Source organism: Hyla sarda, chromosome 3 (assembly GCF_029499605.1).
Source record: "Hyla sarda isolate aHylSar1 chromosome 3, aHylSar1.hap1, whole genome shotgun sequence".
Classification (NCBI taxonomy): domain Eukaryota; kingdom Metazoa; phylum Chordata; class Amphibia; order Anura; family Hylidae; genus Hyla; species Hyla sarda.
The window spans coordinates 82,019,365-82,126,041 of NC_079191.1; the positions used below are offsets into that span (position 1 = coordinate 82,019,365).

The window sequence follows — 106,677 nt, forward strand, 5'->3', positions numbered from 1 at the left end:
GACCTTGTGAAAAGAAGTGTAGAGTATTCCAAGAACTTGGTACCAAAGGACCCAGATCACTGCCAGTTTACACTAGGATACGAATCACATCAATTGTCAAATGGGTGTAATTTTATATTCAATGTGGCCCAAGACATTTTGTATTGAAAAGCAGCTTGCAACCTACTAAAGGTGGGAACTTCTGCCCTAGGGGGTACAAACCTTTGCAGGTCTCTCCATAGGTGCCTCCATGTTGGCAAACAAGGGAGGACAGAACTTTATGATCACTAAAAAGGTGCCCTGGAGATAAAATACACCCAGTATTTTAAATCCAGTGCTATGAAATCAGGATAGGGGATAAATGTCTGATCGTGAGGGGTCCAAACACTTGGACCACCCACAATCTCCCGTACTGGGCCCTGGTTTTGTACCTAGCAGGTCAGCTGGGTCAAACACGCCCCCTCCATTCATCTCTATGGGTGAGGCCAAGACACAGCGTTCCTATGTCTCTGCCTCTCCCATAGAGATGACTGGAGGGAGACTGTTTGTACCAGTTGAACGGCTGTGTTAAAAACATCACACACAGCAGCATGCCCATACAGGGGATCACTGTCCCCCACCCCACCCCCCGCCACCCCCGCAATCAGACATTTATCCCCTATCCACACTATAGGATAAATTTCATAGCACTGGACATCTTCTTTAAGAAGAGCAAACCAAATATTTTGGTTCATTTTTTAGAGTCCATGAGCCTCACACTAAAATCCAATTTCGGCCAATAAAAAGCAAAGAAGAAAGTAAGAAAGAACAGAAATGGTATATTCACACAGTGGAATGTCCAAGCAGAATTCCGAAGGAATATTCTGCTTGGAAATTCCACTGCAGCAGAGTCACATTGATTTCAACAGGATTCTTCTGCACTCTTTACACAGCGGAATTTCTGCAGCAGATGTTTCTGCCACGGAAATCCTGATTCCGGCGTCTGAAGAATAGACATTTAGGCTAGGTTCAGACTACGGAATCTCCGGGCAGAAAATTTCCGCCCGGAGATTCCGAGTGCGGCCAGCTAGGACCGCGCGTACACTGCAGTCTCCAATAGACTGCAGTGTGTTCCGTGCGGATTTCAGCCTGAAGAAAGAGCAACGCCTGTAATAAACCTCAGGTGACTTCTCCAGCATCTTGGGTTTTATCACATTATTTGCTACTGAGCATTTATGACCAATCAATGCATCCATTATCTTACAGAACAGGAGGCACTTTACATACAATAATGGAGAACTGCATTATCTTTACTTCCTTCATATTATGTTATCATAATAGCTCCAGTACAATAGGGATTGATGCTGAGAATAGAGCGGGGGGAATAAGGGCTGCACATACATCAATCCGTGTCCTCCCCCACTACCCCCTGCTGTTTTACAGTACATTATTATTATTATTGACTTGGTCTAAAAAGAAAGACACCGAACAGTAACACTAGGGCAGCGGTCTTCTAACTGTGAACCTCTAGCTGTTGCAAAACTACAACTCCCAGCATCTCCACTGAACTCAAAAATGTAAAGAAATAATAAATTAAAAAACTATTGCAAATATAGAAACCTGATGCTGTTATACGATCCTCACTGACAATGCCTGGTTGTTATGATATCCCTGCAGTATGTCAGCTGCCAGTACAGTCATAAATCACAATTCCTATGGTGAGCCAAGTAGCAGGGGGTCATGAGTCCCACCTGACCACAGAGCCAGTGGTTGGGGACCACTGCAAAACAGAGAAAAAAAAATGCTTGCCCTTTATCTGAAGTCTAATGTTGGCTTTGGTGAGAAGTAAAAAAAAAAACTAAGCAAAGCAAGACCGGAAAAAAATAAATAAAAATAAAGTGTTTTATTTTATTTATTATTTTGTCCATCAATTGACTATTTTTGTATGTTGACATGTGTTTATTTTTCTGCTGTCAATTTTCATACCCATTAAAGTCAATAGGTAGGAAAATCAGCAGCAGAAATCTGCATCAAAATACGCAAGTGAATGTCCCCGTAAATGGCATCCTTCATTTTACCATAAAATGTGTGTAAGTTGGTAAGTTTGTCTTTGTACCATGTGGTAAAGCTGCAAGGTTAAAAGGGGTATTCCAGGAAAAAACTTTTTTTTTATATATCAACTGGCTCCAGAAAGTCAAACAGATTTGTAAATTACTTCTATTAAAAAAATCTTCATCCTTTCTGTACTTATGAGCTGCTGAAGTTGAGTTGTTCTTTTCTGTGTAAGTGCTCTCTGATGACTCATGTCTTGGGAACTGTCCAGAGTAGAAGCAAATCCCCATAGCAAACCTCTTCTACTCTGTGCAGTTCCTGAGACAAGCAGAGATGTCAGCAGAGAGCACTGTCGCCAGACAGAAAAGAACAACTCAACTTCAGCAGATGATAAATTATTGGAAGGATTAAGATTTTTTTAATAGAAGTAATTTACAAATCTATTTAACTTTCGGGAGCCAGTTGAGATATATACAGGGTGGGCCATTTATATGGATACACCTTAATAAAATGGGAATGGTTGGTGATTTTAACTTCCTGTTTGTGGCACATTAGTATATGTGAGGGGGGAAACTTTTCAAGATGGGTGGTGACCATGGCGGCAATTTTGAAGTCGGCCATTTTGAATCCAACTTTTGTTTTTTCAATAGGAAGAGGGTCATGTGACAACTTATTGGGAATTTCCCAAGAAAAACAATGATGTGCTTGGTTTTAACGTAACTTTATTCTTTCATGAGTTATTTACAAGTTTCTGACCACTTATAAAATGTGTTCAATGTGCTGCCCATTGTGTTGGATTGTCAATGCAACCCTCTTCTCCCACTCTTCACACACTGATAGCAACACCGCAGGAGAAATGCTAGCACAGGCTTCTAGTATCCGTATATACTAATATACACCGCAGGAGAAATGCTAGCACAGGCTTCCAGTATCCGTATACACTGCTATATACTAATATACACCGCAGGAGAAATACTAGCACAGGCTTCCAGTATCCGTAGTTTCAGCTGCTGGACATCTCGTATCTTCACAGCATAGACAATTGCCTTCAGATGACCCCAAAGATAAAAGTCTAAGGGGGTCAGATCGGGAGACCTGGGGGGCCATTCAACTGGCCCACAATGACCAATCCACTTTCCAGGAAACTTCATCTAGGAATGCTCAGACCTGACACCCATAATGTGGTGGTCATCATCTTGCTGGAAAAACTCAGGGAATGTGCCAACTTCAGTGCAGAAAGAGGGAAACACATCATCATGTAGCAATTTCACATGTCCAGTGGCCTTGAGGTTTCCATTGATGAAGAATGGCCCCACTATCTTTGTACCCCATATACCACACCATACCATCAATTTTTGTGTTCCAATAGTCTTGGAGGGATCTATCCAATGTGGGTTAGTGTCAGACCAATAGCGGTGGTTTTGTTTGGTAACTTCACCATTCACATAAGAGTTTGCCTCATCACTGAACAAAATCTTCTGCATAAACTGAGGGTCCTGTTCCAATTTTTGTTTTGCCCATTCTGCAGCACCTGAAACTACGGATACTGGAAGCCTGTGCTACCATTTCTCCTGCAGTGTTGCTATCATTGTGTGAAGAGTGGGAGAAGAGGGTTGCATTGACAATCCAACACAATGGGCAGCACATTGAACACATTTTATAAGTGGTCAGAAACTTGTAAATAACTCATGAAAGAATAAAGTTACGTTAAAACCAAGCACATCATTGTTTTTCTTGTGAAGTTTGATGTGTCACATGACCCTCCTCCTATTGAAAATACAAAAGTTGGATTCAAAATGTCCGACTTCAAAATGGCCGCCATGGTCACCACCCATCTTGAAAAGTTTCCCCCCTCACATATACTAATGTGCCACAAACAGGAAGTTAATATCACCAACCATTCCCATTTCATTAAGGTGTATCCATATAAATGGCCCACCCTGTGTATGTATATTATATTTTATATATATAGTTTTTCCTGCAATACCCCTTTAACTTTACTATACATAGTAATATTAAAGGAGATGTCCGGCGCAGACTTTTTCTATTCCGTCCTGCCTGGGCTGCAAAAAGACAAAACAAACTTTCACTTACCTCCATATATTGCCCCGGAGCTCCGCAACAGCTGATCGGTCGGCCGGGCTGTTTACTTCCTACTTCCTTTAGCCGGATACGTCACACGGCGCTTCAGTCTATCACCGGCCGAGGTGGGACATCGCTGCGGCCGGTAATAGACTGAAGCGCAGTGTGACGTATCGGGCTAAAGGAAGTAGGAAGTAAACAGCACGGCCGACCGATCAGCTGTTGCGGAGCTCCTGGGCCACATATGGAGGTAAGTGAGAGTTTGTTTTGTCTCTTTTTGCAGCCCAGGCAGGACGGAATAGAAAAAGTCTGCGCCGGACATCTCCTTTAAGTTTTAGTAGAAAAAAAAAATGGAGCAAAATGCATCTATGCGCCGTGATCTGCATTTCCTATTAGGCTTTTAAATATCTTTATTACATTTTGTTTGAAAAATTGTGAAAATATTTTCATATTTTTAAAAGCATTTAATTTTCTTACATTTTTAGTCCCTCCTGAACCTGCTGCATTTCTCCTCTGAACCGCGCTAATCACATATGTATGTAAAAATGCAGAAAGGGGTTAAGAAAAAAAACATTTTAACAACCAATAAAGTTTATTGAAATATTTTACACCATAGCAACAACTTTAATACAGCCAGGACGACATATTCTATTCGTTGGATCCAGAGTTTGGTGACCAACTGGCTCACAGTCTGACCCTCCAGACTGGCCCGACCTTCCATAACTGCACAATTGGGGTTGAAACAGTGAACAAAAGTTTTATTAAGCATAAATAGATTTGTCTGGCGTAAACAAAAATAATAATAATAACCCATACACTCTATGAAAAGACACGCGGGCACCTTGTAATTCAACATAACTGCTAAGCAGTCTTTAAAGGGGTTCCCCGGTGGAAAACTTTTTTAAATCAACTGGTGCCAGAAAGTTAAACAGATTTGTAAATTACTTCTATTAAAAAAAATCTTAATCCTTCCAGTACTTAGCTGCTGAATACTACAGAGAATTTTTTTTTTTCCTTTTGGAACACAGAGCTCTTTGCTGACATCATGACCACAGTGCTCTCTGCTGACATCTCTGTCCATTTTAAGAACTGTCCAGAGTAGGAGAAAATCCCCATAGAAAACATATGCTGCTCTGGACAGTTCCTAAAATGGACAGAGGATGTCAGCAGAGAGCACTGTGGTCATGATGTCAGCAGAGAGCACTGTGTTCCAAAAAGAAAAGAATTTCCTCTGTAGTATTCAGCAGCTAATAAGTACTGGAAGGATTAAGATTTTTTTAATAGAAGTAATTTACAAATCTGTTTAACTTTCTGGCACCAGTTGATAAAAAAAAAAAAATAAATAAAAAGTTTTCCACCGAAGTACCCCTTTAACAAGACTTAAGACCAGTGTTTCCCAACCAGGGTGCCACCAGATGTTGCAAAACTACAACTCCTAGCATGCCCGGACAGCCTTTGGCTGTCCGGGCATGCTGGGAGTTGTAGTTTTGCAACACCTGGAGGCACCCTGGTTGGGAAACATTGCTTTAGACAGAAGGCAATGTAACTTTACTGTATTGACGGCAGAGATATCATATCGTTGCCCTTCTTCTCTTTATCAGGAGTGCAAGAAGAGACTCAATTGTTCTGTATATTACAGAAGGAAATACTTTTGGTTCACAGCAATGTGAGAGAGTATAAAGTTCTGCTTGTTGCCACCATATTCAAATGCCTGGCCTTTCTTTATGCCAGTTTGGCCAACCATCCCTCCACATTGCTAAGATTTGCATCCCCCTCCTCCTCTTTGCTGTCTCTGGCGCTGCACTCCAGGAATTCTATCTTCAAAGGAAGTTGGGAGAATTCAAAGTCTTTTCCCTTTTTACCCAGTTGTGTGGTCGCTGGTGAACTGGTGCCTTCCAGGGTGCTGGGGGCAGCTGACTGGGTGACACGAAGAGTGTTCCTAGTAAAGAAGAGAAACAAGTATAAAACCAGAAACTCACAGGTTAACAAGCAAATGACTTTTCATACGTTGCTTCAATATCCTAAACCTTTAGGGCTTGGAAAGGAATCCAAATACAAATCTGTCATAACAGTTCTGATAGGTTATTAAAGGCATGAATAGAAGAGTTCATGTATCATTATATATCTAGGCTGAAGTGCCATACAGAAGCCTGGAGAAGTTGGGTAACCGCCACCGTGAGACCCCTAATGGCAGAAATGTTGAGTGCCACCAAAATTTTCCAGGAACAAATAAAAGAAACAAAAACAACAGAAATCTCCCATCCTAACTGAAAATAACTCAATTCTTTAACCCCTAGAGGACATAGGATGTGCATGTGGGCCCTGGTACGTACATGTGCAGGATCTTTGTGCAGGAGCTGCTGGAACACAGGTCCTGGCTTCCATCAGAAGCCAGGGGACACCGGGATAATGGCGAAGATCAGCAATCAAGATGATGCCCGTCGTTGTGAGACAAATCCGACAAGCCGCAGCACGATTGTGGGGTCCAATCAGTCAAGATGGCAGCCGGAGCTCTTCTTACCTGCCCCACGGCCATGCCAGGGATCTTCTTGTATGTGCTACCTTCTGGCAGACAAGTAGATCACTGAAATTGTTGATTTGATCAGTGATTTGCCTATGCATCGCACTGAAAAGTAATAGTTCCTGTGGGGACTTTACCCCTTAAAGGGGTACTCAGCTGCTTAAACGCTGGAGTCGGGAGCTCATTATGCCATAGCCCCGCCCACTTATGACTTCATAGCCCCGCCCCATCATGATGTCACACCCCGCCCCCTCAATATAAGTCAATGGGAGGGGGTGTGACGGCTGTCAAGCCCCCTCCCATAGACTTGCATTGAGGGGGCGGGGCGTGATGTCATGAGGGGGCATAGCTACAACGTCACAAGCTCCCAGCCCCAGCTCCAGCGTTCGGACCAGTTTAATCCAAATGCTGAGCAGCGGAGTACCCCTTTAAGGACCAGGCCGATTTTAGTTTTTGCACTTTCGTTTTTCTACACTTAACACCTTTGCACCTACAGACCCATATAAGGGCTTGTTTTTTGCGTAACCAGTTGTACTTTGTAATGACATGACAATTTATAACAAAATGGTCAATAACCATAGGCCACTTACAATGAGGCCACATATGGTAACAATAATATCAATCTTTATTAAACACAAGTTCAAAGTACATACAAAAAATTGCTAGACAAGAATTGGTAGGAAGGGTATATACATACTGATAAAATGGAGGGGAGTATATCACATCAGCCACTAGAAGAGGCACGTTGTATATCCAATCTAATACATATCTCATATGCAAAAATTTAGCAACCTGTATTGTGGAAGATATGTAGGTATAAGTATTCAAGTGAGACCACCACTAATGTTATGAACAACACTGCCAGACAGGAGGAATAAGTACAGATAAATGCTGGACAAGAGGGGTAAAGATAAGTAACATGAATACCTAGCCATGCACCCTCTCACACGCTATCTCACCCCAAAAGCGTTTTCGCCTGTGGCTTTGTCAGGGGGCGATGTGATATACTCCCCTCCATTTTATCAGTATGTATATACCCTGTCTAGCAATTCTTTGTATGTACTTTTAACTTGTGTTTAATAAAGATTGATATTGTTACCATATGTGGCCTCATTTGTTTGATGAGATTATAACAATCTGTGGCAAAACAAAAAAAAAAATTTTTTGTGGGGTGAAATAAAATAAATAAATAGCCATTTTGTAACTTGGGGGCTTCCGTTTCTACACAGTGCACTTTTCGGTAAAAATAACACCATATGTTCATTCTGTGGGTCCATACGTTTACAAGGATACCCAATATATATAGGTTCTATTTTATTTACCGTATATACTCGAGCATAAGCCGAGTTTTTCAGCACGATTTTTTGTGCTGAAAACGCCCCCCTCTGCTTATACTCGAGTGAACTCTCCGCCTGTGAATTCCTTTCATCAGTGGTCTTCAACCTGCAGACCTCCAGATGTTGCAAAACTTCAACTCCCAGCAAGCCCGGACAGCCATCGGCTGTCCGGGCATGCTGCGTGTTGTAGTTTTGAAACCTCTGGATGTCCGCAGGTTGAAGACCACTGCGGCCTTCATCATCATCCAGCCCCCCCCCCCACCTTTGTTTTGTACTCACCTCCCCTCGGCGGGAAGTTAGGGTCATCTGGTCTGGGCCATCTATGGTGCAGGGACCGTCCGGTGGGGAGGGCTAGTCATTGCGGGCTGTCCATCTTCACCGGGGGGGCCTCTTCTCCTCGCTTCGGGCCTGGAGTAGTGACGTTGCCTTGACGACGACACACAGGGACGTTTATGCGCAACATCCCTGTGCGTCGTCATCAAGGCAACGTCACTACTCCAGGCCCGAAGCGAGGAGAAGAGGCCCCCCCGGTGAAGATGGACAGCCCGCAACGACTAGCCCTCCCCACCGGACGGTCCCTGCACCATAGATGGCCCAGACCAGATGACCCTAACTTCCCGCCGAGGGGAGGCGAGTACAAAACAAAAGGGGGGGGGGGCTGGATGATGACGAATGCCGCAGTGGTCTTCAACCTGCGGACCTCCAGGTTGGGAGTTGTAGTTTTGCAACATCTGGAGGTCCGCAGGTTGAAGACCACTGATGAAGGGATTGACAGGCGTGATGATGATGGGGGTCTGGATGATTACATGGGGGGGGATAATGTATTTCCCACCCTGGGCTTATAGTCGAGTCAATACCTTTTCCTGGGTTTTTGGGGTAAAATGAGGGGCCTCGGCTTATATTCGGGCCGGCTTATACTCGAGTATATACAATAACTACTTTACAAAAATTCTAACTACATGTGCCAAAATTAGAATGCTAATTTCTCCTCTTTTGACCCCTATAACTTTATTTTTCAACATACGGGGCTATATGAGGGTTCATTTTTTTGTAGTTTTGGTTCATTTTTTTGTAGGATCTGTAGTTTTTGGTACCATTTTTGTTTTGATGGGCATTTCTGATGGCTTTTTATTAATTTTCTTATGGTATATGAAGTGACTAAAAATATGCAATTTTGGACTTTGGTATTTTTTTTTTTTTTCTTACGTGTACGCCACCGGCTGTGCAATTTAATTAACAATATATTAATAATAAAAATTTTACTTAAAAAATAGGAAAAGGGGGGTGTTTCAAACTTTTATTAGGTAAGGGGTTAATTCACTTTTATTAACTTTTTTTTAGTCCCCATAGGAGGCTATAACATGCAATCTTGCGATTGCATACACTGTTCAAGTCTGAGTTTTGGCTCAACATTGATCAGTGTTATCGGTGCTCTGCTGCTCTAGCTTGCCATGGCTGGCTGAAGCTTTAGGGGACCAATTGGACAGCGAGGAGGCAGGTAAGGGCCCTCCTGCTGTCCAATCAGCTGATCGGGACCCGTGAGTTCGCTGCGGATGTCCCGATCAGCTCCACTGAGCTACCGGCAATGTTAGATCCCGCATTTAGACACTGCGATCAACTAAAGGGTTAAGGGGGTATTCCATGAAAACTTTTTTTTTTTTTTTTCATATGAACTGGCTCCAGAAAGTTCAAACAGATTTGCAAATTACTTCTATAAAAAAAAAAAATATTAATCCTTCCAGTACTTATCAGTTACTGAAGTGGAGTCTGACAACAGTGCTCTTTGCTGACACCTCTGTCTGTCTCAGGAACTGTCCAGAGCAGGAGAGGTTTTCTATGGGGATTTGCGGATACTCTGGACAGTACCTGAGACAGAGGTATCCGCAAAGAGCACTGTTGTCAGACAGAAAAGAACAACTTAACTTCAGCAGCTGATAAGTACTGGAAGGATTAAGATTTTTTTTTTATAGAAATAATTTACAAATCAGTTTAACCTTCTGGAGCCAGTTGATATGGGAAAAAAAGTTTTTTCATGGAATACCCCTATAATGCCAGGCATCGGCCTGATCGGCGATGTCCGGCATTAACCGTGGGTCCTGGCTGCTGATAGCAACCAAGACTTTTGCGGGAGCGAGACAAGGGCATACAGGTATGCTCTTGGTGCTTAAGTACCAGATCCTTAAGTACCAAGTACGCAAGGGTGTACCTGTACGCCCTTCGTCCTTAGAAAGTAAAAAAAATTTAAATAAATAGGTTTTTAACTAATTAGAAAAAAATGCTAATATTTTTGTATGTGTCAGATCTTAAAAAAATTCCTAAAAAAAAAATGCTGACCAAAACACTATGTGCAAACCCAATCTATGGGGTTCAGAAAACAATGTCCTGTCTGGAATCTGTTTAACCAGAGGAACATTACACATAATTCAGGAAAATCTCCTTTTTTCCCAATACTTTAGCGGTAGCAATATGTTAGAATTATACCTTTTCATAGCACAGCCAGACATTTCACAACTCACTAGTAGATGATTTACTTACAATTCCTTTTCCAGCTGCTGTTGCACAAGTTTAGCAGACTTGGCCATGGATATATCTGTCGAGAGAAATCAAATTGTGGCATTTTGTCATCTTTGAAAGGGGGAAATTATATGACCCACTTTGTTCCAAATGATTTCTGAAAACTATTTGACCTGCCTCAAGCTCAGACACTGTCCTCGGTGGAAAAGAAAGGTTTAAAGTGAATCAGCGTACAGTACAGAGTTCCAGTGCTGGTGCATTGCCGTGGAATGAGATTTTCCATAGAATGAGATGGTCCGCCTCCATCACATCCTATTGGCTCTCTCTTGTCACGTGACATATTTAAACGTCACGCATCGATGCGCACAGCAGTGTCAATTTGGCTATCACAGGGAGAGGATCTCCTCACCCTGTGATAGCTGAAGCTGTACGGAGCTCTCATGGCCTCTGTGGCCCGACAGAAGTTCACACATGTACGCAGCTCATACGGCTGCCTCATATACATTTACTGTTGATGCACAGCGCTATCGGGATCCCTATGCCCGATGGCGCTGTCATCAGGATCCCCACGCCCGCAGCTGTACTCCCCGTCCCCCGCAGCTCTACTCCCCGTCCCCCGCAGCTCTACTCCCCGTCCCCCGCAGCTCTACTCCCCGTCCCCCGCAGCTCTACTCCCCGTCCCCCGCAGCTCTACTCCCCGTCCCCCGCAGCTCTACTCCCCGTCCCCCGCAGCTCTACTCCCCGTCCCCCGCAGCTCTAGTCCCCGTCCCGTTAACGCTCAGGGAGCGGGGAACAGAAAGTAGAGCATCGGGCGCAGGTTAAGTTATTCGCGTAGTGCTGCACATGCGCAGTACTACTTTACCTGCGCCCGATGCTCTACTTTCTGTTCCCCGCTCCCTGAGCGTTAACGGGACGGGGAGTAGAGCTGCGGGGGGCGGAGGACGGGGAGTAGAGCTGCGGGCGTGGTGCGCTCGCGGGGACGCACACTGATGACAGCGCCATCGGGTGTAGGAATCCCCATAGCGCTGTGGATCGCTCCCTGAGCGTTCACAGGGGACGGGGAGTAGACCTACGGGGGACGGGGAGTAGAGATGCGGGGGATGGGGAGTAGAGATGCGGGGGACGGGGAGTAGAGATGCGGGGGACGGGGAGTACAGCTGCGGGGGACGGGGAGTACAGCTGCGGGGGACGGGGAGTACAGCTGCGGGGGACGGGGAGTACAGCTGCGGGCGTGGGGATCCTGATGACAGCGCCATCAGGCATCGGGATCCCGATAGCGCTGTGGATCAACAGTAAATGTATATGAGGCAGCCGTATGAGCTGCGTACATGTGTGAACTTCTGTCGGGCCACAGAGGCCATGAGAGCTCCGTACAGCTTCAGCTATCACAGGGTGAGGAGATCAGGAATTGACACTGCTGTGCGCATCGATGCGTGACGTTTAAATATGTCACGTGACAAGAGAGAGCCAATAGGATGTGATTGAGGCGGACCATCTCATTCTATGGCAAATCTCATTCCGCGGCAATGCACCGGCGGCCTCAACAAACAGGAGGACGGGGAGGGCAGCGCTTGCAGGTGACATGTGATTAGTTCCCCGATGGGGACAGCGCAGTGCTGGGAGGGGAAAAGCAGAGCAGTGCTCGCGGGTCACATGATTTGGGGGGGGGCAGGGGGGGTTGGGTGCATGCTGGGAGGTTGTAGTTTTGCAACAGCTGGAGGCCCCCTGGTTGGGAAGCACCGGTCTTGTATGACAAACTATTAGTTTCTGGACATTGTGGAAAACAACTCACCTTGCTTGTTGCAGGCGACCAGTATTGGAGGCGCATTACGCAGCAATGTAGCATCAGTCAGAATATGGTACAGGAACTCTGCCACCTCCTTTACCTCACGTTGAAAGGCTGAGCTGTCTACTACAAAAATGATGGCCCTGCAAGATTCAAGAGGAAATATTCATCATTCCCCAATGTTATATGGAGGACATGCTATTAAATAACAGTAATAAATAAAAGGTTACAGCTTAAACCATTTTCTAAAAAAAATGAATATAAACGCATAGAAGGTCAGGTAAACACTCCCGAAATAGATCTAGAAGGTGGAGCAGTATTCTTTTTATCTGGAAAAGCACCGAACCAAGGCTTCTATACCAATAATAGGTGCAAAACTGTAGGATAGCAACAATTGCTTGGTTTGTAATAAGATCACTGTGCTGAGATTAGGGGATCGATTATGGATACAATTAGAAGTACCTGAAATGTTGGTATATGTGGAGGTACCCTAACCCACCGCCACGGCATAGGATAAGCTTGTGTAACTGATCTCTATAAGCCCTATACTATGAACAGAGTGCACAGTCTATGTAACTGCTCATATTAAAGGGGTACTCCGGTGGACAAAATAATTTTTTTTAAATCAACTGGTGCCAGAAAGTTAAACAGATTTGTAAATTACATCTATTAAAAAATCTTAATCCTTCCTGTACTTATTAGGTGCTGAATACTACAACGGAAATTCTTTTCTTTTTGAAACACAGAGCTGTCTGCTGACATCACGAGCACAGTGCTCTCTGCTAACATCTCTGTCCATTTTAGGAACTGTCCAGAACAGCATATGTTTGCTATGGGGATTTCCTTTTACCCTGGACAGTTCCTAAAATGGACAAAGATGTCAGCAGAGAGCACTGTGCTCATGATGTCAGCAGAGAGCTCTGTGTTTCAAACGGAAAAGAATTTCCACTGTAGTATTCAGCAGCTAATAAGTACAGGAAGGATTAAGATTTTTTAATAGAAGTAATTTACAAATCTGTTTAACTTTCTGGCACCAGTTGATTTAAAAATAATAATAATTAAAAAAAAAAAGTTTTTCACTGGAGTACCCCTTTAAACAGATTTGTCTGTGTCAGGAACTGTCCAGAGCAGGATAGGTTTTTCTATGGGGATTTGCTTCAGAAGAAAGCACTGTGGTTAGACAGAAAAGAAATTAAAAAAGAAAAGAATTTCCTGTGGAGCATACAGAAGCTGTTAAGTACTGATAGGATTAAGATTTTTAAATAGAAGCAGGCACGCTCAGCAAACCAAGTAGGGACGATCGGTTAGCAGCAGAGGATGAGTTGTTAGCCTCCATACATTGAACACTTATACACAAAATATATACCGAGCTGCTGCTTTGCTAATCTTTTAACCATGTGTAGTTCTGTTTCATTTAGTGCACAATATTTATTATTTAATAAAGCTTGTGGGATCACCATAAAGTACATATGTATATGGGAAAATAGGGTCTTTATTGGATTCCCCTAGGGGAATCTATAGGTTAATATATTGAAGTTAACCCTCCATATATTGGTCTAAATTGATGATGCTAATATGGACTGAACATTCTTCTGCTTAAAGAGTACCTGTCACCAAACTAAACTTTTAATATATTGTTCCTTATGTAATTATAAGACACTTTGCTATTTACTTGCTATAAAAATTCTCAACCTTTATATGTTTTAATGTGATTGAAAAAAAATGGCCACTAGGTGGCTCTGTTCTGTTCCCTGCCGCAAGTCAAACAGTTCGTTTGGTCTCCTCCTGGCCTGGCAGTGTGTGCGGGGCATGGTGAGGCACAACTCTCGCAGGCTTCAGTGATGTCATGCTTGCTGGGGAACGCCCACTTTCTCCTGCCAGTAGCTCACACAATGTGAGCAAGGAGAAAGGTATGATACACAGCTTTATTATTTTTTTTAAGGGCAGGAGGGGTGTTAGAGTAGTTAGGGAATATAATCTGAGTTAGTTTAGAAAATATGGTTAGATGACAAGTACTCTTTAAACCTAAACATGAAGACATCCATGCAATGAAAATTCAGAAGAACTTTCCTCACTGTGGCTGCATTGTATGGACATTGGCCCACATTTATCATTGCAGTGCAAGTGAAGCATTTTTTACACCTTTTTTTTGTGTGCTAATAATGTGTAGGTGCACCAAATTTATTAAAAGGTAAAAGAGCTTTGATACATTTTGTGCAGGTCCAGATTTTATGAAATTTCTGTGTACACATACACCAAAAAGCTACCCCATGTCTGGGCTGGTGTAGTATTAGAGACTTTTCAGTGGCTTTGCGCCTTTTTTTGCTCCTTTTTACAAAAAGGGGCAATGATAAATCCCTTCCATATCATGTCTATTGCCAAAATCAGTGGATTGCAACTCAAAATCAGCAGAAATGTGGCAAAAAAGGGGCAAAAAAATGCGCAAAAAACCCTGCTTGCGCCTTTTTTGCCCCTTTTTTAGAACAAAAAACAGTCTAAAGACAATGATAAATGTGGGCCATTGTGCACAGATCAACACAGTCCTATATAAAATCACAGCTAACACATTTTCACCACAAGTTGCCCAATTATGACCAACCCTATGGCTGCTACACCTGTATTTCTCTTTACTATAGATTTATATCTACTATATAAAAAAAAAAAAAAAAAAAAGAAAATATATAAATTATATACACGTTACAGCCCTGTCTCGAAGGTACATAATGTATATACCCCCTTTAACTAGGGATCGACCGACTATCGGTATGGCCGATAATCACGATTTTGAGCATTATCGGTATCGGCAATTACCTTGCCGATAAGCCGATAATGCCCCCCGACCGACCGCCCCCCGACCCGCCGCACTGCAACCGACCCCCCCCACCGTAGTGCTGGGTGGCATACCGGTATGAACCGGATATCGTTTTTTTTTTCTCCCACGGTATGGATTTTTGCCCATACCGCTATACCGGTCGGGCCCCTCCCCCACCCTCCGAGTCAATAATAAAAAAAAAAAGTGTAACTTACCAGTAAAGGAGGTGGTCCGGGCCATCCATCCTTCCTGTAGTGTCCAGCGGCATTCCGGGTCAAGGGTGAACCGGTCCGGGCTGTCCTTCTCCGGGGGTCCTCTTCTCCACTCCGGGCAGGCTCCGGCCTAATACGTTACTAGGCCGGAGCCTGTCCGGAGTGAAGAAGAAGAGGACCCCCGGAGAAGAAGGACAGCCCGGATCGGTTCACCCTTGACCCGGAATGCTTCCGGACACTACAGGAAGGATAGGAAGGTGAGTCAGGGTTCTGGGATGGACAGGGGTCTGTATAATATACTATACCTACAGTAGGCCCGGCATTACTTATACCGGAATATCGGTATAAGTTATCGGCTATCGGCCCTAATCTCCACCGATTATCGGTATCGGCCCTAAAAAAACTATATCGATCGATCCCTACCTTTAACATCAAAAATTCTTGTCATTGGCTGTCAGGGCATGCTGGGAATTGTAGTTTTGCATCAGCTGGAGACACCCTGGGGACGCCTGCACTCATACATTTTATCCCCTATCCTAAATTTTTGATTTCACACTGTAACAGAAGTAACGTCATACAATACCTGACAGATGTCTTGTACTGGTCCAGGAACTGGAGCCTTAGACTTTCATGCCCAGGTATATCCACCAAGGTAAAACTAGAATGCTGTAAATGCAGCAATAAAACTTTGGTAAAGTATAAAAGGTGGATAAAGAACACAAATGGAAATAAATCCTTTCAATCCAACTAAACAACATGCAGAAAAGTAATTATCTTAGAATCTGGAAACTGTTTAACGCACAGAATTGCAATATACAGTGAAATCTTTTCAAAACACCACCTCTTTCAGAAGACCACCCCTTTTCCAAGATCAAATTTTCTGTTCCACGCTTATTAATTCTTCTTTAAGACCACATAGGATCTTCTACTAATAAAAATAAAAATATATAAAATCCCTAAAGCTGAGGATGTAGATAAAACCTAAGGAATGCCAAGTGCTGCCCCCACGCAGTGAAGAAAACTGCAGAAAGAACAGCCAGTTGTGAACATTTCCTTAATAGAGAAATAACTTTAGTAGCCTCCTTCCAAAATAGGTCAAATCAAGACTTTAAAATAAATGGCTTCATTTTACCAATTAAAAAAATAAAATAAAAGAATTTAAAGGGTTACTCCGCTCCCCAGCGTCTGGAACATTGAGTTCCTGAACGCTGTGCGCGGACTTCCATGTTCATGCACGCCCCCACGTGACGTCACGGCCTGCCCCCTCAATGAAAGTCTATGGGAATGGGGTGCGACGGCCCATAGACTTGCACTGAGGGGGCGGGACATGATGTCACATGATGTGACGTCACGAGGGGGCGGGCGTGAACACGGAAGCCCGCACACAGCGTTCAGGAACTCAATGTTCTGGACGCTGGGGAGTGGAGTAACCCTTTAAAAAGGCAGCTTCTAAAGATATTTCTTTTAAAAGAAAATGTTCACAATGGGGTGCACTGCCGAGAAGCAGGACGTACCATTGCACTCCAAATCTACCTTACGGTAAAACTGACATGTTATCTTAATTCTGTGGGTCAATACGATTAAAACAATACACAGTGACCTCTCGACCTACAATGGCCCCGACATACGATAATTTCAGCATACGATGACCTCTCAGAGACCATCGCATGTTGAAGGCAGCATCAACATACGATGCTTTTGTATGTCGGGGCCATCGCATAAATGGCTATTCGGCAGCGCAGACTGCTTCAGCTGCCACCGGATAGCCGTTTACGGTGCCCCGTGAGCTCCGGTGATGGTCTCTTACCTGTCCTTGGGGCTCCGGCGCATCCTCTTTGGGATCCCCTGCATCGTCGTCATCACGTCGCTGTGCACGCCGTCCCGGCATCCAATAGGAGCGGCGTGCGTATCGACGTGATGGAGGCGACGGAGAGCGCAGATGCCAGGGAAGCAGAGGCCTTGCTGGAGCTTTGGGGACGCAGCGACAGCGATGGACGGCGACATCCCGGGCAGCGGTGACGAGTCCAGAGCGGCGGGGACAGGTGAGTACAACTTCCTCTAACAGTGGTCTTCAACCTGCGGACCTCCAGATATTGCAAAACTACAACACCCAGCATGCCCGGACAGCCAACGGCTGTCCGGGCATGCTGGGTGTTGTAGTTTTGCAACATTTGGAGGTCCGCAGGTTGTAGACCACTGTCCTATACTTTACATTGCACAGATCCCTCAACATGCGATGGTTTCAACAAACGATGGTCCGTTTGGAACGGATTACCATCGCATGTTGAGGGACCACTGTACCCATATTTACATAGCTTTTCAATAACTGTACTGCATTTTAACAAAAGTGAAACACTTTTCTTTAACAAAATGAGTATTCCTAAAATCGACCTATTTTGACCCCTATAACTTCCTTATTTTTCTGTTTATGGGACCATTTGAGGGCTTACTTTATGCACTGAACAAAAATCATAAATTTTATTTACACTGTTCACTGTACAGCATCATTACATTATTTCCTCACAGTATTTTTATTTTTTTTAAACATTTTTTAAGCCCCAATAAGGGATCACTTAATTGCTATTACTGTTCAGTGCTATGCTGCAAGTCTTATCAGCAATCTATTTTTACAGCCTCCCACACTGCACAAGGGTGGCACAGAGAAGGCGAGGAGACCTACGGCTGCCATCTTCACTCATCGGACCCTCTTCACTGAGCTCTGGGTGGTCTAATGAGTTTTACCAAAGCCTCACAACTGCTTTAGATGCTGTAATCAATATTGCTCACGGCATCTAAAAGGCAGATAGCAGCGTGATCACTGAAGTCCTCCATTAGCGGTGAGGTCGATGCAGGGACCTGCCATCTACAAAGTATCTGTGCTCGCTTCATAGATTGTGAATGTTCCAGGCCGTCCTCTAGGGTTAAAGGAATGATTCAGTAAATGCGCAGCCTCAGATCTATTCTAATCCATCCTATAGGTGTTAAATAGGGTTAAAGTACGGGCTTGCTCAGGCCAGTAAGGTTCTTCCACACCGGACTCCAAACAAACAAACCTTTATGAACCTTGTTTTGTGCACTGGAGCACAGTCACGCTGGAACAGAAAAAAAAATTCCCTTCACTGAAACTAAAAGGCCTAGGCCAACCCCAGAAAAACTCCCATTGTGCTTTCCATCCTCCACCAAACGTATCTGGCACAATGCAGTCAGGTAGGTACAGTTCTCCTGGCATTCACGACACCTAACTCATCAATCAGATGCCAGACAGAGAAGCGTGGTCTGCCACCCCACAGAACGCGACCACTCAATAATACAAGTCACTCTACCATGCTGGTGATCTTCAGAACAACCCATTTTATCTCAAATGTGTGTAAGGGTGGGTTCACACCACGGTTTTGCTATACGGTTTCATAAAAAAAAAAAAAAAAAAAAGCGGATACAACCGTACAGAAAACCCTGCCCATAGACTTCCCATTCAAAACTCTATGCACCATAATGTATACGGTTGTCTCCGTTTTTAAAACCATACGGCTTTTAACTTTTCTTTTTTTTCACGCACAGAAAACCGTGGCCTACCACGGTTTTAGGTCCAGGTGAAAAACCGTATTAAACCGTATAATTTTTTTTCTTAAAAAACGAATGCAACCAGACATCGTTTTTCAAACCGTATACAAATAATTTGTACACACGTTTTGATACAGTTTAGTCAGGTGGCTTCAGGTAGTATCAAAAACCTGATACGGGAACTGTATTGCAAAAACGTGGTGTGAACCCAGCCTACAGGACTCAATTTTGTACACCTGAATGACAGTGTTTCCCAACCAGGGTGCCTCCTGCTGTTGCAAAACTACAACTCCCAGCATGCCCGGACAGCTGAATGCACCCTGGTTGGGAAACACAGGACAATAATCCATATAGTGTAGTTATACTGAATAAAGACAATATTGGTGTCTGTAAGGAACACCACCATCTAGAGTCATTTTCACAGCCCTGTACAATTGGAAAAACTACAAGCAGGACAGATATACCCAAAAGCACAAGGCTACACATGTCTGAAGGTTCAGGTCATCTCACCTTGTCATTCTTCCCTTTGTAAGTTGCAGTATTGAGAGAAATGGATGTCTGGGTTTGTATGAATTGTCCAGTTAAAAGCTGAAATAAAAATAAAAAAACTGAAACAAAGTTACAGTAAACCAACCAATGTCTCTAACTTCAACCTATAATTATATTGCTCCTCAGCTGTAGATGGTGACATTACCTCCATGGCTAAGGCTTCCCATCTGCGCACAGGGCGGGGTCTTAGCCTGGACAGGACACCATAGAGGTGGTCCGGTGGGGATTGTCAGAGTCACAAAAATTACTCTATTTTACAGTTTTTGGTATATCAAATGGCATTAATAATTCTCATAAAAAGCCCAATAATTCTACAGCAGCTTCTCTACCTCCATCTTCTAGAATATTTCCATTATTTAATCGGCAGGCACAGGTTCAGACTAGCACATGGATGCTACTAACACAAATGGATAACAAATCTTATCTTAGGCCCCTTTCACACTAAATAATTACTCTGTTTTCGAAGTTCCGTCAGAAAATCGGCAGTAAAACGGCAGTTACAAAATCCCATTATAGTCTATGGAATTTTTCTAATAGCCGTTTTTACCCGTTATTAATAACGGCCGTTATTTTGTGATGGAAGATAGTAACGGGAGAAATAGTTCATGAACTATTGTTTTTTTGTTTTCGTTTTTTTCCTCCTCGCCTTCAAAAAATCATAATTTTTATATTTTCATCCACAGACTAGTATGAGGGCTTGTTTTTTGCGCGACCAGTTGTCCGTTGTAATGACATCACTCACTTTACCATAAAATGTATGGCGCAACCAAAAAAAATTCTATTTGTGTGGGGAAATTTAAAAGAAAACCACAATTTTGGAAGGTTTTGTTTTCATGCCATACAATATAAAAATAAATTAAAAATGACATGTGTTCTTTATTCTTTGGGTCAATACAATTAACCCCTTAAGGACTCAGCCCATTTTGGCCTTAAGGACTTATATCATAAAATGTATGGCGCAACCAAAAAACACTATTTTTGTGGGGAAATTAAAACGAAAAACGCAATTTTGCTAATTTTGGAAGGTTTCGTTTTCACGCCGTACAATTTATGGTAAAAATGACATGTGTTCTTTATTCTGAGGGTCAATACGATTAAAATGATATCCATTATTACATACTTTTATATTATTGTTGCGCTTAAAAAAAAATCACAAACTTTTTAACCAAATTAGTACGTTTATAATCCCTTTATTTTGATGACCTATAACTTTTTTATTTTTCCGTATAAGCAGCGGTATGGGGGCTCATTTTTTGCGCCATGATCTGTACTTTTTTTTGATACCACATTTGCATATAAAAAACTTTGAATACATTTTTTATAATTTTTTTTTTTAATAAAATGTATTAAAAAAGTAGGAATTTTGGACTTTTTTTTTTTTCGTTCACGCCGTTAACCGTACGGGATCATTAACATTTTATTTTAATAGTTCGGACATTTACGCACACGGCGATACCAAATCGCGCACTGCCGCAGATGCCGGGATCTGTATTGATCCCGGCACCTGAGGGGTTAATGGCGGACGCCCGCGAGATCCCGGGCGTCGGCCATTGCCGGCGGGTCCCTGGCTGCGATCAGCAGCCGGGATCAGCCGCGCATGACACGGGCATCGCTCCGATGCCCGCGGTTATGCTTAGGACATAAATGTACGTCCTGGTGCGTTAAGTACCACCGCACCAGGACGTACATTTACGTCCTGCGTCCTTAAGGGGTTAAAATGATACCCATAACATACTTTTCTATTACTGTTGCGCTTAAAAAATAAAAATTGCTAACTTTTTAATCAAATTAGTACGTTTACAGTCCCCCTATTTTGAAGACCTATAACTTTTTCATTTTTCTGGGCGGTATGAGGGCTTTTTTGCGCCATGATCTGCACTTTTTATTGATATATTTGCTTATAAATAAATTTTTTGTATATTTTTTGGGGAATAAAAGGTTATAAAAAAAAAAAAAGCAGCTATTTTGGACTTTCTTTTTTAACGTTCACGCCGTTCACCGTACGGTATCATTAACATTTTATTTTAATAGTTCCGATATTTACGCATGCAGCGATACCAAATATGTATATAAAATATATATTTTTTTTTACACTTTTTGGGGGTGAAATAGGGAAAAATGGGACAATTTACATTTTTATTGGGGGAGGGGAATTTAGAAATTTTTTATTTTTACACTTTAATAGTCCCCATAGGGGACTATTTATAGCAACCATTCGATTGTTAATACTGTTCAGTACTATGCATAGGACATAGCACTGATCAGTATTATCGGTCATCTTCTGCTCTGGTCTGCTCGATCTCAGACCAGAGCAGAAGACCTGTGGAAGGCAGTGGAGGTAGGTGTGGGGACCTCCGTCTGCAGTTCTGGATGATCGGATCGCCGCTACAGCGCTGCGGCCGATCCGATCATCCATTTTAGTGACCAAAATGCTGCAGATGCTGTGATAAGTATTGATCACGGCATCTGAGGGGTTAATGGCGGACATGCGTGCGATCACGGATGTCCGCCATTACCGGCGGGTCCCTGGCTGCTCGCGGTTATGTATAGGACGTAAATGTACGTCCTGGTGCGTTAAGGGGTTAATGAATGTTTTATTTAACTTTTTTTTTTTTTTTTTTTTTTACAGTTTATTAGTCCTCTGAGGGTACTTTTAGGAGCAATCATTAGATTTCTCATACAGATCAATGGAATTCCATAGAACTCCATTGATCTGTGCTCATTTGGTTTAGCCTGCTTCAGTCAGGCTCAATCAAATGAAGAGCCACGGACACCAGGGAAAGAGAGGTAAGCCCTCCGGCTACCTCCAAAGTGGATCATCCCCACTGGACCACCAGGGAGCATTTACATGTCTCTTTAGACGTTTATGATGCGGACCCGACCCGCGTCATGTCCACTCACCCAACCCATGACATACATGTATGTTGTTGGTCGGGGAGAGGATAAGCCACCACACCCCCAAAATTATCAGCAGGGAATTCACTCAGCCGAAAATGCAGAAAGGGGCATTTTCAGCAGCCGAAATTTCGGTGCACCCCTAATATATGTGTATATAGCACAACCACAATAGTAGTAGCAAGTAGTGCCGGGGTGCAGGCAAGCCAATACAGTCCCAGTTGCAGACTGTGTAGATACATCCAACTGAAAAATATTCCAGCAGCTCACCAGTCAATTCAACTTGATGCATCCGACATGGGTCAATAAAATACTTGAATCGACGGGTTCACTTGAATTGACGGGTGTGCTGCTGGGATATTTTTCGGTTATATATTTGGTATAAGTCTGAGCTAGAGATCCAATATAACAATGAATATATAATTTATCATGATATCACATGGAAACAATAAAACCTGATACAGAGATGAGAACACTGGATGTCCTACCCTGATGAAGAGGAGGGTTTTACCAGAGTCACACAGTCCCACGAGAAGTACGGCCCGCCGGCTGCTCTGACTCCCCCGCAGCAATCTCCAGATCACTGAAAAAAAAAGGAAAACAGAAGATCTGAGCACTTATCTTCGCGTGACTTTCCAGTTCCAAAACCATAACTCCCAACATGCCCTAAAGACCAATGGGAGTACAGTGCCCCCAACCTACGATGGCCCCGACATACGATAATTTCAACAGGCAGCATCAACATACGATGCTTTTGTATGTCGGGGCTATCGCATAAACGGCTATCCGTCAGCGCAGACTGCTTCAGCTGCCACCGGATAGCCATTTACGGTGCCCCGTGTGCTCCGGTGATGTCTCTTACCTGTCCTCGGGGCTCCGGAGCGTCCTCTTCGGGATCCCCTGCATCATAAGCGCTCTCCATCGTCGTCATCACGTTGCCACGCACGCCGTCCCGTCATCCAATAGGAGCGGCGTGCATAGTGACGTTATGGCGGTGACAGAGAGCGAGGATCCCGGGGAAGCAGAGACGTCAGGAGCGGCGGGGACTCCACGGGGACGCGGCGACAGCGATGGAGGGCGACATCCAGGGCAGCAGTGAAGGTCCGGAGCGGCGGGGACAGGCGAGTTTAACATCCTATACTTTACATTGCACGGATCCCTCAACATACGATGGTCCGTTTGGAATGGATTACCATCGTATGTTGAGGGACCACTGTAGTTGGTTTGCCCCAGCTGGAGGTCGGAGATCACCGAGTTATACAGTCAATATCAGTAAGCTGGAACATATTAAACAGTATATTGGATCAGTGGTACCAGAACAACGACATGTGGACAGAAGTAAAACCTACAGGGGAAATTTATCAAAACCTGTCCAGAGGAAAAGTTGCCCAGTTGCCCATAGCAACCAATCAGATCGCTTCTTTCATTTTTAACAAGGCCTCTGAAAAATGAAAGAAGCGATCTGATTGGTTGCTATGGGCAACTTTTCCTCTGGGCAGGTTTAGATAAATCGCCCCTTTGTGATGCGTGCAATTGGCGGTACAGCGAGGCGTCACCAAACTACGCCTGTATAAAAGGGTGTCACCAACATGACAAGTTTGGAAAGCTTTGCTTTACCGGCAAATGTCAGCCGCTTCCTGCCGGCTAGAACACAGGCCCGGCTCCCAGGGACATGTCATACTCCCTAACCCCACCCATGATGTAAATGGGTCTTAATGGAAAGTGCTGACAAAAACCTAGGCGCCAGGATGACATTCTGAGTCGCTATGGCTACCTGGCACCTGGGATTTGTCAAGCCTGGCTATATAAATTCTACGAAGCCCATCCTGAGCAGATTTTAAAGGAGTAGTCCAGTGATTAAAAACTTATCCCCTATCACGGGTGTCTGACCTCGTGGGGGCCCCCCGCAATCTCCTGTATGGGGCCACGGCAGCCCACGCACGAAGCGGCGGCTGACACGCCACCCCCCCCCAAAGCCCCCCGGAGCGCTGCCTTGGGCATTCTCCGGCTCTGCCTTAGCGCTGTATTGAGGGGGCGTGTCGATCACCGCTTTGTGCGGTGGTCAACACCTGCTATCTGGCCAGCGAGCCGGGGCCCCGGACAGGAGATCGCGGGGTGCCCCAGCGGTCGGACCCCCCCAAATCTGAAACGTATCCCCTATCCTTAGGATAGGGGATAAGTTTTTCAGCACTGGACTACTCCTTTAATACAGTGTTTCCCAACCAGCGCGCATTTAGCTGTTGCAAAACTACAACTCCCAGCATGCCCGGACAGCCTTCGGCTGTCCGGGCATGCTGGGAGTTGTAGTTTTGCATATGGAGATGGGGGAGGCATTCTTGTGTATTTCTATCCCACATGTATAGGCATAGAGGATGCTGTCTGACCACATACACCTGCCCCCTATAGAAGTCTACGGGTCACTCACCACTCAGCTCCCATAACACTCACCCAGGCTGAGCAGCACCACAGCGAGCGCCACCACCACAGACAGCACGGTGGGGTCCTGCCGCCCGAGCTCCTGCTTGATAAAGTCCATATCCGGCAGCCACTGGCTGCTCACACTCTTCTGCACCGCCGCCATGGTTGTTCCGCAGCACGCCTGCGCAGTGCGGCTAACACTCAACAGCGCATGCGCCCAGCTCCCGGCAACGTGTCACTCGCTGCCAACCACTGAGCTGTCCCTAAGCGACTGACAGGCGTGGTGCATGCTGGGAGCCGGGGAAAGTGACGTATGGTGGACACTTGGGTGCCGGGCTCTGCTCACTGTACGTCATCAACTTGTATTAGGAAAACTGCAGCTTACTGTCTAAAGCAGACATAGGCAACCTCCGGCACTGCAGATGTTTTGGACTACATCTCCCATGATGCTTTGGCAGTATTTTGGCTGAAGGAGCATCATGGGAGATGTAGTCCAAAACATCTACAGTTGCCTATGCCTGGTCTACAGGTTGTGTGTAGTACTGCAGCTCAGCCCCATTCACTTCAATGGCCCATTCACTTCAATGGAGCTGAGCTGCAATTCCAGACATAACCTGTGAACAGGAGTGGCGCTGTTCTTGCAAACGAAAAAAAAAAAAGATGAAGAAGCAATGTTTTCCTAATACTGGACAACCCCTTAAACCCCGTAATGCAGGGTTTTCCAACCAGTGTGCCCCCAGCTGTTGCCAAACTTCAACTCCCAGCATGCCCGCACAGCCTGTGGACCCAGAGCTACCATAATCTATAAGGTTGGCTGCGCTGCTCTATCTGATGATGTAATCAGTGAGGTAATACGTAGGACATCACCGTAATTCTTGATGTCACGGATGCTTTAACCCTTTAAGGTGTACCTCTCACAAGATAAAATGAAAACGCTCGTGGCTAACTGGGGTTTTTTCCGTTTTTGCATTTTCGTTTTTTGCTCCTTGCCTTTAAAAAATCATAACTCTTTAAATTTTGCACCTAAAAATCCATATGATGGCTTATTTTTTGCGCCACCAATTCTACTTTGTAATGATGTCAGTCATTTTGCCCCAAAATCTACGGTGAAACGGGAAAAAAAAAATCATTGTGCGACAAAATTGAAAAAATAAAAAACGCTGTTTTGTAACTTTTGGGGGCTTCCGTTTCTGCACAGTACATTTTTCGGTAAAAATGACACCTTATCTTTATTCTGTAGGTTCATACGATTAAAATGATCCCCTACTTGTATAGGTTTGATTTTGTCGGACTTCTGGAAAAAATCATAACTACATGCAGGAACATTAATACGTTTAAAATTGTCATCTTCTGACCCCTATAACTTTTTTATTTTTCCGTGTATGGGGCGGTATGAGAGCTCATTTTTTGCGCCGTGATCTGAAGTTTTTAACAGTACCATTTTTGCATTGAAAGGACTTATTGATCATTTTTAAATGATATAAAAAGTGACCAAAAATGCACAATTTTGGACTTTGGAATTTTTTTGCGCGCACGCCATTGACCGAGCGGCTTAACTAACAATATATTTTTATAATTCGGACATTTCCGCACGCGGTGATACCATATATGTTTTTTTTTATTTACACTGGGTTTTTTTTTATGGGAAAAGGGGGGTGATTCAAACTTTTAATATGGAAGGGGTTAAATGATCTTTATTCACTTTTTATTCACATTTTTTTTTTTGCAGTGTTATAGATCTTTTACATTGATCACTGGTTTCTCATAGGAAACCAGTGATCAATGATTCTGCCGCTTGACTGCTCATGCCTGGATCTCAGGCACTGAGCAGTCATTCGGCGATCGGACAGCGAGGAGGCAGGTAGGGACTCTCCCACTGTCCTGCAAGCTGTTCGGGATGCCGCGATTTCGCCGCGGCTATCCCTAACAGCCCACTGAGCTAACTGGCAGTTTTTACTTTCACTTTTAGCCGCGTGGCTCAGCTTTGAGCGCGCGGCTAAAGGGTTAATAGCGCTATTAGCGGCGGGTCCTGGCTTCACTATGACGCCGGGCCCGCCGTGATATGATGCGGGGTTACCGTGTTATATCACGGGAGCAGGACCAAGGACGTACCGATACGTCCTAGGTCCTTAAGGGGTTAACTGATATCACATAGTGTCTGTATCTGTGTTTCATGGTGGTCTCGCAATTCTTCTGTGATATTTGCCCCTAAGTTTATTTTTAACAGCATACCAAATGAGTGTTGTCTCAGGTTTTCCCAGGTTGCAGTGAGGCCTGAGACATTACATCACTAGTCATGTGATGACAGGGACCCTGTCTACTTCAATGGGTGGAACAACCACTTGATCAGGGAAGGGGGGGGGAGGGATCATTCTACAGCTCTGCAACAGCTGGAGGCACTCTGGTTAGAAAACACTTGTCTATTGCATTAAAGGGAGCACAGGTGTGTTTCAATGGTTGGGATGGCTGATGTGTGGGAGGGAGGAAAATTACCTCACACTTACACACAGGGAATAATGGGACTTGTAGTGGGAGGCCACTCCAACAGGAAATAGCCAGTTCACAAAAAGTTAGCCACAGCCTTATGGTAATATCACAACTTTTAGCCCCAAGACAAGCACGGCTCCTTCCAAAGCATGTCCATTACTGTCTGGAATGTACGTACTAAAATCACCTTATGGTGGATAACCCCTTTAACCCTTTAACGACACGGGGGGCATATTTTACGTCCTGCCCCGGCTCCCACGATATGAAGCGGGGTCGCAGCACGACCCCGCATTACATCGCGTCGGTCCCGGCGCTCGTCAACGGCCGGGACCTGCGGCTAATACCACACATCGCCGATCGCGACGATGTGCGGTATTAACCCTTTAGAAGCGGCGGTCAAAGCTGACCGCCGCTTCTAAAGCGAAAGTGAAAGTATCCCGGCTAGTCAGTCAGGCTGTTCGGAACCGCCGCGGTGAAATCACGGCGTCCCGAACAGCTTGCAGGACACCGGGAGGGCCATTACCTGCCTCCTCGGTGTCCGATCGCCGAATGACTGCTCCGTGCCTGAGATCCAGGCAGGAGCAGTCAAGCGCCGCTAACACTGATAACAGGCGTGTTAATACACGCAAGTAGACATGTGCAGAACCAAAAATTTGTTTTTTTTCGTTTGTTCGTTTTTGTTTTTTAAAAATTTTCGGTTCTGTGAATATTCGGAATGCTGTGCATTCGTCATATTCGGTTTGCGGATGCATCCGCGGAAATTTCTTTCTTTTTCGGATGCATTCGTTAATAACATCGAATGCATTCGTTAATTCGGATCTTTCGTTATATCTGTAAAATTCGTTAAATTTAGCATTCGTTACTAAACGAAATGCACATTAGTTTCACTTGCTGATCCTCTTTTGTAATAAATAGCAGGTGTTACCTTAGGATTCTTGTTGTTTTCACCTTTTTTTGCAGTTTTCTCTGTGTAGGAAGGCAAGTTTTCCTCAGGTAAACCCAATGAAAAGAATCTAATTCATTCCTTACATTCGGTTTACTCATAACGAATGCATTCGTTATTCGTTAACATGCATTATTCGTTATGTGTTGCTTAACGAATGCATTCGTTAACTGTATATTCGTATTCGTATTCTTTTTCGGAAATATATATTTTTTTTTTCGTGCATTCGGATTATAACGAACACCCGAAAACGGGAAAATTCGTTAAGTTTAGTAATCGTTCCGAAACGAATTGCACATGTCTACACGCCAGTGATCAGCATGAGAGATCAGTGTGTGCACTCTTATAGGTCCCTATGGGACCTATAACACTGCAAAAAAAAAGTAAAAAAAAAGTGTTAATAAAGGTCATTTAACCCCTTCCCTAATAAAAGTTTGAATCACCCCCCTTTTTCCATAAAAAAAAATAAAACAGTGTAAATAAAAATAAACATATGTGGTATTGCCGAGTGCGTAAATGTCCGAACTATAAAAATATATCATTAATTAAACCGCACGGTCAATGGCGTACGCGCAAAAAAATCCAAAAAAGCGTATTTTGGTCACTTTTAAGGTGTCATTTTTTTTACCGAAATATGCACTGCGTAGAAATGGCAGCCCCCAAAAGTTACAAAATTGCTTTTTTTCTTCGATTTTGTCGCACAATGATTTTTTTTCCGTTTCGTCGTGAATTTTTGGGTAAAATGACTGATGTCACGCAAAAAATAAGCCATAATATGGATTTTTAGGTGGAAAATTTAAAGGGTTATGATTTTTAAAAGGTAAGGAGGAAAAAACGAAAGTGCAAAAACGGAAAAACCCTGAGTTCTTAAGGGGTTAAGGACGCAGCCATTTAAAATTTTTTTTTGCCATAAAACGACGTGGCAAATGGTCCACATCCAAGACCACTTCGGCAACAGGCAAAGTTGGTAGCAAGGAAGGATGTTGAGACTCCAGACGAGGTACAGACAGGCATAGCTGAGAACCAGGAGACACTGCAGGAACTGGTAGTGGGCCAGATAGTGGTACCTGCTGCTGTTGCAAGGCCAAAAGCTGTTGCTTCATCGCTGAAAGTAACTTCCGTCGTTGCGCTTGACGGACCACGACAGTGGGAAGGACTACAGGCAGAGGTACTACAGCAGAATCCAAGGTTAGATTGAAAAGACCCAAAAAATCAGACAAAAGCGCCCCAGCGGAATCCATGGCCGGATCTTACTGTTAGGAATCACGGCAGGTGGACAACAGGAGGTGGATTCTCTGGGCCTATGTGGATAAAGACTTGAGCCGTGCCAGGGAGCGGGGTCTAAGGTGCCACTGGTTTTCACCAGAGCCAGCCGCAAAGCGGGATGGTCTTGCTGCGGCAGGTGGCACCCAGGTCGCTACCCCTGGCACGACTTGTCCACACAGGTAGCTGGGGGGTGACGTGGCACAGGCAGAGACAGGCAGGACGTGGCTGGCAGGACATGGCGGGCAGGATGTGGCTGGCAGGGCAGAAGGACAAGGCAGGAACACATGTACAGGACAGGCTGGAACTAGGAACAGGTACACAGACTCGGGAGCAGGACTTTACTCGGGAACAGGACTTGACTTGGGAACAGGACTTGACTCGGGAACAGGACTTAACTCGGGAACAGGACTTGACTCGGGAACAGGACTTGACTCAGGCATAGGACAATCACAGACAAAGACAGACAACCAAGATCTGTTCGCAGTGCGCATCCCGCACTGCGAATCTCAGCCCCGCCGACAGCGGGGACAGAAAGCGCTCTGACCGGAGCGCAACTGTAACACTGTGTATATGAAAAGAAAAAATTCCACAGAGTACCCCTTTAAAGGAATGGCACTTGGCTTGGTAAACAATGTAGGGGATGTGGTACAAACCCCTTCCATCAACTGATCAGTGCTGGGAGTTAGGACTCCAACAATCTGATACCGTTAGCCTATCCTTATGATAATACCCAAAATAATAATGGAGACAAAAATATATAATATAATACACAGCACCAAATTGAGGAGAAAAGAGGATACAAGTAAGGGTGCATTCACACCACATCTAGAAAAATCAAGGAACATGTGCATAGGTTACCCTTTGCCGTCCAACTAATATGCACTCCGAGCATCCATAAGGAATGCATGATCTGTCTCCAGGGACAGTAATAAGATTTTCTTGCTGCATTTACACCACGTTTTTGCAATACAGTTCCTGTATCAGGTTTTTGATGAAAAACTGATTCCCTAAAACCAGATTAAACTGTATCAAAGCGTGTACAAATTTGAAAAATGATGTCCGGTTGCATCCGTTTTTTAAGAAAAAAACATATACGTTTTAAACTTTTCACTCCATTATGAATAAAGTTTCACTTGTTTGATTGAAATTCCAAGAAAAAAATCAAAAACCGTATGGTGCAAACCGGATGGAACCGTACGCACATACTGTTCTGTAAGGTTCTCATTGACTCCCATGTAAAAAAAAAAAAGTATAGGGTTTAATATGGTTTTTCACCCAGACCAAAAACCGCGGTAGGCGGGGAAAAAAACGGGCAAAACCGTACAAGACGCAAAACGGACACAACCTGATGCATCTTTTGGCATACAGTTTTCAATGGAGAGTCAATGCATATGGTTTTCAATACGGTTCCGTATGGTTTTCACATTGAAAACGTACACGGGAACTGTATCGCAAAAATGTGGTGTGAATGCACCCTTACTGGTATCCTCTTTTCTCCTCAATTTGGAGTTGTGTATTATATTATATATTTTTGTCTCCATTATTATTTTGGGTATTTAGCACTGTATTTAGTTTGTGATTTTAATATGCTATAATACACTGTACGTTTTAACGACACTTCTTACTTTACAATTTGGTTATATATAAATAGTCTGTGGGGCCAACATCTGGTGTTTGTGTAGCCTATACTATTGACACAAATTCTTCTATCCTAATGATAAGCCTTCAATTCTGTAGTCCTGGAGGAAACCTTCTAAAAGTGAATATGCACATGTTCTGGAGGGTCCTAGAGTAAATTTATTTAGTGGGCCCAAGGATCTCTACTGTGACACTGATACAGATGTATACGCCATAAAAAAATCTGAAAGAAAATTGGGTGTAAATCCCAATGCCTACGGAAATTTCAACCAAAAACTGTCGGAACCCAACATCTGTTATCAATATAAGGGGGCAGTTATCAAAGCATTTAGTAGTTTTTTTTTTTTTGTTGCTCAAAATTGTCACAAAAAAAGTCGCACGTGCGACTACTCTCTTTTTTCTTGCTTACCAAAGCAAAAAGTGATTTTTGACTTGCAGTGGTCAGAGATTTATCAAGTGTTAAAGTCGCAAAAAAGTCGCATTGCATGAAAAAACCTACTAAATTTACTCCAGCTCAGACACGGAGCAGAAAAAGCCACTACCAAAGCATAAAAAATTGCTTACATGAAAGAAATTTATCAACAGGCTGAAGCAGTTGATAAATCAGTCACACATAAGCAAAACAAATTGTAAGAAAAAAAGAACTAAAAAAAGGAATACGTAAGCAAACATTGATAAATCACTCCCTAGCCAGCCACCAGATCCAACTAACGTGCTCCATAGATTATAATGAACTACGTGCTTTAAAACTCACAATTACAGCGGTTCTTACAACGGAGACCCAATTTGATCTAATCTTTTGACATGTCTGGACAACAAGTTAAAAGCTTACATAAGTGACAGTAAGGCTTTGCAGGAATTTTTCAGGAATTGGCATCGATGGTCTATACTAGTGTTGCTCGCGAATATTCACAGTGATCACCCCTCTCTGCTTCCAGCTTGAGTGGTGTAAAGAAGGCTCTAATACTACTGTGTGAGACTAGCGTGCAAATTTTCGCATATGTGAAAATTTGCATATGCGAATTTTCGCTTATGCTAATTTTAGTATATGCTAATTTCCGCATATGCTAATTTTCGCATACGCGAAAATAAAACACGAATATTACCAATATGCGAATTTAGCGAATATATGACGGATATTCGTCCATATATTCGCAAAATATCGCGAATTCGAATAGGGCCTATGCCGCTCAACACTAGCCTATACTAAGGACCCAACACCTACGCCAGCCAGTAGAATGTACAGACCTGTATTCTGGACACATTTTTGGGGGGTTTATTCCACGCTGAGACTCCTTCACTTGAATGAGAATACAGAGGTTTTGTGTCTGAAACAGCAGTGAAGAGCTGTGGATTCCAAAATAATGTGGATTTAGGTGGAGCTTTTATGGCTGATCCCAAAATGTGTAGGATGAGGTGGTCACTGCATGTCACCACTAAAACTACTGTACTTATGGGGCTTCTCACCAAGCGGTATATCTGCGAAATGGAGCCATCGCCGCTGCCCTGTGTGTAGGGGCCATTTGCTTTCTCTCTATCTGTGATGTGGAATTGTGTACACTGATGCTGTTTTCCAAATAAAGTATTTTGAGACTGAAGATAAGAGGTGAGCACTACGTAAATTTCCCTCCCTTGGCTTACAATCTATTTAGATAGCACTGCCCCTATGTACATATGTTGATTGCATACTAGAAATTGAAATAAAAATGTCTGAAAACTCAAAGTAATAATATATTTATTGTCCACCAGAGGGCATTGTTTACCTGTTTATTATGCTTCCCAATGCTTAAAGGGGTACTCCGCTGCTCACTGTTTTAAAACAAACTGTTCCAAATGCTGGAGCTGGCGCCGGGAGCTCGTGACATCATAGCCCCACCCCTCGTGACATCACACCCCGCCCCCTCAATGCAGGGCGTGACATCATGAGGGGGTGGGGGCTATGACATCACGAGCTCCCGGCTCCAGTGTTCGGAACCTGTTTGTTCCAAACTCTGAGAGTACCCCTTTAACAGTACGGTATAACTTCATTTTACAGAATATTTCACAGGTGTCATTTTTGATGCATTTATAACACCACTTGGCTAAGTCAGGAATACATGTTTATGGGGAGAGACAGCTGACAACTATCTTGAGTGGACGGCCAGCTTAACCTCTTAAGGACCCAAGGCGTACCTGTACTGTTCTATAACGCGGCGTCATAGCGGGTTGGGCCCGGCTTCTAACAATGGCCGGGACCCGTGGCTAATAGCGTGCGGCACTGATTGCGGTGCCGCACGCTATTAACCCTTTAGACACGGCGGTCAAAGTGAAAAGTGAATCGTTGCTGGTTTGCTCAGGGGGCTGTTCGGGATCGCCGCGGCATCCTGAACAGCTGAGACACAGCTGGAAGGCCCCTACCTGCCTCCTCGCTGTCCGATCTCCGAATGACTGCTCAGTGCCTGAGATCCAGGCATGAGCAGTCAAGCGGCAGAATCATTGATCAATGGTTTCCTATGAGAAACCATTGAACAATGTAAAAGATCAGTGTGTGCAGTGTTATAGCCTCCTATGGGAGCTATAACACTGCAATAAAAAAAAGTGAAAAACTTTTATATGTGAGGACTTGCTTTATCTATATTCGTTATCTACTTAGTTTTCTTTAATCCCCACTTCTGCCTATTTTTAGATGACATTTTGGGGCTTCAGAACCAATTACCAGGATTCTATAGAGTTATGGTCTCAACATACAATGGTCGTCCTCGAACCAATTTATATTGTAAGTTGGGCCACGGTATATGGCCATAATTTTTATACATACGTAAAAAATTATAAGCTGATGAAAATACCGAAAAAAAATCCACTAAGGGTAGGGTCACACGTGCTATATTTTGTTGCTGCATAATTTTCCTACCCATTGAGGTTAATGGGCAGCAAAATCAGCTGCAGAAAATAAATATGGCACTTGTCACCCTATACCAGGGGTCTCAAACTCCCGGCCCGCGGGCCATTTGCGGCCCGCAGAACGAAAGTTTGTGGCCCGCGCCAGGTATGTAGTGAAGAAAACTGTGTCTTGAAGCAGTTCTGTGTCCTGAGCAGAGCAGAGACTGCACCCCCCCCCCCCCCCCATCAACCAATCACAGTGTCTCAGCACTCAGCACAGTGACTCAGCACTTTCCTCAGCTATTCGGGACACAGAACGCTTCAAGACACACAATTCTTCTCTACTCCGGAGAGGAGAAGCGCAGTGCAGGACAGGTAAGGTTGTCTATGTGTGTGTGTCTGTGTGTGTGTCTGTGTGTGCATGTGTGGCTGTCTGTCTGCTTGTGTCTGTGTGTTTGCATGTGTGGGTGTCTGTCTGTTTGTGTCTATGTGTGTGTGCATGTGTGTGTGCATGTGTGTGTGTGTGTGTGTGTGTGTGTGTGTCTGTCTGTCTATATGTGTGTGCATGTGTGTGGGTGTCTGCTTGTGTCTATGTGTGTGTGTGTGTGTGCATGTGTGGGTGTCTGTCTATGTGTGTGTGTATGTCTGTATGTGTGTGTGTGTGTGCATGTGGGGGTGTCTGTCTGTCTATGTGTGTGTCTGTATGTGTGTGTGCATGTGTGGGTGTCTGTCTGCTTGTGTCTATGTGTGTGTGTGTGTGTCTGTCTGTCTATATGTGTGTGCACGTGTGTGGGTGTCTGCTTGTGTCTATGTGTGTGTGTGTGTCTGTCTGTCTGTCTGTCTGTCTATATGTGTGTGCACGTGTGTGGGTGTCTGCTTGTGTCTATGTGTGTGTGTGTATGTGTGTGTGTGCATGTGTGGGTGTCTGTCTGTCTATGTGTGTGTGTCTGTATGTGTGTGTGTGTGTGCATGTGTGGGTGTCTGTCTATGTGTAGGTGTCTGTCTATGTGTGTGTGTCTGCATGTGTGTGTGTGTGTGCATGTGTGGGTGTCTGTCTATGTGTGTGTGTGTGTGTGTGTCTGTCTGTCTATATGTGTGTGCATGTGTGGGTGTCTGTCTATGTGTGTGTGTCTGTATGTGTGTGTGCATGTGTGGGTGTCTGTCTATGTGTGTGTGTCTGTATGTGTGTGTGCATGTGTGGGTGTCTGTCCATGCGTGTGTGTGTGTCTGTGTGTGTGTGTGTGTGGGTGTCTGTCGATCTGCTAATGACCTCACACTAACATCTTCTATAATCCGAACTTCTCACTCCCGTCTCCAAGACTTCACTCGTGCTGCACCGGTTCTCTGGAATGCTATCCCTCAATCCCTCAGACTCAACAACATCCATAGTTTCAAATGTGGCCTAAAAACACATCTCTTCAGACAGGCCTATAACATTCTTTAATTGGCCTCAACATATCCCCAACATATCCCCAACATATCCCCAACATATCCTCAACATATCCCCACACCTCTTGTTTGAATAGTTATTGTGTAATATTATGTCTGATACTTGTCTTTGTTTGTACCCCATAATTGTAAGCGCTGCCGAATCTGTAGGCGCTATATAAATAAATAAATAAAATAAATAAAATATGCGTGCGTGTGCGTCTGTCTATGTGTGTGTGTCTGTGTGTGAGTCGGGGGGGGGGGGTAATCGAAAATGCTACCTAATGTGGGGAACCTGCTACTACCTAATGTGGGGAACCTGCTGCCTATCTAATGTGGGGAACCTGCTGCCTACATAATGTGGGGAACCTGCTGCCTACATAATGTGTGGAACCTGCTTCCTACCTAATGTGTGGAACCTGCTGCCTACCTAATCTGGGGAACCCCCAGAAGTAGCACCCCCATCATCCGTCAGCTCATGCTATTACCACACGGGGTAGGGAGAATGGAGGGGTTGCTGGTGGATGATGGGGGTGCTACTGCTGGTGGAGGGTGTTGCTGGTGTATGATGAGGGCATTATATGTAATGGGCGCGTGCGGCCCAGCCTCACCCAGCTGCTACCTCCAGTGGCCCCCGGATAATTTGAGTTTGAGACCCCTGCCCTATACTAAAGCAGCAATTACTGACAACAGGGCATTATAGTAGCCCTATGTGCTAAATACACTGAAATGATGAAATAAGTGAAAACACAAAAGCAATATATCATCAGGTTTGTAAAATTTATTGAAAAATAAAAAGGAGTTGTTGAAGAGAGATGAAGATTGGGTATGACATGGCGCACCAGTTCTAATTCTTCACACCAAACTTACTTAACAGCTGTGGAACATACAGGCAGAGAGCAGATCTGTGGAAAGAAAGATACAGATATGAGTAACAGTCCTATATGATCACAGAGAATTGTTCTATAGACATGGATCTAAAATGTTAGCCATGAAGCAAGTGTGTCTGACATTGTTTGTTAGAGATCTATGATGAAGTGTATTGCAACCAGTCTTCTATCGGCAAGTGAAATATCAAAAGCTTATTTCTGCTTTCTAAGAACATTTTTATTTTTCCATCGATAAGGCCATATGAACTCTATTACAGAGCCCAGATCGGAGTCATATTTGGCATCTAATCATCAAAATTAATGTTTTCCCAAACAGTGTTCCTCCAGCTGTTGCAAAACTACAACTCCCAGCATTCCCGGACAGCCAGCGGCTGTCCGGGCATGCTGGGAGTTGTAGATTTGCAACAGCTGGAGGCACACTGTTTGAACACTGACCTAGATGCAGCATTTAATTTTGAAAACAGCATCTAGTAGTTAAACAACCATGATCGGAGCTATCTCTGATCCTGGCTGCTGATAGTGAGTGCCAGCTGCAGATAGCAGCCAACACTCAACATATAGAAAGTGGGCTCTGCTGCTAAGCCTTTTCCTTATACGCGGACCAAATATTTGATGTACATGAATGTGAAATGTTGGGAAGGAGTTCAGGCACATTTTAAAGGGAAAATGTCAAAGGGCCTTTTCTCAGTTAAAGGGGTACTCCCGTGCCCCTGCGTTTTGTTCAGAACGCTTGGAGTGGGCGGTTGTGATTGTGAGGTCACGGCCACGCACCTCCATTCATGGCTATGGGAGGGAGAGCGTCAGCTGTCATGCCTCCTCTCATTGACATGAATGAAGGGTGTGTGTCATGCGTCATGAAGGGCATGGCCGTGACATCACGACCACCTGCCGCTGGAACCCGCCGTTTGTTTAGATTGCTGGGTAATGAGGGAGATCGCGGGGGGTCTTATCCATGATCACACACCTTATCCCCTATCCTTTGGATAAGGGATAAGATGTCTAGCAGCAGAGCACCCCATTAAGCAAACTATAGCTCTGTGTAGAAGCTTTCATAGACACAAAACACACATTTATCTACTGAGCTAAGAAAAACTTGTATTGTATCCCCTTCCCACTACAGGACGTATGCATTCGTCTTGATGATCTCCTGCTCGGCGGCGGGACCCGGCTGTCAATCACGCAGCAGTGTTTTTAGTAAGCATAGAGGTCTATCAACTGGCCATATTTTGCCAAGCTATTTACATGGGCTCCCCCTCCCACTCCTTGCAGGTTTTATAGATATACATACATCATAAACTACATTATTTTATACTGTGTTTTATGCCTTTTTATTCTGTCCTTATGTGGAATATATTGTTGTAGTCATGAATTAAATAAAATATATATATATTTTTTACACAAAGTTATTTATTCATTTTATCTTTATAATTTCTTGGGGTTATTGCTCGTGCACGTTGTGCACATATAGGTGTTCATAGTAGGAAAATATACAGCAGCAAATATGCAGCAAAATACGGCATGTGTGACCCTACTCTAAAGAGAAAATCTTTGCTCTCATATGCTAATGCATATGCCAGCCTCAACTCTCCGCTACTATTCCTGCTTCGCCCAATACCCTTTGGCTCCTAATTTTATCGACAGTCTGATTTCAGCCCTAGTGAGAGTGATGTCAGATAGTAAAGGGGCTATGCCTTATTTTTACCTGTTAACTTATTTAGTTGTGTAGAAAGCGGGGAGCCATAGATGACCTGATAGAGTATACCCTCTATGTCTAAACTGTAAATGCAATGGGGGGGGGGGGGGGGAATTTAACATTACAGTCATAGCATACAGGTGAAATCACATCCCCCACGCGATAACCAATAGTGCATGATGTTGCGGTCACATCATGTAGCTATTGGGCATCTTGTACTGGCACTGGTTTCCCCCACAAGGTATAGAGGATTTATTGTATATAAATCCTCTGATTTTAACCTGGCCTGACGGTTCCTCTCTGCGCCGGACTAACTCCTCACTCTACGGTCATCCTACTCCCGTTCCATTATCTACTGAGGAGGGCTGCAGTGAACCTTACCATTCATATCACGCTAGACCTTGTTGTGTGTGGGCGCACAACCATCTTTGGTAAGCGGCTTGGGAATATCCTCCCCTTCCCCCACATACTAGATCTGCTGATCCCGCACATGGAGCGCCTTCTCCCCTTTCTCTAGATCCCACAAGATATTGTCCAAGATTAGGAGAGGGCGGAAGTGAGTACTGGGAACAAGAAAACATAGGACTTTTTCTGCTCCTCAGACATCCTCTTTAATATCTTACCTTTATTATCTATCTTAACTTTGGAATATTTTTCATGCGCTTGTGTCTTACTTGCCTATTTTAAGCTGATGTAAGGTTTAAAAAAAACGTTTAGTATTTGCGAATTTAAAAAAAGTTAATAATCTTACTCCACTTTTTGGGTGGAGCAGAAATCCATAAGGCAAAAAAGTCATTCGAAAAATTTACCAATATTATGTCTTCGTGACAATATGAGAAATTTTTCGTATTTGGTATTAGCATAAGGGAAATGCAAGCTAGAAAATCAGAGTCAGGAATTCTGCAAATTATGAGTCCCTCCCTTTGTATGGAAATAAAAATTTATTCCAGGCTTTATATATGAAGATCCAAGTAAAGACTGGGTTCCATACAGTAAATACCTGATGTAGTGGAGCACTTGTTAAGGGAAGACACTGCTGAGTAGTAGGTTTTTCCTAGAAAATCCTCCATCATCATTTTCTGATCAATCTCAAGCAAACATTGGGTGGAATCCTTAAAGAGAAGATCTTTTCCTTCCTTAGAGCCGAATAACTGAAATTTCTGTGCCTGGATTCCATTCCGCCCAAACAGTGACTATAAAGGGTTAGAAAAGACAGAAACTTCTTTCAATTGGTATCCATGCCACTTATTGATTAAAGACTGTTACCCTAGCATCCAACTGCAGCACAATGATGTCTTTGTCTCTGTGTATGTGTGCCTTCAGCCAGGAATTAGGGAGCTAATCCCCACTTACGGTAAGGTCTGTCTTAAATACTGTCTGTCAGGGGGTCCCTCCCAATAGGTGTGCTGTTCACTAGATCCCCATCATTGTGCTGCTGTTGGATGCTAGGGAAGCATAGATTTAGAATGTTAATCTTGTTTCCCAACAGAAGCACAAGACTTCCTCCATGTTATTATCTATTTCTTTATAACTAACTCACAGTAAGTGGGGTTTAACCCCCTAATATATTCCTGGCTGGGACAGGAACTTTTTTTTTTCTGTTACTATTAAAAGTCCCAATGTCGAACATTTGCACAGGTGCAAAGAGATCTCATGATTGTGTTGCTGTTAGGAGTAAGAGAAACAAGATTAATATTCTAAATCTATGTATATTCCATACTCTGTATAAACCAGTACTCTCAATGCTTTATTATCTAGAATTTATCTAGCATCTTATTGAGAGTGGATGGGGCAAATGTTATGTTTGACTGTAGAGTCTCCATGTAAGCTTGTATAGAACTGCACTGAAGTGTTAAAGTGAATCTGTCACATTGAAATGCTGTTAAAGGGGTACTCTGGTGGAAGAAAAAAATGTTTTTGAATCAACTGGTGCCAGAAAGTTAGTTCACAAATACAGATTTGTAAATAATTTCTATTTAAAAATCTTAATCCTTCCAGTACTTATCAGCTGCTGAATACTACAGAGAAAGTAATGTAGTTCTTTCCAGTCTGCCACATCTGTCCGTGTTAGGAACTGTCTGGAGCAGAAGAGGTTTGCTTGGGGATTTGCTCCTGCTCCGAACATTTCCTGACACTGATAGAGAGCAGTGTGGTCAGAACTACACAACTTCCTCTGGAGCATACAGCAGCGGATAAGTACAGGTTACAAATCTGTTTAACTTTCTGGCAACAGTTTATTTGAAACCTTTTTTCTATCAGAGTACCCCCCGTAAATTTACAGACATCATGTTACAGAGCAGGAAGAGTTGAACACAGTGATATAAGTATGTGTGGGAAAAAGGTTTGATATAACTATTATTTATTTATCTAAACATCGTTCCATTCGAGGCTTAGAAGTTCAGCGGGCAGTCCTAACTGTGTTTATAGTTAACTTTGTATGCACCTTATTATAAAGAAAGCTGTCAATCACTAATTAGGACCACTCGCTGGACTCCTAAACCCAGAATAAGCATGAGGAGTTATGAATTATACTGAATCTTTTCCCCAAAAAATTATATCAATCTGCTCAGTTCCTCCACCTGAAGTATTTCTTATAGACTGTAACTGTAATATGTGACAGATTTCCTTCAAAGAGTACCTGTCACCAAGCTAAACTTTTAATATATTGTTCCTTATCTAAATATAAGACACTTTGCTATTTACTTGCTGTTAAAATTCTCAACCTTTATATGTTTTTAATGTGATTGAAAAAACAGCCACTAGGTGGCTCTGTTCTGTTCCCTGCCGCAAGTCAAACAGCTAGTTTGGCAGGAGACCAAACTCAGGAAGTGTGTGGGGGGCATGGCGAGGCACAGCTCCCGCAGGCTTCAGTGACGTCACACCTGCTGGGGAATGCCCACTTTCTCCTGCCAGGAGCTCACACAATGTGAGCAAGGGGAAAGGTATTATATACAGCTTTTTAAAGCTCCGAATTTTTTTTTTAAGGACAGGAGGGGTGTTAGGAGTAGTTAGGGAATATAATCTGAGTTAGTTTAAAAAATACAGTTTGATGACAGTTACTCTTTAAGTCTAAATGTACATTTATGTATTTCATCTGCTGTGTTAAGAACTCTCTTGGGACACCCACCTGGTGCTGTGCAGCAAGTTCTAAAATAATTAATAATTCATATACTGTACATTGTGCTGTATGAGTATGGCTGGAGATGAGTACCGTATAAGCCGAGTTTTTCAGCACGATTTTTCGTGCTGAAAACGCCCCCCCTCGGCTTATACTCGAGTGAACTCTCCGCCTGTCAATCCCTTCATCAGTGGTCTTCAACCTGCGGACCTCCAGAGGTTTCAAAACTACAACTCCCAGCATGCCACTGCGGCCTTCGTCATCATCCAGACGCCCCTTTAGTTTTCTACTCACCTCCCCTCGGTGGGAAGGAAGGGTGAGCTGGTCCGGGCCATCTAAGCTGCAGGGACCGTCCGGTGGGGATGGTTAGTCGTTGTGGGCTGTCCATTTTCACCGTAGTTTTGAAACCTCAGGAGGTCCGCAGGTTGAAGACCACTGATGAAGGGATTGACAGGCGGTGATGATGAAGGGGGGGGGGGATGATGACGAAGGTTGCAGTGGTCTTCAACCTGCGGACCTCCAGAGGTTTCAATACTACAACTCCCAGCATGCCTGGACAGCCAATGGCTGTCCAGGCATGCTGGGAGTTGTAGTTTTGCAACATCTGGAGTTTCGCAGGTTGAAGACCATTGATGAAAAGATTGACGGTGATGATGAAGGGGGGGATGATGACAGGGGTCTGGATGATTACATGGGGTGATGATGTATTTCCCACCCTAGGCTTATAGTCGAGTCAATAACTTTTCCTGGGTTTTTGGGGTAAAATTAGGGGCCTCGGTTTATACTCGAGTATAAACAGTAGATGTTTTCTGATGTGGAGTCAGGTCTTTTGGTTCTTGCACTAGTTAGACCTAGGCGGGGGTCTAAATCAGGATACCAGGCCAGCTTTGGAATCTGACATAGGGATGCTGGGAGATGACTTGATGATGTTCTATATCCCTTACCTGATGTTTACTAAGCATCTTTACCACACTATTCCTCTTCTCTGGCCGGGTAATGACAGCATGGGCAGGCACCTCAGCCAGGTTGCAGGTTTTGTAGTCGCTGACCAATGCACGAGAGCCATCAAGGCATAACAACTCAAAATCACTTGACTTCAGTTTCCTTGACCATTCTGCTGGGTTTTTACCTAAATGAAGCCCAAGAGCAATGAATAGATGGACTTTTACAGGTCATCATATGACAGCAGACAGGTGGCTTACCGTATACTGAGAAAGTGGCTGTATAGACATATTCCATTAAATGTGAATAACTTACAGATTTCTTTATAATGCACATTATTACAATGACAACCATTAAAATTGCTAATATTTCATTAAGATCAGACATTTATCTAAAGAGTACACCCTTCAATTTTTAAATTAACCACAAGGGCATGCTCACACTATGGAATTCAGCAAGTAAAATATCCTAGCTGAATTCCTTTGTGAATCCGCGCCATTTCTTCTCCTTGAAAAAAGTGGGCTGAGTATGACCTGGGGTTTCCAGTGGAAGAGATAATATTGGTAGCCATGGATTATAGATTAGGACAGTCATCAGAAATACCTTATAGCAGTGTTTCAAACCAGTGTGCTTCCAGCTGTTTCAAAACTACAGCTCTAAGCATGCCTGGACAGCCAAAGAGTTGTAGTTTTTCAACAGCTGGAGGCACATTGGTTGGAAAACACTGCCTTATTCTATATACACATATAATGTTGTTGTTTTTAACCTCTTAAGGACCCAGGGCGTATCCATACGCCCTGGCGTTTTCCGGTCTCTGCCGCACGCCGGGCAGAGATCGGAACCGGATGCCTGCTGAAATGCTTCAGCAGGCATCCAGGGCAAACGCCGAGGGGGGCCATGTAGGCCCCCCATGTCGGCGATCGCCGCAAATCGCAAGGGAAATCACCCTTGCGATCTGCGGCGATACCGGGCTGATCGGCAGGTAATTTCGCATGATCCCGGCTGTCACAGACAGCCAGGACCATGCCGATCCCCTGCGATTCTTCGGTTAGTTAACCAACCAATCGCAGGGGGGGGGGGGCGGTTACTTCCTCCCGCCCTGCCCGGCCCCTGGAAGTCCAGAGAGGACGGGAGGAAGACCGGAGGACGCTGCGGGGGACGGGGGAGTGCTGGGGACCGGCCCTGGTACTTACCTCGTCCCTGAAGACCCGAATACCGGCGATGAAGACGGCGGCGACAGGTGAGTGGAATTTCAGCAGCGGTCGGGCCCTTTACAGCAATGCACGTCGCCGTAAAGTGACATGCATTGCTGTAATGGGACCCTGTAAATTACAACTCCCAGCATGCCCAGACAGCCTTTGGCGTCTGGGCATGCTGGGAGTTGCAGTTTTGCAACATCTGGAGGTCCACAGTTTTGGGACCACTGTGCCCTTCCAGATGTTGCAAAACTACACATCCTCAGCATGCCCTTACTGTCCAGGCATGCTGGGAGTTGTAGTTCTGTAACATCTGGCCCTTCAGATGTTGCAGAACTACAACTCCCAGCATGCCTGGATAGTAAGGGCATACTGGGAGTTGTAGTTTTGTAACATCTGGAAGGGCACAGATTGGGAACCACTGTATTAGTGGTCTGCAAACTGTAGTTCTCCAGGTGTTGCAAAACTACAACTCCAAGCATGCTGGGAGTTGTAGTTCGGCAACATCTGGCTCTAAAGATGTTGCCGAACTACTACTTCCAGCATGCCTGAGAATGTTTGGGAGTAGTGGTTTTGCAACAACTGGAGGCACACTGGTTGGGAAACATTGTCTGTTTCCCAACCCGTGTGCCTCCAGCTGTTGCAAAACTATAACTACCAGCATGCACTGATAGACTGTGCATGCTGGGAGTTGTAGTTTTGCAACAGTTGGAGATCCACAGTGAGTATCAGGCTGCAAGTTTGCGATGCAGCAAATTTTGCGCGGCATCTCAAACTCGCAGCGGGAAACTGGCTGTAACCCCCCCCCCCCCCCCGCGCCCGTGTGACTGTACCCTAAAAACACTACACTACATTAACACAAAATAAAATAAAAAGTAAAAAACACTACATATACACATACCCCTACACAGCCCCCCTCCCCAATAAAAATGAAAAACGTTTGGTACGCCACTGTTTCCAAAATGGAGCCTCCAGCTGTTGCAAAACAACTCCCAGTATTGCTGGACAGCCGTTGACTGTCCAGGCATGCTGGGAGTTTTGCAACAGCTGGAGGCACCCTGTTTGGGAATCACTGGCGTAGAATACCCCTATGTCCACCCCTATGCAAATCCCTAATTCAGGCCTCAAATGCGCATGGCGCTCTCACTTTGGAGCCCTGTCGTATTTCAAGGCAACAGTTTAGGGTCACATATGGGGTTTCGCCGTACTCGGGAAAAATTGCCTAACAAATTTTGGGGGGCTTTTTCTCCTTTCACCCCTTATGAAAATGTGAAGTTGGGGTCTACACCAGCATGCCCGTGTAAAAAAATAAATTGTTTACACTAACATGCTGGTGTTGCCCTATACTTTTCATTTTGACAAGAGGTAAAAGGGAAAAAAGCCCCCCAAAATTTGTAATGCAATCTCTCATGACTACGGAGATACCCCATATGTGGGCGCAAAGTGCTCTGGGGGCACACAACAAGGCCCAGAAGGGAGAGTGCGCCATGTACATTTGAGGTGATTTGCACAGGGGTGGCTGATTGTTACAGTGGTTTTGACAAACGCAAAAAAAAAAAAACCCCACATGTGACCCCATTTTGGAAACTACACCCCTCACGGAATGTAATGAGGGGTGCAGTGAGAATTTACACCCCACTGGTGTCTGACAGATCTTTGGAACAGTGGGCTGTGCAAATAAAAAATTTCGTACAGCCCACTGTTCCAAAGATCTGACAGACACCAGTGGGGTTAAATGCTCACTGTACCCCTTGTTACGTTCCTCAAGGGGTCTTGTTTCCATAATGGTATGGCATGTGTTTTTTTTTCTTTTTTTTTTGCTGTTCTGGCACCATAGGGGCTTCCTAAATGCAACATGCCCCCCAAAAACCATTTCAGAAAAACGTACTCTCCAAAATCCCCTTGTCGCTCCTTCGGTTCTGAGCGCTCTACTGCGCCCACCGAACACTTTACATAGACATATGAGGTATCTGCTTACTCGAGAGAAATTGGGCTACAAATATAAGTATACATTTTCTCCTTTTACCCCTCGTAAAAATAAAAAAATTGGGTCTTCAAGAACATGCGAGTGTAAAAAATGAAGATTGTGAATTTTCTCCTTCACTTTCCTGCTATTCCTGTGAAACACCTAAAGGGTTAAAAGGCTGACCAAATATCATTTTGAATACTTTGGGGAGTGCAGTTTTTATAATGGGGTAATTTGTGAGGTATTTCTAAGATGAAGACCCTTCAAATCCACTTCAAACCTGAACTGGTCCCTGAAAAATAGTGAGTTTGGAAATTTTGTGAAAAATTGGAAAATTGCTGCTGAACTTTGAAGCCCTCTGGTGTCTTTCAAAAGTAAAAACTTGTCAATTTTATGATGCAAACATAAAGTAGACATATTGTATATGTGAAAAAAAAATATTTGGAATATCCATTTACCTTACAAGCAGAGCTTCAAAGTTAGGAAAATGCAAAATTTAAAAATTTTTCATAAAATTTTCAAATTTTTCACCAAGAAAGGATGCAAGTTACAATTTTTTTTCCACTATGTTAACGTAGAATATGTCACGAAAAAACAATCTCTGAATCAGAATGATAACTAAAAGCATTCCAGAGTTATTAATGTTTAAAGTGACAGTGGTCAGATGTTCAAAAAAATGTCCGGGTCCTAAGGTGTAAAATGGCTGGGTCCTTAAGAGGTTAAACCATACAACTCCTACCACAGCAAAGCTAGAGTTATGGCTATATACAGTATTTTGGCAGATATGCTGTTCAGGGTTCAGTAGTTTTAAGGCTTTACAGGAACAAAATAATAAAAAGCACCTAAATAGATAAAAAGAATGACTCAAGAACTTATATTTTTATATTTTCTCTCTTTTAGAATATAGATAGATAATTACATAGATGAATAGATAGATATAAAGATATGAGATAGATAGATTATATAGTATTGTAGAACTATTTTAACTTCTTACCATCTGTGTTCTCCAATACAGTAGTGTGCTTCACAAAAGCCACATCTCCTCTTTCAACAAGACACCTAAAAAACAGAATCTTTATCCTTTATAGCAATTTACAACCAATTCATCTGTTATTCTTACACTATACATTAGTACCAGTTAATAAAAAAGCATCATGTTAAAAAAAATCTTTTAGCTATATTTGCTGTTAGGAATTGTGGCTCCATTGGATAGATAAGTAGAGATGAGCAAATTTTTGAAAAATGTAATTCAGCCGATTCGCTGAATTTTCAGAAAAAATTTGGTTCCATCCTAATTTTTTCGTGGTGAATCGCTATTAAAAACGGCTATTTCTGGCCTACAGAGAGCCTCAATAGAGGTGTAGAACACTTTGCCTTGCTGTAACACTGTTACGTCGAGCGCTCCGGGTCCCCGCTCCTCCCCGGAGCGCTCGCAACATCCTCGCTACTGCAGCGCCCTGGTCAGATCCACTGACCGGGTGCGCTGCGATACCGCCTCCAGCCGGGATGCGATTCGCGATGCGGGTGGCGCCCGCTCGCGATACGCACCCCGGCTCCCGTACCTGACTCGCTCTCTGTCGGTCCTGTCCCGGCGCGCGCGGCCCCGCTCCCTAGGGCGCGCGCGCGCCGGGTCTCTGCGATTTAAAGGGCCACTGCGCCACTGATTGGCGCAGTTGTTCTAATTAGTGTGTTCACCTGTGCACTCCCTATGTATACCTCACTTCCCCTGCACTCCCTCGCCGGATCTTGTTGCCATTGTGCCAGTGAAAGCGTTTCCTTGTGTGTTCCTAGCCTGTGTTCCAGACCTCCTGCCGTTGCCCCTGACTACGATCCTTGCTGCCTGCCCCAACCTTCTGCTACGTCCGACCTTGCTCTTGTCTACTCCCTTGTACCGCGCCTATCTTCAGCAGTCAGAGAGGTTGAGCCGTTGCTAGTGGATACGACCTGGTTACTACCGCCGCTGCAAGACAATCCCGCTTTGCGGCGGGCTCTGGTGAATACCAGTAGTAACTTAGAACCGGTCCACTAGCACAGTCCACGCCAATCCCTCTCTGGCACAGAGGATCCACCTCCTGCCAGCCGAATCGTGACAGTAGATCCGGCCATGGATCCCGCTGAAGTTCCACTGCCAGTTGTCGCCGACCTCACCACGGTGGTCGCCCAGCAGTCGCAACAGATAGCGCAACAAGGCCACCAGCTGTCTCAACTGACCGTGATGCTACAGCAGCTACTACCACAGCTTCAGCAATCATCTCCTCCGCCAGCTCCTGCACCTCCTCCGCAGCGAGTGGCCGCTTCCGGCCTACGACTATCCTTGCCGGATAAATTTGATGGGGACTCTAAGTTTTGCCGTGGCTTTCTTTCACAATGTTCCCTGCACTTGGAGATGATGTCGGACCAGTTTCCTACTGAAAGGTCTAAGGTGGCTTTTGTAGTCAGCCTTCTGTCTGGGAAAGCTCTGTCATGGGCCACACCGCTCTGGGACCACAATGACCCCGTCACTGCCTCTGTACACTCCTTCTTCTCGGAAATTCGAAGTGTCTTTGAGGAACCTGCCCGAGCCTCTTCTGCTGAGACTGCCCTGCTGAACCTGGTCCAGGGTAATTCTTCCGTTGGCGAGTACGCCATCCAATTCCGTACTCTTGCTTCCGAATTATCCTGGAATAATGAGGCCCTCTGCGCGACCTTTAAAAAAGGCCTATCCAGCAACATTAAAGATGTTCTGGCCGCACGAGAAATTCCTGCTAACCTGCATGAACTCATTCATCTAGCCACTCGCATTGACATGCGTTTTTCCGAAAGGCGTCAGGAGCTCCGCCAGGATATGGACTTTGTTCGCACGAGGCGTTTTTTCTCCCCGACTCCTCTCTCCTCTGGTCCTCTGCAATCCGTTCCTGTGCCTCCCGCCGTGGAGGCTATGCAAGTTGACCGGTCTCGCTTGACACCTCAAGAGAGGACACGACGCCGCATGGAGAATCTTTGCCTGTACTGTGCCGGTACCGAACACTTCCTGAAGGATTGTCCTATCCGTCCTCCCCGCCTGGAAAGACGTACGCTGACTCCGCACAAAGGTGAGACAGTTCTTGATGTCAACTCTGCTTCTCCACGCCTTACTGTGCCTGTGCGGATATCTGCCTCTACCTTCTCCTTCTCTACTATGGCCTTCCTGGATTCCGGATCTGCAGGAAATTTTATTTTGGCCTCTCTCATCAACAGGTTCAACATCCCGGTGACCAGTCTCGCCAGACCCCTCTACATCAATTGTGTTAACAATGAAAGATTGGACTGTACCGTACGTTACCGCACGGAGCCCCTCCTAATGTGCATCGGACCTCATCACGAAAAAATTGAGTTTTTGGTCCTCTCCAATTGCACTTCCGAAATTCTCCTTGGACTACCGTGGCTTCAACGCCATTCCCCAACCCTTGATTGGTCCACAGGAGAGATCAAGAGCTGGGGTACTTCTTGTTTCAAGGACTGTCTTAAACCGGTTCCCAGTACTCCCTGCCGTGACCCTGTGGTTCCCCCTGTAACCGGTCTCCCTAAGGCTTATATGGACTATGCTGACGTATTTTGCAAAAAACAAGCTGAGACTTTACCTCCTCACAGGCCTTATGACTGTCCTATTGACCTCCTCCCGGGCACTACTCCACCCCGGGGCAGAATTTATCCTCTGTCCGCCCCAGAGACTCTTGCTATGTCTGAATACATCCAGGAAAATTTAAAAAAGGGGTTTATCCGCAAATCCTCCTCTCCTGCCGGAGATGGATTTTTCTTTGTGTCCAAAAAAGATGGCTCCCTACGTCCTTGCATTGATTACCGCGGACTTAATAAAATCACGGTAAAGAACCGCTACCCCCTACCTCTTATCTCAGAACTCTTTGATCGCCTTCAAGGTGCCCACATCTTTACCAAACTGGACTTAAGAGGTGCTTATAATCTCATCCGCATCAGGGAGGGGGACGAATGGAAAACTGCATTTAACACTAGAGATGGACACTTTGAGTATCTGGTCATGCCCTTTGGCCTGTGCAACGCCCCTGCCGTCTTCCAAGACTTTGTTAATGAAATTTTTCGTGATCTCTTATATTCCTGTGTTGTTGTGTATCTGGACGATATTTAGATTTTTTCTACCAACTTAGAAGAACACCGCCAGCATGTCCGCATGGTTCTTCAGAGACTTCGAGACAATCAACTTTATGCCAAAATGGAGAAATGTCTGTTTGAATGTCAATCTCTTCCTTTCCTAGGATACTTGGTCTCTGGCCAGGGACTACAAATGGACCCAGATAAACTCTCTGCCGTCTTAGATTGGCCACGCCCCTCCGGACTCCGTGCTATCCAACGTTTTTTGGGGTTCGCCAATTATTACAGACAATTTATTCCACATTTTTCCACTATTGTGGCTCCTATCGTGGCTTTAACCAAGAAGAATGCCAATCCTAAGTCCTGGTCTCCTCAAGCGGAAGACGCATTTAAACGGCTCAAGTCTGCCTTTTCTTCTGCTCCCGTGCTCTCCAGACCTGACCCATCTAAACCCTTCCTATTGGAGGTTGATGCCTCCTCAGTGGGAGCTGGAGCGGTCCTTCTACAAAAAAATTCTTCCGGGCATGCTGTTACTTGTGGTTTTTTTTCTAGGACCTTCTCTCCGGCGGAGAGGAACTACTCCATCGGGGATCGAGAACTACTGGCCATTAAATTGGCACTTGAGGAATGGAGGCATCTGCTGGAGGGATCAAAATTTCCAGTTATCATTTACACCGATCACAAGAATCTCTCCTATCTCCAGTCTGCCCAACGGCTGAATCCTCGCCAGGCCAGGTGGTCTTTGTTCTTTGCCCGTTTTAACTTTGAAATTCATTTTCGCCCTGCCGACAAGAACATTAGGGCCGATGCTCTCTCTCGTTCCTCGGATGCCTCGGAAGTAGAGGTCTCTCCGCAACACATCATTCCTCCGGACTGTCTGATCTCCACTTCTCCAGCCTCCATCAGGCAAACTCCTCCAGGGAAGACCTTCGTTTCTCCACGCCAACGTCTCGGGATTCTCAAATGGGGTCACTCCTCCCACCTCGCTGGCCATGCGGGCATCAAAAAGTCCTTGCAACTCATCTCTCGTTTCTATTGGTGGCCGACTCTGGAGACGGATGTTGTTGATTTTGTACGGGCCTGTACTGTCTGTGCCCGGGATAAGACTCCTCGCCAGAAGCCTGCTGGTCTCCTTCATCCTCTGCCTGTCCCCGAACAGCCTTGGTCTCTGATTGGTATGGACTTTATTACAGACTTACCCCCATCCCGTGGCAACACTGTTGTTTGGGTGGTCGTTGATCGATTTTCCAAGATGGCACATTTTATTCCTCTTCCTGGTCTTCCTTCAGCGCCTCAGTTGGCAAAACAATTTTTTGTACACATTTTTCGTCTTCACGGTTTGCCCACGCAGATCGTCTCGGATAGAGGCGTCCAATTCGTGTCAAAATTCTGGAGGGCTCTCTGTAAACAGCTCAAGATTAAATTAAACTTCTCTTCTGCTTATCATCCTCAATCCAATGGGCAAGTAGAAAGAATTAACCAGGTCCTGGGTGACTATTTACGGCATTTTGTTTCCTCCCGCCAGGATGACTGGGCAGATCTTCTACCATGGGCCGAATTCTCGTACAACTTCAGAGTCTCTGAATCTTCTTCTAAATCCCCATTTTTCGTGGTGTACGGCCGTCACCCTCTTCCCCCCCTCCCTACTCCCTTGCCCTCTGGTTTGCCCGCTGTGGATGAAGTGACTCGTGATCTTTCCACCATATGGAAAGAGACCCAAAATTCTCTTTTACAGGCTTCATCTCGCATGAAAAAGTTTGCCGATAAGAAAAGAAGAGCTCCCCCCATTTTTTCTCCCGGAGACAAGGTATGGCTCTCCGCTAAATATGTCCGCTTCCGTGTCCCCAGCTACAAACTGGGACCACGCTATCTTGGTCCTTTCAAAATCTTGTGCCAAATTAATCCTGTCTCTTACAAACTTCTTCTTCCTCCTTCTCTTCGTATTCCTAATGCCTTTCATGTCTCTCTTCTTAAACCACTCATCATCAACCGTTTCTCTCCCAAACTTGTTTCTCCCACTCCTGTTTCCGGTTCTTCTGACATCTTCTCCGTGAAGGAGATACTGGCCTCCAAGACGGTCAGAGGAAAAAAAATTTTTTGGGTTGATTGGGAGGGCTGTGGTCCTGAAGAGAGATCCTGGGAACCTGAGGACAACATCCTAGACAAAAGTCTGGTCCTCAGGTTCTCAGGCTCCAAGAAGAGGGGGAGACCCAAGGGGGGGGGTACTGTTACGCCGAGCGCTCCGGGTCCCCGCTCCTCCCCGGAGCGCTCGCAACATCCTCGCTACTGCAGCGCCCCGGTCAGATCCACTGACCGGGTGCGCTGCGATACCGCCTCCAGCCGGGATGCGATTCGCGATGCGGGTGGCGCCCGCTCGCGATGCGCACCCCGGCTCCCGTACCTGACTCGCTCTCCGTCGGTCCTGTCCCGGCGCGCGCGGCCCCGCTCCCTAGGGCGCGCGCGCGCCGGGTCTCTGCGATTTAAAGGGCCACTGCGCCACTGACTGGCGCAGTTGTTCTAATTAGTGTGTTCACCTGTGCACTCCCTATGTATACCTCACTTCCCCTGCACTCCCTCGCCGGATCTTGTTGCCATTGTGCCAGTGAAAGCGTTTCCTTGTGTGTTCCTAGCCTGTGTTCCAGACCTCCTGCCGTTGCCCCTGACTACGATCCTTGCTGCCTGCCCCGACCTTCTGCTACGTCCGACCTTGCTCTTGTCTACTCCCTTGTACCGCGCCTATCTTCAGCAGTCAGAGAGGTTGAGCCGTTGCTAGTGGATACGACCTGGTTACTACCGCCGCTGCAAGACCATCCCGCTTTGCGGCGGGCTCTGGTGAATACCAGTAGTAACTTAGAACCGGTCCACTAGCACGGTCCACGCCAATCCCTCTCTGGCACAGAGGATCCACCTCCTGCCAGCTGAATCGTGACAAACACGCATAGAGTGTGTGCTGGGTTAGTGAAATAATACTGTTGTTTAGTATGACATACAGATCAGAGGCATCGCTATTAGAATCACTGTCGTAGAGCAGCACAATGACAGAGCCTGGAGGTGGCATCAGTATAAAGAGACCATATAGTGGCTGAATGACACAGCCTGGAGGTGGCGGCAGCATATAGTGGCTGAATGACACAGCCTGGAGTTTGCGGAAGCATGAGGAGACCATATAGTGGCTGAATGACACAGCGTGGAGTTGGCAGCAGCATATAGTGGCTGAATGACACAGCCTTGAGTTTGCGGCAGCATGAGGAGAACATATTGTGGTAGAATGGGGGTCTTTTAAAATGAAATATATCTTAAAACATAATCATATATCTATAATAATGTAATGTCTGTCTTTTTAATTCAGTAATATTTCCAACTCTGCATCTCTGCTAGACTCTTGCAAAAAATATGTAACAGATGGCATAACCTTTCTTCCAGTGTGGCAGTGCCTGGCTACTAAGATTGAACTTTGTTCGATTACTAATATTACCGTTGTAAAAAGATAATGTTAGTGATACCAGGATGTATGTCCTGAACAAAAGTGATATTGCTTGCTTAATAATGCCCGATCAATAAAATGTCAGATTGACCACGTGGAAGAAATGACAAGCAAGCTGTCACGATGCCGGCTGGCAGGAGGTGGATCCTCTGTGCCAGAGAGGGATTGGCGTGGACCGTGCTAGTGGACCGGTTCTAAGTCACTACTGGTGTTCACCAGAGCCCGCCGCAAAGCGGGATGGTCTTGCTGCGGCGGTAGTGACCAGGTCGTATCCACTAGCAACGGCTCAACCTCTCTGACTGCTGAAGATAGGCGCGGTACAAGGGAGTAGACAGAAGCAAGGTCGGACGTAGCAGAAGGTCGGGGCAGGCAGCAAGAATCTTAGTCAATAAGGCAATAGCAGGAGGTCAAGTACACAGTATGGACAAACACAGCAACGCTTTCACTAGGCTCTAAGGCAACAAGATCCGGCAAGGGAGTGCAGGGGCAGTGATCAGATATAGTCTGGGAGCAGGTGGAAGCCAATTAAGCTAATTGGGCCAGGCACCAATCATTGGTGCACTGGCCCTTTAAGCCTCAGGGAGCTGGCGCGCGCGCGCCCTAGAGAGCGGAGCCGCGCGCGCCAGCACATGACAGCTGGGGACCGGGACGGGTAAGTGACCTGGGATGCGATTCGCGAGCGGGCGCGTCCCGCTGTGCAAATCGCATCCCCGACGGCCAAGACAGTGCAGCGCTCCCGGTCAGCGGGACCGACCGGGGCGCTGCGGAGAGAGAGACGCCGTAAGCGCTCCGGGGAGGAGCGGGGACCCGGAGCGCTAGGCGTAACACAAGCTATGATTACTCAGCGCTTAAAAGATAAAAACAAGGCTATAAACTTATCGCATGACAGACCACATACACATACACACACGTCATTGAATAATGATAATATGGGTGTTGATTTATGATAATCTTGAGGCCTTATAAACCCTTGTAAAATGCTTTAATAAACAGAAGAGATTTGGTTATCTGAACCGTGTGTCAGCTGTCTCATTTCTCCTCCACCGATGCATGCATCATCTATATATTCAATTTGGCCGGGAATAGATAAGCACTGTATGTCTGAAGAAGTCATTCTACTTCAGTTTGGCGCCCAAACAGGGACCCTCGAGTACAGATACTGGGAGGCAAGTCGCACTATGAGGCATTGGGCCCACCAATCGTGGACGGATGTGGATGAGAGATTTGATCACCTCCTCAGTACGGTAGGAAAAACATTTTCTTGTAACCTAGCCAGTACGCTGTCTCCCCCGCTTGGTTGCCTTATGACTTAGCCGATTGCCTCACAGGCCACAAAAAGACAGGTATAGTTTTTGCTCGAGGTCTACTTACTGGACCTGTCACAAAAAGAAAAGTGTTTATCTGTTGCCCGAGTATATGTGTGAGTGTGTGTACTTGTTACTTGTTCCCGGGAATGCATGGTGGGTTGGGCCTCTGGGGAATTGAATAAGCCGAGGGCACTAATAACTGTTGCTACAGATACTTCGGTTCCCCAAGGTATTAGTGGGTTAGGTGCTTGATGCCAGAAGTTCAAAGAGTCTCTCTGGAGGCAGTCTTGAACGTACGTGTATACAAGGAAGTATAACACGGGAGTCCCTCGGCCTATAAGACATTCCTGTGACCCTCCCTTGAAACTGCGCATGTGTGTGTATGGGCAGATTCTCCGGGATGTTGCATTGCAGGGAAAACTAATAATCCTTCCTACAGGGATCTGTGAGAGAAGGTATTAGTGAATTTGGCAAATCGCCAGGATATGTGCTTAAAGCACAGGGATTTCTCTGGTAATAGATACCTCTGTGACCTGTCCTAGGAATTATATTGTACTTTGTTTGTATATGTCATGTCATAAGTGTGTCTGTGTTGTAAATTAAGTTGTTTAGTAGAATTGATTGTCTCAGTGCCTCCTAAAGAATGTTCCTTGGTAATTTTGGATGGTAGTTTGAGTGGACAAATGGCCGTGTGCATTGTGTTAAGGAAAATTGGTGTTCTTTGGTCCGGTGTGTGCAAGTGGCAGGAGCAGAGTGTTGTAAATAGCTTGATAGGATTGTTGCCAGAAATAGAGACTCAACGTTGTATATGTGGGATTTAGATTAAATGAATTAGGAATACATGGAGTATGGCCAGTGAATGTTTTTGGGTGAAGTTGTTTATGTAAGTGTTTATGTTGTAATGGATCCTTTTAAATTGGTAAAAAAAAGTAAAGGAAAAAAAAAACAATCCTTGTGGCTGTCACAGCCAGCGCTCTGGTCCCCGCCTCCGGACCAGAGCGCTCGCTTCCCCGCTCCCCCTTCCCGGGATCCCGGTGCCTCCCGCACAGTCACACTGACCGGGAGCACGGGATCCCTTGTGTCGGGGACGCGGCTGCAGTGGCGGCTGGTCCGCGCTCACGCGCCGCGTCCCTGTCTGACGTTCCCGGCGCAGACTGGCTCGGCCTTCCGGCGCGCGCGGCCCCGCTCTCTAGGGCGGGTGCGCGCCACCTTCTGTAAATTTAAAGGGCCAGCACACCATTGATTGGTGTGCTGGCTAATTATCCCTGCCTCCTTCCCTAATAAAAGTCTCCTGCCCTTGCCAGATCTTTGTGCCCTAGTGCCTTTGAGAAAGCATTCCATACTGTCTATACTGTACTGCCCTGCCTGTTGCCGGACCCTTGCTACCGTCTACTCACCTTTGAACCCTTGCCGCCTGCCCTGACCTCTGCTACGTCCGACTCAGCTCCTGCCAGCTCCCTGTGTACCACGCCATATCAGCTACCAGTGAGGTCGAGTTGCTACTGGAGGATACGACCTGGTGGTTACCGCTGCAGCAAGTCCATCCCGCTTTGCGGCGGGCTCTGGTGAAAACCAGTAACCACTTAGAACCGGTCCTCTAGTACAACCCGCGTCATCGCCTCTCTGGTCCAGAGGATCCACTACCAGTCCTGCCGGTACGTTACAGTGGCATTAATTTAACCTATCTGATGATATTTTATTAAGTTTGTTTTCACAGAAGCGCAGGATGGATGCAAGGGGGAAAAAATTAAAATAAAATGAAATGTATAAGGAAATGCAATCAATGGTCTGATTATATTATAGAAGTTACTAAAGAAGAAGAAGTTTGGCCAAGAAAAAACAAGGCTATAAACTTATCGCATGACAGACCGCATACACGTACACACACACGTCATTGAATAATGATAATATGGGTGTTGATTTATGATAATCATGAGGCCTTATAAATCCTTGTAAAATGCTTTAATAAACAGAAGAGATTTGGTTATCTGAACTGTGTATCGGCTGTCTCATTTCTCCTCCACCGATGCATGCATAATCTATATATTCAATTTGGCCGGGAATAGATAAGCACTGTATGTCTGAAGAAGTCATTCTACTTCAATATAGTGGCTGAATGACACAGCCTGGAGGTGGCGGAAGCATGAGGAGACCATATAGTGGCTGAATGACACAGCTTGGAGGTGGCGGCAGCATAAGGAGAACATATGGTGGCTGAATGGCACAGCCAGGAGGTTGCAGCAGCATGAAGAGAACATATGGTGGCAGTATGAGACAGCTTGGAGCTGGCATCAGCATGAGGAGTACATGTGGTGGCAGAATGAGACAGCCTGGAGGTGGCATCAGCATGCGGAGAACATGTGGTGGCAGAATGAGATAGCTTGGAGGTGGCAGCAGCATCAGGAGTCCTGAAAGTGACCCAGTGACAAAGTGGTGCAGAGGGTGGCAATACCAGTACATGGTGACGAAGGTGGGTGAAAAAAAGGAGAACTTGGCATTAGATGTGTGGCATTAGGTGGGTGGCAGGATCAGAATAGTAGCGGAGGCAGGTAGGGAGTATAAAATGGTCTCTTTTGTAAAAGTGTCCGTGTGCACAAGTATTGAGGATATGCATTACGTAAAACTTAACTTTTAATAATATGCTTAGGATAAAATATATGGACCCAACATTTTTTTTTAAAATCAAACAAAAGGAAAGGTGTGCCACCTACACCACCAAGTAAAGACCCCTAAAAAGACCCCTTAAAAGCTTCCCCTGTAAGGCCCTACTCTCGCCTTATTAATTCCCTTCTTGGCAAGTGTTACTCACCCTAAAAAGGGTGGCCCCACACAGGAAACCCTCTCTATTTCCACCTAAAAACCCTTTTTAGGTTGAGTAACATTTCTCAAGAAGGGAATTAATAATGTGACAGTAGGGCCTTACAGGGGAAGTTTTTACCCCCACCGGTTACAATGGACCATACGTTGTTCCCTTCCACCTTTTACAGATCTTTGCATCACATCAATACTTGCTGGTATAGGTGGCACATGGTGTTTTTTGCACACCTTTCCTCTTGTTTGATTTAAAAAAAATGTGGGTACATATATTTTATCCTAAGAAAAGTTAAGTTTTAGCTAATGCATATCCTCAATACTTACTTGTGGTCTGATGCCGAGGAATGTCTGTAAGTGGGGAGCAGCACCTTAAATATGTTTAGCATTATCCATATTTGTGAAGTGTTGGTGTGGCACCGTAGTCAATCTACTCTAATGCATCAGACATTGGTGGGTGGAAATCCTGGCTGATCCATGCCTGATTCATCTTCACAAAGGTCAGTCTCTCCACATTTTTTGTGGACAGACGAGTTCTCTTTGGGGTTACTATGGCCCCGCTGCACTAAACACCCGCTCTAATGGCACACTACTGGCCAGGCAGGACAGCTTTTCCAGGGCAAAGTCTGCTAGTTGCGGCCACAAATCAAGTTTGGCTGCCCAGAAGTTCAGCGGATCTTCAAGGTGTGTTGGCATGGTCATGTCAAGGTATGCCACCACCTGCTCGTTCAGGTCCTGCTCCATGTCTACCTGCTGATGATGAGTTGCTTCACTATGCAGGTGAAGAAAGCTAATCATCAGCGTCTGTAGAATTAGGCTGCTGCTGATGGAGCTGGTACTGCTCCAGCCACCACACCCCTCCCCAGCAGCCATGGCAGTGGAAGGTGAGCGCAGAGGGCCCCCCCGAGTCAGACCTTTGAGAGGATGGACGATGGCGCAATTAGACATCCTGACTACTTAGGATGTCTCTGTAGTAGGTCAGTTTGTCCTCCCTCTCAGTGGGTGTAAAAAATGCCCCGATTTTGTGCCAGTAGTGAGGGTCCAATAAGGAGGAGAGCCAGAAGTCGTCCATCGGAAGGACTCCCTGCCTCCATTTTCACTGCATACTGCCACGGTGTGTCTGTGTCTTCTGCCTCGCCTTTCTCATAACCTCCTAGCTCCTCTAGCTGCTCCTGCTCCTCCTCTCCTGTCAGATGATTAGAAAAACCGCCCATCTCGCAAAACCTAAACTGTGCTCCACTGTGCCCCTCCTCCTCCATTTCAGCCCCCACAGGGCTCATGTCGCCATGAGATTTAGGTGCCATGTCTCCAGTGCCCTGACCAGCCATTGTTTTCAACACGAGTTGTAGTAGATGAAGCAGTGAAATGACGTTATTCATCCCGTAATCCTGGTGACTGACTAATAATGTGGCTTCCTCAAAGGGCCTGAGCAAATGGCAGGTGTCACGTATAAGCTGCCCCTGGTTGACATTGAAATTACACAGGGGAGTCCCCCTATCCGCTCTGATTATCAAGAAATCGGTGATGGCTTTTCTCTGTTTTTATAGTCGGTCCAACATATAGAGGGTGGAATTCCAATGTGTGGAAATGTCACAACTCTGACTATGTTGGGGGATACTGTACTGATGTTGCAGCTCAAGGAGGGTGTGCTTTGCGGTGTACAAGTGGCTGAAGTGCATGCAAGTTTCCTTCCCAGTGTTAGGATATCTTGCAGATGAAGGGAACACTTCAAAAATCACTTTTCAACCAGATTGAACATGTGTGCCATGCAGGGTGCATGTCGCAGGCTTCCTTGTCGCAGCGCAGACAAGATGTTCTTCCCATTGTCGGTCACCATGGTTCCCATTTCCAGTTTTCGTGGAGTAAGCAATGATTCGATTTCTTGATGAAGGACTTTTAGCCGTTCCTCCCCTGTGTGACTCTGTGGGTTGCTGGTCAAGACACGACCGATAGCTGATATCGAGAACCTCTCGCTGCCACTCCTGCTGCCACTCACCCCTAGTCTGCTGCGACCTCTGCCTGATGAATTTAGGCCTCTGCCACTCCCCTGTGCACGTACTGGCCCTTCTCTGCCTGACATACTTAGTGTATATATGAGGGGAGGACAATGCGGTCCACTATGCTTAAACAGTATTTGTCTACAACACCAGCAGGTGTGTACTTTTGGCTGGCCTTTCACAGTATCTAGGCCATTAAGACTTTAACAAGAAAAAAAATAGTACACCACTGAGATGTACGTATGTGTTATGCACTTATGAGGGGAGGACAATGCACTCCAGTACGATTAAAACAGTATTTGTCTACAACACCAGCAGGTGTCTACTTTTTAGCTGGACTTTCACAGTATCTAGGCCCTTAAGACTTTAACAGGAACAAAATAGTAAACCACTTAGATGTACGTATGTGGTATGCAATTATGAGGGGAGGATAATGCGATTCAGTATGCTTAAAACAGTATTTGTGTACAACACCAGCCGGTGTGTACTTTTGCATGGCCTTTCACAGTATCTAGGCCCTTAAGACTTTAACAGGAACAAAATAGTACATTTACGTCCTAAGCATAACCGCGAGCATCGGAGCGATGCCCGGATCATGCGCGGCAGGTCCCGGCTGCTGATCGCAGCCAGGGACCCACCCATAATGGCGGACACCCGCGATCCCACGGATGTCTGCCATTAACCCCTAAGATGCAGTGATCAATACAGATCACGGCATCTGCAGCATCGCGGTCACTAAAATGGATGATCGGATCGCCCGCAGCGATCCTGCGGCGATCCGATCATACAGAACAGCAGACGGAGGTCCCCTCACCTGCCTTCGCTGCCTTCCCGGCGTCTTCTGCTCTGATCTGCCTTCCCGCAGACCAGAGCAGAAAATGACTGATAATGCTGATCAGTGCTGTGTCCTATACATAGCACTGAACAGTATTAGCAATCGAGTGATTGCTATAAATAGTCCCCTATGGGTACTATTAAAGTGTAAAAAAAATAAAGTAAAAAAAATGTGAAAAACCCCCTCCCCCAATAAAAACGTAAATTGTCCCATTTTCCCTATTTCACCCCCAAAAAGTGTTAAAAAATATTTGATATACATATTTGGTATCGCCGCATGCATAAATATCTGAACTATTAAAATAAAATGTTAATGATACCGTACGGTGAACGATGTGCACGTAAAAAAAAAAAAAAGTCCAAAATAGACGATCCAAAAAAATGTATAAAAAATGGATTAATAGTTCCATGTAAGCAAATATGGTAACAATAAAAAGTAAAGATCACGGCGCAAAAAATGAGCCCTCATACCGCCGCTTATACGGAAAAATGAAAAAGTTATAGGTCTTCAAAATAGGGGGACTTTAAACATACTAATTTGGTTAAAAAGTTTGCGATTTTTTTAAGTGCAACAGTAATAGAAAAGTATGTTATCATGGGTATCATTATAATCGTATTGACCCAAAGAATAAAGAACATATGTCATTTTTACCGTAAATTGTACGGCGTGGAAACAAAACCTTCCAAAATTAGCAAATTTGCGGTTTTCTTTTTAATTTCACCACACAAATAGTATTTTTTTGGGTTGCGCCATACATTTAATGGTAAAGTGAGGAATGGCATTACAACAGACATCTGGTTGCACAAAAACAAGCCCTCATACTAGTCTGTGGATGAAAATATAAAAGAGTTATGATTTTTTGAAGGTGAGGAGGAAAAAACGAAAACTTAAAAATTAAATTGTCTGCGTCCTTAAGGCCCAAATGGGCTGCTTCCTTAAGGGGTTAAAGGGGTACTCTGGTGGAAAACTTTTTTTTTTTTTCTTTAAATCAACTGGTGCCAGAAAGTTAAACAGATTTGTAAATGACTTCTATTAAAAAATATTAATCCTTCCAGTAATTATTAGCTGGGGAATTATTTTCTTTTTGGAACACAGAGCTCTCTGCTGACATCACGAGCACAGTGCTCTCTGCTGACATCTCTGTCCATTTTAAGAATTGTCCAGAGTAGGAGAAAATCCCCATAGCAAACATATGCTGCTCTGGACAGTTCCTAAAATGGACAGAGATGTCAGCAGAGAGCACTGTACTTGTGATTTCAGCAGAGAGCTCTGTGTTCCAAAAAGAAAATAATTTCCTCTGTAGTATTCAGCAGCTAATATGTACTGGAAGGATTAAGATTTTTTAATAGAAGTAATATACAAATCTGTTTAACTTTCTGGGACCAGTTGATTTAAAAAAAAAAAGTTTTCCACCGGAGTACCCCTTTAAATGCCCCTTTTGTTTGTGGAAAGAGATTTGCATTATCAAACTGTCTACATTGCTCTAGAAAGTATCCGTATTGGTAAGACCCGCACCTTATATATTGTTCCATCATCTAGTACAATTTGGATCATAAAATTGTTATAGTAAAAAAAAAATGTGTAATATATATGTCCCTCTCTGTCTGTCCAAAAAGTTGGGAGACATTCATACACAGTGGTGATATTTCCTTCTTTTGTAAATATGAGTAATACATCATTATTGGCTATAGGTTTTAGTTACCTGAAAGCTCCAGAGTAGCCATAATAAGCCTCAGCATCACTGGGGGAGCACTTAGTATCTGTGAGTGTTTTCTGGGGGTCACCGACACATAACTGACAGAAGGTCGAGTCAATGTCAGAGCCGGGAGCACAACTTTTACTGAAGTAGGAACCTGCAATAAACACAGCAAAGGAAATCTTATAGTTAGTTTAGACGTGTACATTTCTCATACAGCAAAACTGCAAGTCATTTTTTGATGTGGGTACCAGGGGCAGGGGTCTCTGGTCTTTTCCCCTGGGTGTCTCAGGTTGCTGATCCCCACTTTTAACGGTATTCCTGTCCTATTTGGAAGTTAGGTAAAATATAGAAGTAAGACGTTCAAAACTAAATTAAACCCCCTGTACTTGGTTTTTACTTTACTTTTTTTCTTGACTCTCCATCTCCACTATATCTTTCTTGTACACTGGCGCCCAGTACTGTGCACAATACACCATGTGTGGTCTGACTAATGATTTGTACAGCGGTAGAATTATTCCCTTGTTGTTGGCATCTATGCCCCCTTTTGAAGCACCCCATGATTATATTGGCTTTGGCAGCAGCTGCCTGACACTGGTCACTACACTTCAATTTACTGTCAACTAAAACTCCTTTTAAATGTCAGTCTTCCCCAATGTTTTCCCATTTATATATATTTCTAGCATGTGCATACCCTTACATTTATGCCACTTCTCAGCCAAAGCCCATGTGCCCTAATTTCTAGTTTCTTTGTCACCCCAGGAGCCTTCTCTTTAATCTCTATCAGTCACAAAAAAAAGGACTGTCCCTGCTTTATATTTCTCAGTGTGCAGATGCTCATATGATGGAGTCTATATCTGTAGTATGTAAAACATGATGTTGTGAGCCAGATGTTTATTACAGTAATAAGGATATATAGGATATAGGATATATAGTTATTATAGATTAAGTAACTGTCCTAATTCTGAGTGATTATTAATGCAATATTACTTACTGAGCAGTATTGCGACTAGGCAAGCAGAGGAGTAGCCGAGACCTCACCTATAATGGTGGACATCAGCGATCATGCTGATGCCTACCATTAATCCTTTATATATTGTTCTCATTGCTGATCACAGCATCTAAAGCAATTGTGGGGCTTAGTGAAACTTTCCGAACCAACTGCAGCATGATCACAGGGGTCCGATGAATTAAGATGGAGACCGGACTCCACAGGCCAACTGTACAAGTTGATTGCCAATATTACTGATCAGTGCTATGTCATTTCATACCACTGAACAGTAATAGCAATAGAAATCTTGCTATTAATAGAAAATAAATAGTATATAAAAAAGTTTTATTTAAAATTTGAATTAGCCCCTTCCTCAATAAAATTTAAATGACCCCTCTTAGCTATTTTACAATAATGTTAAATTTAAAGTACGGTCTAACATTAATTAATACCAAAGTTCCAGCCTAGAAAAAAATAAAAATAAAAAGTGAACAAAAAGTCACATATATGTGAACATGGTGCTGATAAAAAAAACAAAAACAAACAGATCACAACGCAAGAAAATAGCCCTTATTGTTATTACAAAGTACAATTGATTACATAAAAAACAAGCCCCAATATGGGAATGTGGATGTAAAAATAAGAGTTATGGCTTTAAAAAAAAAAAAAAAGTCTTAAAGGAGTAGTCCAGTGGTGACCCAGTGGTGAACAACTTATCCCTTATCCTAAGGATAGGGGATAAGTTTGAGATCGCAGGGGGTCCGACTGCTGGGGCCCCCTGCGATCTCCCGTACGGAGCCCCGACAGCCCGCGGGAAGGGGGCGTGTCGACCTCCGCACGAAGCAGCGGCCGACAGACCCCCTCAATACAACTCTATGGCAGAGCCGGAGCGCTGTCTTTGGCAATCTCCGGCTCCGCCATAGAGATGTATTGAGGGGGCATGTCGGCCGCCGCTTCGTGCGGAGGTCGACACCCACTATGTGGCTGGAGAGCCTGGCCCCCGTACAGAGAGATCGCAGGGGGCCCCAGCGGTCGGACCCCCCGCGATCTCAAACTTATCCCCTATCCTTAGGATAGGGGATACGTTTTTCACCACTGGACTACCCCTTTAAGGGCAAAATGGATTGTGTCAATAAAGGGTTAAAATAGCAATTGGGGATCCACTATTTATCTGAATGAAAAGAGTAGCACAGCCTGCAGTCAAATCTGACAGAATTTGGAGCGGAGGCTCCAACGTAAATGAGAACATCGCTCTGGGAAGTTCTACAAAGTACAGTAGGACAGTCCACTAAAAGCTGACATTTCTGTTCCTTGTCTCGGTGTAAGCTCTTTGTATAGTCGTCATACTGTTCTCCACTCACCAATATCACAGTTATTGTTCTTCTTATTAATAAGACCAACAGGAATATTCCAGCCAGCAGTGCGTCCTACAGCCGTATGGCAGGACATCTTGCCTTTAAGATTGTTCCATGAGATGTCTTTGTTACTTTTCTTCACAACGGCAACAGCATAATATGTTCCTTTGTAAAGGTAACATGGACAATATATGATTACTATACATTATCCACAATGAAGACACATTTACTTCTTCTACTTTCTGCTGGTTCTTTATGATTCAATGAATTTACTAATAGGTGTACTGTATAGCAAATACCGTATTTTTCGGCGTATAAGATGCACTTCTTCTTACCCAAAACTGGGGGGAAAAAGTCGGTGCGTCTTATACGGCGAATACACACACCTATCGCGGCGGTCCCTGCGGCCATCAACGGCCGGGACCCGCGGCTAATACAGGACATCACCAATCGCGGTGATGCCCTGTATTAACCCTTCAGACGTGGCGATCAAAGCTGACCGCCGCATCTGAAGGGAAAGTGACACTAACCCGGCTGTTCGGGACCGCCGCGATTTCACCGCGGCGGTCCCGAACAGCCCGACTGAATAGCCGGGTTAGTGCTTACAGGACACCGGGAGGGACCTTACCTGCCTCCTCGGTGTCTTCTCCATTCAGGGATCCCCTGTATGGCCGGCGCTCTCCTTCCTCGTCATCACGTCGTCGTGTACGTGCGTCGGCGTGCGTAACGACGTGATGGCGGCGACGGAGAGCGAGGATACCCGGCCGGCAGCAGAGACGTTCCGGAGCGATGGGGACACGGCGACAGCGATGGAGCGACATCCAGGGCAGCGGTGACGGGTCCGGAGTGGCGGGGACACGTGAATATAACCTCCTATGCAGTGGTCTTCAATCTGCGGACCTCCAGATGTTGCAAAACTACAACTCCCAGCATGCCCGGACAGCCAACGGCTGCCCGGGCATGCTGGGAGTTGTAGTTTTGCAACATCTGGAGGTCCGCAGGTTGAAGACCACTATTGGGTTCAAAATCTTTATTTTTTTTAGATTTTGCACCTATAAATTGGGTTCGTCTTATACGCCTGTGCGTTCTATAGGGCGAAAAATACGGTAACATAGCCCCACCTACTGTACTAGCCATATTATGTTCCATTGTATATAAAGATCAATAATGTAACAAAAGCAGTAGACTAGAAAACATCACATGATGTCTGATCCTCAGGTATTACTACAATCATGTAATCACGGGAATGAAATAATAATGTGACCATAATCTGTCTTTGCAAAAAGGTAGACATTGTAAACTTCCGTTACACCATAAAATCCAGCAGGTGGGGTTGAGGTCTAGTAATGCAAAGCTATTTGACAATATATAGTCATACAATATGGAATTTAGTGAAAAAAATCTCCTTATTTTGCTTAGAATTCAAGAGGAAATAAGCATTGGAAATCTAAGTCCCATTGACTTATGGGCTTTTACTGACAAATGTTCTGTTGTGGAACGTCTGGTGGATGAACACAGCAGAGGAAAACTCATTGCAGTCAATGGGTGTTTGAGGAAGTCATCTTCCAGCTAGTGACAAAAGCCCAGAGTAACCATTCCCATCCCAGCAGCTTAGCAAATTGCAGCCTTGACAACCCAAAATTGCATTTTTAACCCAATAAAGTGGGTGTGTCCACAGGTTTTTCACACAATCCTACGGGTTTGTGTAGATAGGGAAAATATTGCAGGATTTTTTTGTATTGTAATTGTTACGCCGAGCGCTCCGGGTCCCTGCTCCTCCCCGGAGCGCTCGCGGCGTTCTCCTCTCTGCAGCGCACCGGTCAGACCCGCTGACCGGGAGCGCTGCACTGACATTCGTGATGGGGATGCGATTCGCATAGCGGGACGCACCCGCTCACGAATCGTATCCCAAGCCACTTACCCGTCCCGGTCCCCGGCTGTCATGTTCTGGCGAGCGCGGCTCCGCTCTCTAGAGCGCGCGCGCTCCAGCTCTCTAAGATTTAAAGGGACAGTGCACCAGTGATTGGTGCCTGGCCCAATCAGTCTAATTAGCTTCCACCTGCTCCCTTTCCATATAACCTCACTTCCCCTGCACTTCCTTGCCGGATCTTGTTGCCTTGTGCCAGTGAAAGCGTTTAGTGTTGTCCATAGCCTGTGTTCCAGATCTTCTGCTATCCTCTTTGACTACAAACCTTGCCGCCTGCCCCGACCTTCTGCTACGTCTGACCTTGCCTCTGCCTAGTTCTTCTGTCCCACGCCTTCTCAGCAGTCAGCGAGGTTCAGCCGTTGCCGGTGGATACGACCTGGTTGCTACCGCCGCAGCAAGACCATCCCGCTTTGCGGCGGGCTCTGGTGAAAACCAGTAGCAACCTTAGAACCGGTCCACCGACACGGTCCACGCCAATCCCTCGCTGACACAGAGGATCCACATCCAGCTAGCCGAATCCTAACAGTAATTCTTCTTTTTCAATGGTTTGTTTAAATCAGATTGGAGCCTAATCCACTCCACCGCCAAATTAGTAAATCTGGTGAAAAAACCCAGTTGAATAAAATCCATGTAAAGAAGAGGAAAACATGACAATAGTAGATCTGGGCTAATTTGCAGTGATGAAACATTTGGAAGGGGGATTTTTTATTGTCTGTGTAAATCAAGTTATTTTTCTTGGGCGTACATCATGGGTACTTCCCTCACATTTGTCGAAAAGGCTCACTTTCTTCATAAATAGCTAAATAGCTTCGATCTAGGCAAGTTTCTAAGCAAATGGGGTCTGCGAGAGAGAATGTACTAACATTTTTGAAAATTTAATTTGTCATATTTCATAAATCAGCTACATTTCAAAGCTCTTTTGACTTCAACCACACAACTTATAGAAAAAGAACGTAAATTTAAAAGTCACAACATTTTTGCACAATTCATTAATTGTGACAACTGAATATCATGGGTCATAAAATGTTTTACTTAATTATACTATGGTGATATATTGGGAAGACCTAGTAAGAAATACAGTACCTAATTTTATACAGTGATACAACAGATAATATGTTCGACACCCTTAAGACTCTAAAGTATCCTAAGAAACTTGGTAAATAGTTACATAGTTACATAGTTATATAGTTAGTACGGTCGAAAAAAGACATATGTCCATCAAGTTCAACCAGGGAATTAAGGGGTAGGGGTGTGGCGCGATATTGGGGAAGGGATGGGATTTTATATTTCTTCATAAGCATTAATGTTATTTTGTTCCAGGAATGTATCTAATCCTGTTTTAAAGCTGTTAATTTTTCCTGCTGTGACCAGTTCCTGAGGTAGACTGTTCCATAAGTTCACAGTTCTCATGGTAAAGAAGGTGTGTCGCCCCTTGAGACTAAACTTTTTCTTCTCCAGACGGAGGGAGTGCCCCCTCGTCCTTTGGGGGGGGTTTAACCTGGAACAGTTTTTCTCCATATTTTTTGTATGGGCCATTAATATACTTATATACGTTTATCATATCCCCCCTTAAACGTCTCTTCTCAAGACTAAACAATTGTAACTCCTTTAATCGCTCCTCATAGCTGTCACGATGCCGGCTGGCAGGAGGTGGATCCTCTGTGCCAGAGAGGGATTGGCGAGGACCGCGCTAGTGGACCGGTTCTAAGCCACTACAGGTTTTCACCAGAGCCCGCCGCAAAGCGGGATGGTCTTGCTGCGGCGGTAGTGACCAGGTCGTATCCACTAGCAACGGCTCACCTCTCTGGCTGCTGAAGATGCTGAAGATAGGCGAGGTACAAGGGAGTAGGCAGAAGCAAGGTCGGACGTAGCAGAAGGTCGAGGCAGGCAGCAAGGATCGTAGTCAGGGGCAACGGCAGGAGGTCAGGAACACGGGCTAGGAACAGACAAGGGAACGCTTTCACTAGGCACTAAGGCAACAAGATCCGGCAAGGGAGTGCAGGGGAAGTGAGGTAATATAGGGAAGTACACAGGTGATCACACTAATTGGTAATTGGGAAGATTGGGCCAGGCACCAACATTGGTGCACTGGCCCTTTAAATTGCAGAGACCCGGCGCGCGCGCGCCCTAGGGAGCGGGGCCGCGCGCGCCGGGACAGGACCGACGGAGAGCGAGTCAGGTACGGGGACCGGGGTGCGCATCGCGAGCGGGCGCCACCCGCATCGCGAATCGCATCCCGGCAGGAGGCGGGACCGCAGCGCACCCGGTCAGTGGATCTGACCGGGGCGCTGCAGCAACGGGGATGAGGCGAGCGCTCCGGGGAGGAACGGGGACCCGGAGCGCTCGGCGTAACAGTACCCCCCCCCTTGGGTCTCCCCCTCTTCTTGGGGCCAAAGAACCTGAGGAAAAAAAAGTCAATTTTTCCGTGATGAGGTCCGATGCACATTAGGAGGGGTTCTGTGCGGAAACGCATGAGACAGTCCAATCTTTTATTGTTAATACAATAGATGTAGAGGGGTCTGGCGAGACTGGTCACAGGGACGTAGAACCTGTTGATAAGAGAGGCCAAAAAAAATTTTCCTGCAGATCCGGAATCCAAGGAGACCATAGTAGAGAAGGAGAAGGTAGAGGCAGATATCCGCACAGGCACAGTAAGGCGTGGAGAAGCAGAGTTGACATCAAGAACTGTGTCACCTTTGTGCGGAGTCAGCGTACGTCTTTCCAGGCGGGGAGGACGGATAGGACAATCCTTCAGGAAGTGTTCGGTACCGGCATAGTACAGGCAAAGATTCTCCATGCGGCGTCGTGTCCTCTCTTGAGGTGTCAAGCGAGACCGGTCAACTTGCATAGCCTCCGCGGCGGGAAGCACAGGAACGGATTGCAGAGGACCAGAGGAGAGAGGAGCCGGGGAGAAAAAACGCTTCGTGCGAACAAAGTCCATATCCAGGCGGAGCTCCAGACGCCATCCGGAAGAACGCATGTCAATGCGAGTGGCAAGATGAATGAGTTCATGTAGGTCAGCAGGAGTCTCTCGTGCGGCCAGAACATCTTTAATGTTGCTGGATAGGCCTTTTTTAAAGGTCGCGCAGAGAACCTCACTATTCCAGGACAACTCGTAAGCAAGAGCACGGAACTGAATGGCGTACTCGCCAATGGAAGAAACACCCTGTTCCAGGTTCAGCAGGGCAATCTCGGCAGAAGAAGCTCGGGCAGGCTCCTCGAAGACACCACGGACCTCAGCGAAGAAGGGCTGGACTGTGGCTGTGGCAGAATCATTGCGGTCCCCATCAAACTTGTCCGGCAGGGACAAGCAGGGGTTAGGAACGGCCGGTTGCTGCGGAGGAGTTGCAGGAGCCGGCGGAGGAGATGGTTGTTGCAGCTGTAGCTGTGACTGAAGTTGCTGTATCTGCGGCAGCAGCTGCTGTGACTGAAGTTGCTGTATCTGCGGCAGCAGCTGCTGTAACTGTGACTGAAGACGCTGTGTCTCGGAGATCAAGTATGCCAGCTGTTGATCTCGTTGGGCGATCTTTACGCCAAATTTGTCCGGCAGGGACAAGCAGGGGTTAGGAACGGCCGGTTGCTGCGGAGGAGTTGCAGGAGCCGGCGGCGGAGAAGGTAGTTGCAGCTGTAGCTGTTGCTGTATCTGCGGCTGCAGCTGCTGTATCTGTGACTGAATACGCAGTGCCTCGGAGGTCAAGTATGCCAGCTGTTGATCTCGTTGCGCTATCTGTTGCGACTGCTGGGCGATCTGACGAGCTTGCTGGGCGACCAGCGTAGGGAGGTCAGCGACAACTGGCAGAGGAACTTCAGCGGGATCCATGGCCGGATCTACTGTCACGATGCCGGCTGGCAGGAGGTGGATCCTCTGTGCCAGAGAGGGATTGGCGAGGACCGCGCTAGTGGACCGGTTCTAAGCCACTACAGGTTTTCACCAGAGCCCGCCGCAAAGCGGGATGGTCTTGCTGCGGCGGTAGTGACCAGGTCGTATCCACTAGCAACGGCTCACCTCTCTGGCTGCTGAAGATGCTGAAGATAGGCGAGGTACAAGGGAGTAGGCAGAAGCAAGGTCGGACGTAGCAGAAGGTCGAGGCAGGCAGCAAGGATCGTAGTCAGGGGCAACGGCAGGAGGTCAGGAACACGGGCTAGGAACAGACAAGGGAACGCTTTCACTAGGCACTAAGGCAACAAGATCCGGCAAGGGAGTGCAGGGGAAGTGAGGTAATATAGGGAAGTACACAGGTGATCACACTAATTGGTAATTGGGAAGATTGGGCCAGGCACCAACATTGGTGCACTGGCCCTTTAAATTGCAGAGACCCGGCGCGCGCGCGCCCTAGGGAGCGGGGCCGCGCGCGCCGGGACAGGACCGACGGAGAGCGAGTCAGGTACGGGGACCGGGGTGCGCATCGCGAGCGGGCGCCACCCGCATCGCGAATCGCATCCCGGCAGGAGGCGGGACCGCAGCGCACCCGGTCAGTGGATCTGACCGGGGCGCTGCAGCAACGGGGATGAGGCGAGCGCTCCGGGGAGGAACGGGGACCCGGAGCGCTCGGCGTAACAATAGCTAAGATGTTCCATGCCCCATATTAGTTTAGTCGCGCTTCTCTGCACCCTTTCCTAGACAAACTATGCTCTGTATATCTCTCATTTACAGTTTCAGTGAACTAGGATATTAAAAATCCCATTATGCATTGTCTGGGCCATTTTGTGACAATTTTTCCCCTTAAAATTATTATATGAAAAATGAGATGATGTATGCGCTGTATATAACAATGAGTCAGATATTGGTTTGTGTACTAAGATGCCTTCAGTACCTTGTGTTTTTGATCCACTTGTTCTGCATGGTTTCAAATCCTCTGTGAAATAAAAGAAGACATTTAAAGATGATCTGCTCTACCTGATATTGCATAATAAAGGTAAAATTAGTGATATCGCACAATAAATAATACAGAAAAAACCTGTTATGAGACACACTGTTTTCTTATGGACTATAATACACATTCCCTAGTGTGAGATTATGGTATGCAAGAAGCCTAGTTCTAAGAAGACCCATAATAATGATGCCTTAGTATAGCTCCTTGAATAGTATATCTGGCTGCCCATTGTGTCTGGCTGCATTGTAGAGCACTAACCATCCTATAACATTATCCAGCACTGTATGCACTGGTTAAATTATTCTGTGGTACAGAAATGTCCTTCCTCCTTTCCCTTCCTCTAGGCTTGGCATATCCCAAAATGAGGAGTGAAGGATGACCAGCTTTGAAAAAAGAAATGATAGTTTCTTGATGCACTATATGTCTATTGGGGCCTGTTGAAGATGTTGCTACAGTATGTCACAATATTGTATTTAATTTGGATAGTGAAAAACGTGAGTAATTTTATATATTTACAGAAAGGAAAGGGCAACGAGACCTCTATTAACTGGGTACTGCAGGCATTAGTTATCTCGGCAATGAAATATACTATTGGGGCATTGTTTGACACACTTGGTGTACCTCTTGGTAACTACTAGTGGAGAATGACTTGAGTATGTTTGATATGTTTGGATATTTTATGTGAATTGTGCTATGAAATACATTATGCCTCAAATATTTTCCCATAGTAAGGGTTTCCCATTTACTAAAACTGTAGAACCTTCTGAAAGGGAGGTGGCAATAGCAGTGGCGTAGCGTGGGTTGTCAGCACCCGGGGCAAGGCAAGTAATTTGCGCCCCCTAACCTTTGCCGGTCCGGGCATGCTGGGAGTTGTAGTTTCACAACAGCTGGAGGCCCCCTGGTTTTTAGTATACAGAATTAGTTTTTATATGCTCTGGCCGGCCCCCGCCTGCAGCCACACACGGGAGCCGGCCCGGGCACATAAAAGAAGTATTCCTATATCGGAGAGCGCCCCCCCCAGATGTTACGCCCAGTGCGGCCGGCCCCCCCTGCTCCCCCCACGCTACACCTCTGGGAAATAGCTCAGCCCTCTTATCAGGGTTACTTCGAAGTTAAGCGCAGAGCAGTAGAGTGAGGAAGAGAGGAGAAGGTTGTCTGTGGAGAAGAATAGCCAAGGACCTCACAGCCCTGATCTAGGGCTCAGGCCTGGCTAAGCATCCCAGCAGCTGAAGTGCTGCATATTTTGAGGATCTGCCCTCAGAAGCTGGGAACTGCAGTAAAAGACTTATGCACCCCACAATTAAGAATTGTAGCACTCAATACTGACTGGAGATTTAATAGAAGGTTACAGAAAAACTGAATATTTGGTAAACCTGCTTTATCTTAGCAAAGCCTGCTTGAAACTTTTGTTTATGACTGTGCGCTTCCAAAATAGTAAACCTATGTCTCACACCTTTCATTTGCAGCTCACCATCAAGGGCATCCCAACTTACACCAATAAGGAGACTTTACTCAAAGAATTACCACCATCACTACCATCCCACCAAATCTAGTGGGAAGACCCCAGCACCCATGACCAAACCTTGTCCACACTGTGACAACTGAGGACTGCTACCCTCATAATCATTACACCAACCATCACATTGGGCTTCTGCCCCACCACATTTCCTCTTTGGATTGCTGCAGTACTGTTACTTTAATAACTGTGCACCATGGCCAGAACTATTACTGTAGCAATGCACCATGATTGTTTCAATAATATATGCAGGCACTAAGACTAGTTCTACTGCAGCATATATGCATGATGGAAGCCATTATTAAATATGTACTACAGCTTGAATGGTGAAAATCTGTTGAATGAGTATTAGTTAAAAGGTAAAGTCCAGTATATTAATGTACTGAATTCATCCCTGATTGACATATCTACATGGTACCATAAAAAGGTTTAGTACGATGAAACAATTCTTGACCAGGAGACATTTGTGACTTTCCTGCAGTACAGTGTATTTGGTGACTGCATAGTAAGTATCCTTACCTTGGTTATAGTACTCTCCCATTACAGGAACAAGGCCACATTGCCCTGCTGTGTACAAGTACCCTCCATCTAGTGTTACTGCATCAGCATCACCTTTCTAAAAAAAAAAAATAATAATAATAATAATAATAATCACAGTGAGGGGTTTATTTTATCAGTATTATTATTATTATTATTATATTAATGATTAAATAAGTATAATAAGTGGTTAAAATGGAACTGTCATTAACAACTGATACAGAAGTCTGAGAAAATTTGGCAAAAACCATATGTCACTACATTTTTTTATTTGATTTGGCCGATTCACTGAATTTTCCCCCAAAAATTGGTTCAGTCCGAATTTATTTGCGGTGAATCTCTATTAAAAACAGCTATTTTTGGCCTACAGAGAGCCTCAATAGGGATGTAGAACACTTTGCCTTGCTGTAACACGCATAGGGTGTGTGCTGGGTTAGGGAAATATACTTGTTATTCAGTATGACATGCAGATTAGAGGCGTCACTATTAGAATTACTGTCACAGAGCGGCACAATGACAGAGCCTGGAGGTGGCATCAGTTTAAAGAGACCATATAGTGGCTGAATGACACAGCGTGGAGGTGGCATCAGTATGAGGAGACCATATAGTGGCTGAATGACACAGCATGGAGGTGGTGGAAGCACAAGTAGACCATATAGTGGCTGAATGGCACAGCGTGAAGGTGGAGGCAGCATAAGGAGACCATGTAGTGGCTGAATGAGACAGCCTGGAGGTGGCAGCAGCATGAGGAGACCATATAGTGGCTGAATGACCAAGCCTGGAGGTGGCAACAGCCTGACGAGACCATAGGGCCTCACAATGTAAAACATTAAAGATATTTTTTTACATTTAATTTGAAGATTTCAAATAGATGAACTTAAGTTTTATCTAATGTGCAGGCAGCATGCGGAAACCACATGGCGGTACAGTGACACAGCCTGGAGGTGATGGAAGCATGAGGAGACCATATAATGGCTGAATGACACAGCTTGGAGTTGGCGGCAGCAAGAAGAGACCATATAGTGGCTGAAGGACACAGTCTGGAGGTGGCGGAAGCATGAGTCGACCATATAGTGGCTGAATGGCACAGCTTGGAGTTGGCGGCAGCAAAAGGAAACCATATAGTGTCTGAATGACACAGCCTGGAGTTGGCAGCAGCATGAGGAGTCCATATAGTGGCTGAATGACACAGCCTGGAGTTGGCGGCAGCATGAGAAGACCATATAGTGGCTGAATGACACAGCCTGGAGTTGGCAGCAGCAAGAGGAGACCATATAGTGGCTGAATGACACAGCGTGGAGGTGGCGGAAGCACAAGTAGACCATAGAGTGGCTGCATGGCACAGCCTGGAGTTGGTCGGTAGCATGAGGAGACCATGTAGTGGCTGAATGGCACAGCCTGGGGTTGGCGGCATCATGAGGAGACCATATAGTGGCTAAATGACACAGCCTGGAGTTGGCGGGAGCATGAGTAGACCATATAGTGGCTGAATGGCAACAGCAAGAGGAGACCATATAGTGGCTGACAAAGCCTGAAGTTGGCGGCAGCATGAGGAGACCATGTAGTTGCTGAATGATACAGCCTGGTGTTGGCGGCAGCAAAAGAAGACCATATAGTGGCTTAATGACACAGCCTGGAGTTGGCGGCAGCATGAGGAGACCATATAGTGGCTGAATAACACAGCCTGGAGTTGGCAGCAGCATGAGGAGACCATATAGTGGCTGAATGACACAGCCTGGAGTTGGCGGCATCAATAGGAGACCATATAGTGGCTGAATGACACAGCCTGGAGTTGGCGGCAGCATGAGGAGACCATATAGTTTCCAGGGCAAACTCTCCTAGGTGTTGCAACAAATCAAGTTTGGCTGCCCAGAAGTCCAGCGGATCTTCAAGGTGTGTTGGCATGGCCATGTCAAGGTGTGCCACAGCCTGCTGGTTCAGGTCCTGCTCCAGATCTACCTGCTGCTGATGAGTTGCTTCACTATGCGGGTGAAGAAAGCCACTCATCAGCGACTGTAGACTCAGGCTGCTGCTGATGGAGCTGGTATTGCTTCTGACACCCCACCCCTCCCCAGTAGCCATGGCAGTGGAAGGTGAGCGCAGAGGACCACCCCCAAGTCAGACCTGCAAGAGGATGGACAATGGGCAGATAGGCATCGGCCAACTGACTACGTAGGATGTCTCTGTAGTAGGTCAGTTTTGTCCTCCCTCTCAGTGGGTGTAAAAAAGGCCCCCCTTTTGTGCCAGTAGCGAGGGTCCAAAGAGGTGGAGAGCCAGAAGTCATCCTGCTGCTGAATGGTGACAATTCGGTGGTTTCTACACAAGCAATTGAGCATGCATCGTACCATTTGTGCAAGTGACTCGGAGGGACTCCCTGCCTCCATCTCCACTGCATACTGCCACGGTGTGTCTGGGCTCACATGCCACGTCTCCAGTGCCCTGACCAGCCATCATTTCCAACACGTGTTGTAGGAAATGAAGCAGGGGAATGAAGTCGTTCATCCCATAATCCTCGCGACTGACTAATAATGTGGCTTCCTCAAAGGGCCTGAGCAAACGGCAGTTGTCACACATGAGCTGCCACTGGTTGACATTGAAGTTATACAGCGGAGTCCCCATATCTGCTTGAATCAAGAAATCAGTGATGGCTTTTCTCTGTTCATCCAACATATGGAGGGTGGAATTCAACATGTGGAAACGTCGCAAATCAGACTATTTTGGGGGATACTGTTCTGACGCTGCAGTTAAAGGAGGGTGTGCTTTGTGGTGTACAAGTGGCTGAAGTGCATGCAAAGTTTCCTTCCCATTGTTAGGATGTCTTGCAGATGGGGGAACACTTCAGGAACTGCTTGAATACCGGATTCAACACGTGTGCCATGCACTGCGCAAGGCTCAGACTTCCTTGTCGCAGCGCAGACAAGATGTTCTTCCCGTGTCGGTCTCCATGGTTCCCATTTCCAGTTTTAGTGGAGTAAGCCATGATTCAATTTCTTGATGAATGACTTTTAGCAGTTCCTCCCCTGTGTGACTCTGTTCGCCAAGGCAAACCATGTGAAGAACAGTGTGACACCACCATGCCATGCACACATGGTATGCTGGAGGGGCATTGAGACTTGTCAGTGCAGTGGAGGCTGAGGAGACGTGGAGGATGAGGAGGCGGATGTGTACACTGTCAGAGGCCCAACGGCCTGAGAGCGTGGAGGCGGAAGCGGCGTGATCTGTCCAAGTTGCTGTTGTGGCTGTGCAGGAACCACATTCACCCAGTGGGTCATAATGGACATGTATTATCCCTGACTGTAGTTACAGCTCCTCACGTCGGCGCTGCCATGCACTTTGGTACACACCAACAGGCTCAAACACTGGCCCACCTTCTGTTCCACAAAATTGTGCAGGGCTGGTACTGCCTTTTTTGCAAAGAAATGACGGCGGGGGATTCTCCACCTTGGCTCGGCACAAGCCATCAGTTCTATGAAAGGTGCAGAGTTCACCACTTGAAAAGGGAGGGACAGCAGCACCAGCAACTTGGACAGGAGCACATTCAGCTTCTGCGCCGTTGGATGAGGTATTGCATACTGTTGTCCCTTGGTCATGGCTTCGCTGAAGGATTGCTGGTTGGAGGAGAAGGAGCACCTGAAGCGACATAAGATGGGTATGACACAGCTCCCTTTGGCTAAGGTGGTGGAGCCTTGGCTGGCTAAAACAGGGAGCGGCGAGCCACTGGGTGATTCAGCAGGCTGGACCACCACATTGGAGCCACGGTTCTCCCAGGCTGCTTTATAGTGACGCTGCATATGTTGAAGCAGGGCTGTGGTGCCAAAATTGGGACCCTGGCCACGCTTCACCTTCTGGCAACACATCTTGCATGTGGCCATGTCAACCTCCTCCAGATGCTTGATAAAAAACTGCCACACCGCTGAGTGACTAATTTCCCCCCCCCCCCACCAGTCCGCACTGATTGACTGCTACTGCTGCTGAGTCCAGGAACCTCTGTTCCACTACCTCACGGGAAGGTAGGCTGCCGTGAAACAGGTGGCCTACCTCCAGACTTTGCACTTCTGACACCATGCTGACTGCCAACCATGCTGCCACCTTGCTGGTTCAGCAGCTGCATCACGGGCAACCTTCAACCCTCTCCTCCTGATGATGATGAATCTCCTTCTGCACCCGGCTCCCAAGTGCAATCTGCTTCATCAATATCGAGTTGTGTCTGCACGTCACTGATGTCCTCCTCATGTTCCTCAACAGTGTCTGCTTCAGGAACCTGAACGCTCGAAACACCACCTCCCACGCCATTCTCCTCATCACTACTTGCCCACCTAGCGGAGGAAGTGGCGGATGTCTCCTCCACTTCTTTGCTGGCCAGTAGCTGCTGACTGTCCTCTAGTAGATCATCCTCACTAAATAGTGGACCTGAACCCACAAGGTATGCAATTATGAGGGGAGTACAATGTGCTCCACTATGCTTAAAACAGTATTTGTCTACAACACCAGAAGGTGTGTACTTTTGGCTGGCCTTTCACAGTAACTAGGCTCTTAAGACTTTAACATGAACTACGCCACCTATGTACACACAGGTTACACCTAATTGAGGACAATATGCTCCGCTACTCAAACAGTATTAGGCACTAATAGCAGGTGATTATGGCTTTTAGTGCTCTGCTCATTCTAACTGGCTGGCTACTATTAGCTTTTCAATTGTTGTAGACACCAGTGCTGCAGCACACAGTCACTGTGTACTACACCCAAAATTGCACTTTCTTTCTCAATCTCTCTCCCTTCCCTTTCAGGCTGGACTTGGGCTTAAGTCATCCCGCCTACCCTGCATTCCTTTCCCCATGTCCTGACATATGGAGCTGCCATCTTAGATGCCCTGGAGCCTGGACTGCACTAAATGGAGTTTATTGAGCTGATTCATGCGATCGAAGCGATATTCGCATTCGTTGCAAAGTGAATTTTTCCTGAAATTCGTAACGAATTTGGATTCATCAGATTCGATTCGCTCCTCCCTACTCACCATCTCCAATATAAGGATAATTCGCTAGTCATCCTGTGTCTGATCATTGTTGTGGGTCCTTGTGTCCATTGTAAAGGCATGCCATCAGTGTATTGACCCGTGTCTGTTTTCTGGTTCTTGTTTCTGGCTGATCCCTCTTATTCTACTCCATCTCTTCTGTTGCCGACCTGAATTGTTGACCCAGAACCTGCGCCAACCTTCTTGCGTGTTACTGACTATGACTCTACATGTACCATACTGTCACTCCAGTGCATGACCCAGACTGCTCCACACCTCCTAACCTGATCCTCTGGAGCCACGCAATGGCACCACCCCGTACACTGAGCCAGCTGCTACCTACAACAGGACCACTCTTTTGAAGTACCCTGGTTTCTTTTAAGCAGCAAAAATCCAGCATCCACATCCTGGAGTTGGATATAGGGAGATAACCTACTAGATAACCTAATATACTTTGTCTCCACTTTTGGTCCTAAAGCTGGTTCAGTAGCACAGCAGATCCCCACCCTTTGTGCAGACTCTTTCACACCATTGCCATTCTAATCCAAATTCTGGTATTAACTGATAAATAATATAATTTAGGTGGCTGACTCATTTGAGTAATTTAGATTCCTTGGGGGAGATTTATCAAAACCTGTGTAGAGGAAGAGCGGGGCAGTTGCCTAAGCAACCAATCAGACTGCTTCTTTCAATTTTAAAGAGGCCTGTGAAAAATGAAAGCGATCTGATTGGTTGCTATAGGCAACTGCACCACTCTTCCTCTACACAGGTTTTGATAAATCTCCATTCTTAAGTATAATAGACACAAGTAAAAAATTTAATGTTGCCAGAAAATTATACAGATTTTACATTACAGCTATTTAGGAGTTAGGTGGCAGGAGAGAGCACTGTAGTCAGACTGGAAAGAACTACACAACTTCCTCTGGAGCATACAGCAGCTGATAAGTACTGGAAGATTATTAAACAGAAGTCATGTACAAATTTGTATAACTTTCTGGCACCATTAGAATTTTTTTTTCTTCTAGAGTATCCCTTTTTACTAGTGTCCCTTACCAAGACTTGTAGGATACATTCTTCCGCAGAAGACGCCTCAGTGCATTCAATGGCCCCACCACTTGCAGGTGTCCAGTCATCACATTTTCTCTTCTCCTGTCTGCTCTGTGTGCACCAACGCACAGAAACCTTGGAAGTCGGATTTGACACTAAAAAAGAAAGGAATGAACCTAGGAAAATTCTACATTTACAAGTTGAATCCAATATTTTCTAATATGGTCACAAAATTCTGATTCATGAGGTAAGACAAGAAATTCTAATAACAGATAACCACCCCCATTATTATTATTATTATTATTATTATTATTATTATTATTATTCCAATCTGTAGCTCTTACCAGACATTGCTTGGATGGATGTGAAGTGGTGTGCCCCAAGATACAAGAAGGCATCCATTGCCGCTGGTAGAGGAATGAAAGTGGCTGTGGAGTTCTTCGAAAGTAGATTCTTCCCGTATTTAGGGCCGGATAGTTTACATCCTTTTTTCTATGTATTTTATAAAATATTAACAATAGTTTAAAATAAGTAACATTTTTACATTTATTCTTCAGCAGAACTAGTCAAGCCATGGTTTCCAGTTTATATATTATTTTACAGTATATCTGGTTCTTACTAGGTACCAGCAAGATTATGTTCACACTTGTTTAGACTGTGTTTAGAAAATATTAGTTTATGACAGTAGTCTCCAAAATGTGGCCCTCCAGATGTTGCAGTTGTAGTTTTGCAACATCTGAAGGGCCACAGTTTGGAGACCACTGGTTTATACCATATGTATGAGTGGATGGAAATTAAAGGGGTTGTTCAAGAAAAATTATAAACATTTGTTTTCCCTAAATTAAAGTTATATATATATATATATATATATATATATATATATATATATATACATACACACACATATACCTGTATATACAGGTTGGGCCATTTATATTGATACACCTTAATAAAATGGGAATGGTTGGTGATATTAACTTCCTGTTTGTTGCACATTAGTATATGTGAGGGGGGAAACTTTTCAAGATGGGTGGTGACCATGGCGGCCATTTTGATATCGGCCATTTTGAATCCAACTTTTGTTTTTTCAATAGGAAGAGGGTCATGTGACACATCAAACTTATTGGGAATTTCACAAGAAAAATAATGATGTGCTTGGTTTTAAAGTAACTTTATTCTTTCATGAGTTATTTACAAGTTTCTGACCACTTATAAAATGTGTTCAATGTGCTGCCCATTGTGTTGGATTGTCAATGCAACCCTCTTCTCCCACTCTTCACACACTGATAGCCGCAGGAGAAATGCTAGCACAGGCTTCCAGTATCCGTAGTTTCAGGTGCTGCACATCACGTATGTTCACAGCATAGACAATTGCCTTCAGATGACCCCAAAGATAAAAGTCTAAGGGGGTCAGATCGGGAGACCTCTTTTTACACTGAAGCTGGCACGTTCCCTGAGTTTTTTCAGCAAGATGGTGATACCACTTTATGGGTGTCAGGTCAGAGCATCCCTAGATGAACAGTATCCTATAAAGTGGATTGGTCATTGTGGGCCGGTTAAATGGCCCCCAATGTTTCCCGATCTGACCCCTAGACTTTTATCTTTGTGGTAATCTTAAGGCAATTGTTTATGCTGTGAAGATACGTGATGTGCAGCACCTGATACTATGGATACTGAAAACCTGTGCTAGCATTTCTCCTGCGGTGTTGCTATCAGTGTGTGAAGAGATGGAGAAGAGGGTTGCATTGACAATCTAACACAATGGGCAGCACATTGAACACATTTTATAAGTGGTCAGAAACTTGTAAATAACTCATGAAAGAATAAAGTTGCCTTAAAACCAAGCACATCATTGTTTTTCTTGTGAAATTCCCAATAAGTTTGATGTGTCACATGACCCTCTTTCTATTGAAAAAAAAAGTTGGATTCAAAATGGCCGACTTCAAAATGGCCGCCATGGTCCCCACCCATTTTGAAAAGTTTCCCCCCTCACATATACTAATGTGCCACAAACACGAAGTTAATATCACCAATCATTCCCATTTCATTAAGGTGTATCCATATAAATGGCCCACCCTGAATATATATACATATATATATATATATATATATATATATTTTTTTTTTTTTTTTTTTCTATCCAATCTTATCCTATCCTTCCAAATGTTATTTCACTTTCTTTACCTGAGCATTCTGGAACAAGGCCACAATATCTAAAGTTTTGTCTCCGGCACTCCTGGTCACCACAGCATTGACTGGAACCTCTGCCAAGTAGCATTGTTGGTATTGGTCTATTGGCTTTCTGGTATTGTCAGGGCAGAGTAGTTGGAAATTTTTACTGAATTCAGCTGAAAGACAGGTTTATCAGTTTCACATGTATAACAGCTATTTATTACACCTACAGCTCCCAGAACCCCTTTCCACCCTGCTTTCTGTGAACTTAAAGGGGTACTTTAGCATCAGAAACTTGTATTTAAATAAAAAGCAACCCAAATTATATAACTTACTAATATAGTGTTGTCACAAATTATACTGGCTTTAGCAAGTGTTTGCCTGAATTACCAGGAAGTTGTGTAGTCCTTTCATTTTCAGTGTGGTGTTGTCTCAGCAGCTTCCAAGCCCCTACTCCTCTCCCGAGATTATCTGTCTTCCTCTGCTGTCTAGCCCCACCCTTTGAGTGATGTCATCACCTCTGACCATCCCCTACAGCCTATATTACCATCTCCCTATCCTATATATATATTTCTTCATTGGGGCATTTAGGGAAGAATGTTTATACCATGCTGTCTTGTGCTGAACAATGCCAGAGGCAAAGGAGCAGACAGGGTATGAATACAGCAGCTACTGCAGACTGTTCTTTGTCTTATGCAATGTTCAGGAGTGCTCTGGGAGGCGAGACAGGGCTGTGATGAAGAGCTGAGGGTAAGAAATACATTCTGGGACTTGTAGTACTCAGCAGCTGCTCAACCAGGAAGTATAGTGATAATCTGACATAGGAATAAAAACTACAGAGCAACAAAGCAAATGGACAAATGGATTAGAGCTGAAGCAGACAGGTAAGAAATGCTATATGCTTGGACAGCTTTTCTTTTTCAAGATATCAGAGTACCCCTTTAACTTACATTAAATCACCATGACCTAGTAGTGATGGCAGAATACTATTGTAAACAGTAGGGATCTGGCTAACAGGACCAATCCTTAAAATGAAGGTTGTCTACAAGATTTTTCTGCACAACCTTGCTCTTGTCCATGGGTCGGCAAGTTTGAATCCCCACTGATCATAAATTGACATTTCCTGCCATCATTTTTAATGATGGGAATATTCCTGTATTGCTCATGTAAGGTCTATTCAAACTGCTGTAAGTTAGTTACATTAAGGAGTACCTCTCATGATGTTATAAAATGTTATTCTCCCAGTTCACTGCCCCCATCATGATAAACCACCCCCTTCCTTTATTTTTATTATTTGTTAGTTTTCTACCTTGATATTGCTCTGTATTTTCTGCTCAGTCAGATTCACAGACTGGGAAGGGGCGTTACCCAGCAGGTGTGACATCATCTGAAGACATACAGGGGAGAACTTCCTCCCTCACTCTGCTACACACATCCAAGACCAGTTCAGTTTGAGAGGTGCTATAATTGGCTAAGGCTGCACCCCCCCCCCCCCCCAGCACTCCAGACTGCATTTCCTGATTTTGGACTCCTGCTGGCCTGGCAGAAGTCTAAAATACCGGGTGGGTGGGTCCCCCAGCGTTCGGGCCCCCCGCGATCAGACACTTATCCCCTAACCCTCACTGTTAGCTTCCTACATAAGATGAAAAGTGCAGGGGATATATCATGTTTTTCTGCTCAACTGAGAACATTTTCATTCATTTCAGACAGTTGGCAAATAGTTACACTGGGTATGAGATATGGCTATTGAAATTTGGCTATTTAAAAAAATGTAATAAATTATACGGCACTTTAAAACTTAAATTTCTATGACAATTGTGTAAAATACATGTATATATTGGTTACCTGGAATAGCCGTGTGTGGCACAAAAGCTACATCGCCTTTATTATCTCTAAGACATCTGTGCAAGAGTAGAAATCAGATTAGAACAACACATCTATTTATATACACATAATATAGGGTGCCTCCAGCTGTTGCAAAACTACAACTCCCAGCATGCCATGGCATGCTGGGAGTTGTAGTTTTGCAGCAGCTGGAGGCACACTGGTTGGGAAACACTGTTGTAGTAGGTAATTATCAATATACATATCAGGTATTAATATGTATCCAGAGGCGCTGTGCCCACAGGGACTGGCATTGTACATACTTCAGTGCCCCGTTCGGGCTGTAGTAGGGTTCATCATTGCTGGACTTGCACTTGTTGCTTCCCCGTCCTGTACATTGCTTGCACAGATTTGGCTCGGAGGCTCCCGGGACACAACTTGCGGAGAAGTATTTTGAGACCGCTATATAGGAGGAATGTCATCAAATTAATAAGCTGTTTTGTGTTGTCAAGCGATAGTAACATTTTGAAAACAATTAACCCCTTTAAGGGCACAGCCCATTTTGGCCTTGAGAACATGGACAATTTTTCTTATGCTTTTTCATTGTTCCCTCGTAGTTTATTTTTCCATATACAGAACCATTGGGGCATTTATCATTGTCTTTAGAGCTGCTTTTGTGTGCAGATTTGTCTCTATTTAAGCGCGGTGCTGCACCTAAGGCTTTTTTTGCGCCTTTTCGATTTACACTTTTTTTTTTCAAAAGAGCGTACAGACCAGCTGTTAAGAGTTAGTCTTGTGCAGTGGTAATGAATTTATCAACTGCGACTTTCGCAGAAAAGTCGCAAAAACCACCAAAAAAGTCGCAATTCTACACCAGCCCAGACCTATTGTAGTTTTTTGGTGTATGTAAAGAGTGAAATTTCTGAAAACGTGTATCCTCCACAAAATGTATCAAATGCCCTGCGACCATTTAATAAATTTGGTGGAGTCAACAAACACAAATAAATCACAAATAAATCACACACATCTTAGTAAATGCCCCCCAATATGAGGGCTTGTATACAGAACCATATGGGGGCTTGTTTTTTTTTTCATCTCTATATTATTTGTCATATTACAAAACATTATTTCCTTATACTTATTCCACCTATACTAAATAAATACTGCCCCCCCTCCCCTCTTACAATTTTATATTTTTAGGTTTGGTGCTCTGTCTGACCCTTCATTGCACTCATGACAAGGTATCCATCTTTTCCCTATTCTTCAAATACAAAATTTAATGATATGATACACATTTAATTAGATTCCTTAATATACTCTTAACTTCCTTCTATCTAACTCCTCCTTCCAACAAAGATAAAGGGGGAGAGGGGGAAGAGAGAGCATTAAGAGAAACGGAATAACAAAAAACAAAAACATGAAAATCGCACATCATATCCACACTTCGGCATCTCCTTTTCCTCCTCGGCTTATTTTACTGTTGTCTGTCTTTTCCCTCTCTCTCTTTCTAAAACCAAATGTTATTGAACTTATACTAGCTTTCTCCTCTCGCCAAAAAAACGTATACCTTTTCAAGGCACCAAATTCCCTGACTCTCTTGATATCAACTGTTGATATGTATATTACCTATCCCCAGGATCATCAAGCATGAGGAGTAGCCAACCTCTATGTATATTCAGGAATATCCCTTTCCTTTTTTCTTCTATACTCCATTTCTTCATTACCTTTTCTTATTTATTCACTAGCTGAGTACCCGGCGTTGCCCGGTTTTTCCTTTCTTATCCTTGTTGTGGAGGAAAATCAACAGAGGAAGCTTTTGACTTCATATCCCGTCCTCATATATTGCTGTCATATCCCAACTCCATATCTCGTCCTCATATCCCGTCCTCATATACTGACCTCCTATCCCAACGTCCTATCCCGACCTCCTATCCCGTCCTTCTATCCCGTCCTCCTATGCTGTCCTCCTATGCCGTCCTCCTTTCTCAACCTCCTATCTCGACCTCCTATCCTGACTTCCTATCCCGTCCTCCTATCCCGTCCTCCTATCCCATCCTTCTATCTCGACCTCCTATCTCAACCTCCTATCCCGACTTCCTATGCCGTCCTCCTATCCCGACCTCCTATCCCGACCTCCTATCCAGTCCTCCTATCTCGACCTCCTATCCCGACCTCCTATCCTGTCCTCGTATCTCGACCTCCTATCCCGACCTCCTATCCCGACCTCCTATCCCGTCCTCCTATCTCGACCTCCTATCTCGACCTCCTATCCAGACCTCCTATCCCGTCCTCATATCTCGACCTCCTATCTCGACCTCCTATCCCCTCCTCCTATCCCGACCTCCTATCCCATCCTCCTATCTCGACCTCCTATCCCGACCTCCTATCCCGTCCTCCTATGCCGTCCTCCTATGCCGTCCTCCTATCTCGACCTCCTATCTCGACCTCCTATCCTGACCTCTTATCCCATCCTCCTATATCGTCCTCCTATCCTGTCCTCCTATCTCGACCTCCTATCTCGACCTCCTATCCCGACCTCCTATCCCGTCCTTCTTTCCCGTCCTCCTATCTCGACCTCCTATCTCGACCTCCTATCCCGACCTCCTATCTCGACCTCCTATCTCGACCTCCTATCCCGACCTCCTATCCCGTCCTCATATCTCAACCTCCTATCTCGACCTCCTATCCCCTCCTCCTATCCCGACCTCCTATCCCGTCCTCCTATCTCGACCTCCTATCCCGACCTCCTATCCCGTCCTCCTATGCCGTCCTCCTATCCAGTCCTCCTATCTCGACCTTCTATCTCGACCTCCTATCCTGACCTCTTATCCTGTCCTCCTATACCGTCCTCCTATCCTGTCCTCCTATCTCGACCTCCTATCTCGACCTCCTATCTCGACCTCCTATTCCATCCTTCTTTCCTGTCCTCCTATCTCGACCTCCTATCTCGACCTCCTATCCCGACCTCCTATCTCGACCTCCTATCTCGACCTCCTATCCCGACCTCCTATCCCGTCCTCATATCTTGACCTCCTATCTCGACCTCCTATCCCCTCCTCCTATCCCGATCTCCTATCCCGTCCTCCTATCTCGACCTCCTATCCCGACTCGTAATATTGTGTACCAGGTATTGAAATATCTCCGGCCATACGGAAGTTATGTGGGAACATACATTTATGATTGATTAGCATGGGACTTTAAATGAAAACCCCGACCCTCACAAATGGGGTAGTTAAGGGTTAAATTAACTATCCTATATTTTAAGGGGACATATAAGTAACATATGACCAAGTATTATCGAAATATCTCCAGCCGTTTTGAAGTTATGCAGTAACATATATTTGTATATTTGACTTGTATGGGACTTTAAACAAAAACCCCACCCCTGGCAAATGAGGGTCGGTAAGGGTTAAATTACCTATCCTATGTTTGTTGTCGACATATAAGTAACATGTGTGCCAGGTTTCATGTTAATATCTTCAGCCTTTTGGACGTGATACTGGAACATACTTACACACACAGTGGCCCTCATTTACTAAGAGTGTTGTGTAGGTTTCTTTGTGGGTTTTAATTCCCTACAATTTATTTTCCACGGTATTTACTAAGGTTTCCCTACATTTTCCACTTTCCCTACACTTTGCTTTTTTTTTTACACATGCTCTGATCTGTGGGGTTTTCCTCAGCTCAAATCCACCACATTTTAAGTGGAAACCTTAGTAAATATGTTGGGTTTTTGTGAAAATGTCGGGAACACGCCCCTTTTTGGAGACCACGCCCATTTTCCAAAGGCCACTCCCCTTTTGTGGTTTCTTAGCAAAATGGAGAGTTAGTCGGGGTTTTTTCAATTCTGGCGCAAATTCTGGCACAGACAGAATTTCTGGCGCACAACCCGACAAAACATGTCGTGTTTGCAACAGTAAATGTGGGCCATTGAGTTTTATATATATATAGATTACCTTGAACACCATTTCATTCAAGATCTTTTTGTATCCAGTGTAACTTGGATTGGATTAAGAGAGCCACACCACAAGCTACCACAAAAAAGAAAATGAGGGCTTGTTTTTTGTGTGACCAATTGTAATTTCATGTATCCATGAAATGTACCGCAAAACAAAACAAAAACATTTTGCGGGAGAAATTGTTAGAAAAACTGCAAGTTGGGTTTAGTTTTCTTTTCAATAAGTTTTTATTGGGTTTTTTCAAAAAAGGAAATAAACATGTAAACAATCAATTACATCATTGATAAAGATGTTAATGAAAGAATGTCAATGTGACAATGGTGGCCTTTACCATCTCAGGAGGAAAGCAATTACCCTGAAGAACACTGTTAAACATGGAGACCAAATGGGGCAATTGAACTGGGGACATCAGCTTGTAATATTCTCCATTAAAACCGTCCGGACCTGGGGATTTTTTCTTTTTAAGGGAGTCTATAGTCTTACGGACTTCATCTAAAGTAAAGGGACGGGAAATTAAACTAGCATCCTCAGAAGAAATTCCCTCTAAGTCACAGGATTGCAAATAATCACGTATTTTTACAATATCGGGTTGGGGTATAGTATGGTCCTTGTTTAAGTTGTAAAGGCTATCATAGTACTCACTTATTTTATCAGCTATTTTCTGTGGGTGGGATATTGCGGGGGAATCATCTGGAGGGATCAGGAAAGGAATCCTATTTTTTGTTCGTTTCTGTTTTGCTAATTTCGCCATTAAGCTAGTCGGTTTATTAAGGTTTTGGTAATAATTCGTTTTTGAGTTCCTGTATCAAATTTCTCTTGTAGTAATTTGGCAAGTTTTAGACGTTGGGACCTGAGAGAAAGTAGAGTATTTAAATTGGAAGTCTGTAATTTATGTTCTGTTTCTAGCCTTTTGATGTTTTCTAACGTTGATGAAATATTTTTATTGTATAGTTGTTTAGCTTTGTCAGTGTATTTCAGCAGTATGCCTCTAGCAAAAGCTTTATGGGAGCACCACAAAGTCGTTGGATCCGATACCGAATTTTCGTTAATTTTGAAAAATTCTGCAAGTTCACCTTTCAAGGAATCTATATTATTAGGATTGTTTAAGACAAATGAATTCACTTTCCACTGGTATACATAAGAGGGGAAATTTGGAGTGTTAATATGCATGTATTGGGGTGCATGGTCTGACCACGTTATTGGACCAATATTGCAATTGATAATATCTCTGATAGACCAAATGTTCGTGATAAAGTAGTCTATCCTCGTATAAATAATGTGAGGAGTCAAGTAATACGTAAAGTCTCTCTCGTTATCATGCATGCACCTCCACACATCATTGTCATCTAGCCATTTATTTAGTTGGACTGGTACGGAGCGAGAAGCTGAAGTGGAGTCCATAGACGCATCATTAATTGCATTCATATCTCCACACATAATGAGTTTACCCTGAAGATTTTAATTGGTTCTTTTTAGTAAAGATTTGAGGAAATGTATCTGTCTTGAATTTGGTACATAATCATTAACTATGGTAAAGAGGACATTGTTAATAGTGCATATTAAGATTAAGTATCTTCCGCCCTTATCAGTGATAATTTTATGCTCAATGAATGTCACAGAATCTCTAATCGCTATTAAATACGCCGGCTCTTTTTGAGGGTGCATTAGATAAATAGATATGAGGATAATTTTTGTGAGTTATATTTGGGTGATTGTCTCCCCCTCAGATGAGTCTCCTGAATACATACAACATATATGGAAGCTTTTTTCAAGTCCGACCTCATAAAAGATCTCTTGTGTGGGCTATTCAAGCCCCGCACAGTGTGCGAGCAAATTTTAATACTCATATTGAGAGCGGTCTAAGTGTAGTGTAGTTGCACTTACCATATACAAAAATTTGAGTGAAAAGGAGCGGGGTCCAAATTCCACCTAATGTGCAAGCAATAACGACAATAGCATCTTGTTGTCATATAATGTTCCAAAACTAAACAAAGAGGGTTTAGTTTTCACGCTGTACCCTTCACAGTAAAAATGACATGTTCTCTTTATTCTGTAGGTCAAGGCCATTAAAACGATACCTGAATTTTTTTTAACAAAATCAGTATGCTTAAAATTGTCCTTTTCTGACCCCTAAAACTTTTTTTTTATTTTTCCTTATACAGGGCTATATGAGGGCTCATTAATTTTTTTTATTTTTTTGCATGGGACTTTTTGATACATTTTTACACATTTTATACAATGATATATACACTTTTAATACATTTTTTCTGATATAGGATGTGAAAAGTCAGTACTTTTCGGGTTTGGTATTTTTTTTAATGTTTACGCCCTTTACCGTGCGGCATTGATCATGGCGGCAAGGATGTAGATGTACGCCCAATGTCCCCAACAGGTTAAAAATAAAAAATCCTCAAAAGCCATACAGCTGCAGGCCAAAGAAATTAATGGGGTAGGCAGTGGCATCACTAGGGTAAGTGTCACCTGGTGTGGTAGACAATGGTGTCGGCCTCAGCAATGACCTCTCTAGGTTCTAGGCTTGACTGCTGCAGCCAGAGATTGGCTGCAGTTACCTGCTGCCAAAGCCAACTGCTAGACTATTACATAATACATGACTGTTTTAATGTGTATAATGGACTGTATGATGTTTACTATGGCATAACCAGAGAACTAAATCTTATGGCTTATTGAGCACCAAGCCAAAGTATCTGTTGGAACTTTTATCCATATACGTACAAGACATAAAAAGCATTTGTTGACTATGTACCCTTATTTTACCTCTTTGTGTTTCTCCAATAGTCCAGTTCAGCATCTTTTTCTCCTGAAGAACTGTTAGTGGTGAATACCATCCAGCCATGTGTCCTATTCCAGTGTGACAAGATCTCTTGTTCTTCAGCTCACTGAACTTGAAAGTGCTCGATTTTCTCACCACGGCCACTGCATAGTAGCAAGTTTCTATAAAATGTTCAAAGGCTTTTCTAGTTAGCGTTTTAACATGAAGCAGATGAACTGTATTGTTTTTTGTTGGATGAAGTTACAATACCAAACACAAAGTGGGGTGTAATCAAAAATATTTTTTTTCTTGTTATTGACTGTATTTTCAAAGGTGTCTGCAGTAGCTTTGACAGGGTTTTTTATTTTTTATTAAAATAATAACGTCCTTTAAAAAAAAAAATAATAATGAAATAAAATTATTTCCGTGAAAAAAGTAAAAAAAAAAAAATGGTATCAGTGCAAGTTGTGGTGTCCTAGCACCAAAAGGCTGTCCTGTGGGCTAAATATTGCCTGGGGCATCCCTACTGTCTATATGTTGGGCCCACCACTCTATTGTCTAACCTGTAATGGTGTGATTTATTGCTATGTCATGTAATGTGTTAATTTATGCTCTGTACCTTTAAGGGATTGTTGCAGAGGGACCAGGTGACCCTGACACCCAATGGGAGACCTCCAAACCAGCCCCTAATATAGTGTAGGGGGAGGAGAGTTAAGTTGTTCAGTTGTGAGCTAGAGTTCTAGTCAGGAGTGGAGGAGAAGGAGAGTGTGTTCCAACTAGCAAGCTGAGGAGGAGTCTAGGGAGAAGAAGTCTACTATATTCCACAACCACGACAAATCTCAGGAAAAGACCCCGGCACTCAGGTAAATTGTCAAAGCCTGGCTGTAAGCAAAGCTCTTGGGGAAAATCTCTACTTCAGTCAGTCAAGTTAAGTCTTTCAAGTCAGTGTGTGCTACTACTAATCTTAAGGCTGTCTTCAACAGCCACTACAACTCCCAGCAAGGCGATAGGCTCCCCGGGTTCCACTCTGCCCATCTCACTGCACAAACTTCTGTATTGTAAAAACTTGCTACCTCTATCCTCAGTAAAGAAACAGTTGTCTGTCACCCTGCATCGGTGTATTTATTATTCCACATCTAGCTCGGGAGAAGCTGTCGTATCCTCAGCCCGTGTAGGTTAACGGTGCCCTGGCGTCACAAAGTTACTCCCTGTGGCTGGCACAAATCTTGGCGTCACAAACAGGATCTGTACACCCTGTACCCCAGTCAGTAGCAGTAGTGCGCCACACAAGTTCCATACTAAAAACAAATAAAATCATAAAGTTGCAAGTTTAATGATAAAAGAATATGCATGCTTAATATTTTTACACTATAAAAAGCCTGGTATAAAAATTGCACTAAAATTCACATGTATTATACACTCTTGGGCTTTAAAAATGTCCTCCATTAAGTAAAAATCTAGACCATACAAATGTTGCTTATTCCTCTACATTTGACTATTTGTTTCTGGATTGGAGGTTGGGTCCTCGAGCTGACCACCCACCTGGGTTTGAAACCCTGTACGGGACATTATTTTTACACAATTAAAAAAAAAAAAAAAAAGACATTTCTTTAGTATACAGTATGTCCCCAAAAGTTTTTTTTTTGGTTTAATTTCATGAAACCACTTATCTCATTCATCGGTTCACACCTTTTTGAGGGCCGTAACTTTCTGCCAGGATTGGTTTCAAGTTGTATGGGTGCAAGGATGCTTTATAGACATTTCCACTCTCTACGGTAATCGCATCAGCATCTCCATCCTGCAAGATATGAAGTTTTTATTTTATTTACAGAAACATTCTGAAGATATAAGGGAAAATAGCAACCATTCAGATTGCTTCTTTCATTTTTAAAGTAGAGATCTGATTGGTTGCTATGAGCAACTGCACCACTCTATGCAGATTTGGATAAATCTCCCCCATAATCCATATAGATTTGATTTAGCTACACACAGGGACAGAAAAATCTCTTTTGGTGGCAAATGCAGTGATGTTTAGCATTAGAGTTAAACACATCTACAGTACAATTTGCCAAAGCCCAATCTAATACATTGGGCATTGATTCATTTATTCTTCTAAAAGTCACTCTGCTTTCCAAGTGTTACCAAGTCTGAAAAGAGTCTCTTGACTTATTCAGCTTAGACTTCTCCAGGGAATCAGAACACTTGGAAAGTAGGATGAGTTTTACAAGACTAAATTAATGGATTGGCGTTCCATTGGATTGGGGCTAGGTGAATCTTACCAGATACCTTCAACTCTATTTAGTATGATGAACAATATATAATTGTCCCCTCCAATCACTTTTTTGTTTATAGAAAATCAAATTTAAGAACATTGCTTTTATTGTATTTATTTTATTTAATCTGCTTAGTGCCTGCCCAACTCAATAGCACCATAGGCAACAGCCTGTGCCATCAACTCCTCATCCTCATCACAAGCTACATAGACAATCTACTTCTATGTAAAGTTTCCTTTATGAATGGGTTAATTATGAAACACATAAAAAAAGCCATAACTTATTCATATGATGAAACAATGTTTATTCTTCGATATTTACATACATGTCATTGTATTCATTGATGTAACAATAATAAAACTCACATTAATGGCAGTGAAACAGTCTTCGAGGCTGGATCTCTTTACACAAATGAGGGTAATGTCTGAGCTCTTACAAGATCTTGCCAAATCTTTACACTTTTTGTATTCACTTTCTGATGTCAGACACCAGCGAATATTTCTTGTTTTAGGCAAGGCTAGGCAAAAGACTAAAAAAACAGAAAGATGATATTCAGTTTTATGATTGTTAAGTTTTGCACAATCAAATAAATGTCTAAGATCCACCAATATCTAGGATCCATAGCAGAGGACCATATCTAGATCTAGGTTAATGTAACTGTCACCTCCGTACTAGGTACATAGATGCAGGCACCATCAGTTAGGGCAGTTTTATAATGTGCCAAATTTGTCACAGTGTCTCAGGTTATTTGATAAATTTGATGCATCTTTGGACACTGCTAAGTTTATACCAACTATTAACTATTTAAAGGGGTTGTCCCACCTTGCTGTTTCAGTATTCCAGCCAGCTCCTTCCTGTCTGTGGCTGCAGGAGGTGGTGGGAAGTTAAGGGAAATTACACAATTTGCATAATTTCTTTTGACTTTAATGTGGGTGCCAAACATCAAAGCTTCACAACCTATGCTGTTTACACAACTACTGGGGTACACGTTCCTTCACCACTTGCCTAACTCTCATTATAGTCAATGGGAGTTATGCAAATTGCAGAACTTTCCCGCTTTGGCTGCTTCCTGCTTTTCCACCCACCCACTACGGCCACAGACAGGCAGTAGCTGGCCAGAAATCTGAAACAGTGAGGTGGAACAACCCTTTTAAAGCGAATATGTCATCAGTGTCACCTGCACTAACCTGTTGGTAAAGCAGGTAGTGCGGGTGACGCTCATTATAATCATACTTTCCGACACCCGATCTGTAGTCCTTTTCTGTCCGTTATGTTCTTTAATAGGATTGGTGCACGGACTGTGCTCCAGGAGCATGCTGACATCACTGCTGAAAGCAGACCAGGAGAAGCAGCATTGGTGATGTCAGCGTGCTCCTGGAGGGCAGCCCATGCACCAAGCCTGTTGCCGTACTAAAGAAGATAACAGAGGAACCGGACCATGGATAGGGTGTAGGTAAGTATTGTTATAAATAGTGTCATCTGCATTACCTGCCTGTATGGGTGACAGTTTCCCCTATCTAAAATTCTGCACCTAAGCCACTGCTACTTGTTAACCGGTTGCCGACTCGTCCTGAGACGGCAACCGTTGTATGACGCAGGCTCTCGACTCGAGCCCACGTCATTCCGGCTGGCCCCCAGCTGATTCCTGTAGCTGGGGGCCGGCGTTAATAGCCGATTACCGCGGACAGCTATTAACCCTTTAGATCGCCGCTGTCAAAGTTGACAGCGGAGTCTAAAGCGACATTTAAACCATCCCTGGTGGTCCAGTGGGGTGTATTGGCCCCCCCAGCGCGATTGCGTGGGGGCGATCCACTTCTGAGGTAGCCTGAGGGCTTACCTCTCCTTCACTGCCAGCTCTAGCGCTGTGAATGATAAAGCCTGGCAGGGCCAGGCTTTATCAATCGAGCGCAGAGCACACAGATCAATGTGGTTCTATGAAACCATATTGATCTGTATGAGGAATGATTCCTCCTAAAAGTCCCCTAAGGTGACTAAAAGTGTAAAAAAATGTATAAAAAGTTGAATAAAAAGTTTAAAAAAACACCCATTAACCCCTTCCTTATTAAAAGTTTAAATCACCACCTTTTCCCAAATTCCATATAAAAAATATGTAACCATAATAAAAATAAACATATGTGGTAACGCCGCGTGCATAAATGTTCGAACTATAAATATATAGTTAATTAAACCGCACGGCAATGGCGTACGCGCAAAAAAACTTCCAAAATCCAAAATAGCATATTTTTGGTGTCACGCCGAGCGCTCCGGGTGCCGCTGCCTTCCCGGAGCGCTCACGGCGTCCCTCTGGCTGCAGCGCTCCGGTCGGCATTGCTGACCGCGAGCGCTGCTCTCTGGTTCCCGGAGGGGACGCGATCCGAGGCACGGCTCGTGTCAGCCCTCGGATTGCGCCCCGTCTCTCTCACCTCTCGCTCCCGTCTGCTTCCTCCCGGCGCGCGCGGTCCCGCTCCCTAGGGCGCGCGCACGCCGACTTGCTTAAATTTAAAGGGCCAGTGCACCACTAATTGGTGCCTGGCCCAATCACGCCCTAATGTATAAAACCCCACTTCCCCTTCCTCTCCTCGCCGGATCTTGTTGCCTTGTGCCCTGAGAAAGTGTTATACTGTGTCCCAAGCCTGTGTACCTAGACCTTCTGCTGTTGCCCCTGACTACGAACCTCGCTGCCTGCCCTGACCTTCTGCTACGCCTGACCTCGCCTCTGTCTAGTCCTTGTGTACCGCGCCAGTCTCAGCTGCCAGAGAGGTCGAGTCGCTTTGCTGCGGGCTCTGGTGAACACCAGTAACTGCTTAGAACCGATTCCCCAGTACGGCCCGCGTCATCGCCTCTCTGGTACAGGGGATCCACCTCCAGTGTCATCTCCAGCCGCTAGCCCGGATCCTGACATTGGGTCACTTTTTATAACATGAAAAAATGAATAAAAAGCGACCAAAAAATCCAATCAATACAAAAATGGTACCAATAAAAACTTCAGATCACGCGCAAAAAAATTGCCCTCGTACCACCCCGTCCGCGGAAATTAAAAAAGTTATAGGGGTCAGAAGATGACAATTTTAAACGTATTCATTTTCTGCATGTAGTTATGATTTTTTTCAGAAGTAAGATAAAATCAAACCTATATAAGTAGGGTATCATTTTAATCGTATGGACCTACAGAATAAAGTGAAGGTGTCATTTTTTATGAAAAATGTACTGCATAGAAAAGGAAGCCCCCAAAATTTACAAAATGGTGTTTTGTTCTTCATATATTTTTTTTGTTTCGCCGTAGATTTTTGGGTTAAGCAAAGCACAAAAGTGTCTTAAAAGTATGCAAAACACATAATACGGCTATAGGTTTAGACTATGGAATTTGCAGCTGTCAATGTGATTTTGCTGCACACTGCATATGGAATTTCAGCACCGGAGCTTCTCCTGCTCACATTCTGCCAAGGAAAGAATGATCTTGCTCATTCTTTTAGCATAATACCACGCAGAATATAATGAGGTCTATGCGGTCCTAGCGCCAGCTATATATTTCCGGATAGAAATTCCTTAGTCTAAACAGAGCCTAACATAACTTGTAAAAGGCATGCACACTAGTTTTTTTTTGTCCCATATGGTTTTAGAAATCTGATGCATTTTCAATGGTAAATCTGCCCCAATCTTAGTTAAACTCCCAATTTTGCACCAATTGCAGTAGAAGGAAGGCTTGGCTCTTAGGAAACTACCTCTTTTTACTTATTTTCTAATATGACTTGGCGTATGGAGAGAAGACTACCTATAAAGGTTCACATTGACATTAAAGCATAGGACCAAATAGCCAGGGCTTTCTCTACCTTAACCCAATTGCAAATGGAGCTTATTTTCTGGTGCAGATACCATAAACAGGTAAACCTGGTAAAATTACACATTTCTATAAGCAAAAATTTTACTTTAAAATATCCCTGGAAGGCAAAACATAACAATGGTCTTAATTCTTTCCATAACCATCTACACAGTAAATCATTCTCAGTGCCATTTATGAGCTGCTTTATCAATGTCATGGACTATTCCCAATGAAAAAATGAAATGCAATAAAATGAAGATAAAGAACTGATATTATGCAGAGCCCTATATCTACATCTAGAGAGTTTCCGGGTTCATTGTTCCAGCTAGGTCACCTGGAGCCATCTTAATATCCCTGTCTTACAGCAATTTGTCCGTAAAGATTGGCATAGCTTATCCATCATAGCAGAATTTTCTTTCTATTTAGCGTTGGTCATAATTCAATATTGTGGAATGTTCACAGCCTAAGAACATTACTTAACTCTTTCATAAGTAAGTTGTACATATTTTATAGCAGTTGTCTATGATCTACAACCTACAACATTCATAGACCAAACTTCTTAAAAAAACATACATCCAAGTCTGGGTTCACACATGGTATTTTGGTCAGTATTTTTAGTGAAAACACAGAAAAAAGTATTTCTATTAAAGTTTCTCTGTCAGTTCCACTCCTGGCTTTAGCTAAAAATTTGGAACAAAATTCTAGCTTTAGTTCTGTTTAACTTCGAGATTTGATGAATACCATCAGAAGACTTATAACAATGAAATATTTGTTTGCGTGATATTAGATATTTTTCTGCTTACCTAGCATATTGAGGCAGAAAACCACAAGGAAGCAAGAAGCCATCATCCGCTGTCTCTAGGGGCTGGAGTTAGAGTGTTCTTCTCTGAACATTTAGGTCTCTTTTGGTAGAGCAACACCATTTTTATAGACAAATGAACCACTGTGCACAGATGTTGCTTCACAGCAGGGCTAAGATCATAATATTTCTCAATATTACACTCCACCTCTGCTTCCTCTCTGAGCTCTAAATGGGCTCATTCATTTTTGATGGTAATATGAATTACTGGCAGAAAATCACTGTTTGGGTTAATGGACTCTGGATTTTGTAGAAATAACCATTTCACCTGCAGGGAGACTGAAAATTTGGAATTCAGGAGTTTTTACTTGGCCTACATAGACAAGTCTTAAGAAATCACTTATATTGTAAATTTTAAAAAAATTGCCAAAAAAATACGCAAAGCCAAAGAAACATACAAAAAACATGCAAATAGACATAAAACAAGTAAAAAAGATTCATAAATCTCCCCCATAGTGTTGTGAAAAAACTGTTTTCCTCTTTCCTGATTTCTTTTTTGCACATTTATTACACTTAAATGTTTTATATCATCAAACAAATTTTTATATTACAAAAAATCCAGTTTTTAAGGGTTAATTTAATTTATTATGGGGAAAAAAGCTATATGAACCTTTATGGCCCTATGTGAAAAAGGCATTGCCCCCTTTTTACCCTTTCATCCCTTTTTTAGCCTCAACGGCTTCAGGTCCCGGGATCTACCATATTTTTCGCCATATAAGACGCACTTTTTCTTCCCCAAAACTGGGGGGGAAAAGTTGGTGCGTCTTATACGGCAAATACACATTAAAACCCTGTCCTATCGCAGCGGTCCCTGCGGCCATCAACGTCCGGGACCTGCGGCTAATACAGGACATCACCGATTGCGGTGATGCCCTGTATTTACCCTTCAGACACAGCGATCAAAGATGACCGCTGCATCTGAAGTGAAAGTGACACTAACCCGGCTGCTCAGTCGGGCTGTTCGGACTCTCCTTTGTCATCATCACATCGTAGCGCGCGACCTCCCGTCATTCAATAGGAGCAGCGTGCGTAGCGGTGTGCGTAGCAGCGTGATGGTGGCGACGGAGAGCGAGGATACCCGGCAGCAGAGACATTCCGGAGCAACGGGGACACCCCGGGGACGCAGCGACAACTATGGAGGGCAACATCCAGGGCAATGGTGATGGGTCCGTAGCGGCGGGGACACGTGAGTATTACCTCCTATACCAGTGGTGTTCAACCTGCGTACCTCCAGATGTTGCAAAACTACAACTCCTGGCATGCCCGGACAGCCGTTGGCTGGCTTGCTGGGAGTTGTAGTTTTGCAGCATCTGGAGGTCCGCAGGTTGAAGGTTCAGAATCTTTTTTTTCTAGATTTTCACCCTTTAAAATTGGGTGCGTTTTATATGCCGGAGCGACTTATATGGTGAAAAATACGGTACTTTTCACCATATAAGAATATTCCTTCTTTTCACTTGTGGGCCAATTAGAATGATGCAAATACACTTGTCAGAGGTTATCAACAACATCCCTGGCAACCAATAGTAAAGTTGCCTACCCCCTCACTGTTTTCTTCCTCGAATACGCAAATATGCAAATATTCACATATGCGAATATAGAATGAATATTTGTCCATATATTCGCAAAATATCGCAAATTCTAATATGGACAATCTAATCACTAATTGTCAGCAGCCGCTGCTCTTCCTACTTCTCTCTCCAATGGTCTCAATCAGGGTAGTCAATCAGTTCCGATGTTTGGGGGTTGAGGTCACTGCCTGTCTTGGGGATTATTTGGCATTGAATTTGGATACTTTTGGTTCCTCTACTGCTGATCGGCTGCAGGCCTGGTCGTCTTTGCCTTTGTCTTTAGCGGGGACAGTCAATATCTTTAAGATGATCTATCTTCCTAAGTTCTGATATGTTTTTAATCTGTCACCCGTGTTCCCTCCTAAGAGCTTCTTTGTGAAAATGAGTGGTGTTATGAGATCCTTCTACAGGCAGGGTAAACCTCTGTGACTGAGTCAGGCGCTGCTCCAGGCACCAAAACAGCGGGGTGGCTTAGCGGCTCCAAATCTGTACAATTACTTCTTAGTGTCGCAGCCTGGTGGATTGACCTTGATCTCTCTAATGTGTCCATGGCTCTGGTGGGAGCTCTCATGGGTTTGTATGAGACTTTGACTAATGTCTTGTATAGATATACTCCTGCTTCTAAGTTTTGCCTCCTATTAAAACAGTGGCTGTGGTATGGTCGGTGGTCTCTGGGCGTTTTCCACAACCAGCATTGTACCCTAGGGCACCTCTGTGGGGGAATACACATTTGGAGCAACTGCAGGAGTTGGAGGCGGCTGGATTCTGGCGCTCACATGGAGTCAAGTTTGCTATTCATTTGTTTGGAGACTTTCTATCCTTTCCCTCCTTTGCTGACCTGCGCGACTATTTTGGTGTCCCTCAGATGCCCATTTCAGGTATCTACAGTTGAGACATGCAGTCCTGGCGCAATTAGGCTCTCTAGATGTGACCCCGGTATTTTCTGAGGTGGAGTTATTCCTGAGGACCACTGACCTGTCTAAGCCATTGATGCAGGCATTTGCTCTGATCCAGTCTGTGGGTCCCCTTTCCTTTGGCCTACTTGAAATGGGTGGAGGATTTGTCGGGGCTTTCGAAGGAACAGTGGAAAGAGGTTGCTTTAACTTATTATCCCACAGAGTTTAGTGCCCAAGATATGCTGATACAGTCTAGATTTATATTACAATTACACTCCAGTTAAACTTTTTCGTATTGGGAATTCCCCCTCTGATGTTTGTTTTCGTTGTCAGGTGGATAGTGGTTCATTTTTGCATGCAGTATGGAGTTGCCCTTGTGTAGTCCCTTCTGGAGAGCTGTAATGCAATTCTTGACAGATCCTCTGGAGTTTGCTTTTGTTTTTTCCCCCGTAAGTTTGTTTACTAGGTTTAATTAATGATCTAGAGTCCTGCTCCCATAGGTGCCTACTTATTAATTTTCTGTTATTATGTGTCCTTAAAGTAGTGGTTATGTCCTGGAAGAATACCTCGCCCCCTCCTATATCCAGATGGTTTAACTTAGTCAGTAGATATGTCCCGTTATATAGAACTTTGTATATTAGTAGGAAATGCCCCAAAAAAGTTTGATAAGGTTTGGATGCCTTGGTTGATCTTGGGGGAGTCTGTGGTCCCTGCTAAGAGAGGAAGTTCCCCACAGTGAGTTACATGGGATATCCTTAGGTGTTGGATTACTGGAATTCCCTGGATTGTTGTGTGCATGCGTCTCTGTGTTTTTTTTTTGTCAGGCTGCTTACTCCAGTGGCTACATGATTGCTCTGTTTCCTGTTACTGATTACCATTTTTTTCTTTACTCTGTGTGTCTCTATTGAGGGGCTTTTGTGGGCCATTTGGAGTGTTGGTGATGTATTTTGTTCTGTTTATTTAAAATTATAAATAAGTACTTAACAAAAAATGTAATGAGTGCTCAATCTGCCTGTGGTGTCCGAGAAACTAGCACAGTGCAAACCCCCAATGGTTGCACCAGGTGATGGCAAGCACTAGAGTGATTGACAATAGTAAATAAATACAAGATATGTGCCGTTCTCAAGGGTGTAGTATAGTCTAGAGAGTATAAAATACGGAGAAGATGAATAGAGTGTATAAAATATGTATGCTGACTGCATATGTAAATATGTTAATGAAAGTGAAAAATCGGAGGAAGATGAATAAAGTATATGGAAAGTGAATGTATATGTAAATGTGTTGATGAGAGTGTGAATGACTCTAAAATATTAGGAGTCGCCGAAAATATATATGACAACATATAAGGTGTATAACAGATTTATTAAATACAATATACAGAGTCTCGGAGTGGATGCTGGCAATCCACTACGAGATACACAGTAAAAACATTTGTTACAATAGAGCAGTGATTCTGAACCGGGGTTCGATCGAACCCTAGGGGTTTGGTGAGGCAGTCTCCGGGGTTCGGCGGGGAGGCCCGCCAGGTGTTTTTGCCTCGGGACATCCCTGTGTTCCGAAAGATGCTTTCGGAACACAGGGATGCCTCTGTTAAGTCCCTGCAGCCCCGCGTTTACTTTGAAAACGCGGGGATCGCCGGGAACTAGCGCACGCAGGGACGTCATGTCCCATGCGTGTACCCATGGCAACGGAGCGCGGAGAAAAAGTAAGAAGGACACGTGCTGGCAGTTGGTAAGTGTTAACCAGCGGCGCGTCAGCTTCGGTGTTCCGACCACCGATCCTCCGGTTCTGCTATGGCCGGACCCGAGGAGTGGTGATCAGAGCACTGAAGGGGGGCAGTACACAGGCATACAGCCTCCAGCCATACTGTATGGCTGGAGGCTGTATGTCTGTGGGGGAATATACTGCACCAAATGTGGGGGGAACTATACAGCCAACGTAATGTGGGGGACTATACTGCCAACGTAATGTGGGGGACTATATTGCACCTAATGTGGGGAACTATACTGCCAATGTAATGTAGGGGACAATATTGCACCTAATGTGGGGGAACATACTGCCGGCCTAATGTGGGGGACTATATTGCCAACCTAATGTGGGGGAACATACTGCCAGCCTAATGTGGGGGACTATATTGCACCTAATGTGGGGGACTATATTGCACCTAATGTGGGGGAACATACTGCCGGCCTAATGTGGGGGAACATACTGCCAGCTTAATGTGGGGGACTATATTGCACCTAATGTGGGGGAACATACTGCCAGCTAAATGTGGGGGACTATATTGCACCTAATGTGGGGGACTATATTGCACCTAATGTGGGGGAACATACTGCCAGCTTAATGTGGGGGGACTATATTGCACCTAATGTGGGGGAACATACTGCCAGCTTAATGTGGGGGACTATATTGCACCTAATGTGGGGGACTATATTGCACCTAATGTGGGGGGACATACTGCCAGCTTAATGTGGGGGACTATATTGCACCTAATGTTGGGGAACATACTGCCAGCTTAATGTGGGGGACTATATTGCACCTAATGTGGGGGAACATACTACCAGCTTAATGTGGGGGACTACATTGCACCTAAGGTGGGGGAACATACTGCCAGCTTAATGTGGGGGACTATATTACACCTAATGTGGGGGAACATTCTGCCAGCCTAATGTGGGGGAACTATACTGCCAACCCTAATGTGGGGGAACTACAACCTAATGTGGGGGATCTATACTGCCAACCTAATGTGGTGGGAACTATGCTGCCAACCTAATGTGGGGGGAACTGTGCTGCCTACCTAATGTGGGGGAGCTGTGCTGCGTTCTTAAAGGGGTAGTCCACCAATAAGATATAAGTGTGCATAGGAATTTGTTCATATATATTTTTTTTAAACTGTAGTCTGGCCCTCCAACGGTCTGAGGGACCGTGAACTGGCCCCCTGTTTAAAATGTTGGAGGACCCCTGCATTAGGGTCTAATGTGTTGGTGAACACTGCCTGCGCCTAACGTTTTGGTGTCAACAAATGGTAACATACCCTATTATTGCCAAGAAAGCTCTGGAGATTTTCATACCGTTTGTTACAACATATCTTTGCCAGCAATCCTTTTCCAGGATGCTGGACATAAAAACAAAGAAAAGGAACAGATTTTGTTGCAAAAATGACATGAGAGTGGCACTTGCCAAGGTAAAGCCGCGCATTTCTAAACTGGTCTCTGAAAGACAACAGCAGAAGTCACACTGATTTGCAGTAAATATTCATTATGTTTTTGTTTTTGAGTGAAAAACATGTTTTTATGGTTTTGTTCTTTGTTCTTAATGGTTTTGTTCATTTTGTACACCTATGTATAAATATAAACTTAAATATATATCTTCTATGTTTTGAATTTGAAAAAAACATATTTTATTTGTCCAATTAAGAGGGGTTCGGTGAATGCGCATATGAAACTGGTGGGGTTCAGTACCTCCAACAAGGTTAAGAACCACTGCTATAGAGTATAAAAATGTATAAAATGATTGCTACATAGATGTTGATACAATATATCCAGCAGATAAAAGTGAAACTATAGGAGCAAAGTGAATAAAAGTGTCCAGCAGGTTGCACAGGTTGCTCCTATAGTTTCACTTTTATCTGCTGGATTACGCACGCGGCGATACCCCATATGTTAATTTTAATTTACACAGTTTTTTTTTATGGGAAAAGGGGGGTGATTCAAACTTTTATTAGGTAAGGGGTTAAATGACCTTTGTAAACTTTTTTTTTTTTCACTTTTTTTTTGCTCCATAGGGAGCTATAGCACTGCACACACTGATCTTTTATACTGATCAGTGAGATAGGGGCTCGATTGCTCAAGCCTGTAGATCAGGCTTGGAGCAATCAAACCCCGATTGGACACGGCAGAGACAGGTAAGGAGACCTCCGCCTGCGTCCCAGCTGATCGGAACATCGCGATTTTATCGCAATGTCCCGATCAGCCCGACTGAGCTGCCGGGAAGTTTTCGTTTTCAGATGCGGCAATCAACTTTGATCGCCGCGTCTGAAGGGTTAACAGCGTGCGGCACAACGATCGGTGCCGCACGCTGTTAGCCCAGGGTCCCGGCTATCGTTAGCAGCCGGGACCGACTAGGTGTGATGCGGGGTCACGGCGTGACCCCATTTTTCACACCGGGAACGGGCTCAGGGTGTACAGGTATGCCCTGAGTCCTTAAAGGGTACCTCTCATCAAAAAAACTTTTGATATATTATAGATTAATGTATGCAGAATAACTTTACAATTGCATGTTATTAAAAAATATGCTTCTTTCTATTTAATTTTCCACTTTGAAGAAATGACCACTAGGGGTCTCCCTACCAGTCCTGGCAGCAAGCATTTCAGACTCATGCTGGAGTCCTAAACACTACGAGCTGCCAGTCTGCTTTGTTCACGAAGGAGAACACTCAGAGCTGCCAGCCTGCTTTGTTCACAGCCTGTTTGGCTGTGAACAAAGCAGGCTGGCAGCTCGTAGTGTTTAGGACTCCAGCATGAGTCAGAAATGCTTGCTGACAGGACTGATTGGGAAAAATACAATAGAAAGAAGCATATTTTTCATTAACATGCTATTGGAAAGTTATTCAACATTCATTAATTTAAAATATATCAAAAGTTTATTTCATGAGAGGTACCCTTTAAGAGGTTAAGGGGCAATTACTTTTTCACATTGGCCTATGATGGTCAGGATAGGTTTTTCCATAAAAACTCAGTATGGGAAAACTCAGTATGGGACCGTGATCATTGTTAGATATGTGGACCTTTCCCATAACTTTTTATCATAACTTTCTCATTAACTTTTTGAAGCTAATACAGTCCCTCAAGTTACAATATTAATTGGTTCCAGGACGACCATTGTATGTTGAAACCATTGTATGTTGAGACCATAACTCTATGAAAACCCTTTAATTGGTTCTGAAGCCACCAAAATGTCATCCTAAAATGAGAAAAAGTAAGGATTAAACAAAAATAAGTAGAGAACTAATATAGATATTAAATCCTTAAATATAAAAGTAAGAAAGATCTGCTGGGAGCTGTAAATCACTGTCTATATGTAATGTCTGTATTGGTCTGTGTTCACACACAGCTATTGCATTGCTTGTGTGTGAACAGTTTTATGTTATATTTCCTGGCCAGGGAAGGGTTAAATGTTTCTGGCCTTTTCAGCCCAGGCCTCTGTTCGCCAATAGCCTTTCGGGTGTGTCTATTTATTGTCAGCCCAGCATAGCCTCTGGTTGCTGTTGATTACAGATAACTTCTTTGTTCCCTGTCTTGTTAACATATTGGACATGCGGCTAATGGAGGCTGGGTTAAACTCTGTTTGTTTTGTGCTTTCATCTACTATATCTGTTTTAGCAAGCACCTTGTATTTTCTGGATTTTGCCATTTTATATGCCATGCTTTTAGTAGATTTTAACCCCTTAAGGACTGTTTTTGCATTTTCATTTTTTCCTCATCACCTTCCAAAAATCATAACGCTTTAAATTTTGCACCTAAAAATCCATATTATGGCTTATTTTTTGCGCCACCAATTCTACTTTGCAGTGACATTAGTCATTTTACCCAAAAATCCACAACGAAACGGAAAAAAAAATCATTGTGCGACAAAATTGAGAAAAAAAATTCATTTTGTAGCTTTTGGGGGCTTCCGTTTCTACGCAGTGCATTTTTCGGTAAAAATAACACCTTATGTTTATTCTGTAGTTCCATACGGTTCAAATGACACCCTACTTATATAGGTTGGATATTGTCGTACTTCGGAAAAAAATCATAACTACATGCAGGAAAATGTATGTTAAAAATTCTCATCTTCTAACCCCTATAACTTTTTTTTCAGCGTACGGGCCGGTATGAGGACTCATTTTTTGCGCCGTGTTCTGAAGTTTTTATCAGTACCATTTTTGTATTGATCGGATTTTTTGATCGCATTTTATTCATTTTTTCATGATATAAAAGTGACTAAAATACACTATTTTGGACTTTGGAATTTTTTTGCGCACACTCCATTGACCGTGCGATTTAATTAACAATATATTTTTATAGTTCGGACATTTTAGCACGCGGCGATACCACATATGTTTATTTTTATTTAGTTTATTTTTTTTTATGGGAAAAGGGGGTTGATTCAAACTTTTAATAGGGAATGGGTTAAATGACCTTTGTTAACTTTTTTTTTTCACTTTTTTTTTGCAATGTTATAGCTCCCATAGGGACCTATAACACTGCACACACTGATCTCCTATGTTGATCCCTGCAAAGCCATAGCTTTGCAGGGATAAGTCAGATAGGCGGTCTATTGCTCAAGCCTGTAGTTCAGGTTTGGAGCAATCAATCGATGATCGGACGCCGCGGAGAGAGGTAAGGAGACCTCCACCTGCGTCCCAGCTGATCGGAACATTTTATCGTGATGTCCCGATCAGCCCGACTGAGCTGCCGGGAACGGTTTACTTTCGTTTTCAGATGCGGCGATCAACTTAGATCGCCCCGTCTGAAGGGTTAATAGTGCGCCGCCCTGTGATCAGTGCCGGGCGCTATTAGCCACGGGTCCCGGCTGTTGTTAGAGGCCGGGCCCGACCCGCTATGACGCGGGGCCACGGCGTTATAGATCGGGAGAGGACTCATGACGTAGCAGTACGTTATGAGTCCTTAAGGGGTTAAACTATGTGTGTTTAGTCGGTTTTGATTTATTATCCTTTCTGCTATGTGTCTGTTCACACTGTGTTTGCTCTTGTATCGGTTTGTGTGAAGTTCTGTTTTATATTTCTGTTCTCCTGCTGGGCCAGCATCCTGACCACACTGCCGTGTGTGTGCCGCTGGTCAGCAGTCTATTTGGATTTATTATAAAATTGCTATTCCCAAAGTGGGGTGGAGTGTCCAGTTTGTGTGTCCAGTGTGAACAGACAGATAGCAGAAAGGATAATAAATCCTAAACCCAACTAAACAAACATAATTTAAAAATCTACTAAGAGCATGGCACATAAAATGGCAAAACCCAGAAAATACAAGGTGCTTGCTAAAACAGATATAGTAGATAAAAGCACAAAACAAACAGTTTCACCCAGCCTCCATTAGTCACATGTCCAACATGTTAGCAAGACAGGGAATAAAGAAGTTATCTGTAATCACAAGCAACCAGAGGCTATACTGGGCTGACAATAAATAGACACACCTGAAAGACTATTGGCTAACAGAGGCCTGGGCTGAAAAGGCCAGAAACATTTTACCGTTCCCTTGCCATGAAACATAAAACTGTTCAAACACAAGCAATGCAATAGCTGTGTGTGAACACAGACCAATACAGACAAGACATTATGTAGAGGACAGGAGCTTCTTCAGGGTCCTGTACAGTACACGCAATGTCCTAAAAAAGCAAAATGGAGACGCCCTTCAAAAGCAAAAATTTGCAGCTAACTGTGGCACAGGTAAAGAGTAGTACAGAACATGTAATACCTCCCTGTACTTTAGGGAGGTGCTACCAGACAGGAGTTCAGTATTACAGGTATTTTACCAGTGAATGCCCATTCTAATTGGTCAGTTCTTTCAGCCATTGACACATTTTTGCAGATCTGGACTGTCCGTAGCATTGTATGTTGAGTCTGGTTTCAAGTTACAATGGTCCAGAAAAGACCATTGTATGTTGAAACTATTGTATGTTGAGGCCATTGTAAGTTGAGGGATCACTGTAATCTACAACCCTGCATTACAATGTCCAGCAATATCCTACATTGGACATCTTGTTGTTTGCTTTCCATACATGGATGGACTATGCTTTGTCTTCATGTTTATTCAGTTAATTTCCAGTGGTTTGATGTCAGTCACTCATACTCAGGTGGTCACCCCTGGCAATCTCATGGTCTAGCCATAATTCGTGTTCTGCCTGACCATGGCATACCAATGGCTATCAATGGTGATCT

At 44.4% G+C, this 106,677-nt stretch overlaps 2 protein-coding genes across 2 annotated transcripts; both read right to left on the reverse strand.

The window, feature by feature from the left end:
• Nucleotides 1–4,661: 4,661 nt before the first annotated feature.
• Nucleotides 4,662–24,983, reverse strand: SRPRB (SRP receptor subunit beta). Its single transcript, XM_056564408.1, has 7 exons — nt 24,728–24,983; nt 22,768–22,862; nt 19,346–19,423; nt 15,858–15,940; nt 12,257–12,393; nt 10,486–10,540; nt 4,662–6,031 (listed from the first exon to the last, which is right to left on the reverse strand). Exons 1-7 carry the CDS (start codon nt 24,858–24,860, stop codon nt 5,815–5,817), a joined length of 798 nt encoding a protein of 265 aa, XP_056420383.1. The 5' UTR covers nt 24,861–24,983; the 3' UTR covers nt 4,662–5,814.
• Nucleotides 24,984–36,088: 11,105 nt separating this feature from the next.
• LOC130360975 (serotransferrin-B-like) lies at nt 36,089–92,910 on the reverse strand. The gene is made up of 17 exons (XM_056563535.1): nt 92,829–92,910; nt 91,961–92,124; nt 91,012–91,120; nt 89,328–89,504; nt 82,917–83,055; nt 82,615–82,670; nt 80,782–80,945; nt 78,942–79,089; nt 78,604–78,752; nt 72,522–72,618; nt 70,427–70,468; nt 63,692–63,850; nt 61,346–61,496; nt 46,118–46,182; nt 41,964–42,148; nt 38,902–39,094; nt 36,089–36,223 (listed from the first exon to the last, which is right to left on the reverse strand). The coding sequence occupies exons 1-17, from the start codon at nt 92,908–92,910 to the stop codon at nt 36,189–36,191; spliced, it is 2,115 nt and encodes a 704-aa protein (XP_056419510.1). The 3' UTR covers nt 36,089–36,188.
• Nucleotides 92,911–106,677: the final 13,767 nt, after the last annotated feature.

Bases quoted from the DNA above. Each gene is read 5' to 3' on its own strand.
- LOC130360975 (XM_056563535.1), bottom strand. From the start codon at position 92,910: ATGCTCCTGGAGCACAGTCCGTGCACCAATCCTATTAAAGAACATAAC. The intron at 79,090-80,781 runs GTAAAGAAAGTG...TAAAATACATAG, and splicing joins CCTTGTTCCAGAATGCTCAG to AAAAAAGGATGTAAACTATC. The intron at 72,619-78,603 runs GTAAGGGACACT...TTTTTTTTTTAG, and splicing joins AATGTATCCTACAAGTCTTG to AAAGGTGATGCTGATGCAGT.
- SRPRB (XM_056564408.1), bottom strand. From the start codon at position 24,860: ATGGCGGCGGTGCAGAAGAGTGTGAGCAGCCAGTGGCTGCCGGATATG. The intron at 15,941-19,345 runs GTGAGATGACCT...CTGCATTTACAG, and splicing joins ACAAAGGGAAGAATGACAAG to CATTCTAGTTTTACCTTGGT. The intron at 10,541-12,256 runs GTGAGTTGTTTT...TTCTCTCGACAG, and splicing joins GGTCGCCTGCAACAAGCAAG to ATATATCCATGGCCAAGTCT.